The 144,179-nt window shown below is 40.0% G+C and overlaps 1 protein-coding gene across 2 annotated transcripts; it reads left to right on the top strand.

Annotated features, from left to right (window-relative positions):
- The first annotated feature begins 29,572 nt into the window (after nt 1–29,572).
- On the top strand, nt 29,573–107,107 carry SIM1 (SIM bHLH transcription factor 1). Of its 2 annotated transcripts, none has more exons than XM_063097045.1 (12): nt 29,573–29,879; nt 30,549–31,168; nt 40,628–40,710; nt 44,190–44,283; nt 44,813–44,917; nt 45,058–45,143; nt 45,866–46,065; nt 46,319–46,425; nt 47,102–47,249; nt 68,700–68,868; nt 99,047–99,449; nt 101,190–107,107. In XM_063097045.1, exons 2-12 carry the CDS (start codon nt 30,994–30,996, stop codon nt 101,918–101,920), a joined length of 2,301 nt encoding a protein of 766 aa, XP_062953115.1. In that variant the 5' UTR covers nt 29,573–29,879; nt 30,549–30,993; the 3' UTR covers nt 101,921–107,107. The 2 variants fall into 2 exon arrangements, with proteins under 2 accessions (XP_062953115.1, XP_062953116.1); XM_063097046.1 differs by lacking the exon at nt 29,573–29,879 and adding an exon at nt 29,976–30,080.
- Nucleotides 107,108–144,179: the final 37,072 nt, after the last annotated feature.

The raw sequence follows: 144,179 nt of genomic DNA, 5'->3' as shown, positions 1-144,179 counted from the left end.
GAAAACACTACAACTCATCAACATTAGACCTGCTGCTGTTTGCAGCAATCCAACCTAGAAGGAATTACTCTCAATTGATTGTTACTTTTCATGCTGAAGGTGATTGTACATCTGCATCTTCTCTTTCAGCTTTGCCATTTTATCTTCGCCAACTGTGTTAATTATTTTTGGATGCTTCATTCCATCCCCAAACAATATATTTGAAACACTCATGAGGATGCATTGCATAAATATTGAATGTGTTAAAGACAGAGTCTGAGGTAATTCAGAATGAATTTAAGTAAATTGATTGGAATCAGACTTTATTTAGAAAGCTTCTAGGGACAATTCTCATATATTTAAAATAACTAACTGTTCACAGAGATGCAGTCTGCATGTGCATTCCAACAAATCCATGAATCAGCAATCAAAACAGAAATGCATACCTTTAAGATGCTGAAAAACTGTTAAAAGGGGAATCAGAAAGATGTTACCAATTACAGCAATAATAAAGCTAGGAAAGTTCTTCAAAACAAAAATGTTGTAATAAAATCAGGTAAAGATTATGTAAGAATGATGAGGTATAAAAATGAAAAAGGGAAATATAAAGTACAGCCAAGCTGTAATTCCATGCATGTTTTATGGATTCAGTAGACAGAAAAATAAGATCTGTTTCATCCTGGTGAATAGAGGAAGAGAAGTGGCAACTGTGATTAAAAGTCCAATGTCTTGCATTGAATTTGGAATGATTTCTTGGATACGACGAAAAGGTAGAAGGAATAAAAGAAAATAGACAATAGAACTCCTTGAAAATTAAAAACTTTTTTTCAATTAACAGAGTAAAAAGGCAACTCATAGAATGGGAAAGACTATTTGCAAATCATACATCTGATAAGGTACTAATATCCAGAATACATAGAGAACTCTTAAAACTCAACAATGACAAAAATAAGCAATCAGATTCAAAAATGAACAAAGGACTTGAATAGACATTTCTCCAAAGAAGAAATACAAATGGTCAACAAGTACATGGAAAGCTGCTTAACATCACTAATCATTAGACAAATGGAAATCAAAACCATAAGATGAATACTATCAAAAAAAATAATAACAAGGATATGGAGAAATTGGAACCCTCATGCACTGTTGGTGGGAATGTAAAATGGTGCAAGCACTGTAGAAAACAGTATGGAAGTTCCTCGAAAAATTAGAAAAAGAATACCATATGACCCAGCATTTCCTCTTCTGGGTTATATACCCCCCAAAATTAAAAGCAGGGTCCCGAAGAGGTATTTGTATACCCATGTTCAGAGCAACATTGTTCACAACAGTTAAACCTTAGAAGCCATCCAAGTGTGTGTTCAAAGATGAATGAATAAGCAAAATGTGGCGTATCCTTATAGTGGAATATCATTCTGACATATGCTACAACAAGGATGAACCTTGAGGATATGCTAAATGAACTAAGCCAGTCACAAAAAGAAAAATGCTGTACGACTCCACTGATATGAGATACCTGGAGGAGTCAAGTTCATAGAGACAGAAAGTAGAATGGTGGGGCCAATGGCTGGGGAGAGAGAGTAAGCGTGGGTATTATTTAATGGGTACAGACTTTAGTTTTGCAAGATGAATAGAGTTCAGGAGATGAATGGTGGTGATGGTTGCACAGGAATATACATGTATTTAATGCCACTGAACTGTACACTTAAAAATGGTTCAGATGTGAAGTTATATGTTATGTGTATTTTACCTTAATACAAAATACGTTGTTAAAAAAATAAAGTCAAATGTCTTGAGTCAAAGATAATGAATTCCAAAAAAAATTTAAAAATGACACCCAAATGTTTATTTAAAAGTTCAGGGCAATACACTATGCAGTCAGCATTGTATATAGGCAAAAGTAAACATTCTAAACAGAAAACTTACTGGACAATTTCACTCATTTATTCCATTCAAAATATATTTCAATAAACTATTAAATGCTGGATGTGAAAACTGTTGTTTCTAGATATTTTTTTAACAGAGTTGAGGAACTAATTTCCATTAATGCATCCTTCACTACTCCTTTTCCTGCCAGAATCCATACCCCTAAATTAGGTCAGAGTCAGGTCTTCTTGGTGTATAAGGGTGAGCCCGCATCCCCAACACCCAGCCTATGACACACTGAAAAGTTATTGGTTGGTTGAATAGTTGTCCTTTTGTGACACTCAAACCTCCAACAAAATGACCCCCAAGCAAAACTGGCAACTGAGGAGGCTGGCCTTCTGTGTCCCTCAGCTCCCATGTCTCTGTCTGTCAAGTACTAGAACCTTACCCTTTGAGCCCACAGGAAATAATATGAAAGGGTTTTAATTATTTGCATTTTTTGCATTATTATAAAATATTCCAAACCTATTAAAAATGCAGAAAGTAACAATGTACATCCCTGTACTGACTTCCAAGTGTACTGAGTTATAACATTTTTCATACTTTGTATTGAGAGAAATAAAACATTAGAGGTACAGCTGGTATCCTGGTAAACCCTTTCCCAATCCTGTTCTCACCTTCTATTCCAGAGCTAATTCTTACCTGTAATTATTATCTTGCATGTACATGTTTTCATATATCACTGATGTTGCTACATAATTTCATTATATGTTTTTATGCTATTCTCACATATATTCAAAAATAATATTTAGCAGTTGTGGTACGCAGCCTCCAAGATGGCCACCAATGATCCTTCCTCCTGATATTCATACCCCTGGGCAATTCCCTCCCCTGAGTGTCAGCTGGACTTAGAAATTCACTTTTAGTAAATAGAATATGTAATTTCTATTACTTCCAACATCAGGTTATAAGAGGACTGTAACTTACATCTTGGGTGATCTCTCTCCTGCTTTGGTGGATCACTTATAGGAGAAGCCAGCTCCTATGTCACTCTATGTCATGAGTCAGTCCTGTGGAAAGACCCACATAAAGAAACCTGGAAGCACATCTACCAAGGCCTGCCAATAGCCATGTAACAGAGCTTGGAAGCAGCCTTGTGAGAGATCCTGAGCCAGAATGATCAGCTAAACCTCTCCTGGATCCCTGACCCACAGAAACTGACATAATAAATGTGTATTATTTTAAGCTGATACATTTGGTAGTATTTTGTTACATGGCAGTGGATAGCTAACACAGCAGTGTCTAGCATGCTTTGAAACTTTTTTCACTTTTGTTTTTGAGATTTTTCAATGTTGATACATGCAGCTTTAGTTTATTATGTTGTGTGAGTATATCATAGTTTGTTTATTCATTTTTAAGTTGAGGGGCTTTTGTATTTGTTTCCAATATGTGCTACTTCAAATAATTGCTGCAACAAATATTTTTTCCATTTCTCATCTAAGCATTTTTAATTTCATAAAAATACACATAGCCAACTAATATTCAAGTTCAGATTTTAGTTCAGGAATCAAAATAAATTAGACATAGGAATTTATGATTTGCCTAAACTAGTATGACATTTATATTTTTAAGACAAGATTTAATCTACCAAGGTCAAACCATGGATTTCTCCACAGAAACAGATCTAAGTAGGTGATGTTGAAATTGTAGAATAAAGGCAGCCATAGAAACATACTCCCAACCAAGACTGACATATACAGGCAGCAGTTTCTAATGATTATCCCTAATAAAGTGGAACTAGTTAGCGTGCTTCTTTCCCTTTCTGCTTTAAGCTTACATTTCACTGCAACATCTCCCTGTAGATGCTTCTTCTGTGATCCAGTGAGAGATTTCCATACAGCTGGATTCTCTAGGAGTCACCTGAAGAAAAGCCAAGAAGCACAGCCCCTCCTTTCACAGCCTTCCTGAGCCAGGATAGAGCAGGCTGTGCCGGAGGCTGCACGGCGGGGCTGCTGGGCTGCCTGTTGTTTTTTGCAAACCTCCTAAGAAATGGGAATCGTATGCTCTGCATTATCTCTCCTGGCAAAACAGAGCTGGTTAAAATGTCATCGTGAATTAACAAGCGTGCTTGCATGCTCCATGGTGTGACAAAGGTCTTAAAAGATTCTCTTCTATTTTTGATTTACGGACTTCTAAAGCTGAGATTAAAAATTATTCCTCCTCCCATAGAATGTATTTGGTAAAATGATTTTACTTTTTTAGGGAGGCTTGGTTATTCATATTTAACATATTTCTTTATGCTTTTATATTTCCTATCACATATTGATAGGAAAAGAAAAACCAACAAATTGTTACTTCTTGGATTTAGCCATAGCCATAGAAGAAAACTATCACCACCACCACCACCACTCTCTTTAAAGCATAAAAGTGCTAAATAAAGAAAAGCCAGCTTTGATGAGAGATGCAAATACAGTAACTCCCCACCATGAATCATTTTGAGTGGCTGTTGTCCTGATGCACACCCGAATGGGTGATCTGTTTGTCAGATTTGTCAAAACATCTAGTAACCATTTCACCACAAGTTAAGATTTATTCAAGAAAAATCAAAAAGATCATGTATAAAATTCCTTCATTATTTGAATCATTTTAGAAGCAGCTCGTATCTCTCTCAGAATATATATATTTCATCTCATGTGCATCGACACAAGAAACACATACTAAGCACAACCTTAAACCAAAGTTGAGCTATGCAGATGCCTCGAAACAGAACAGGCCATGGCATCGGCCATAGATGGGCTCCTAGCCCTGCGGTCAGGCCACTCCCTCCCAGCCTTGCACATGGAGCTTCCCTCCTGCCCTCGCCCCAGAGCATGAGCCTCTCCCAGGGCACTAGTTCACCCTGTCTCCTCACCTGCACAGCACAGCCTTGTGCACGCTCCAGAGACATTGTGCAACAAACACTCATACACATTTAAAATAATAGACTTAAAGATTCAAATAGACATTCAGACTAACAGAGGAAAATGAATGTAATAAGGTTTTCTTGAGCACCCATTATGCTTCTTGTCCCATCTTCTCTCGAAAGGATCAGTTGAGGTGTCTCTGGTGAAGTTCAACAGAACAAAATGAGGTTACAGAATGTCCTTCCTGCTTTCAGGTCATTAGGCAGACAAATGCCTTCCTGTAGCAGGAAAGCTGATATAAAGGAGAACAAAGTAAGAGAGAGTCTAGGAAATTAAAGGTATTTTTTCAGGCAATGTGTTCAGTGGTAAAAGCCGGTCCCTGACATCTAACAGACCCTGCTAGAAAAATATTTTCAGCCTCCACCCAAAGTACTATTCATTCAACAACATGCTCCCTACTAAATGTGTATTGTCTGAAGATCTGAAAGCTCTCCATAGAATCATTCTAGAAGGGTACACGAAGAATTTATGAGCAGTATCTTCTGAGGAGGGGACTGGAGGGAGAGACTTAATGTTTAATGTTTTGCACCATTCGATTTTTTTAACCTTGTGCTTACACAGTATTTTTCCATGCAAAATAGTTGGTTTAAAATGTTCGATAAAAGAAAAAAAATGCTCAAAATCACAACCTGCTTCAAACAAACAAAACAAAAGCAAAAGTCTGCACTTCATGTTTCCTTTACAAACTGGTTTACCAGTTGTGTGTCTGAGGGGGCAGGGGGAGTCCATGGAGAGGTAAGGAAAAGGTTTTAATTTCCTGCTGAGGACAACTCTGAGGGAAAGAGGGTGATTTCCTGTTCGTGCCTGAGAACGGACCCTCCTCAGAGCAGACACAAGTTCTTTGAAGTGTTTGCAGTATGTGGAAATGGCACAGCCAGAGCCTGAAGCCCTCAAGACTTCTACCAAGCCTCATGTGGCTGAGTGGATGGTCGCCAGTGATGATTCTGCATTAAAGGATGATTCAAACAAGGGCAGAGTCCATGTTGCGCTTTAGGGAGAAAAACTGAAGATTTTTCTAGAGAAGGGATTTTATTTCTGTACTTTATATACTTCAAAAAATCTCAACGTGATTTTTCTCCTTTCATCCCTGTTATGGGTTGAATTGTGTCCCACCTTTAAAAAAGATATGCCAAAGTCCTAACTCCCAGTAACTCAGATGCCACCTTTTTTGAAAATGGGACCTTTACAGAGGTAATCAAGTTAAGATGAGGTCATTAGAGTGGGCCTTAATCCAGTCTGACTGATGTCCCTATGAAAAAGGGAAATTTGGACAGAGACAGACACATATAGAGGTAAGATGATGTGAGGAGACACAGAGAGGATGCTGGGGGAACAAGGAGGCAGAGATTGGAATTATGCCTTCACAAGTCAAAGAACACCTGGGGCTTCCAGAACACCAAGGCTGGAAGAGGCAAGAAAGGACTCTTCCCCACAGGCTTCAGAGGGAGCATGGCCCCTACCAACACCTTGATTTCAGACTTCTAACCTCCAGAACTTGGGACAATGCATTTCTGTTGTTCTAAGACACCCAGTTTTGGGAACTATTTAGGGCAGCCCTAGGAAACTAATACAATACTCCTGCCAAGCCTCAGTGCCTACAACCTTTGCCTCGAATTTGATGCTTACACTTGCCTCTTGGCTGTTAGATCCCTCACGCTGCCCGCACCTCCAGCTCAGCTCGCCTGCTCTCTGCACTCGGAAGGCCCCGACCCCTTCTTGGTCATGCATCTCTTGCTCATCCTCAAGTTTCAGCCCAGAGGCATTTACTCAGGTGGGCTGAGCCCTCATTCTCTGCTTTCCCCTGGCCCCTGGTGCTGAAAGCATCTGGGGGTCTGCCCGGCCTGGGAGAGAGTGAGTCCTTTTAGGGACGGTGCCATGTCTTCCTCATCTTTTCCACCCAGGTTCTGGCACACAGATGCTCAGTGAATCACTCCTGAGTGGAACCACCCTCTTGGTCTCGTTGGTAGAACACCGTCGAGGAGAACCACATCATTTCCAAGATTAAGAGCAGAGGCCCAGAATCGAAGCAGCCTTGTGGTGAACTAGAAAGGAGAGACATCACGACAGGTCAAACTAGGGCATCTGGTCTGTTTCTAGCACCTTCTATAACAATTGCTCATCCCCATTCAGAAGCCCAGTGAGATAAAAGAGCCCAGAGCAACACCTGCGGCCCGAGGAGCGGCATCAGACCCGGGTTACAAATCTGCTCTCTCTACGATATTTTTACCTCATTACCTCTCACTTGTCCACACGTACAACTGCCTTGAGTTCATTTGGTCATAAGTGTCTTTAGGGCTATAACCTCCGCTCCAGAGAGTGTGTCATTCAGTGTGTTCTGGGACCTGAACGATCCCTGAAACTGCAAAACCACAGCGACTGAACAAATGGGTAGATGTGAAAGAAGGCTCTGGAATAAGTAGGAGGCCACATTCCTCACTCTTCTATTATAAGAACATATTTAAAGAACGAATGGTTTTGAAGGAATAACAAAGAAAAGTTAAAAATAAAAGCCCAATTTTTATAACAGAAGAACATTTTTTCTTGATCATCCACAAATTATAAGACTACATATATCAGCATGCTATTTCATTAACAAATTATAGTCTATTCTCCACAGTGAAGGAATAAAGAAAAAGTTCACCTAATAAAAGAGGTTAGCTCCTAATTAAGATCAGGCTGCAGAATTTGCCGGGTGTAATTTTCCACTGCAAATCATTCTCAGGTTGACCTTGGCTGGTGTTAAGGACATGGGTTTGAAAACACATCTCTCCTTTGCCAGCACGTCCCTATAAAGCACCGATGCCTTCCACAGGCTGTTACTGAATCTGTCTCCTCCCCTGGTCTCCTGCTCCTCCATTGCCCTGTCATTGCCTCTAGCTTTAAAGGAATCTTCTTGAAGAGAAATTAACATTTACTGAGACTCATGGGTAGCAGAAAAGGCACAGGACTTGGAGTCAGCCGGGCCTGGAGGTGAGCCATGCCTCCACCACGTAGTACCTGTGTGGCTTGGCCCTCTGAATCTCGGTTCCTAGCTGTGTGATGAAATGAGAATGCCTACCTTCATGGAGGTTTGACAACTGGGTGGCATGTTGCTCTAAAACAACTGCTCACACATGTTATTTCCCTTCTGTTTTGAGTTCTGTCAGCAGCTCAGGGGGGTGGGGGACTGGCATTCCTCTCCATTCTTCACTATACACCCAGAGAAGCTAAGTAAGTCTCTTGAGAACATGCAGCTAACATATGGGAAGGGAAAGATTTGAAACTTTAGCCCCAAAGTGTCCAATTTGACTGCACTGTCCACCCCAGCACACCAACCTTGAAGACTGGCTGCTTCAAACTCTTCCATGGTGTATGGGTCCTGGAAATCGTGGACACAAAGAAGTGTCTTCTCATGCCCTCCGCCCTTTGGTTTCAAACTAGTGAGTCTGGAGTGGAGGATGGGGCAGCCGAGATGGCCCTGGGCAGTGAAACCCTCCCTGCTTGGACCCCATCCCTCTCGTCACAGTGTCACAGAGAACCATCCTGCTTGCCTGCTGCTTCCACCCCAGTGGCTTCCAAGGAGATTGTGAAAATGCCTTGAGAGATGAATGCTATTTATGTCCAAGAAATCAGCACCACCTACCTCCCACCCCATTCCACATCCTACCCCCAAATACCCTGTGAAGTCCCAGGTATGCTTGATCTGTGTGTGCCTTTGGTGGTGATTTCATAATGAGGCAAGAATCAGAGCTTGGTATAATCACTTCATCCATATTGATTGCTTCACTGCATGAATAGGAAACCTGTGGAAAAGTTCTATAAATGCACACCAGGCAATGCAGCTTCCTAAGTCAGCACTTTGGAAAACGTTGGGGCTCTGAAATTTTTCCAATGGGTCCAGAGATGTCAATGTGACATTCAGAGACAGGACAGTGGGGAGGGGGGGAGGTGAACGGGGAAAGAACAATTTAGAGCAGAGGCCAGTTATGCTCCCATATTACTACAATTGATAGATATCTGGGCAATTCTATGAGAAAAGATCGTGAAAATAGATTTAATAGAATTTTATAGGACTTCAGACTTCTCTTGATTCCTTTTAGGACTTATCATCTCTATTTGCCCCAAATGGGACCCACCTTCCCAGCTGCCTAAGAACTATCGTCAAGAAATTTCAAGAAGAAAAAAAAAATCAGTTAAAATATCTAAAAGTTAGAGATCAAAGACTGCAACAGGCTGTGAAAGGCAGATAGTAAAAAGAATGAAAAATAGGTACAGAGAAATAATTTTTCGTTGCCAGTACTTATAAATACAGCAAGTGATATGAGAATGTTTCATAAAAACTAAGAAACTAAAATCAGAGTTCTTGACATGCAGTGTGTTTTAAAGAGGAAGGGAAAAGATTTGTCTTTTCCTCTTCTATCTTAAAAGAAATTGTACTAATTTCAATAATCTTCTTTTGATTAAAAATGACTTTCATGCATCTGGTTATATAGATACTCAAATTTACAAGGGATAATTATAAAGCAATCTTTTAGCAAAATCCCAACATAGCAGTTGAATGAGTACTATTTCCTTCAAAGTAATCATCTCTATAGATCATTCTTATTTCAACAATGTGGTTATTGCCCACGAGTTTTTGAAATTCCCTTTCAGCATTCCCCTCAGAGCCTGAGATATGTTTCCCTCAGTGGTGGCAAACATTCCTTGACGGAGAATTTAACTTTTGGAAATGGCCAAAAACTGACATGATCAGTCTAGGTAAAAACAGCTTTGGTCAAAAACAGTTTGAGACTGAGATTCTGTAGTAATTGGTTTTGAAACCACATCCCAAAGAGAAGTCTGAAAACGTTTTTTGCACAATGGCAGCCTTGTTGAAATAGGAGTTTACCTTCCCAAGATGGATGGCAATAGCTTAGGTATATTTCTGGTCTTCTCTTTTTTAGCTTAAATCACAGTCCTCCGTTTTTGCTACTGATTTTCACAAAGTTTTAATTAGACACTTTCGACTCAATGATACTATTTCCCCTTTCACCTGGGATCAGTAGTTTTTTTCTTTCCTAGTGTAGAAAAATAGTTCTCTTAAAATTCACAGAACTAATTAGCTAGTAGAGGGGCCACTGTGGATTTGCTCAATAGACTCATTCTTTAATTCGCAACATTTTCTGGCATTCATAAGCTGTTAAGATTAGTGCTAAGTTGTAGCTTTACCATGTTTCTGACGCCAATAGCAGGTGGAGGTTAGCTGGGCCTCCTCTCTTCTCTTCTTTAGGAGCTCATTAAGAGACTTTTACTTACTTCAAAAGTGCATGACCATCGAGGTTATCAAGTGCTAATCCCTCAGATGTCATCGCAAGGGCTGAGGAATAAAATCTTTCTATACCCACAGTCTTTATACATGATTTTGGCTCAGTTCGTGTAGCAATTTCTCCATATTCTGGGGAGAGGTCAAGGTTGGTCCATATGAGAAGAAAAAGGATAAAGCTGTTTCTAAATGATGTTCTCTCTGGACTCATTTGAGACATGTATGCACCTCCCTCTGGGCCACGCCTGCCCTTTATATCCAGCCAATAAGAAAGCATGTTGGGTGTCTTCCCTGCTCCACGATGAGGCTCCGCTGCAGCAGGCTGAGATGGGATCATGGCTGAATGTTTGGGAACACAATGGAGTTGCCCAGGCTACCGGGGGTGCCTGTTCTACAGAGGTCAGCTGTCATGAGCCCATCTGAAATTGGCATCAGGCTAAAGCAGGGTGTGTGTTCCCTTGGGCCACGTCAGAGGAGAATACTCAGAGGAGGAGCCTCAGGCATCTTAGAAAACTCCAAGTTAGGAGGGACGGAGCTGCCTGCACAGAGCCTTTTGAACGGAATCTCCTAAGGGTAAGTGTTTTGCCTGCTGACCCAACCCAATATTTTGGGATTGGGGATTGAGGTCTCCCACCCTCTGAACAAGAAGGATGAAGGTCTTTCTGCTGGCCTGCTGTCAATGTGAGTGTTTGCCTTTGTTGGTGATGTTTACCTGGGGATTTTTACGTGATTCATATAACTTACTTATTAATGTCATATGCAAGTTGAGCTCAGATACTTATATTTTATTTATATAATCAAAGCTTTGTGCTTCTAGGTTAGAAAAATGTGTCATATTCCTGTCACATTTATCCATTTTCCATGGGTATTTGAAATTACTAAACACCCGGGATGGCTTACCAAAATGGAAAGTGAAGACAAGTTATTCTTTTAAACTAGTATCAAGGGAATCACCCACTTAGGATGCTGAAAATATAAAGGTAGATTCTGAGTTGAATCCCTAAGTTCTCAATAATATTTCTATATGGTCCATTCTACTGACAAATTTGCTGTAACTTGGAAACACAACAGAATCTGCTTTGGAAAATGGGTTTTGCCTGGAGTCAATATTTTCCTGTAGGATCATGTGGCCTGTCCCTGGTGTTCAGCTGCCTAAGAGAGGTAAAGAAAGGAAAGTACCAAAAAAAAGAACTAAGAATAAACTGGAAAGATTATACTGTGTGGTCCTTCCCTCCTCTGTCTTCCTGTGCTTTATTTCTCAATCCTTGCTTGAAATGCTGGTGGCAATGTAAATAAATGCTGTTTCTATAGATAACTAGAGTTACAATTTGTCATAGTATTCTCAGCATGGAGAATATTTTATTGAGAGAAATCTGCTCGTAAAACACCTCTCCTCCCACTCTGCCCACACATCAAAATACCCTCTATTTTTGATACCTATAAATGTGACTTTAATGAGGGAGTAAAATACAGACTCCCTAAGCATTCCTACACCATTCCCTTTCCTCTGTTTCCTCAGCCTCTCTCTTTCTCTCTCTCTTCATTTTTTATTTTGGAGTGTCTTGATTTGTTGAGAAGGAGAAGGGCGGATAGGTCTTGTGTGGGGACGGTAGTGATGAAAATCTCTACCTCCTGAGAGACACGGGTCAAATTTCTCTGTGTGCTGGCAAAGTAACAGAGAGTCACTGCCAAAACCACAGAGTAAAGTCTCCTAAAAACCCCCTCAGACAGCAATGTTTTAGAGTTAAGCCTTTTCATTTATATTTGGACAACCACCTGTTGACTTCTACTGGAGCTTGTCAAGGGCGGATAGATGGCGGGAACCTGGAGCAGAATTAGCCCATTCAAAGGGCTTGCTGTTCCCCTTTGAAGAGGCTGCCATTGTTTTTAATTGAGCCTAGTCAAGGCTCATAAGATCAAAACATGAAAAACAAAAAGGAAAGACTTTACTTGGGACAGGGTCTCACTCTCCTTTGGAGATTATCACAGCATTCTCAGACCATCCTTTTAATCCAGGAATCAATTAGAGCAGTCTTTACAATGCATTTCCTAGTCCTGAAATGCAGTGGGTGAGTGCCAGGGAAAAGAAATTGGAGCTAATCCATGCTGGATTCAGAGGGTGCGATGGTGGGTCCTGCCCAATGGCTCCTGCTGCGGCCACACGTTCCCCAAGGTAGGTTCTGCTTTTGCCACATAGGAAGAGGGTGGGATGAGGGCACATAAAGCCAGAAGAAAACAGACTTCAGAGTATGCTTCAGTTAGGAAAGTCTCACCTAAACCAAATCTCAAAGTTGTGATGGGAAAGGTGATCACCATAGTGTGGCATCTATGGTGAGATGCAGACAGTTCTGAGCACTGACTGAGTTACCCAATTCTCCAGTCTACCTAAGTTAAATCATTCTGCCTACATCTTGGGGCTTATAATGAGCTTTTTATGTCTTAGGTGAATAGATCTGGAGTTGGGTATTTAAAAGGGCAAACTAAAAAAAAAATATTCAGACGTTCTATTGGGGGTGGTGGGGAAGAGGAAAGAATCCTAAGAAACTGATAAACAATAAATTCAAGTATTTTATGAGTGTCTACTATACTCTAGGGTCTATAGAAACACAATGAATCCATCACAGGTCCTGCCCAAATGAAACTGCATGTTGTCAATCATCCTCAGCCATCCCTAGAAGAGGGAAGAAAATAAAACTCAAAATATATAGCTGTTTTTCCAGAATAAAATATTCCAGTGTCTCTCTTTTGGGAGCAATTCCTTGTCCAGTTCAACAGCATGAACAGTGGGTGGTGTCCTTTAACATTTATTGTGCTCCTCTGCAGAGTCAGAGTAATGCTAAGGACTAAGAGACAAAGAGGCAGCTTGGGTGAGGAAGCTAGTCTTCTCTCCTCCCCTGTGCACTGTGACATCTTGACATGGGTGAGCACCCAGCTCTACCAGGTTCCTCCTGTAGCTCACCTTCCCCTTCCTACATGCCCTTTCTGACCCCACCCACCATGGACATGAGCTTTGCCACAGCTTGTAATTCATCACTCTTCATTCTCCTCCTCATCTACTCCAGCCAGTCCCCAAACCTAAACACCGCACTGGGCTTCCACAGAGCTGGGGTAGGGTAAGCAGGCTCTGGCCTGGGTACTGGGGGAACCAAAGCCAAACCCAGGTGGTTGGTTCCTGCCCTCAAAGTCAACATGGTCAGTCCTAAATTGGAGTGTCTGTGAAGTGCTATGGGAATATGGAGGGTGAGTATTTAATTTTGGAGGGAGAGAAACAAAGACTTCTATAGTCCCAATTAAATCCAGCATCAACTACGATTAGACCTGAGGAAGGGCTACAGCAAGCAAACCAGGATTAGGGCTTCATGGGAGCTATGGGAGCCCATCAGCTAGATGCTCATTTCCTCAGATTTGTCTTTAAGTTCTTCAGACAGCCACCTAAAATTAGCATTGAGCTTTCAAAGCAGACAATGGGCAGATGTATCACCTAGACAACATAGTCAGTAGCAGAAGCAGGCACTCTGCACTGCAAAGTAGGTGTGTTTGCACCTGACCTTCCTGCCCACACTCACTTCACTGCCTCTTCTAGCCCAGTCCCTCATTGGTACACTGTCTCTCCAGATGGATCTCAACTCTGCCATTCATACAGTAGCCACTGCCTGATCATTCTTTACAAAAGGCCATTTGCACCTTGTCCCAGCCAGATTCCAACAGAAACAGATGGGTATAGGCACCAGGTTTAACTGAAAAGGTTTCAGTGAAGGAACCATGTGCAGAGGTGGGACAGGATTACAGGCATCACTACAAGATGGCAAAGCACCTAGGGACTAGCATAAGTAAGGTCTTGCCCCAGGTCTGAAAGGGCAAGGGGAGAGACAAGGGTTCCCTAAACTGATGAGAGCAATAACTATTGAAGAGGGACTGCCCACCAGAGTTGTGGCCTAGTATATGAGCACTGTCAAAGCCATGGCAGGAAGAGGACAAGGCAAGAAACAGTCCAACCTTTCTCTCCCCCATCCTCTAGTGGTTGCCCACTGGTTAAACCCAACCAGAAGCCAAAGGAAGCTCAGCTGCCCTCGGGGACTCTGCATAGGTTCAGTGACTGGGGCACAGAGCAGGGCAGAAAAGGTAGAGAATGGATTGGGAGGGGGTGCAAATAGAAAATACCAGCATATAGCTTCCATGAGGATGTTCAGACACCTTCAATCTAATGGAAACTTATGACTATCAAGATGTAAGCTGCCATAGTACTACTTCAAGGTTCTGTTACATACATTGTCTCATTGAATTACTACCATAAGATTGTGGATAGGCATTTTTCACATTTTAAAAATGGTGAAAATAAGGCTCCGTTGGATTCTGTGTCTTGGCTGAGGCCTCACAGCTATTAATGACAGAGTCAGCATACAAACTCAGGTATGTCTGGTCCCAAAGCCTGTGTACTCCAGGCTGGGAAGATACACCTGTAATAGGATTCGTTGATTGGTGGAGACTAGGAAAAGGGGAAGAGAGGTGATCTGACAATGTCTTCCACAGGTTGATCCTCTTGACTTCAATCATGCTGAGGCCAGGAACTGAAATGGGAAACCCAGGAAGGACAGATTAGTTTTATGTGCACATGCTGAATCTGAGGCCCTAAAGTAAATAACCAGTAGGTGGTTGTATCTAGCATGCAATATGATCTGGAAGGCTCAAAGACAGAAAGAAGTATTGATAGCCATGGAATGGGGTGGTAGCTAATGCCTTGAGGGTAAAGGATATCACCTGGAGAGCTTGCTGGGCAAAGATGAAATGAGGACCCAATCCCGGCAGAGCCGTCCAAGACCCCAGCACTGAGCAGGTCCTCATTTAAGGCCCCGCTCCATTGGGCCCACATTCTTTCTCACTAGTTCTGCAGGCAAACCCTCATCTCTGGTTAAACCCACCTGCACTTTCCCCGCTCTCCCACTTTTCCCACACACTGTGCCTCCTCTTGCCCATGCTCCTCTCCTCCTTCATGAGCACTGGGCCTGGGTGATGGTTCCCTTTCTTGAACCTTGGCTATTCCCACATCTCCACCACACAGCACATGCTGTCTTAAAGACCCTGTGTCTTTTGTCACCATCTGTATAGAGACTTAGGTGCTTGATATATGTTGGATATAGATAGATCAAAAAATATTAGTTGGGTCAATCACTTGCTTATTTTGGAGGTGGCCAAACACCAGTGAAGCCAACTTTCTTGTTTGATTCAGATTAGCTGGCCAGCTTGGGTTAGTTTGTTATTTCTAAAAGAGCACTCCAAAAATAGTAGTGGCAGCATTATCAGAATATGTGGGTAGACTTCCAAAGGGACTATATGAAAAAAGACAACACTTACTAGATAGATGTTCCAGTGGCTAAAGTCATGGTGGGCTCAGCAGTGAGGTCATCATTGTCCAAATTTTGGCCCTAGCACTTATTTCCTTGTAATTTGGGGCAAAGTTACTAAATCTCTCTAAATCTCAGTTTTCTTACTTGTAATAGTAGCATCAGCTTCATAGGTTTGTCAAGCAGATTGAATGAGATAATGATTATCCCAGAGCCTGTCACGTCTTAATAAATGTTAGATATCATTGTTATTACAATTACTTTTAGCCCATAGAATCTAGCATATTAGAACTGGAAGGCACTGCATGGAAAAGTCAGTCCAATCACGTCATTCATAGATGAGGAAATGGATACTCGGGTCAGGCCACGATCAGGTGGAGCTCAGATATAAAACCAGGCCTGTGTTCTTTTTTCCACTGGCCAGCATTATTCAAGTGTACATATGACAGTTTACACCTGTACAGACTCATACTTTTACTTGTATTACAGGCAGTGAGGCAGAGTGACCTAGATCTGTTGTTTTTCTTTAATTTTCTAGAGAAATAGAACATTTATATAATAAAATTCAAACTACCTTGATCAAACAGTAAAATATAATAAAGCATTTAAGACAAATTTTTATATAGCAAAAGTTATACTGGCTTGTAGTCAAAAAAGTCATGCTGGTGATCCTAATTAATACCAGTTCTTATGGGAACAGTGAAAGCAGATATGTGGATGGAAGAGTTGGAATAGAAGTTATGGTGATGTTTTGTGAATGACAGTTTTTTGTTTGTTTGTTTTGGGGTTTTGTTCAGTTTTTAGACCACTATCTGGGTCATAGGAAAACACTCGTAATGAAAATGTCCACCTATAGGTGGCAAACTTGTACTGCTGGCAGTCTGTCCTCAAGTGCCCTTGCAGAGAAATGTCACTGGGGATGGCGATGAATGGATCCCGAAATAACATTCTCACACAAACTTAAAATGAGAAAAAAATATAATAATTTTACAAGATAGTTAGTCTGATTCATCTATAAAAAACAGGTCATGGAATTGGACAAATGCACTTGTTCAGAATGAACTTCAGAGTCGCTACAACATTGCACACCCTGGCTTGGAGTGGAAAAGACACATCCCTTCCTTGAGAGTCCCAACAGCCTGGGACCTTCCACCTGCAAAGTGCTTCCAGCAACAGCTCTCATCTGACTATTGCTGTTGTCCTGATTTCACAGATGAGGAAAAAGAAGCTTAGAGACACCAGGCCAGTGGCAGACTGGAGCCCAGCTGTTTGGATTCCAAATCCTGTCTCTGTTACTCTATTCTATCACAAAATAAGACAGAAAGTGTCAAAGTGATCCAGGATTTGGGAGTAGGACTAATTCTTCTGAGGTTTATCAGTCACAGAAAAGCCCTAGCTATTCTTCCAGAGCCTTTTGGATGGCCTGCATGCTGCCCCTCACCCCAGCTAACCCACACATGCTCCAACGCTATGGAAGGGAGGGTGTTTCCAGAGTGAAGGTCAGGACCTCCTGGGGTCTCTAAGGAAGGTATTAAGGAATTTAATTTAATAACAACAACAAAAATTCTTCTACCCTACTTTTTAAAAAATTTGGATATAATATAATCTTTTAAAATGTATTTAAAACAATACTAAGTTCCTGTTTAAACATGTGGAGAGGGCAAAAGTGAATGTCTTCTTTCATCCATTCCTTACTCCTTTGAACAGTTTCCTATGTGTCATTCCAGACCCAAACCTGCGTATGTATATGTATGTGGATAGGTGAGTGTGCATGGAGACAGGGTTTTCTTCACCCACTTCATATATTACTATGCCACTTGCTTTTTTCATTTAGCAATGTACTTTGGAGGGCTTTATGTAGATATATGTCACTTAGTTTAGTGTGGCATGGTAGCTTATAGTATGGATGTCCTGTAACACATAAACCATTCCCCTGCTGGTGGAGGTTTTAGTTGTTTCTGCTTCTCACTGTTACAAATAATTCTGTAGTGAAGTTCTTTTACATATAACTGTGTGCATGTGCAAGGATCTCTCAAAGATAAATTCCTAAAAAGGAGAAATTGTGGGACCAAAGCATATATGCATTTTAAATTTTAAAATAAATAGTGTTAAATTGCCCCCCACAAAGGCTGAACTGCTTTTTTTATTGACTCTTTCCATTTCTCTTCTCTCCCTCTCCCACTCTCCTCAGTAATTTTCGATTCTCAATGGGCCACTTTTATCCTGTGTGTTCTAATTTTAAATTTGAAGTCTTTCCTCCCCCTCTTTTTCTCACCCCACATCCAATTCATCAGGAAACCCTGTTCGATTTACCTTCATAAATGTCCAAAATCCAGCCACTTCTTACCACCTCCACTGCTACCACATTGAAGCCACCATCATGCCTGTAGTAGTTGCCTGCACACCTCCCTCCTTCCACTTGGGTCTTCTTCAATCTATTCTCAGCACAGCAGCCAGAATGACTCTGTTAAAAACCAAATAAGATGATTTCAGCCTTCTGCTGAACACCCTGCACCATATCCTCACTTCATTCAGAGTAAGATCCATATGGTGGCCTCCAAGGCCCTACGTGATCCATCCCTCTGACCTCGTCTCCTTCCCTTCCCCACTCTGCTCCAGGCACTGCCCTTCTTGCTATTCCATGAACACTCCAGGAAGGCTCCCACCTGAAGTTCTTTGCTCCATCCTGATCTCCGCTTGACTAACTCCCTAATCTCCTTCAAGTTGGCTCAAGACACACCTTTTTAGTAAAGCCACACTGGCACTCTTATTTAATATCACAAATTTCTCCCAACAGCACCCTGTATTCTTTGCTCTTTTTTTCTTCCCACAGCAACCCTCTTACCTGCTATGTCATTAACTTGTTATTATGTCCATTGTCTAACTCCCCCTCACTTTTCAATTTACTGCCACATGGATGGGGATCTTTGCTGTTTTATTCATTGAAAAATCACAAGTGCCCAGAGCAGTACCTGGTACATGGTAGATGCTTAATAAATATCTATGGAATTGGAATTGCCATTTTTCTCCCTGTTGCAATTATAAGAACAGCTTCTTCACGGAACTGTGGTTCGACACTGAGGCACTCCCTTGTGGATAATGTTGTCCTATGGCTTTTAAAAACTAATTTTCAAAAAGGAAAAATAGAAAAATTGGACATCATCAAAATTAAAGACTTTTGCTACATGAAAGACCCTGTAAAGTGGATGAAAAGACAAATTACAGACTGGGAGAAAACATTTGCAAATCAAATATCCAACAAAGAAGGAGATATACATGCATATATATATATGTATGTATATGTGTATATACATGCAAACGTATGTATATGTATATGTACACATGTATAAGGGATATATACATATATCTCATAAAGAATCTCAAAACTCAACAGTGAAAAAGAAAACCAAACAAACCAAACAGAAAAAAACCCAAGCAATCCAATTATAAAATGCACAAAAACATGAACAGACATTACCAAAGGGAATATAGAGATGACAAATAAGTACATGAGACAGTATCCAACATCACTAGACATTAGGGAGATGCAAACTAACACCTTAATGATATCAGACTTATCAGAATGGCTAAAATTTAAAAAATAAAGTGATAATTTCAAATGCTGGTGAGGATGTGGAGAAGTTAGATCACTCATACGTGTTGGTGGGGGTATAAAATGCTACAGTCACAAACATAGCTGGGCTGTTTCTTTTAAAACCAAAAATGGACTTCCCACACAGCCCAGCAGTTGCACTCTTGGGCATCTTTCCCAGAGAAATAAAAACTTATGTTCATACAGATACTTGTACACTGATGCTCATAGCAGCTTCATACACAATATAGAAAAACTGGAAACCACTTGATTGCCCTTCAGTGGGTGAATGATTAAACAAACTGTGGAACATCCATACTATTGAATACTTTCAGCAAGAAAAAGGAGCGAACTACTGATACATGTAACAACTTGAATGAATCTCAAGGGAGTAGACTAAGTGAAAATACCAGTTTCAAAAAGTTACATATTATATGATTTCATTTATATATCATTCTTGAAATAAAATTATAGGAATGGAAAACAGTATTGGTTGCTAGAGATGGGGACGGAGGAAAAGAGACAGGTTTCAGGAAGAAATCCAGGCCAGCTAATAAGCTCCTCTTCTTTCAGCCCAGTGATGCTTCTTCCTTGATTTCAATCGGGATGCTTCCCTCTCAGGTTACTCTCTTTTTTTCAATAATCTAACTTCTTTTTACTTGGTCTTTTTCACTTTTCAAGGAAAAGTCCAGGAATACTTAATTGGGTGAACATTATTACTGTAGGGTTCTGGGAAAGCTGCTCACCTCTCTGTTCTTCAGCCTTCCCCTTGGAAACTTGAGAAAATGTCATCTGTCCCCCTCCTCACAGGAATGTGGAGGATTACAAATTCACAGAAGTTCCAAGGAACATCCATGCTGAAACCGAACAACAAGTGGGAGTCAGGTGAGCACACCGCTCCACAGAGCACCCCCCATGTTCCGGTCACTGCACAGGCACTTCAAATACAGTCTCAGGTTTCAGCTCATTCTAAAAAGATGTGAAGGTCCTGTATAAACTACACCATTGCTGACCATTGAAGAATCTATACCTGATAATTGTATTATATATTATAGATCTACAGGGGGTTTATACTCCTCCTTGAATTTCCAATTAGTTAAAGCAAGAGTGATTTTTTTTAAATGTTACTTTTAAAAAATGCATAAGCTAATAGTTTAATAGAGTTTTCAAAATAAAATATTCAGTGATTTTTAAAATCATATTCTGAATCTGGCCAATTTTCAAACCATGTTGCACATGTCAATGTCAACTTTCTTGTAAAAGTCTCCTCAGAGCTTCCCACCTCCACATGTTCGTCTATTTTTCTTCATCACAGTAACATTCCTTTTTAATTTTTTCACGTTCTCTGGAATATGGTCTCACTAAGCAAATTTCCTATGTCACTTCTTTTCTTACACTCCCCTGGAATGAAAGGTTATGTGCTGGTCACCCATTAAACAGTAAAACTCCTGCTCGATTATTTCCAACATGACATGATAAACATTCCTTGACGTGTGTCACAAAAGCCTTTAATAGACAAGAAGGGTAGTATTGCAGGTCTGGTGCTAGACCATATAGTGCCTTTGCGCAAATTAGAGAAAGCACCCTTTCTGGGTAAGACATAAGATTGAGCCAGGACTGAATTTCAGTCTTTACCCATGCAGGTGAGGCAGAACCTCCCTGATTCATCCAAGAAGTTCTGGAAGGATCTCAGGAACACAAACTCAGCTCACCCTTACCTTTGCACCTGACTCTGTCATTGACTTGCAGTGTTCCCAAGAGTGATTACTTGAACTCTTTTGTGACACGATTTTTTTTTCCTGGGTCACAGTAAAGAAGAATTAAATATTTAAATATGAGGTTTTACAAACCAGTCCTAGTACAAGTTCCTTTTTTATCACTATAACGGTGGTGCCAAAACTCATCAGGAGACTAGCAGATCACCTGGCTCTAGGACAAATCAGACAGTTTTGGCTTCCTTTAATAAGAAAGGGGACCACTGGCTATTTTTTCTCCTTGTTTAGTTTTCCTCTTCCAGTGCAGTGGTCTGTAACTTGCAGCCCAACATTCATGACCTGCTGTCAGGGGCCTGATATGTACATTGTCTCAAATCGAGTGAGAACATTTGACTCTCTGTCAATTTGCAGTGGAACACACCTCCCAGATTGTCTACACTATGTGATACCAGCTCTGGCATTTCTCATTCAATGTTCATCTCTGTCAGCTAGCCTGAAATTGGAACCAGAACACTTGACAAATCACTGGCCACATCGTGGTTACAGGTGGTGACATATTGCTGCTGCTGCTTATTCATGAAACTGGAGGTTAAGACTCCATCTCTGAGATGTAAACTAGGGAAAACCCCACATAAAGAACCAGCGTTGGGCAGAATATCAGACAGACAATTTTCAACTGAAATGCCAGTTATTAGAAGTCATGTGGAGTCAGGAGTTGCCATGGAATCCATTTGTTTCTAAACCAGCTCCTCCTGCTGGAATAGTTTCTCATTATCATGTCTTTCTCATTGGGGAAGGGAGAGAGAGGGAGAGAGAGAAAGAGATAGAGTGCCATCTGATACAGAACTATGCTATAATTCCAATGCACTCAGGCCCTAAAATAAATAAGAGATTAAAAATATTAAGGAGAGTTGATATAACATTTTAACGCCCATTTATATTGCTATCTGATTTGGAGTAAAACAATCACATTGCCATCAAGGTTTCTTTTCTGTGACTTCTAATTATTCAGGGAGAATACATGATAGATTATGGTACAACATTTATCTTCACAAACAAATTATTGACTCTCCAGGAGTGAAAATACATATCAAAGCAGATCTAAACCACGATAGGCTGTACATTTCCAATGCATTTGTTTTCCTCTCTTTTCTCCTACATATCATTTTTATTTAGATTCTTAAACAGACCATTACAGTTTTTCCTCCTGTGAAACTGCTGCTAGGATAAATCTATCCCCTTGTTTCCTCCAAGTTATTTGTTCAAATCATGCGAAGTGATTGGCTGGCATATGTTAATGCTTGCGTTGTTTTTGTGGTAAAGTCCCCATGTATTTGTATGTAAAATACAGAAACATGTTGATCAGATATCAACTTAGGACAACTGAATTTCAAAACATACAGAATCCAGAAATTAACCACTGTTTTAACATATGTACAATATAATTGATGATAATTAGTCAGGAGACCTGTTGGATGAAGACACATTAGAATTATATTTGCATATTTATATTATTCTGTGCTTTACATTGAAGAGTGTTAAATGTTTAATATGAGAAACAAGTGTTGGTAGATGACTCCAGAACCTTTACTCTGTGTTTCTGATAGTCTCCACTTCCCGCTGTTGACTATTGATCGCTACCCCAGAGGTTCAAGAAACCCTTTTATTTATTTAAAACCATGTCTTTCTCCTACCCAGGAACTTTACCCCACCTCAGAGCCAAATCTTCAAATGTCTCTGGGTTGACAGTTCACAGGAGAGAGATTCAAATGGCCCTTAGGCATATGAAAAGATGCTGAACCTCCCTACCAAAAGAAAAATAAATTAAAAACAGACCAATGTTTTTCACCTATTGGATTGGAAAAAAAAAATGTTACAATGTGCTTCATTGCAAGGCTGTAAGGAAAAAGTCACCCTCACACATTGCTGGTGCAAGCGTCGATTGGCACAACTCTTGTGGACGGCAGCGTTGTCTGTCAAGAGTACAAATCCATGTACCCTTTGACTCAGCAACTCCACTTTTGGGAATCTGTCCTGTGGGTACACTTGTACATGGGTGAATGACAGGTACAATGTTATCCATTGCAGCATTGTTTGTAACAGCAATAATGGGAAATGAACCTAAATACCCTCAGTGGGTGACACGTTCAATAAATTATATTGGTATATCCTTAAGAAGGAATGCGCTACAGATGTTTAGGAAAGAAAGGATGAAGAGGCTCTCTGCATACTGTCATGGAAAGTGAAAAAAATCAAGGTTCAGAAGTGTGTAAAATATCAATCTTAATGTTTGCTTGAATATGTATGAAGAAACTGCAGAAGGATAATAGAAGCTAAGTAGTTGTATAAACAGCAGACTGGCAGACACAAACTGGCAGCCCGAAAACGCATTTGCTTGGTTTCCATAGTGTTTTAAAATTGGATTTCACTTAATAATCTGGATTTCCAGGTAAGGAAAGTAAGTGAAGTGGGCCAGGTGTTAAGATAAGAAATGGCACTGGTAACCTAATCTGTCTGGATTTTCCACCCAGCTTTAGGGTGGAGAGACTCTGCAGTGGGAACACTGGGGGGCTGATTGGTTTCATACCAGAAGGGGAGCTATGACTCATGGATAGATACCCTGTCCCAAACCTTTCTCTAGGTTTCCTAAAGAGATTTATGAGTCACAGCCAGGAAAACGCATGTCCAGCATCCCCAGCCTTTCAGATGTGTCCAGGAGCAGTGCTGACTTCTCCATTTTGCACAATAGGCACAGTGCCTAGGGCCCATGTAGTTTTAGGGGCCTGCAAAAATGTTTTCATTTTAATTTCTTTTGCAATTAGAAGAAAAAAATATGTATAAGAATAATGAATATATGATAATTAATCCAGCCTGAATTAAACTCATCTTTATACCAATGTAGTTGTAAAATATAATTTTTAAATATTTTCTTATGGAAGAAGAGGTCCATGAAAGCATGACCAGAGTGCCTAAGGGCCAACAAAGCTATCATGTCATAATGTGACTCTACACAGGGAGAGAGCATGGGCCACTTGAGGCTCCTTAGAGACTCACAGGCTCAACGCACCCAGGCAGGGCCTCTTCCTCTAGTGATCATTCCCCTGCATCAACACCACATACGTACCTTGGACCCTTTCTGCTTAAATACTCTAGAAGAATTAGGGAAAAGATTCAGGGCAAAAAGGAGAGCCAATGCCTATCTGCTTGCTATCTTTCTGAGGGGACCCCGAGGTCTGGCTGAGGTCCTGGCTTCTTCTACCTCATCTTGAGGCCGTCCTCTTTCCTAAGGAGGCAGGAATGAGCCATCTTCAGAGACTCCCACCCCTATCTTAGAGGACAGCCTCACTCCTGGGCCTCAACTAGACAGCCCTATCATTTTATGTCATATTCCCAAGATCCTGCAATAGCAGGGCCATCGCTTCAAACCTCTTCTCTCCTTACAGTCTTCTCCAAAGACAGGTTGAGAAAAAGCAGGCTAAGGCATTGGTTCTCAAAGTGTGGTTCCCTTGCAGGCAGCAGAAGCAGCAGCAACATCACCTGGGAACTTGTTAGAAATGCAAATTATAGCCTCACTCCAGAACTACTGAATCATAAACCTGGGAGTGGGGCCCAGCAATTTCTGTTTTAACCGGTCCTCCGGGCGATTTCTATGCACGCTCAAGTTCCAAAACCAGCGCGCTAAGAATAAGGGTGTCCAGATTTTCAAAGGCAGATTCCCATGTCCCCGGGCCCAGAGGTGGATGAGTTGAGGGTGGGACCCAGAAATGTGCCCCAGAGGCCCGAAGCACTTGGTCCCCAGCCCAGAAGAGCACAGAGGTACTTCCCCGAGGTCCTGGGGTGACGCTATGAGGGCGAGCGCGGGCGGCAGCTATTCGAAGCTCCAGGCCTGGAGACGCAAAGACCTCAGTGGGGCGGCGCCCCCAGTTGGGTTAAGCTGCGGCTGCAGCCGCCGTCTCAGGGCAGGTCCGCGCCCCTCTCACCGCGCGGCCCGAGGTGGCGCCCGCGCCTTTCGCTCTGAGCTCATCCTCGCTCCAGCTCCCCCGGCTCGGAGCTGCCTGTAGGTCCTAGGCCCCTTCCTCACCCCTCTTTACGGAATGTCCATTTAGGATTTCCGATTCCTAAGTCAGGGCGGGGCCAAAAGTCCATATTTAGAAGCCGCCCCTTCTCCCACCCTCTCCCCAGGCTGGGCCTGGTCTGGAAGCGGGTCATCTGTATATGGAATTCGAGGGATCCGCCTGACCAGAACCCCTAACCCCTTTCTCCCTGGGCCCAGGCTTAGAGAGCGCAGGGCGAAACGCTAAGCGCTCGCCGCCTGATTTCGGGACACGCCAGGGGCCAGAAGGAAAGTTAGGGCTCAGAGAAAGGGAGAACCTTCTAGAAACCTAGTCCCAAGGCTATCAAAGCTGAAGGGGATGAGGTTTTGTGTTAGAGACCTGGAGACACAGGCACATGCCCTGCGGATCCGGCCCACCGTGACACCCTTCACCCTTTTCTAGACCACTGATCCGGCCGGGTCCCTCCTGGCCTCCCACTTGGGCCTCGCGTGGTTTGGCCTGAAATTCCAGAACCAATTCGGGAAACAGAGTGTCTTCCCGAAGTCGCAAACCAGTGTTCACCCGCAGCCTGTGAACACTTTGGTTGTGTTCCTGTGTCCAGCTTTGCTGAACTATGTGCACGCATCGTCCCCAGCTCGATTTCTGGAAAGGAAAAGTGTGAAAAGTGCCCGCGCCGGAAGCAGCAGGCACCCACCCGCTCCTGTCCTCAGAATGCACGGAATCAGAGTTTTCTTTCCAGCCACCAATTATTTTAAAAATAATTATGCTCTTTTAAAGCTTTTAATTTGTGTCTGCAAATACGGTGATGCATAATTTACGAAGCACTCATTTCTCAGTGACCAATTCAAGGTTATATTTTAGATTATGGTTTCAAGTCTGGGTGAATATTATTATCCAGAATATTTAGGGAAACTATACAAAATCCTTGCCTGTATTCCCCACTCTCATTTTTCAAGTTGGTGCATTTTCTCCCCCTTCCCCCTAAGTGTGTTACCACTGAAGCTAATTTTTTGGATATTTCGAGGGTCAATTCAGGCAGACTGAGAAGCAGTACTTCAGAATTTGGTTGTTACTGTTGGCATAAAATATCTTACACTTGCCAAAACGGCCTGATCAGACAAGTAATATTTACTGTAATTTCTAAAATACTAGATATGACCCTATTTTTTTGGAGGTTCCTCCTATCCTGGGTTTTGTAGCAGGCTCACTCAACTCAAAGTTGCAAGGGGCCCTTGTTTCTGCCTCAGCATCACGACTTCACAGAGATGCCAAGGTCTAAATGTGGTAATAAAATGGGTGTAGGGCAGGAGTAACGTTAACTTGGAGAAGAAAATGTTGATATTTCCGAAGAAATTAATATTTCCCGAGATAAATTGTCCTTTTCAGCGGTAGAGAGTCAACATCTGGATATAACATACTGAGTCAAGCGACCACCTTCACGTTTTGCATCTTGATTATATCCTTCATCCTGACCTTGGCCATTGAGTAAAATCCATGTCTGTGTGCTTTGCACAACTGTGCATATGTGATGTGCGAGCATGTAAAAGTGTACGTGTGCAGTCAGCAAAGAACGGGGAGGCGTCGGGGGCAGAAATCACTACAGTTTGGGTAAGATGCCGGGAACAGAAAAGTTATGGGAAGCCAGGATGGACGTCGATGCCTGAGCAGGGGTCGGCACCACACGTGCGCCCGGGTCGGGGTTGCCGCGCTGAAAGCGGGCTAGGCGGTTCGCGTAGGGATTCCGCTGTGCGTTCACTCGTTTTACAACCCAAGGTTCGCCTTCGCTAGTCTGGACTTCGCCTTTCCTTGGGAGGGGTCAGACGGCCCTCGGACGCCCCCTCCCTCTCTTTCTGGGCGCTGGCGGCGCGCGGGACTTCGCACGCACAGGCGCATTGGTTCTCAACGCCGCCGCAGTGTCCTCGCCGCGCCCATCTGGCTGGAGCCGCGGGCGCCGGCACGGCTTGGCTCCGTGTGGGTAGCATGCCGGTTCGCCCCGGAGGTGGAAGGGGAAGGCTGCCGCCATCCCTCTAGGCTGTTTACCCTTCTTGGTGGGGGAAGGAGGGAGATGTTGGTTTATAAATTAGCATGTCTCCTCTCGCATGAGGATGGCGTTCCGGGGCGGCGTAGACAGCGCCTGAGGGCCAGAGCGCTAAGCGTGAAGACGCGCGCAAGAGGCGGCGGCCGCCTGCGCTCTGTAGGCATCGGCATCCCTGTTTGGCATTGGCGGATCGCGAGTGCCCGTCTCCTTCCTTTCTAGGCCTTTCCGCCTTACGTGGGCGACGAGAGCCTCTCAGCCTCCAGGAGCGTATTGAAAATTTCTCATGCTGGAGGCGAACGCACATTCTCAGAGCACGTGGGAGGCACCTGGGGTTCCGGTTCACGGTTCGCGCCCCGGGGCTGCGGACGCGCGTGCAGGGCTGGCGGGCGGGGTCGCCGGAAGGTGCCGAGCGGATCCCTGCGCCCTGGCGGGGGAGTGAAGGAGCCGCGCTCGGCCCTAACCTAGGTTCAAAGATTAGAAAAACAGGTGGTGCGTCGCCGGGCTAATTCACTCTCTCGGTAAACGCGGCTCAGACCGCTGTGTGCGCAGGACTTAGCGAGGAGCCCGCACCTCGCGGCCGCGCATTCGCTTTGTTTATTAAACGACGTCTCCTCGGTTCATCGACAACTGAGCTGCCCTGGGACGTTGGAGCAGCCCGCCCGGGCCCCCTGGACACCGGCCTTTGCTGTGAAGACTTCCGAACTCACTTTACCCATCTCACTAACGAAGGTGAACCTTGGGTTGTAAAACGAGTGAACGCACAGCGGAATCCCAACGCTTGAAACGTGCCTGTATGAGAAGGTCCGCACGGCCTGACGCTCCCTGTCCCCGGATCCCTGCCGGGACACGGGGTTCAGGCCCCAGAGAGGAACTTCCACACCTGCGTGTTTGGAGTACAGACAGGGTGTAGAGCAACTGAAGACTTGACTGAAATCCTGGCTAGGACGCAGACGCCAGAGAAAACCTTTTCTTAACCCTAAAGCGTCGTTGCTTCGCCCGGCGGCCCCATCTTAGCCCTAAAATCTGGCCAGGCTGGCCCCCACCCGTCGCTTTACATGTATTGCTGACTTGACCTTATCTGGCCTTTCTGGAATTTTAGGGATCAGTGAGCCGTAGTGCATCTCTATCTTCCTATCTTTCCTTAAAACCGATGACGATTCAGCGGTCTCTAAGCCAGGTCTCTAAGTGGCTACAGCCACTGGGGAAATGACTCCTCCTTCTCTCCGAGCCCATTAGCTGGGTTCCAGTTTTGAAACACCTACAAAATCTCTGTGCTTAGTTCTTTTCTCTTTCTCTCTATCCAAAGCGTTCACCTCCTCTTGCCAGGTGTTGCCCAGATGTGTAAATACCCCCAGAAAGCTCCCGTTGTCCTTCTACAAGCTACTGCCATCGGGCGGCAAGGAGGTGGCAGATGTCTGTATTTTTGCAAAAACATTCAAAGTTGTTCCGAATATCAGCAGAACGACACACATCCCTCTTCAGAGTATTTATTTTCTCAGCGGCAATTAGCTCCGCAAAGCAAGGACGAGTGCGCCGTTACTGGTGTTCTCACTGGCTTTTATGGTGGCTGGAACGACTGCCTCCAAACCACCTCAGGAGCAGAGTCGTGGTCACCAGCAGCACCGAAGCCAAGCGGAGACTCGCGTTTGGGGAGTGATTCGTGCGCAGCAATTATTGTCTTCGGGGCAAAACAACTTTTTCTCGCTGCTATCTGTCGTTTTTTCTCAGATGACAGAAAGAGAAGACATTCAAATTGGAGGGTCTCTAAGATATAATTTGTCAGCAGTAGTACTTGTGAGCGTTTGTTTAAACAGCTCCTGTTGGGGAATTGTGAACGTTGTGAGTTCATGCATGCAGACTGTATCCTTTCTGTGAGGAATATTCATGTTGGAGTTTTATTGCCCGAAACAAAACCCGGCAAAGAGTGGGCTGACGTTAACGATAACGATTGTTGTCAGATTCTTATCTATATATCAATCGCTCTAACTCCTCTTTGGCCTGAAATGTAACCTCTTTTCCCCTGGGGTGCCCCTCGCTTCTGCCCATAGGAAAACTCCCCGGCGGAGCTTTCTATGAACAGATCAGTCCCCAAACCCGACCCATCTCAAAAAAAGACGCTCTTCTTTTGGATTAATTCAAAGATAGGTATTGCCTTTATTCCCTCTGGCGACGAATTCAGTGTTACTGTAGTTTTAGAGAAACGGGAAAGAGATAAAACGAAGCCCAACTCGGGCCTCAGGCTCGCCGTGGGCCCCGCGACCTGCCGGCGGGAGGAGCACGGCCGAGTCGGCCCTTGGGCGAGCCCCGCGCGCAGTCCGCGAGACTCTAGCCTTGCCCGCCGGCCAGACCTCTGCGGCCCGGGGCTGCGGCCCGCCTCCTCCGGGCGCCCCGGCACTGCGGGGCCCGCGCGCTGGGCTGAGCGCTCAGCCACCAACCACAGGGAGCTCGGGGAGCGCGCCGGTCTCGCACAACGTCCGGAAGGCCCTGGAGGCCCGGAGCAGCGGCGGCTGCCTGCCGGACAGCGCCCACCCGAGTGCCAGGGCGGCCACGCGGATCGTAGGACCGGGATCTGGGAGTCGGGACGCGCGGAGGGCGTTGCGGGGCGTAGTCGCGTCACTCAGCTGGATCGACCAATAAGCGCCTTGCTCCGGGAAGCGCCAAGCCAATAGGAGACGAAGAGGCTTGTGAGTGGCATTGAGCGAGGGCGGGCTAGAGGGAGCCCGGGAGTGAAGTTGAGGCTAAACCCGTAAAGTTACAGGGGGGCGTTTTTGGCTTCCAATTAGGGATAATACTGGCTTCGTAGCAACTGCCGAGGAGGAGGATTCTAAAACCGCCTCACCCGTCCCCAAACCCGCATCCTCCTCCTCCTGCCACGCACTCTTCCTTCAATTCATGACCAAGAAAAGGGAGCCAGGGAGCCAGGGAGGCTTCGCTCCTCTCTGCTGAAGAGAAGCGGAGAGGACCGCGGAGTCACTTGGTTGGCGGTGGGCATGAGTGCAGTCAGGCGGTGGGCGCTTCCGCACCCTTTGCCGCCGGCGGGGACTCAAGGTAGGTGAAGCAGAGGACACCTGCGCCCGCCCAGCGGCGCCCCCAGCTCTGCAGCGGCGGGGGAGAGGCCGGGACGCCTCCCAGCCCCCGGCGCCCGCGAGGGGCTGTCGCGAGTGTGCCACCTGTGAACCTGGCGCTGCTGTGCCCCTGCTGGGCAGGGACAGCGCTGGGTCGCTTTGGGAGTCTTGAGGGACTTGATGTGTAAGTGCCATTTTTTGAGGAATCCTCATTCTTGAGACCCAAGTCAGAGAGGCAGCCAAGCTCCAGATCTGCCAAGGTCGGGGACCGAGAGGCGACCGCAGCGTTGAGGAGGAGTCTGACTTGCGGAAACCTGCTTTCCTGGGATGTGCGCCTGGACTGGGCGCGGGCACGGGGACCGGTGGCCGAAGGTCTCCTGATCTTCAGAACTACGCGTTTTGTCGTTTGGGCAACTTCCCAGGGGGCTGGAGAATGTGGCTGGCAGGGGTGAAAGAATGCGAGCAGCATTTGCCGGAGGCTCAGTCTCGCTGCTGATTTCTCCTTCTCTTAAAAAACAAAAACCCCGAGCCTGGCGAGGAAAGCTGGGGCGCGCGGAGGCCCTTTCCGCCCGTTTCTCGGAATCGGGGCGAGTGTGGGGGTGTGATTGTGGAGTCTCGTATCTCTTACGCTCTGATGCTGTTGTCTTCACAGTGGCCTGAAAGAGTTGTCCGGAATTCCTGTTCTTCCCAAAGGGGCTTGGAGCCGCCTCAGATGCTGCGGGACTGAAGAACAAACGTCGAGGATTATTATGTCGATTTTCCGAGGATCAGGATTCGCAGTGCGGAACAGAAGAAAAGGCTGGCTCCTCGGGGGTCCCGCCGGCATTTGATACTCGGAGACCCCCAGGATTGCTCAAATTGCCGTGGATCAGCAACTTTCCTATATTCGCATCCTGCATTTTCAAAGAAAATACTTATCTGTTCTCTCTGGTCTTTTACTGCTATAAATACACTGTCCCTGCTGCGAATACTACAGTCTCTTCATTCAAACATGCTGTATGTTTTTGCCAAATATGATCTCTAACTGAAAGTTTATTTTTGGTTTTGGATGAATCTGTGGAGCTTACGTTGTAAGAAGAAAGGGGGAACAAGACACAATGAAAGAAAAGTCCAAAAATGCTGCCCGGACTAGGAGAGAGAAGGAAAACAGTGAATTTTATGAACTGGCTAAATTACTGCCTTTGCCCTCGGCTATCACCTCGCAGCTGGACAAAGCATCCATAATCAGACTGACGACCAGCTATCTCAAAATGAGAGTGGTGTTCCCAGAAGGTAAGTGACTTTGCCCAGATGGAATTTCAAAGGCAGATCCCAGGCAATGAGCCTACACTAGTGAGCAGAGAAGTACATGCATATTTACATACATACTCTCTGAAAAGGAAAGTTTAACCCGGCTGCTTGACTAAGGTCCTTGCTGAACTCATAATTCCTGTTGCCTTTTCCAGGCTTTCTCTACTTCCCAATTAATACTTTCTCTTCAGTCCATGTTTGGTTGGGAAGCAGCCCAACAGTGCTTTTGTCAACACTTCAGATACTGGGCTCAATTGAAAGTACTGCTAATCCAAACACGACTTTCTTTTTTATTCCTCTTGTTAGAATTGTATCCAGTAAAAAGCAAGAGCACTGCCAAATTCTGTATTTTTGCTAGGTATATAGCTAGACCCATGTACATGGAACTAGCTAAGCCATATAATTTCTCTACATGTCTATAGTTCCACAGATAAAGAGCAGGCATATTCATGAATGAATATGTCCTGAATTTACCCAGTCTCTTAATTGCATATAGCAAATTTATTCTGAGTTTCCAAGACAGTCACAGGTACTGAAACTAACTCTGTGGCTCGGTAATTTGCAACTCTGGGTTTAGTATTATCTGGAATGTAACAGGCTAGTCCCAAAAAACGTAAGATTGGATTAAGATGCCTAGCCCACTTAGACAATATTTTCTGGGTGGCAGGTTGGCCAACAGATTCTGGAAAAATTGTCTTATAAGGCCAAGAAGTTAAAATAGCTGAGCTGTTGACATGATTTAAAACTTGTATTTAGATTGTCAAGATTCACTGTGTGAGGACAGAGCAGCCTTCATAGAACACTGTCCTGTATAAAACCACTTATATTCACTAGGAAAAGGACATTTCTTGCTTTCATTTACTCATCCTTTCCTTTATTTGCATCCAAATAACATAAGCAGATTTTAAAAATATTTTAGCTATGTCATTCCTGGGGGAAGGAGATTCAAAATGTAAAGGAGGGATTACTTAAACAAGCAAATAAAAAAAAAAATCCAAGAGAAAGAACTCTGTTTATTTGCAAATGAAGACTTTATGTGACCTGTAGATGTTTATGTTGTTGTTGATTTGGATGTTTGGGATCTGTTGGTTTCTTTAAAAGAAATAGAACAGGGGTGGGGGGAAGAGAATAGTCATTATTGGGTTTGAAGTTTCACTTTGCTTGATCTTAAAGTTATTATTCGAGTCAAAAGCTTGCAAAACATGCTCCAAACTAGTCAGGGGAACTAAAGGAAAACTTGCAAATTATAGTTCAGTTCTACCTTCAAAATGTTAGTAGTGTTTTAGTCGTTTTCTCTTAAAGAGGTTCCTTGAATAGTTTTCCTCATCTGATCCTGGAAACCACGGGAGGAGAGGAATCAAAGCCTAAAGTACCTGAAAAGTTTTTTGTTTTGTTTTTTTAATAAAGAAGAAAAGGAAGGGGGGAAAAGGAGGGGGAACTTATATTAAAAACCACATTTCCCATTCAAACTGTGCTGAAAATCGATGGTGGTAAAATTACCATTATACTACAATGCCTTCTGCTTAAAAAAGAGATCTCGTTGTCTTTTATATTGTCAGCGCCTACTTTATAAAAAATAAAGCTATTGTGAACTCCGCTGCCGCGCTGCTCCTAACAGGATTATTAGCAGTGATTTGTCAGCCTCTGCGGTCTCAGTGGGCTCCCTTTATGCGTGATTTCTAGCCGGTCTCGTCAATTATCGGTGCCGATGTCGCTCGCTGTTTGATCAGAAACAGCATATGGTGCTGCTTGTGGGGCTGCGATTAATCGCGGGAGAAGAATAGTGGATTGGCGTTCTGGGGCGGGCTCCAAGAGGAACGGAAGAGCCCGGGGAGTCTCCAGGCGGGGAACGCTTGTCTGTTTAGTGCAGATCCAGGGCTCGGAGGGGATTGGGCTGCTTCTTGTTGTTGTTTTTAAGAGAGCAAACTTTCTTGTTTAATTAAGTGTTAACTCCACAAATTATAAATCGCATTATAAATAAATGTGAGGAACAAAAAGTAAATTCTCATAGCCAACTTCCCGTTATTTTTTAAGAGAGCACCCATGAAGATTCCTGCAGGAGTTCCCTTGGTGGTCAGGCCGGTCCCCTCTGGCTACTTTCTCAGCGACTGACTGTGCTTTCTGCAGCCCCCCTCACCTTCCTCCCAGTCCTGGCCTCCTCCCACCCTCCCTTCTTCTGTGGGTGAGTGTGAGTTTATGGGGAGGAGGGGATGGACGATGTGTGAACTCTGGGCACATCATTTATTTCTCCAGCTACTGTTGACCTCATAACTCACTCACAGCCTCCACCTAGTGATTTAGACAGGGTCATTCGAACAGCTGGCTCCAAGAAATGAGGTTTTAATTTTGACAGTGGATAAGTTTCAAAAGCCCGAAATCCAAACACAGTCCTTTAAAACATTAAAGAACAAAAGCAACAAACAGAAGCGAAAACAAAAACACAACAGCTTTCAATGGAGCAAAACAGTCACAAGCCGAAGAACCAGGTATTACCTGCAGGGGGTGGCAAATTTGGGTTCAGCGTTGGCTGAAAGCAGAGGGTGGACAAGGTTGGGGTCCAAGGCAGAGTGAGAAATGGAGCAATTTATATGAGTGTAATCTTTTTCAGTGATAAAAAATGAAATGTTTGAAGATGAAATACATCCCTCTTGAAGCTGTCCTAGCACATAGTAGGCCATCAACAACATTTTGTTTTAAGGATGGGCTAAAGATAGCTATTTCATCATGGTAAACATTCTGTCACATGTAACATATGCATTTTGCAAGGTATATGATCTAAAATAATTATAAATCTGGTGACATAGCTATAGGCATAGCAATGCTGCAAAACTTCAATGTTTTTACTCTTATTACATTTCATCTATAATACCCTATAATGCCAAAAGCCTAAAAGTTAATAGAACAAACAAAAATTCTTCCATACTTATATTTGAAAAAAGAAAAATAAAATTCCTTAGAGTACAGATTTCCCCCTCCCCCCATCCCCTCCCACCCCCACCCCCACCCAATTTCTGAATACAGTTTTTTTCCCAGGGTCTAGTAGCTTTTTTGTTTGGGGGCAAGTTTCAGTTTTTATTTACCTCAGTGATAAAACTGAACAGTTGAGGGGAAAATGAGAGACAGAGAAAAAGAACAGAGGAATGGGATATGGGTACCTGAAATAAGAATAAAGCATTAGACTGGAGATTTCACTGCTTTAAAAAAAAAAAAGAAAGAAACTCAGGGAATATTGTGAAATCATTACACTCTGTATCTGCTGACTGGTAACATTGTATTCTAAAATAGCCTCGCAGAGGAAAAAGTGAAGCATGTAATGTAGAAACGTATAAACCTTTAGTGCTATCAAAGCCAGAAAAGCAGGATAAAAAAGATGGCATGACTTTATTTGTGTACAAAATAGGACAAATTCAACTAAAAGGAAATATATCATTGTTATCCAGCTATAATGCAATTTCAGCTGTGGGCATAGTGGCTTGCAGAATAAACTTTGAAGGGAACAGACATATTTTCATATCTATAGCTATTCAGAATCTTGGTAACATCACACTACCATTTCATTGTCAAAACGTCTTGGGAAAATAAAAATAATCAGAGTTGAAATTAGTAACTGCTCAGGAAAGAGAGTCTCTACAAAGGACAAGGATGATTAAACAAACCTCCACAGACCGTTTCTATAATATTCACCTCAAGATTGAAATCCTTAATGGCGTTATATTTGGGGGCAGGGGGGCGGGGGAGGGCCTGAGAACTGAAAGAGAAAAGGAGGTCCCATTTCCCACGTGGATGGGTGATTTAAAGCTGTTTTTCTTGCTTCTCGGGAAATGATTGAGCGTTAGGTTTCCATGTTTATTTTCTTACAGAAGTTTTTCTCATTTAAAAGCCTTTAAGCACAGTTTACACTCCACACTGGTTTTCTGTGTTTAATTCCAGTTTTGATGTTAACTTAAAATGTGGAGTGCAGAACTAAACTCCGTGCAGAGCATTTGCAAGGCAGATTTATGTGTTAGAAATTGTAGACCAGATCAATGAAAAAATACTTTTTTCTTTAAAGAGAGGGATCACTAATAAAAACAACAGGGTATCATAAACCATGGTAGGATGCTTTCAAGTAAGGTACAATCACTTACCTGAAGCTAAAACCAGGCTAAATTTTCAGAGGACAACCTTGATATCTAGGGGAGTTGTTTTTTCAGTTCTGGGGAATCTTGATAGCTTTGAGCTTTTACAGGCGCAAATGTGGACATGGAATGAGAGCCCGTGGATTCTTGCCACGTTTCTCTGTCGGGCCAGGTATTCCTCAGGAAAATGAGGTTTGGGCCCTGCTAACACCAAATGATTTTAGTGGACCACCCATTGCCAGTCCCTGATCTATAGTATTTAAAAATTTTTGTGGAGGAAGGGGAACCTCAATCATTTAGGAATGGTCCTTACACTCTCAAAGTGCTAACACCGTGTCTACAGGCCAGCAAACTTTCTTCCGCAGGTAGCCCCTCCGAGTGGGAGGCTCCCACCCGGAGTCGCTCAACCTCAGTGGCTCAGGCCAGACCAGGGACAACTACCGTGTCGAGACCTCCGCCGCGCTTTCCGCATCGTCCGAAGCTCGCAGCCGGCCAGGCCGGATCCTCTGTCGGCGGTAGCCGCAGACATCGGCCCAACTCTCGGCCTCCACAGTTTCCGCACTCCCCACGCAGGCCCGGGTCTCTGCCCTCCAGGAGTGCTCGGGGACGTCCCCGCCCCCTATCCGGAGCAGTGGCTCGGCTGGTGCGGAGGTGTGCCCATCGCCCCTCGTGCGGCCCCTGCCACCTCCCCAAGGGCAGGCGGTGGTCTAAACTTTAAGCCAAGATCCGGTCCTGTCGGGCCGTTTCCAGGAGGGCAGGCTCGGTGCTGCGGTCGGGATCCCGGCGCCAAGAAGAACCCGAGCGAGAACCGCCGGCTCCTCGGGGCTCTGCCTCGCCGGTGGGGACCTCTAGGGAGGTGGCCAAGTCCAGGCCGCGCTCAAAGGCCTGGAATCCTGGGGCGACATCGCTTGACGCTATTCAGCTGCCATGCAGGACACTTTTCTCAACCCACGTGCATTTTCGTCCTCGGTTTTAGTTCAGACCTGGCCGAACCCCGCCCTCCCCTCGTTTCTGCAGCTCTCGTCCTTTCGCTGCGGGCTTGAGCGCCCGTAGCCAGTTTGGCCGGCAGGCTCTGGCCCCTACCGGGACGCCTGCACTCGGGGGCCGGAGCACCACGCGGGCGCAGAGGAGGTCAGCACTGTGACCATCGGTCTCCACCCCAGATTTACACTAACATTAGTGGATTCCCCGAGCACTACCGCGGGGTCTCTGGCCCCTGGCAGGACAGGGAGGGCAGGCACACGCTGTGGGACCTAGGCTGCTGTGCGGTTCAAGGCCTGGCCCAGCGCGGTCCCCGACGCCTTCAGGAGCCCAGCCACACCCGCCTAGTGGGACCCAGGGATGGAGGTGGGGGTGGGTGCGGCGCGGTGCCTGAAGGGCACCTCCTTCCCAGGGACTGTTCCAGGAACTTGCTCTGGGCTGGGAGCACCAGTTCTCCGACTCTCTCTTCCCTGGAGAGCCCGCCGCAGAGGCTGCCGCACAGAGGCCGCTTGGTGTCTCAGGCCCGGGTGAAGGCTCGGACAGTGTGCGTTTGACTAGGATGCTCAGGCCCCGCAGTATACACAGGATTGGAAGTTTTCGGGATCACTCCCCTGGGCCAGCCTCTTCCCCGGACACCCTCAGCCTGGGGGAAACCCCGGTGACTGAGTCAAGCCGCTCCGGGACTCGAAGTTAGGAGTTCGGCCACGGAAGGCTTTCCCGCCTCAGTCACCGAGTTATGGTCAAGTCATAGGACAGGTCCCCCAGCATCCCCCCACCCCCGCCCCAGTTGCCTAAAAAGCATGTCGCGATCCGTGGGGGAGATGAAGGTTTCCGGGAAGGACTGCAAGGAGGACACATTTCTATTGAGATGTAGTATTTATTTAGTAAAAGAAAGAAAAAAAAAAAAAAAAAAAAAGAAGAGGAAGAAGAAGAAGAAGAAGAAAGAAAAGAAAAGAAACAGTAGAACAAGCTCTTCTTTTCCTCCTCCTCCCACCTGAATGAAACAGGCGATGATGCTGGGTCTGTAATCTATATTTTGTCAAGGGTATGAAATTCATTCCGAAGGAAAAGCTCGATCAATTTATTTTTGCTGCTTGCAATAACACAGCTGGATGATGCTTTGAGCTCACGCTAGACTGGGGCTCATCATTCATTCGCCAAGAACGGGCCTAAATGGTGCCTGTGGGATTAGGTCAATTTTAGTGGATCTACTTCGCCTCATTTGGTTACTAATTGGTTTCTTGTTTTATAAATCGAAATCTCATTTTCAGGAAATTACAAAACCCGTGCAGTCAGTCCATTGAGGTAATCCCTGGGTCAGGGGGTATTTAAATGGAAATAGCTCCACCGCGCACTGAGGGTAAAGCAACAGTGAAACTTGCCCGGGTTTCACATGAAATGTGAGCTAGTCCTTTAGATCCATAATAGATACATCCCTTCTAATGCTACTTATGTAAATATGATAAACCAGACTTTAAAGGAAGAGGGGGGCCTGGGAGAAGCAAAATTTATCTGCTAAGGTTAATGTGGCATATCTTGGAAATCTTCCAAAATAGATTATGTTTTCCTTTGTCTTCGGCCACTTTAGCTGGGGAAAATCCTTTTGTCTAAAACCCGATTTAGTTATCGCCTCCTTCGCAGAGCTCCTTTTCTCCTTTGCAAAACCCCGTTCCCTCGGCCTCACCGAATTACAAGTGAATCTTCAGATCTTGTTCCCACTGTAATCCCGCCGCAAAGGGAGCTGGTTTCCTCCTCATTTTAAACAGACAATCAAAGGATTTGCGAATTTTCTGCGGTAGGTCAAGTGCAGAAACGAAATCTCAGCTTACCCCCTTGCCAACTGAAATGGGGTACTGGAGCGCGTCACCGAAGGCAGGAAGCGAGAGGGTCCGAGGAGAGGGGTCTCGTGCCCACATCGAGACTTTCGGGAGGGGCAATTCCCTGACCTGGGCTTGGGAAGAGCACCCCGAAGAGCGAACTCAGCCTTGGTATTAGATCAGGAAAGTCTGACAGGTAAACAAACGAGGGCAACCAGTTTCTTGTAAAATATTAACTCAGACAACCGTGTGACGGAGATTCTGACGGAACAGAAAGAGAAGGCAACTCTCCGTGAAAGCAAAAGTTTCCTTAAAAGGTGGGGGGTGGCGGGTGTAGGAGAAGGCGAGGGAGGCCCCTGTTAACCTGCGGCGGGACGGGCTGTTTATCATTAACCTGTGGGGAAGTCTTCGTTTCCCGAGTAGCGCATACCAATGAGGCCACAACCTGAGCCAAAAAACAGCCGAGACTGGCGCCCGGAGTTCGGAACCAATATTTAATCCCCAGCCTGGCCCTGGGAATTTTCTGATCATTCTGGTCGGGAAACCGCTCTGGGGCGTCTTCCAGCCGCTTTGGAAGACCCGCAGAATTTTAGATTGAATACGTTTGTTGGCCCCAGGCGCAGGCCTCACATCCTTCCCGGAGCTGTGCAAGACACCATCTCCTGGCACAACGCAGGCTCCATGGGACCCGGGCGCGCCCGTGTGTCCTGGCTTTTCCTCCGCGAAGTTTTGGGGTTTCAGGCTTCGGCTGGGGTGCCTAGGGTCGGGCGCCACCTGCGTCCTGGGTTCTCCCAGCAGGGTCCTTTCCCTTTTCCCTGGTGTGGCCTCTGAAGCCAACCCCTCCCGCCACTTCTTCTGTGTGGGTACGTCTGAGAGGGAATAAAAAAAATGAGTATGTCTGTGCCAGAAACCAAGGAGGATAGGTTGGCTGAGACAGGAGGAGCAAAGGGAAGGTGACAAGGCGAAGGGGTGTGTACAGGTGGCTGTGATGGGGGCTCGTCCACGAAGTACAGGAGGACCGCAGGGACCAGCTCACTGGAGTCACTCTGGGGAGAGAAACGGGGGCGGGCTAAAGAGTCAGGAGGTTTTGAATCCGCGCAAGAGAGGGAGAGGAGTCCAGGAGCAGGCGGGGAGCCTCAGTGTTTGCAGAGCTGTGGGGAAATCGTTAGATTTATTTAGATGTGCAAACACCCAGAAAGACGTGATTCGAGCTTAAGGGGCGCTCACAGTTACTCGTTGCCAGGATTTTTTGATAGCTTGCTTGGGAAGCAGTTCCTGGCCAACACCTTTTAAAAGTCCAACTCCACGTTTTATTCTGAAAGATTCGCTCCAACCCCCACAGTACAATGCGAATGTGTTTGTCATTGCGTACTTTATGGTGATTTGCCCCTAAGCGCAGTAAATCACCTTTGGGGGGGGGGGGTCGCGTTAAACCTTGTTTAATGGTGATGGTGTAGGAATAAAAGGAATTAACCACCTACTTAAAATAATTTTAGCAGCCGCACTATTAAAAGATATTACCCATAAATAGTTTAACATAGGTTTCTGCAAGTTTCTTCTACCTTATTTTTCATTTTCTTTCTGCAAACAGGTATTATGGCTGTTTCAACAATAATTTTTTAAAAATCAGCCACGAGAGTCCTGAGCGTTTTATTTTTTAGACATCACAGGAGACATGGTTTGGGGCAAAGCCCAGAAAGATCTTAACGTGGTAACATCCAGGAGAGGAAGAACGTGTCTTTGTTAATAGGAGATAGTACCCAGAAAGTAGAAAAATGATTCGCTGCGTCCAAAAGGGAACGAAAATATTGCAAGAAGTTGTTAGCCTCAAAGTAACCGACTTCAGAAAAGCCCATGCCGGGAGGGATAAGGGGTCTGTAAGGCGGAGGCGAGGAGGGGAAAGGAAGAGGAAAAAAGGATTGTGCAGGAATGCTGGTAAATTTCAGGCTGGAAGTCATCGGCAATCGGATTTTTTTTTTTTTTTGGAAAGGGATTAAAGTCAGGGAATGAGAATGGCTAGAGAGCCCCGCAGCCAATCAGAAAGGCCACCAGGGACCGACCTAGCCGGTCTTCTCAGGTCGCTCCGGGCGGGCAGCGGCGTTCGCAGGGTATGGGGGCATTCTTGGGCTCCTGAAAAGGATGACAATGAAAACTCTGAGCGAGAAATAAGATGTTCTTCATCCTCGTATACACAGTAGTGAAGCTACGCAAAAGTTATCATTGGGATATGGTGTGTGTTGGGGATTCCTCCAGGGCACAGGCCCCTTCAGGTCCTGCTAGCAGGGCGCTCGGCCATGGCCCTGCCCTCCCTGGGAAACCTTGTCTGACTCTGTTCAGAAGCTGAGAGGGAGGGATCGAAACTTACAAGCTCCCATCTCCAGCGGTCCAGGTTGGAGGGGACGGTGGGAGGAGCCCCTATGGTATCCGGTTCTGTGTGCGCGCGCGTGACATAATCGCAGAACCAGTCCCAAACTGCCAGGTGGGTCGGGGTTCCGTCGCTAAAGGCTCTTTCTGTGTCTGCACAGGGCTTGGCGAGGCGTGGGGCCACTCGAGTCGAACAAGCCCCCTGGACAACGTTGGCCGCGAACTGGGCTCCCATTTGCTTCAGGTACAGGCGCAGGTCTCCCTGTGACGCATAGGCTTCGAGGGTCCGGGTGCCTGGCCCTGCGCGGGAATTCTAGTTTCTCAGGGAAAAAAAAAAAAAAAGGAATCCAGTCTGAACGTGGCCCTCTCTCAGCCTAACAGCTCCTCCAGAGTTAAACTCTAGCTCTTAACTTCGCTGGGTGTCTCTCTAGGCTGAGAGGTAGGCAAGGTGACCACCCAGACGTTGGGTTCAGAAGGTAGCCCGACGCCGCCCAGACCCCATCAAGGGAAGGGGCACCACTTGTCACCATTCGGTGAGGGAGCTGGAGAGCCCTGGGCGAGGCCGCCGAGGCAGGGCCGCAAAACCGTCAGAAATGAAGGATTTACAAAGGAAATAACAGGAACGTGGTAGAAATGCCGGCCAGTGCTTTAAGCCCACACGCTTCGGATCCAGCTGCGTTTGCAGCTCGTTTCATCTTTTCCCTGTAGTTGCCCGGCTGCCTTCACTCTCCCTACGCGCCCTCACCCCAGGCCAGCCCTGGCAGTGCACAGACGCTCTCATACACACATATCCTCTCCCCTCATCGCCCCCCCCCACCAGGTAATGAGTTTAACCAATGTGAGGCGCCCATTACCTTGTTGTTTGCAGTGCACACCGTTTTAAATTGCCCGCTGCCCGCTTAAGTCGCAGAACAAATATTTTAAATAGCAAAACTCCCGGTGGCATTTTTAGGTTTGACATTCGTCCCCTATCTTGCACCCTCTTTATTACGCAAGTCCACCAGGACCTCTTTGCACGGGAGTCTTGCACCTAAGCAGCATCAGGAGAACCTAAGCTGGTTCTCCCCGCTAGGCAGGCATGAGTGCTATCTTTTGGCAAGAGCTCCACAGCCTTTCCTGTCAAACCGATATCCCATCCCTCTCTTCCTCCTAGGGACGAAGAAAGGTCTTAGATGAGCATTCCCTCTCTGATCTGGCCTCTACACCTTTGAATTTATCTAGAAAGGTGCTGTAACTTCCTTCTCTAAAACGCATACTGAGACACATGTGATAGATGTCCCTGTGTCCTTCCTCAATCTTTCTATATTCCCAACTAATTTCTCTCAGTAATGTAAGCAAGATAACAAAATCCAAACAACCCCTCGCCCTTTCTAACTCTTCCCTCTTCCTCATTCCAAATTTCTGACAGGACTCACTTACATTTCTCAAGTTCAATGGCTTACCTCTCTTCCCATTCACTCCCATGTCCCTGCAGTCGGGCATCTCTCCCACCCACTGTGCTCTGCACAGGCTCCACTGCATTTTGATATCAAGTACCAGATACTGCTCTCTTATCCTATCTAAGCTCTTTCATTCCACAAATGTAGGAGGGTCAATTGAATTCCAGACAGAAAGCCCTGCCCTCACGGAGTTTGCATTCTAAGGAGAACAGCCTTATGAACTCACACATGTGCACTGCATAGTGTACCAGGTGGCCTAGGTGCTAGGGAGAAAAATAAGGGGAAGGAGCAGGATTGTGTTTGAGTCATGGCATTTAAAATAGGGATGGTTGAAGAGGGCCTCACTGAGAAGGTCACAATGGGAAAAGACCTGAAGGAGGTGACACTGATGACTTGACATTCTCCCCCTTCCTCAGTTTCTAAAATAGCACTATGTCCCGGATTCTTCTCCCTCTCTGCCTGCTCCTCTTTGATTTTCCCACCACTGGCTGGCCTGCAAAAACTGTAATTTTCCCCAAGGTTCTAGCTCTGTTTCTCCTCACATACCCTCAAAGCCTCCTAGGTGATCTTAGCAACACCACTGCCTCAAAGCTTTTCTCCACATGACCCTAGCAAGTTTCTCCAGTCTAGATTGCTCTCCTGACCTCCAGACCTTTATTTTCTGCTGCTCATCCAGGCATATGGAAATGGAAATCTTCATGCACCTGAAGTTTAGCATCTCCAAGACAAGAATGCATTTAATAGCTCCTGCCCCCAGACTTCCAGTCATACAATATCTCACTATGCTTCCCTAAATTGTCAGTTTTGGATAATGGTGTCACCCTCTGCTCAATGCCCTTACTGAAACCTTAAAGTCAGCCTTGACTTTTCTCTCTGCCAGCAATTAGTATGAAGTCCATAGCCAGAACCATCTTTGAATGAGACTCTCCCCCTACTACATCTCCCCTGTGATCATTCAGTTTCAGGCTTGACCACCTCTGTTGCAGCTACCTGCTCTGATCTCTGCATCCCCATCTTCCTGTAGGCCACTGTCCATACTCTGCCAGAAGAAACCCCCAAACGTATCTAAGCATACTATTCTCCTGCTTAGAAACCTCTTTTAGAACCCTGCCGCCTACAGGAGCAACTCCAGATTCCACAGGTTGATATTTCAAATTCTGAAAGTCCATTGCAGGTGTATTTCCTCAGTTCCATCTCTGGTACACTAGACTCATCACCTTGGAATATACCAGATACATACTAGCCCTAGTCCCTGACTTTGCCACATCATTTCTTCTGCCTGGGATGCTCTTCCTTCTTTTTCTAGTCCAAGTTTCCTCTTCAAGTTTCTGCTCAAAGACCAGCTCTTCTAAGGCCTTTTTGATTCTTCCCCAGGCCTCTGATCACTCAGCCTCTGTCCCCTGCCCACTTGTTCAGCACTGTGTATTCAGTTATGTGGTCATTATATCTATTTTCAGCCGGTCATCCTGCTGGACTTCCAGGTCCTTGAGAGCAGGGACTGACTCATCCTTATGTCTCTTTTGCCTGGACTGAGGCCTCATTCACAGAGATAAAGGGCCAGTCAGAGTCTAAGACTTTCTGTCACTGAGAGCCTGTCAGTTTGATGCATCAATGTAAACACACACACATACACACTATAGCACTACTCTATGGACTTGCTGCTCATAAAGCCTCTTATCTTCTAAATCCTCCTCTCCTGGACTCTTTCCAGAGCCACTGGCCAGCTTCCTTCTGTCTACAAACTTCAGACCGCCAGCCCTTTCATGTCAACCAGTACCTTCTACATTGGATCTTTCCCAAATTCTGCTATTACTCTTTCCTTTATAAGACATCACCCCTATGGAATACCTGAAGACTGACACAGAAACCTCTGATTCTTTCAGTGACCATCACCCCAGGAACCTAACTCACCTCTTATCACAGGCTGTGATATTTCCCCCCCAGAATGTGTGTGTGTGTGTGTGTGTGTGTGTGTGTGTGTGTTACAGTTGTGTCTCCTTTGTCCATTTCATTAGACTTGAGTCTTGGAGGGCATTAGCCTTATGCAACACTTTTTCTGGATCTCTCCAAGTGTACTGCATGCCCCAGATGCTTATAAATTTGGAATAAACAAAAAAGGAGACTCTTGTGACTGATTTTCTATGCCCTGTTTCCTGCCAGCCCCTCTCCACTCCATCTCTCTGTCCTTCTGACCAAATGTTTCTAACTTCTGTACTCCCTCCACCCCAATTTCTCTAGATGGCCCAGAGGGCTCTCCATTCACACTCTATTTCTGTCTCTCCAGACCCTAGATGGCTTCATCTTCGTGGTGGCCCCAGATGGGAAGATCATGTATATCTCAGAGACAGCCTCAGTCCACCTGGGTCTTTCTCAGGTAGGTGAGTGGTCCACACTTCCAGCCTGCAATGTTTATAGCTACAGCTGGAAGCAGGAGTGGAGAGGAGGCTTTTCTGAAGATTTCACATCTGCATTTCTGGGTTGGAAATCTCTCAGCTAGCAAGAGGACTCTAAACAGGTTTGAATTTCCTCATTCTTCAACTTCCCTTATTCTTTCTTTAGCTTCCACTCCAGATCCAAACAATGGCTACTTTTTTGAGTCCTTACCATAAGCCAGATGCGTGGCAGGAGGTTGCATATTTATCTTATGATGTCTTTACCAAAACATTGTCAGGGGGCTACTACTACTACTACTATTGCTACTATTAGTATTTTCATAGACAAGGAAGCCGAGGCTTTGATAGGCTACAATAGGCAAGTAGCAATCAATCGAGCTAGAATTAGAACTCAGGGCCAGTTCCAGAGTTCTGGCTTCTGTCCTCACAGTTCTGACCCCCACCCCCAACTTTAAGTCCCTTCAGGGGCATTCCATCTCCACGGAGACGGTGATAGCCTCCTCTTTACAGGTAGAGCTGACCGGAAACAGCATTTATGAGTACATCCATCCGGCGGACCACGACGAGATGACGGCGGTGCTCACCGCCCATCAGCCCTATCACTCTCACTTCGTGCAGGGTAAGGCAGACAGACACGTGCCTGCGACGTTCAGGCCCATCGCAGTCTGCTTGTGGTTGCCCCCAGTTAGTCGTGGCAGGGACCGGCCCTGCACCGGCCATTTCATGTCTTGAGCCTCCCTCTGCCCCTCTCTCTCTCAGAGTACGAGATCGAACGCTCCTTCTTCCTGAGGATGAAGTGCGTCTTGGCCAAGCGGAACGCAGGCCTCACCTGCGGCGGCTACAAGGTGTGTGGCTGAGCTGGAAAACCCACGACGCGTGGCGGCCGGGAGTAGTCGGAAGGGGCAGGACACAAGGCTCGTTCGGTGCGGAAGGGGGAAGGGACGTTCCTGCAGCTGGGGCAGCACCCTAGTGCGCCCCCAGCATGTGTCAAAGCGCCGAGGGCCCGGACACTCCACGAGAGTCACTGAACACCTGGGGACTTAGCGTGAAGTCTAAGTCTGGGTCGAGATACTGCGCGGCCACCGGAGCTCTTAACTGTGGCCCGTAGAGATGGGCCTTAAGGGTCCGTAAGGCCTCTGAAATGGCGGGTGACTTTGGTGGATTCGTGAGTTTAGCCATAGAGTCAGAGCTTGACCCCCCAAAACGTTAAGAACCAGAGCTTTAGCTGGAAGCCGTGGTTCTCAAGTTGAATGTGATTGAATGTCATTAGAAAGTAGGTTCCAGGGCTCCACTTCGCTATTCGCTATTCAGATGCATTAATGCATTTAGTTGGTGCGGCCCAGGACTCTGCAGTTTTTAAAAGCTCCCGGGTGAGATCAGTGTGGTGTTGCAGTCACTCTCTTGTGACACCTTACAGCACCAATGACTTTGGACCCTTTTACAGCAAAGGCGTGGTCACAAGGTGTTTGTGGCCGAGTAGAGTTTCAACATGTTTCAACCCCTTCCCCACCTTCTGGGGGCTCTTCCTGACTCTGGCTGAGTCTCGCCCCCTCCCCCTCCGCCGCAGGTCATTCATTGCAGCGGTTACCTGAAGATCCGCCAGTACAGCCTGGACATGTCCCCCTTTGACGGCTGCTACCAGAACGTGGGCCTAGTGGCCGTGGGTCACTCGCTGCCTCCCAGCGCCGTCACGGAGATCAAGCTACACAGCAACATGTTCATGTTCCGTGCCAGCCTGGACATGAAGCTCATCTTCCTGGACTCCAGGTGGGTATGCAGGGCCGAAAAGGGCCAACCCTAGCATGAGAGCAGCCCTGCTCGGTGTCGGTGACAGTGAGGCAGTGAGGTTTTTTTTTTTTTTAATAAGCCCATTTTGCAGCGAGGTGATTGACTGGGCCCTGCGAAGTGAGGGCGGGCACCTAGGTCTGAGACACTGTTGGGAATAGGGGACACGCCCGACTCCTCTCCCCTTCCACTCCTCCTCCCCCCAAATTCATCCCGCGGGGATTGCTGTCCTCAGGGTGGCGGAGCTGACGGGGTATGAACCTCAGGACCTGATTGAGAAGACCCTGTACCACCACGTGCATGGCTGCGACACCTTTCACCTGCGCTGCGCTCACCACCTGCGTAAGGCGCCACCCTGCCCTGCACCCTGCCACCCTGTCGCGTCCCCGGGGCGGGGGCGGGGAAAGGGCGCTACTTGAGTTCACCCAAGCGCTCAGATGTGAGCCCTCGCAGTCGGGTGATAGTGGTGGCGGTGTGTGAGGCCCGCGAGGGGCTTCTACAGCACTGGGTCCCCTGGTTTCTCTGACATTAGCGGGCTGCTAACACAGGTGGAGGGGGCGTTTCTGGGCGAAATCTCAACAGGAGGGGTCCTATTCTCCTATTGATGTGCTTCCCCACCTACAAACCTCACTAAAGTTGCGAAAACCCAAGGCTGGTCATCTCTGCTCACGCTCATAGACTCGCCTAGGTTTTTGATACAGCTTGGCTTTGAGCTCAATGGGAGCGTCAGAGTTCAAGCGAATCTGGGGGAAACTCCCAACTTTGTGTTATCCTCTTGGCTCAGGTGAAGACAGCGGTCCAGAGAGGGGCCTCCCCGTTAGCATCCTTGTAAGGGGGGACTCCACGCAGTTGAAAAAGGCAATCAATTCTTTTGGGAATTTGCCCGTTGTCTCTCCCTCCTGCCTGGAGCAGTCGTTAGGGCCCACAGGGGGCCCGCACTCCCACCACCTGGGGTTGCGTTTGGGACCAGTCGGGGCAGGCTGGTTCACCACCCCTCTGCCTTCTGTCTCTCAATCAGTGCTGGTGAAGGGACAGGTGACCACCAAGTACTATAGGTTCCTGGCGAAGCACGGTGGCTGGGTATGGGTGCAGAGCTACGCGACCATTGTGCACAACAGTCGCTCTTCCAGGCCACACTGCATCGTCAGCGTCAACTACGTCCTCACGTGAGTGCAAGTCGGGGACCCCTTCGTCCACTCCAGGTGACCCTGGTCTTCGGGCGGGTGCGGTGGCGGGCACGACCGGGTTAGACGAGGCTGAGGTCCCCTGGGGATGCCTGTTTGACCGACGAGTGCTGGCTGCGCTGGGAGGAGGCAGGTCGAGCACTTTCATCTTTCTGGAGACTTCCTTCGTTATTTTCTAGAGAAAGATTTAGGAGTTTTTCCGTCAAGGTCCGTATTTGCTTTCTTCTCTTTCTCGCTCTTAACCTTTTAAGCGAACTCTGCATTAAATAAAACTTAATGCAGCAGAAAGAAAAAAGAGAAAGAGAGAGGAAAGGATCCGACGTAGGAGCCATTTATGGTTAACAAACAGGACATCTGTTTCACTTTTTCAGATCTGGAGTTTGAAGTTCTTAATTTTAACCAGAGTCTCCAGTCAAAGTTAGGAGTTCTGAGAGAGTGGTTCTTTCCCTGAACCACGAAGGGGGCTTAAGTGACCAGGAGGGTCTGACTTTAACCTCCAGAAAGCAAAGAGACTGGAGCCCACCCCACAAGTCTTGGCCGGCACCCAGGTTCCGGGCGTGGTGTGGAGTCGAGCTCCGGGTGCCACCTGCGGGCGTGACTTACTGGGAGGCCGCAGCAGCCACATTTGAGCCTTATTCTTTCTAGAAACGGTAATCGTTTCTGGTTGCCCGTGTGGCCCCGCGGGCTGATCACGTGGCCTGGTGTTCCGCCGGCGAAGAAAGCATGTTCTGTATAATGTTTGTGAAAGTCGAATTACTTAGGGTTGAAACCTTTCTGAAGAACCCTTTTGTGTGCGCAGTTGCTGTGTTTTGTTTGTTTGGCTTTTGTTGTTGTTGTTGTTTTTCTTGCTGTTGGTACAGGTCGAAATTCTTGTGACTTTAGGGGACTTTAGGGGTTACTTACTTTGGAAGCATCGACACACCAGGCACTTAGTAGAAATGCTATTTTGACACTAGGAAGTTGGTTAAAGGGTCTTAATAGTCTATTTGGAATCAGACTATACTGTAGGCAGTGAGGACTAGATTCATTTCACGTTGTTTTAAATTGCCAAATTAAAAATGTAGTAGTTGGAAATATTATGCTTGGCTGTATTTATTCTGTGCCCTGTTTAATAAGAAAATTTAATTCAAGTCTTAGAAAATGAATTTGGTTCAGATGAGAATTCAGTATTCAAGAATAATAGCTGGTTATTAAGAAGAATCTTTTAACTTCTTTTGTTTGGTAAGCAATGGTAAAATAAATATTAGATTTTTGTAATAGCAAGAAGGCCATGTATTTTAATACAGAGTAAAAATAAAATAAAAAAATAAAATAAAAGACTGACATTTTGGGTTTCGTAAAACAAAACCGTCTATTTTATGAATGCAGTTTTTCATATTATTAAAATAAACATAAGAGAAAATGGCAAAGCATAATTCATAAAATAAGCCACTTTGTAAAGCAGAAGTATTAAAGGGTGAAAAATTATGTCTGCTTACCATGGAAAAGAAATGGACATTCTTTAAGAAGGTGCTTTGTATGTCTGAGACATCACAAGCATTATACGTACATTCTGTTTTCTGGTGGGTGCTTGTGGTTAGTAATCATTTTTTATCAAACAGCAGGGTATATAGTCACACAGACCCATATAAATGATCTGAATGCAAGTTAGACCTCCCAATGGGTAAACTTATTTTGTTTGGAGTCATTTTGAAATATTCTGTTTTGTTTTCAGTGGATAACTGTACTTTCTTTCTTCTGTTGACTGTCATTTTTCACTTTACACAATTTTTCAGAGCTATAGAATTAGATGATCAATTTTACATTGGGAAAAAAATGTAAATAAGGATAAATAAATTATTTATAAAAGGAAAAAAAGCATGTCACACATTTTTCTGAGCATTTTATGCCTCTGAATGAAAATAGAAATAAACACACAGAAGCGTGTATACACAGGTACACAAGATAAAAAGCTGAAATTGATTACCCTTTTATGAGTCTCAGCTCCAGTTTCTTGTATAAAAACTCTTAGGACAGTTTTTAGAGCTGCAAATGTGGAAACTGCTTTAGGTGAAATGTCATCAGGTGGCTCTGTGTGTGTTGACAGGATTTTCATAATGAACAGGTTGCAGTTTGTTTGATGTGTATATCACATATCTTCCTGGAAGTTACTAATTTACATTGTCTTAGCAAATTAAATAGATGGCTATTGATTCTCTATGGTAGTAGTGAACCACCACATACAGAAGGCTACTTCTCTATGAAGACTGAGAATAAGTAAATTCTTTGCACATACACCACCTCAAACAATGTACTTAAAACCACAAGCTCCCCTCAAAATTGAAATACTAGATATTTTCTAAATTTAAAAATTTTAATAGCTTACATATTGAAGAGATTTTCATGTTGTGAAAGTAGAGGGGATTTTTAAATAAGCATTGGTCAAATGAGGATGTGATGTTTTGGTGGAAGACACATTCATAAGAAGCTCATTTTTCTAATTTTCGGATGGTAAATTTATTGTTAAAGTTAAAATATGCCTGGAAACGTCAGTCACTATTAACTAACAAAAACAACAATGAATAGAAATATTCAGTAACCATGTTTTAATAAGCAGTTGCAATGGTGCATATAGGAAAACTGGATGATTTTAGAGGCAGGTGGTGTACATCCTGGTGCTTTTTACTGGCTTTTGTATGACCACCACATGTTCTGAAAATTTGGAGAGTAGAAGACGCTATGATAAAAATTCAAAAATTCTCTTAGTTTCTCTAGGTCTCTGAGGCTCAGTGAAGCTTCTACAGCTCTTCATTAACCACCACTGCCCCCCACCAAACCAAACCAAACCAAACAAAAATTTGACCAATTCATGATTTTTTTTAATAAGACATACATACACTGATAGCTTTATTTCCTACATTAAGGAAATCTTTATAAATTATGAGTGCCCACAGGCTTTGAAATAAGTGTAAAATATGACAAGCCTTGCTCTCCGTTTACTGCCAAGAAGATAGGTGAATGGAGCTAGTGTCTACTAACAGTGAATGCTGGGGAAAGTCCAGAAAGTGTGGAGAGTAAAGAGAAAGTAAACTGTGTAAGGTCCTAAGTGATTTTCTGGAATTCATATTTCCTCCAGTTTATGTTTAATTAGTTGTATTAATTATACATAGCCAGTTCAGATGGAAAGCATTAGTACTTAATGTGACAAAAATTGAAAGTGTGGAACACCCAATAAACTATTAAAAGTAATTTCTAGGAAAATGTAGAGTCTCAGTTCCCTTTATATTTTTAGACTTTATATTTTTTTAAAATAAGAAATATTCTGCCACTTTTAAGTACAAATTAATGAAGTGTAAAACTTTTAAACTATTAAAATTTAAAACTATTTTAAAACATAAACTTTTCAAATATAAAAGTTGAAAGAATAGTACAATGAATATTCATGTACACATCATCTACTTGAATCTATATTATGTGTATATGAATATTCAACTGTTAACATTTTGCCATGTTGCTTTATGTCTCTCTCTGCCTATATGTATGTCTATTTTTATGTATATATTTTTTCCTACTAACTTACTTCCAAGTAAGCTACACATATTATGGTACTTCATCCTTAAATAACATTCTTCTGCATAACCACTATGCCATTTATGATGGCACATTTTAAGTGTTCAGAATTACTGTGTGTAGAAGCTTGCAGAAATGCAGATGAGAGGTAGTTTACTGATGCCATTAAAAACAATCTGCCACTAATATTCATCAAGTACTCATTGGTGTATGACCTCAGTTAGGTTGATTGATAGATGATATTTTGTAAGGGGACTTCTGTAGGAAGTAGTTCTAAATGTTAGTGTATTTTAAACTAGATTTCTAATAAGAATTGTACGTTAACACAATTCTGATATTGTGCCTGGAAAGTAAAAGAGATTAGATTTAGTGAGTGATATGGTAATTTTGGAATCAGACAAATTTAATATCTTCAAACATTTTTTTGCTGGTGGAGAGGGCTTCTCTGTTTCTTTCCTAAGTTTAGGATGGAACACTGCTTTCCTGGAAACTCTCACATGTTTTAGACTGATTCATTGAGCATAAAGAAGGAAGTAATTTCTGTGTTAAAATTTCTATTTCTGTATTACTAAAAGCAGAACAAGAAGAAACAATTCACATTAGTGATATCTATAACATTTGCTATTTACTAAATGCCTTTTTTGAGTTTGTAGAAAAGTGAGGGCAAATGCCAAAGGAGATATACTTCCTCCATGTCGAAGGGGAAAAAAGGGTCTCTACATTGTAATTTTTGCAGGTTTCATACTTTTTATTCTCATTTGCATACCATTGCGTGTTCTCACAATTGACCATTGTGAGGAACATTCTAATTCTCACAGTTAAAAACAAATTTTAAATGTTAATGTATTCTGTGAATATAAAACCTTACATATCTTTACCATATAGCAGCAAACATTAAAATATGCTCACAATGGTTTGCTATTTGAAGTATATTAATGGTGCCAAGTTAATTTGGGTGTTCGAATTTTTAAAAAATTAAATTTATTTGAGGCCAGTGATATTATTATTGCTATGTATTTTAGAAAAGGTTTTTTAAAAGCTTGACTGACAATAAGTGTAGTTATCAAATAGGTTTTATTTTCCTGGTTAGTAAATTACAAGTAATGTCAAGTGAAGCACCCATTGACTTAACAAGCTACAGCAAATATAAAATAATTTACTCCTGTACCTCAGATCTGTGGAGTACTTATTGCATAGATTTAATGCTTTTGATCATTCAAAATAATAATCATGCACTAATGTATACCCATAAATTAGATTTGATCCTTAATTGTGTTTAATCTTTATTATGATAATGCCGAATGTCAAAGTCCCAGTGGTCCTTTTCAAATGATATTTTTTATAACTTAATGATTGTACAAACAAATTGAAGACGTATTTGTATTAATAATAATTTTATAACTACCAAAACATTTTATTAAAAGGAAGAGCTGGAAGATTTAGTCTCTTGATACACATAATACTAGGACTCATTTAAATAATCTTATTCTTCATACACTTTCTGCTTATAACTTCTTAACAGAATGTTATGTTTTTAGTTTTAAACTCATCTATTATGACCTTACAAACTTTGTATTTTTTAAAATGAATTATGAATGCATATCTCTTTCAAAGTGCTATCATGTTAGTTACCTGATTTGCTTCTTTGACAAGCTCTGCACATGGTTGGGTCAGAGATTGCAATTTCCATTTCCTAGGTGAGGAAAGTGAGGCTCAGTTATGCTGAGTAAGTAGTGAAGTCAGGATTAGAGGTTGGTGTGTCAATTTCTACTGCATCCTGCTGTTGTCTGTTTATAGGGGTGGGAGTTCGGGGTGGTTGAAGGGAAGAAATGTTTGAGAGGGATGGATTTGAATGAGTGAGGCGTGTAGTGTCCAGCCCACCCAACTTAAAAGATACAATTTGATCTGAATTCACGATCAAAGATTAAAAAGCTGCCTCTGGGTTGCTGCTTCACAAGTGTGTGCACATACTGACATTTTATTGGCTAAAATTTAGCGATGTTATCTTCTCAATGACATTCATCATTTTTTCTCATAAGTCTAACTAAGAATGTTTTCATTTCATAAGTAAAAAAAGGTGGCCTACAAACATATTTTTTTTTTAACAAATTGCTTGCCTCCAGATTATACAGATACCGTATCACTATTACTGATTATTTCTACAGCCAGATTTAACATTTTATGTTCTTGTTAAACAAAAGCATTAAATCAAATGTCAGTGGATTGGTAAGCCAAGTCATCCTTTTTATAAGATGTGACACAAATTGCCTCCTTTGGCAGTCAGGTATTTCCTAGATGCTGAGTGTGTGTCCATGGGGGTGGGGGTGGGGATGGGCATTGGCCCTTCTGCCTTTGAGGGAGAATGGAGGAGATCTAGTGGCAGTAGCAGTTGTCCCCTGGGGGTTCTTTTCAGGGGCTGGGGATGGAGAACTTCCCAGCATTCTCCGGGCTGCTGTGCTGAGCTCTGGCTCCTTGGTGTTGCTGCTGCTGCTGCTTTCCCTCCCCAGGCCTCTCTGGCCTCTACTCCTTCCTTTGTTTTTGCCCAGACCTGCAGGGCACTGACTCACAGAACCTGCTCTTTAGTCCCTGGTGGAGGCTATTTGGGGAACACTGAAATGTTTGTTATAAGATGGGGGGGGGGCTATGCATATCTTGATAATTTAGTAAAAGGTTGCTACTGCTTTCCCCCTCTCCAATGCTTCTGTCTCTGTTTTCTGTTCTTGTTGGCTTGCGACATCTTTCCAGATGAGCAGGTGGTGATAGAAAATTCATTTGGGTTGGAGTGAGTGTTGGTGTCTATGCTTAAGCCACCATGCACAAAGGATTGGCAGGAGTTGAGATGAAATGTGGAATACCTGAGGACCTGTCAGTGGAGGAATTTAACATTCTGCCTTGCCTGGAGGAGTAAATCCCACTACCCCAACCCCCCTTTCCCCTGCCTCAGACATTCCAAGGTCCAGGGAGCTGGCCAGGGAGAAGGGTGGTTGTGGCGACTGCAAAACTGCGAGGAATGAGAGGGGAACCTACTTCTGCAGGGCATGGACAACGTTTGGGGTCTGGCTGTGCCTGGGCCATCTGCTTACCAGCTGTGACTTTTACCCCAGGAAGTGATATTGCAGGATTTTGATTCTATTTTTATTATTCCAAGCAACCACAGGCTTTGATGTCAGACAGGCCTGAGTTAGAATCAAGACTCTGCTACACAATAACTGTAAGCCCTTGAGCAGATCACTCTACCCATCTGACCCTCTGCTTTCCCACCTGTGAAATGGGGACATTTGTACCCACCTTTTAGGAATTTAGGAGGATTAAATGAGGTAATGTATAAATAGGACAGTACCTGGCAGAAAGCAGGTACTCAAAATATCTTAGGTGTTGTTACTAACTCTTGCCAATTATGTGACATCATCTAAAATACTTTGGAAGACAGTGAATAGTTTCCTCTTCAACCTGAATTTGTAAATCCTCCAATCCACAAATTTAGGTGTTTATTTTCTCCCCTCTTCCCAGTTCCTCAACACATGAACCTTCAAGCATTGTGTTCATTGTGTGTGGTGATTTCTGCAGTTTGGTTAGGCTCATCCTGTTTTTCACTGTTGTCATTGTATATTCTAGAGCGAGTGGCCATTTCTGCTTGCAGGGAAGTAAGCCAGCATTTACCAAGTGCCTTCTCTGTTCCAGGGACGGTGAAAGATGCTTGACATAGGTTACTTTCCTAGGGAAAAAAAAGGTTCTAAGAAACTAAGCTTCTACTGAGTCTCTCAGGTTAATTTAGTCGAAACCAATGTTTTGTCAACTTTACCAGTGTTAGTAATTATAAATTAAAGAGCATAAAACATGAAACGCTGACATTTTTGATGGTGCTCAGTGAGCCTTTTGTATATTCCTCATTGTTCTACATGGACTGGGCGTGGTTGTATCACCAGGAACACAGAGTGGCAGATTGCAGTAATTAATTGCATGTACACATGAAGCAGAAATCTTGGCATCTCTTGAGCCGTTTATTACTTAGTTGGAAAAATAGGAGAAGTCCATTTAAATATTTAAGAAGTCAGATTAGCCCAGTTTGAAATGATAGGTATACTGGCACTATTTGCTGAGGGCGCAGAATTCAAAGGAGCTCTAGGTAAGAGTGGAAGGATCAGGGAAGTGTTGGGATTTCAAAGGTTGGAAGCAAAGGTGGGGCATTTTGAGAGATGGGCCAGAGACCTACATACATTTTTCCCACTGTTCTTTCCCCAGTAAGTACTCCTTGTAACACAATTAGTATCACTCTTCAGGTTAGATTTGAGCAGTGATTGACTCACTGCTCTCATCTGAGCTGGGTTTTCTTTTCTTCTTTACCTTCTTTACTGTGAACTTTTTTGTTGGAACTTAGCATGTTCCATCAGGACTGGAAACTATTTTCGCTAAGGCTCTTGCCCTTCCTAAATTAGTAGTGGTATATCTTCAACATATTCACCCAACTTAAGTAATAAAAATGTTTTTCTAGTATCTAGACATAGAACACAGTTTTTAAAGTTTGTTGGGATATCAGTATTCTGAATTGAATGTAAATCTTATTGAAATAGATATGTAGTGCCACTATATGCATAATGGTTGAGTTTTAAAAATTATTTTCAGAAAGAAAATGTGAGGTATATATTAGGACAACAAACACCAGCGGATTGGAGAAGGAGGTGCAAGGTCCCGCTATGGCTGGTACCAGATTTGCAGGGCCAGAGGGCCTTCTTTGACGTAATCCTGCTGCTATTAGAATATGACGTGGTCTAACCCTTTGGCTTCTTAGTTGCATGTTTTGAACCCTGAAAAGCATAAGGGATGCATTACAAGGTATTTGAAAAATGTGTTAGAAATGAGATATCACTACGTTTTATCCTGTAACATAACATATTAGTTAAGAGCTTGGGCTCTGGAGTTTATTGTCTATTCACATCCCAGTGCTGCCACTCACTGGCTCTGTGACTGTGGGCAAATTGCTTGACTTCACTGTGTCTATTTTTCAAGAAATCTATAAAATGCAGGTAGTAAGAGGTTCTACTTCATGGAATCATTGTGGACATTAAATGAGATAATGTGTGAGGTTCTTGGCACTGTGCCCAAAGCAAAGTAACATTGAATAAATATGAATTATTAGAGTGGTTATTTTATTGAAATTAAATAAAATAGTTTTGGCTTGCTAATAAACACAAAATAAATGTGTGTGAGTCTTTGGGATGAAGGAGGGAAAGCTCGAGTCTTAGGAAAGCAGAGGATGGCCCGAGAAAAAAAGATAAGCAATCATTCTGATGCATCTGGAAAAGATTGTTAGATCCTCCTTCAGCCGGTTAGGACTAGTAGATCTTTAAGCATTCATAAAAGATTTATTGAGCACCTATTATGTGTCGGGCACTGTGCCAAGTTTGGCAGACATTGAAATGAGTAAGGCAGTGTCTTCAGGAAAAAGAAATAAATATAAGCTCAAGCTCAATGTAATTGCCATTTCTGTATGTTAAAACAGCTCAACATTGGCAATTTCATATGATTCTACCTAATATTTATGAAATAATTTATGAAGTTTTGCAGATATTTTGCAAAGTTCTGTGTATAGTTCACTCCTTTGTTTAATGTGGGATCTTTACAAAGTGACTAAATTTCTTCACAGTTCAGGGGTATTGGGACCTAGTTAGCTGCCATGCAATATCCTCACCCCCTGCCCAGGCCTGACCCCATCTCTCTTTCACCAATTTAAGCATCAACAGTCATGATGTTTTCACAAAACAGCAATCGATAAGTGTCACCCATAAAACATTATTTATTTAGAAGATCTAATATTTTACCAGGATTCGAATGGGAGCTGCTGTCTTCACTAGAAGGATATTTTTTCTTTGATTGATTGTTAAATGAATACAGCCTGTGAAGGGATCTTTTTAAAATTTTTTTTCCTGGGGATTTCTTGTTCAAACAGAATTTGTTGTATCCACATCAGCAAAGCCGTGCTAATATGGGCTGCTGGCCAGATCGTGGAAATAGCCTCATTATATTGAACTCGATGACATAATGGTACCCATTAAGGTGGGATTCTCTTTGTGTTTGTACTTTTAAACCCAAGTCCCTTGCCACTTTTCACATCTCTCCAAAAACAGCATCATTCTTTGGTAATGCAATCTTAGAATGTGCTCTCTCACCTCCTATACTGAAAACCATTACAAAAGGAAAATCCTTGGTCATGAGCATTCTTTGGGGTTTGTGGCTTGCTGCTGCTCTTCAGCCATTCGTTTTACTCTCTGTGCTTGTGATTACTGTAATGTGTTCTAGTGACTGAACCACAAGATTCGCTTCTTTCAGCACCTCCCACATTAATTGATGTTGGTGTCCAAATATGTGACAGGCAAAGAGATGCTTTTTTTTTTGCAGATCTAACCAAATGCGACACAAAGTTTTCATTTTAATTTTTATAAGCTATTACGAGAAAAATAGGGTTGGAAGTCACAGCATTTACATTTGTGAAATCTTAACTACAGACCTGGCAAAGTGAAGTATTTGTTGTGCTGGATTTAGGTAATGGACCCCTGCAGTGTTACAGCTCAGGAATGTGGGGGGGAAAAAGCCCACTAAGGAGAGGGCAGAGTGGGTGTCAATTTCATTCCTCCAATTAGAGCAGTTAAAGAAATAGCAAAGTGCAGGGTAGTATTTTATTTTGATGGCTAATTGAAAACCTGGGGGAAATATTTAGAGCTGAAGATGGCATTTTACAGTATAATCTTTTTTTCTGTTTGTGTCTCTCCTCCCTTGACTCAATAGGACCCTCATTATAAACAAATTTCTATTATTAGAACCAGCTTAATTTCTGTTGCTATAATTAATGAGATGGTAAGAAATGTTTCAGAGCTTAGTCCTCTCTATGGCAGGCTGGGGTTGGTTCATGCATTCACTCAACAAGTACTCTGGTGCCTACTGTGTGACAGGCTCTGTGGCAGGGCAGGCTGTGACCAAGAGAGACAAAGTCATTACCCTCATGGAGTATAAATTCTAGTGGGAGGAAACAGATTGTACTTAAACAATAAAATGTCATATAATATCAGGAAGCAATAGGAAAAATATTAAGCAGAACAAAGAGATAGGAGTGGCCAGGCAAGGCCTCTCTGAAGATTCATGAGTGAAGGAAGGGAGCCAGCCATGCTGACACCTGCAGGGAGAGCATTCCCAGTAGAGGGAAGCAAATGCAAAGGTCCTGAGGTGGAAACCATATTGGCATGTTGTGCAATGGAGAAGGTCACTGTGGCTGCTGCTGAGTAAGGGAGTGGAAGAGTGGAAGGAGATGAAGCTAGAAGAATTGGAAGGGTCATATCATGTTGGATCTTGAAGGCTTTGGGAAGCCACTGGAGAGTTCTGAGCAAAGACATGGCATGATTTAATTTGTGATATGAAAAAATCATTCTGGCTGGTGAGTGGGGGAGAATAGAATTTGGGGAGGGTGGAGGATCGAGGCAGGCAGAACAGCTGGGAAAAGATTGCAATTGCCTGGGTGAGGGATGATGATGGCTTGAAGGAGGGAGGTAGTGAAGGGTCATATTCAGGCTATGTTTTGAAGGTAGATCTGATGGGGTTTGCAGGTGGATTGGATATGGGGTGTGAGAAAATGGGAGCAGTCAAGCACAGCGGCTAGGTCTTCAGCTCGAACAACTTGGGTGAGTGGTGGGATGGAGCTGTTTTGCGCACAGGGGCAGCAATCAGGGTTGTGTGTGGATGTGCTTAGCTTTGAGATGCCTGTCATTCATCAGAGTGGAAATGTCACATAGGCAGTTGGCCTTGAGTGTCTTTGGAGTGGGGGTCTGGGCTAGAGCTTGGGGGTCATCATTGTATGGAATTTAAAGCCAGTGGATCACCAGAGAGTGAGTGTTAATAGAGAAGATAAGCAGCCTGAAGACTGAGCCTTGGAGTCCTGCAATGTTTCGGGGTCTGTAGGAAGAGGAAGCATCCAATGGGAGGTTGAGAGAAGCAAGCATGGAGGGGGTGAGATAGGAATAGTCCAGTGAAAGATATGCGGTGAGATTAGGCTTTGGGAAGTGTGATGCTTGAGTTTGTCTTTGGAATGTTCCCTCCCCTTTCAGTGGTTTCCCATCTTCTCTGTGGTCCCCCTTTTACCTGATTCCTTTAGTTTTTCTCATCCCAGATACGAACTGTTCTAGTTCTCAAAGTATGGCCTCCTGACTGGTGACATCAGCGTTCCTGGGAGCTTGTTAAAAATGCAGATTGTTTGGCTTCACCCTAGACCTACAAATGAGAAACTCTAAGGGGAGGAACCCAGCTAGCTGTGCTTTAACAAACAAGTGCTTCTGATGAATGCTGAAGTTGGAGAACCATTGCTTTAGGGAAAGATGCTGTAAACAGAATAGATGAGGCATATAATGTTATCTCTTTCCAGGCCATCTGTCTAAAGCCAAAGAAATAAACAGATTTTAAGCAAGAGTCAGTAGACCACTGTTGAGACATCTTCATGGGGGCCAGGGAAACTTCTCAAGCCTTACGAGTTATAAAAACAGGCAGCTGTCTATTCTGTCTTTGGTAATGGGCTCTATAGATAACTATGTATTCTGTGTGTTATTGTATAAGCTCTCTGACTCCAAATATAGGGACAATAAAAATTCTGGTATTTTAGTGGGCAATCCAAAATCTGTAGCAAACATTCAGAACTTATTTTGTTTAAATACAACATATCTACCAGGCAATTTAAAATAATGTCTGCATACTAAGGCATAATAATAATGATAATAATAATAATAATGGTAGAACATTTGTCGAATTGTGAATTTTTATTCATAAAATATATCTCAAATTTGTTTTAGCCGTTTAAATAATAGATTTAATGTATATTTAGTCAAGCATTACAGTAGTAAGGGCTTAAGGAGATTAGAAATAAATGAATCCAATTAAAGAACATGTCTGTGAGATTTGATATGTCATAGGTATGAATGAACTGTTTGCACAGCAACTGTAAAGAAACCATTAATGATTAACTATCCAGAAGAGTTTAATCAAGAATAAATGTCATAGGATATATTTTAAAATATTTACGTTAAACAAATGAAGATTTGTGCATTTGAAAACATTGCATCATGCCAGCATTTTTGCTGTGTCTTTTCCTGGGGAGTTTAAAGCCTGAGGTTCTACTTTTCTATAACCAACAGAAACGCCAGTGTTTTGTGTTGTGCAGAAAAGGGCAGAGCTTCTGACAGTGCTGTGAGGTTTGGCCTTGTGGGGTCTCCCCACAGGAGGCTCTGTGAAGAATTTGAGGACTCTGTGGCCTTGAATATGGAGGTCCAAATTTACCATTGTTGTGGAAGGATTATTTTATTATGCTCACAGATATCTTTTCTCTTCCTGGAGTTTGTGTGGAGATGAAAATAGGAGGTGTGTTCTTTCACCCCCTCTGCCAGAGGATATTTTTAGGGTTTAGGAATCAGCTTTGTGAAAGATCAGACAGTGCAAAAGCTGTTCCAGTGAGAATAGAACATTAACCAAATATAAGGTGTTAGGCGATGGGATTCCCCATTACTTATCTGTCTTAAGTATTGGAAGAGTTCTAAAGGGCTCATACACTTAAAAAAAAATCACCTTAGGGCCGGCCCGTGGCGCACTCGGGAGAGTGCAGCGCTTGGGAGTGCAGCGGCGCTCCCGCCGCGGGTTCGGATCCTATATAGGGATGGCCGGTGCGCTCACTGGCTGAGCGTGGTGCGGACGACACCAAGCCAAGGGTTGCGATCCCCTTATCGGTCACAAAAAAAAAAAAGAAAAGAAAAGAAAAGAAAAAATCACCTTATTAAATGACAGTGAAGTGCTTGCTTGGTGAGGGGGATGGACACGGAGAGTGGGAGGTGGGAAAGAATGGAAGACGATGGAAAAGAGTGGGCTGGAATAACATGCATGCATTTTATTTCTGATTTGCTGAAAATAAAAAAGTAAGACAAACTTGGTTGATTTTACTTTTTCTTTACTTATATTTGACTTTATTTCTAAAAGAGGGCTAAAATTAGGGGTTGAGATTGTGGGAGAGGAGACTGACAATTTTTAATTTATGCCTTTTTTGAAAGAGGCAGCATGTTCCGTGTTTACTTTGTTGGGATCTAAGTTTTAAAGAACCAACATCCTCTTTACCCCCCCCCCGCAAGGAAATAAGAAACAAAAAAGCTATCAGATCAATGGAATTTGGAACTCAGACCTGAAAGATTCATAAATATACCTAAAAATTTAGTAGTGAAATATAGAATGAATTTCTGAGCATAAAAATTAAGTTCCTTAGAACAAGAAATGTGGCCCCCAAATTAGGTTTTTCTTTATTTGAACAATGATAAATGTACCATTTATAACTCATATGAAACTAAAAATTTTTAAGCAACTACTTGGCAAGACTTTTTTTCTTCAATTATGATAATAATTTTAGTTATATTCTCTAGAGAAGAAAACATAAAGTCATATAGTTCATATGAAAGCCTTCAGAGACAGATAATTCTGAAAGGTGGGAAATGGAAAATAGATCAGAAAGTAAGTGAGATGCACAGGCTCCGAGAGAACATATGGACATTCGGACATTTAAAAATTATAAATGAAGAATTTGAACCTGTGGGAAAAGAAATTTAGTAGTGCTTTTCTCTTCTGTAATTTTATACGCACAATGAAGAAACCCTGGAAATGTGAAAAAAACAAGTTGAGGAACCATTTCAGTATGAGTTGGGAGTGCCTGAAACTTGCCTCAATTGGTGTTTTTTAAAAGAAATATTTTTCTGGTTACAAAAGTCATACACGCTCATTATAGAAAAAATTAAGACAATACAGAGAGGCATAAAAAGAAGATAAAAACATCTTTAATCTATTTTCCAGATATCCACTTTTCACATTTTAATTCATTGCCTCTCACTATGCTTATATGGTACGTGTTAATTTTAAAAGACATAATTTTTTACTTTATCATAGTATTTTTTTATGTCATTAGAATCAAAACATTTAATGATTGCATAACGTTTTATCACACGAATATGTCATAATTGTTGTTTTTATTGTTAGTTTATTGTTTATTAGTTAGTTTTTCTTATTTTATTATTCCCAATTAAATATAAAAAATTATTCTGTGACAAGTACCCTTAATATAGATTTTTGATACTTATCTCTGTTATTTTCATAAGATATAGTCCTAGAAGTGGAATGACTTGATGTAAATTACGTACATTCTTAAGACTCTTGATAAATGCTACTGGTTTACTCTCATACCAGTAGTACATAAGAATGGCCATTTACTTCACCTTATCTTTATTGGGATTTACTGTCATTTAAAAAATCTTTGCCAATTTTAAAGCAAAAATGGCATCTGTTAGCTGCTTTTGTTCATAGAGGTTATTACTCATGAGGCTAAAACTTTTAAACCTTTTTAAAAAACCTTTTAAAAATTGCATAGCAATTTGTGCATTGTTTACATCCTTTTCTTATTTTTCTATTGTGGAGATATTGTATTTATCACTGATTTGTGGAAGTTATTTCTCTGGGGCTTTAAAGCACTATTCCTCCTAACTCCTTCAATACAACTGTAATAGTTCCAAGTAAATGGTTGCGGATGAAATTAATTTAGTATTCTAGTTTTCCTAAGCATGACATATGCTATACCTGAATTATAATTTGATTTTAAAAAGTGCATTTTGTTAGTGTGCATAACACTAAACAGCAAAATATGATTTGCTTCTTTGATTTAGGATCTCACCAAATTTCAGAATCATTATTGTTAATTATAATATGGGAATGTAAGAATCCCATAAACTTGCTTACATAGCAGATATCTCTGTCTCATCTACGTAGAAAAGTTTGTCATTTTTGGATTTTCAGTCATTTGGATTTGAGATGAATGAAAGTTTATTGCAATGAGAATTTGTTAATCACTTGCAATGATTATGAGAATCTGCTCTATGTAAGATATTGTGTTAGACAGTAAATAAAGGCTGTTATAAGAGAAGGAGTTTATTAGGTGGTTGTCAAGATAGGACATTCACCACACTGTGAGGCAGGATGTTAGAAGTGCCAAATGAGTGGTAGAGGCGGCAAATGGTTTAGGAACTCAGGGAAGGAGCAGGGAGAAATCACTGTGGCCAGTAGAGGTACAGATGCAGTGTGGTGGCAGGTCCGGCTTTAGCTATATTTCAACTTGTTTCAGGGGTTGGTGTGAAGATACTACACAATCTCTGTTGTGAGGATGGTTGACTTTGTCACATCTTATTGACATGTTAAAATCTTTTGCCTTACTTTTTGGTTGTTACTGTTTGCCTATTGATTCTACCCATCTTTCCTTCTTAAACTTGCAATGTGGTAGTAAACTTTGTGCCTAAGTCATTCCTTACCCTTGTGGTACCATCCACTCCATAGCACATTGTATGGAACCTGCAGAATGGGGGAGAGGCAGTGCTTATGTAAAACCAAAGACTTTGGGGGAACTACTAAAATCACCAAATCAAATGGAGACAACTACAAGGAGCCGACACAGACCCACTTATTAGTATGAGACTATTACACTTGCATGGATACCTTAGCCTAACTTCCCAGCAGAATGTCTTAGACTGTGAGCCCCTCACAGTATGGAATTCTCCTTACCAGCTTTCTCTGTTGGGCTGTATAGGAACCTGAAAATGAAACATAAAGTAGATTTCTCTGATGCGGAGTTTTACCCAGTGGCCAGGCAGAAACTCTGCCCGAATATAAAGAAGGTCATGCACTCCATATAACAGTGACTAGAATCCAATTAAAAAGTTTAGTGTAAGGCAGTCATTTCTATTTAATCCGATCATGGTTTAATACAATTCTCTGCTTATTTCAATCAGAGCCTTTGGATCCAAATCAATTGTATGTCTTCGTTTCCACGTTTCCCTGGGTAATTTGATCACCTTCAGCTGTTTAAAAAAAAAACTCAGTTGGTAAATCTGGCAACATCTTTTAAGAATTGCCACTTAACATACATAAAGTCAGCAAAGAATCTCCAGAATGGTCAGCAGATACAAAATTGACATAACAGAATAAAAAATTCAGTTGTCTAAAATGAAAGTGGAATAGAGTGGGGTGGAGTTGAAGAGAAACGTTCTTGCAAAGACTCTTGAATTAATATGAACTCGTAAAATACAGTTGATTGCTGCTCTGTAAACTCATTCCAACTCACTTGAAGGTTGTGAATATACAACTTGAAGGTTTGTGGGGCTGTTAGCGTAAAGGAGGACAGTTTCCCAGTTGAAATGATAGAAATGTTGTTAATGCATTTCTCTGTAGCTGACAGTACCTTCTATTGGCTTTGCAAGGGTATCACACTGAGCTTCCCATATGGCAAGCTGACATTTACCTTATGAGGTTCATGGTGTATTGCTTAAGGGAAGGCAGAAGAAGGCCAATGATGCAAAAATGGCCCCATTTTCTCTATTGGAATTTGAGTTATTCCAAATATGTACATGACTATTATAAAGTTTAAAGTAGACTCAGATGGTTAATTCTGCAAATTGAATGATTTCTGACTGTCCATAATGGAATAAGAGGATTACTTTGGTCTGTGCAAATATGGGTGAAATTGACAAGCTGCAGGTTCTAGTGATTGCAAATTACCCATTTCACATTGCTTTCAGAGCTGAGGTACCTGAGGATATCTGCAGCTCTCATACAAATCATTAAAGGGAGAAAAATGTAAATTGTTCTCAATAGTCTTTTGAGGAATATGCCAAATGGCATATGCCATAGTTCCCCTTTAGATATGCCAATCATGTCTGGGAGAACAGTATGAGCTGCCACTGAGTAAGTTACCTATGGAGCCCAAACAGGGTGTATATGCCCTTCTTGAGAGAGCTTTAGAAGTAGAGTGGTGCTATGTCCTTCATTTATTAAAACCAGCTAAATCAAGTCCCTCACCATACTCAATTTAGAGTCTAAGTTTTGTGCAGCTGTGTATTTTATTTTGTTCCACTCCACGGGAAACATTAAATAAATGGCTTTCTACTAAGCATACATGTAACGTTGAGGACATGTGTGATACCAGAATGTGCCTCACCAAAGGGAAGGGAGAGAAGTAGGGCCAGACTCTTCTTTGTGTCTGGGTTTGAAGGAGGTAAATGGAACTCATAATGTGATTCCCATCAGCATCTAGCCCTTTAAGCTATAGAAATGAAATGCTCATTTTTATGGAATTCTAAAAGTAAAACCAATGCTTTGTTCTTAGTGAATCTGCCATTCGGAGCTGCTTTTGGCAGCACATCAACCGTACTTGAAATGTCTTTAAGTGGGTATGTTTTATTGTGCTTTTTATCCTAACACATCTTTTGAGCTGTAGGAGTTTTGGACAGAGAAACTGGAAAACCAAATTCCTCCGAGTGACCGTGTTGCTCTAAGGTCCCCATTTGTTGACTTAGCAATAAGGAACTTATTAATAAGTATTTTGGCTATCTTGCAATAGAGTTTAGAGGCTAAAAAGTAACAGAGCAAATTAAAATGAGTTTGGGTAGAAAGGAAAGAAATACAACCTAAGGAAGTGCTTATAATGAAATGTATTATAATCACTACCAAAGTGAAACTATTGTTCTGGGAAGATCAGATGCCAAAAAGTGCCCCAGAGTTTGAAAGTTAAGAAATAATACTATTTATTGAGCATTAACTGTGTTCTGGGCATTATGCTATGAGTTTTTCTATATATTTCATCTAAATGTCACTGCATCCATATGAGTTACAAAGAGGAAACTGGGACGTAGGTGGGTTGTTACTCTGCAGGAGGCAGAGGTTGGCTTAAACGCTGATCTACCTAACTTTATGGTCTACTGCTAAATTTTGGTTGATTACTTTTAAGTTTTTTGATGTGTACCAACATTAATATTTCAGTTAATTTATCAAGAGTATTTGTATAACTCTTCTTATATTTGTTAGAGTTTTCATGTGAATACATAGAATTTTAAACCATTTATTGGTTTTAAAATTTTATTTAAGTCTATTTAATTTGGAGTATTTCTGTTATTGAAAGCTATAGAAGAATTTTGGAAAGACTTTTTCAATAGCTGAGATACATATCTTAGGGGGTCTGAAAGTGTGCAAAAGAAAAATAAATCCTTGCTGATTCCCTGTCGATAGCCATGAAATCCCTGGGCTGAGATGTTGCATTACGAATGGGTTTCCAAAGTTATTTGGCCACATTTCAGGGGTGCATGATTTTCACTGTCAGTCTAGGTCCTGTTGGGCAGGGACTGGATGGATGCTTTGCTGTGCAGTACATTTGACACAGGTGAGGTTCCACCTCCTGTCAGAGTCCAGTTTGCTTGGCTCACTGTTGTCTAAGGGCAGGTGGGTCAGGGGACTCACAGCCCACTGTGGTCTTTTCCCACAGAAAGCTGTTGGGTTACAGATTATCAGAACTCATGGGGGCAAACAATTCTTTGCTGGTTGTGTCCTTGTTATCTTCTTCTTCATCCACCTACGTGAAATACTGTGCAAGTGGCCATTGGGATTCAGCAAAACATCTCTTGACTCTTGTCTTCTAGAAACTTAGACTCCACTGGAAAATACAAGACATAATCACTTGAAATATAAAGTTAGAGGAGGAAGAAGATAGTTTCTGGTCCCCTCCCCACTTCCCTTAGGAACTGGCCCTGGTGTCTTCTTCCTGAGCGGTAGAGACTTAGTCCTTCTGTTCATTGATGTCTGTCCAGTCCCTAGAACAGGGCCCCACATAGAAGAGACACTAAATATGTATTGAATGAATGAATACCTTTAGCAATCAGGAAGAACTTCATAGAGGCGAGTGAGATTTAAGATGATTCTTTATAAGAGGAGTTTTATAGGTATGTGTTGGGGGAGAAAGAGAGTCAAGAAAGTTTAAGGTCAGTTTGGGGAGAACTATTTGGATGAAGTGAGGGGACGATGAAAGAACATTTTGAAATATTGTCAGAAAAATAGGTCAGAACCACATTTTGGAGGGCATTCCATTTCTGACTGAGGAATACTCAGAATCTGTGTTGTCCTAAGGAGTTGATTAGAGCAGTAAAGCAGATCAGTGATGTGATTATACTTCCCAAGCCTGCAAGACAAACTTCATGCCCACTTTCTAAATTTTTGCTGCTCATGTAGAAGAATTTCTTTTTTTACTTGTATTGAGTAGATGGATTATTTGATACAAAGCCATTGTAATTTGCTGATATATATGACTACACTGTAGTTTGTAGCAGTGATATTACTGGAACTGTTTTAGTTGGTTTCTATTCCTATTCACTTGAGAGGCTACTGCCTGAATTATACTTTTTCACCCTTTTTAATTGAGAAGCAAAATTTGTATAAGTTTTTGGTGTACCACATGATATTTTGATGTATATACACATTGTGAAATTTCCTCACATACTTATTTTATTTTTTGTGTATGGTGAGAACACTTAAAATCTACTCTCTTAGCAATTTTCAAGTACTGAATTATACTTTTGCTTTTGCCTGATCTTGCTGTAGAAGAACTAATAGGGAAAAGGAAAAGAAGACAGACACTTATTTGCTGATCCATAGCATGTGCCAGTCACTTTTACATATATAATTTCATTAATTTATTGTTTTATATACCTGTGTTAATCCAAGGAATATTAAACATGCATGTAAAAATTTTAAGATGGTGAGCCTATTACAGAATTAGAGGGAAGGAAAAATAGCAGAAGAAAAATAAAGGAAGCCAGTGGAATTGGTTGCACATATTGCCTGCCATGATGACTTTGTACATTTGCTAGGGGTGATTACAGATCAGACTCGGGGCTCAGGGCCCTTTGACTGTTAGTGCAAAGTTACATGATGAGTTACATGATTCACAGTGTTTGTGAGATAAAAAGAAATCAGTTACTCAGGAGCAGCCCAGCTAGTTCTGGAACCTGAGAGAAAATTCTCCCAGGAGTCTTTATAAAAAAGACTCTCTGAAACATTCTATTTTGGCTGCCAGTGGGAAGGGTTGACATCCTGTTTTGAAAACTGAGGAGTCAGATGAGATCCACTGCTGCCTAAAAGGGGGTTGAGGTTGTACCTGTGGGCAGGGCCAAGACTCATCTTCAGCCCCTAAATATCTCTAGCAATACCTTTGTAATGAACTACCTAAGATAAACTTTTTATCCCCTTTGTATCACAGTCTGCTGTTATTATGCATGTTTATTTGCTTACTGTTTCTATTTCCAAGTAGATTATAATCTTTGCAAGAGCAGGGGTTATTTATTCTTTCATCTTCAGATAGCTCAAACTCTGGTGTATATTAAGAGCTCGATAAATATTTATTGAATGTAAGAATGAATGGAAAGAACTGGTGGTTAAATGTACCCTAAGGTAACTGAATTAGTTAGCCTGTTAAAAGGGATTTTTAACTACTTACATGCCTGGTTATACTAGTTAGCTAGCTATAAAAATATTTAGAATGTTTACCAGGATGATGACCTTGGAACTGCTGATAGAAGATACTCTTCTTGCCAATAATCAGATAGCATCAGCTGGCTGGTTGTCTGCCGAGTTCACCCCACATAGGAAATCTTTGGAATAGGTTTTATAATTCATATCTCAACAATGAGGACAGAGAAGCCCAGAGAAGTTGAATTATGGGTTTATTTTCTACTTAACTAACAAAGATGATGAAAAACACATTTTTAAGTCAAGACTTTTTCTTGAGCATATCATATAATTTGACTGTGATATACGCGGCAGCTACATTCACACACGTTAGTTAAATGTTAGGCGTTTCTAGAATAACCCAGGTGTTTGTGGAAATCAGTTATATGTCTTACTTTTGCTTGCTTCCTTTTCAAACACAGACTATTGCCATGCCTGATGAGAGAATACATGAATTCATTACCTGTAGTGGCTGATTAAGGGCTTTGTTCTCCTACCCTGCAGAGACACAGAATACAAAGGGCTGCAGCTCTCCCTGGATCAGATCTCAGCCTCCAAACCAGCCTTCTCCTATGCCAGCAGCTCCACCCCCACCATGACTGACAGCAGGAAGGTGGCCAAGACTCGGCTCTCCAGCTCAAAGTCAAAAGCCAGGACCTCACCATACCCTCAGGTAAGCGCATTGCTCTTCTGTAACTTTCTTTCCTTTTCTTTTTTTTTTTTTTTTTGGTGACTTTGTTTAATTTCAAAGTTGAGGAAGTATTAAAACTGTTTGGAATTAATTATCTGGTTTTAATAAATGTAGTACTTTATAAATCTGGAAAGTTTTCTAAAACTACTCCCCCCCCTCCTCTTCTTTCTTTAAAATAACTGTGCTAATAAAAATTTGAAATGATTTTGTGGTTTACTGCATTTATATAAAGGCCATGAGAGTTTAGTTGTCGTCAGAACCATAATTTCTTTTAAGAAGTTCGATTATTTCCAGGAGACCGATCCTAAAAAATTCTCCCCGCAATGATTAACCAGAAAGATGTAGCCAGCATACCAAAATATAGAAAACAAGAGCTTGATGTAAAAAATTGAATCTTAGGACAGGAACTGATAAAGAAGAAAATTAAGAGGTGGAAACACAGGATCAAGGATGCATTTCACCATGAGACTTGAGCACAGATTGACTATCTATGAGGAGGAATGAAGTAGAGAGGGCCTTTCACATGGCAGGAATGATAGGAAAAGCAACTCTCTTGTCTTTGCCAGGTGGTAAGTGATGAGACCCAAAGGAGGTATTCCAGAAATATTCATACTGCAAGGTAAACATATGAGTCCTGGTTCTTGGAAGGAAAAAAATTGTTTTTCTGATCAGTTACTGAGATACAGAAACTAGTTGCTGTCAAGGTGTATATACAACCTTCCTGACCTGAAGGAAGTAATAAGGTAGTAACTCCTCATATCCTGTGGCCACCTCACCTTCATCCTTTTCTTTCAAGAGTACCGTATCTAACTTCCTGCAGCTCACTAGAGTAACTCAGAGATGATTCCTGGGCTAGTATAAAACCAAACTGGTCTCTGAATCATTTATTTATCAAGGTGGTATTTATCTTTTATGTTTTTATCATATTTTTTAAAGTAAAAATGGCAATTATTATTCTGTTGATATCTACAAGTGTGTCCTATTTGAGGAAATGTCGTTCATCGGACCAATGGTCATCAAAAAGCTACTATTTGCTAGATTATTTGGGGGGCTTGGTATGTGAAGATGAGAAGACCAGATTTCTTCATTCTGACAAAAGGGAGGCGAGTAGATGTGTGATGCCTAGATGTTTTTTAGTCTACAATTTGTGTTATGAAGTATAAAGTGTATTTCGGTCGGAGTCATGGTGGCGGGGGAGCTGCTTCTTTTTATTGAACATCTAATGAGAAGCTTTTCTTAGTACTCTCTTGTACCTTGGGAAGAGAGTTTTACTGTCTCTTTTTACTACTTGGAAAGATGGATTATGCCTCAGGGTAGTTCTCTCCTTAAATATATAGGAATGTTGATCACTTAGATGAAAGAAGAATTTAAATTAGAAAATACTAAGTTAAGAAAGAGTTTGTCCATTGTTATATAGAAATTAAGCCACAAAAACAAAATCTCCCCGTTGGACCACCAAAACTTCACCGTATGTAGTCAATGTTTTCTTTTAACATCTATGATTTCTAAGTTCACTCTAATAGTAGACTGTTCATTTTTAAAAATGTTTTAACTGCAATTAGACTACTCCTTGTGTGAATGTGTTTGTGGGGGGGTGGGAGTTGATTTGAAAGTTACATGCTCCACAGTTAAAAAAGAAAAAAAATAAAAAGCAATATGGAAGAGTGAAATGCAAAAAAAGAAAAAACAAAAAACAAAAATCTCTATTTCCTGTTTCCTCTCCAAAATTGTGCTTTCTTCTTGAAATGTCTTATGCTGTATAAAAATCACTTGTATGCACACACATATGTCCACATAGGATTTCTCTTGAAGTTTGCATATTCATTTTTGTGGTTAATACTGATGTAAATATAGTTCTTAGAATTTTGGCCATATGTCTCATTTGAAATTGCGCAGTCATAAATTAAGTTTACTTAATATTTATATATCTAGTAAAGGTTACTCTTTAACTGTGTTTACTTTAGATAGTCACGGTGCTAGGTCAATCATTGAGTTCCTACTACATGGGCTGCTCATACATAGAGATCGGAAATGGAACACATGCTCTCTGCTTTCAAGGAGTTACTAGTGTAGACAGACAAGTGAACAGGCAATTGCAGTGAATTGTCACGGAGTGAGAGTGTACTCTGAGAGCACGTTGGAAAAGCATGACATTCAGGGCCAGCTCCTTATTTTTCTGTTGGAAAAAACAACTTAGAAATCCAGCCATCTTGGATTCTAAAGCCTCAGAAATTTTAAAGAAAAAAAATTAGCTTCTTAAAAATCTTGTTTGGTTCAAATTGTCCTTATATTATTAGTGAATAGTTAACTTTTAATTTTCATGTATAATTGTTATTAGGTGTCTTTGATTCAGCAGATGCTAGCTGAGTACCTGCATTAAAAAGATGCTACTCTGGCCATTGTAATTGGGGGCTAGAATATAAAAAAAAATGGTATAAGAATATTATTAAGTTTTGCAGTAGAGTGGAAGTGGTAAATTATATACTAGAATAAGTATTGTGTAGGAGATGGTGTATACAAAGGGCTTTGCAAGTAATTTCAGCAACGTGGACTCTGGGCTGGCTGACTGAGGAATGTATTGTGGGTGACCTGGCTTTGAGGGTAGGATTCTAGTGTATATATAGGCATAAGGGCAATGAGAGGAGACTTCTGAAAAACTAAGATTATGAGGAAAAGCAGGAAGAAATTGTTAGTGTGATTGGGTCTGGGGTTGGGGTGGGGGAGGGTTGGTCTCTCTGAATGAGGATTAGGAGTGCTATGTTTGGAAACATAAATTGTTGCCAAATATATGGTAGGCCAAGGAGTTTTATTTTGTTTGTTTGTTTTGTTTTTTGTTCTTTGGGTTATTTTTTGTGGAGAACTAGTAAAGGTTTCTGAACAGGAAATGAGAAAATAAATGTGGTTGAAGCAAGGAAAACTATTTAGGGGACTAATTTTAATATTCCTGGTGTGAATCAATGAAGATCTAAACTAAAGTTCTCTCCTGAAGTAAAAGGCACTGTAAAGGAAGAATGGATAAAATTATTTTTATCCTTGGCTTCTTATATCTCTTCTTGTTATAGATATATTTTGATATTTGTAGATTTATTTTGGAATTACATTTTTAAAAATTACTTTATGTACTTGATGAGACACTTTTATTGAATTCCCCTTTATATGTTCATAGATACATAATAATTCCTTTTTAGTGAGTGAATGATGAAGCTTTTAATTGTATTTAGTTTTAAATATTTTTGCCCATTTTTTTCAAAAGAGACAGTCTTTTCTTTTTTGTTATTTCTATATTTACATATTTTTAGCATGCAAATTCTCATTAGATTTTTCAAGAGGCAGTTTTCAGTGCAAAATTGAGCTCACAGAATAACATCTCGTGAGCGTCTTATTAGTTATGTAAATAGCGATCTGATGATTCTATCAATATTATTTATTAGGCTGTTTGCTCTATTGTGTATTAGGCATATCTAGAAATTTCTAACAGATGTCTGACAAATGACAAATAGCAACACTACTTTTTGGAATTATTTAGGCATCCTTATATGAACATTTGAGACATGCATAAATTGTAATTCGCTGCCACCATCCAGTTTGTCTGCAGTAATAGATGAATCTTTAGGTGTCTTCCTGGTATGAGATGCCCTTGGAAATGATTTTGGACTTGATTATATTATGGCCACTTAATGAATGACTCAATCACCTTTGTACCTCTATGTATTACTCAGGACAGGAGAGGTCAAAATAGAATTGTTTTGAATGGTTTTGGAAAAATTGTTGTAAGAAATATTATAGTTAATTTTCAAAGATTCTGCACATAGCTTCTGAGCTGCAGTATAGTGACAATCATTCTGTTATGACAGTTGTATTTTATTGTTAATGGGTTTATACTTATGAAAATAGCAACATATTTTTTTCATAGTTCTGTTGAATTAAAAATATTGCATGTATAGAATGTATTTTTCAGGCTCTGCCTACTAGAAATTGCTACAATATTTTCCAGCTATTTTTATGGAACTAGTCATAGCTACTCTAATACCAGTTGGAAGTTATCTTACCCTGGTTTAGTCATGTTGATCATGAATAAATTGCTTCCTGATTCCAGAGTTTCCTTTTAAACTTCTCATGTTGGCATGTTTATAGGTACGTTTATTAGAGACAGTGCATGCCATCCTGTTTTATTGCATCATCCTGCCCTCCTCTTGCCTTTTCCCAAGTCAGTAATAACCAATACACTATATAATTCTGTAATAACAGTGCATGCATACGACCATGTATTCTTCTGAAATCTGAAAGTCATTTAATCACTTACTGCAGATACACTATAACACTGGCAGCTTTTATTCCACATCTGTTACCTTAAATAATCCCACAGAACCCTCTTAATTTTCATTGCCAGCAATCTGGCTTCATTTTGGTGAAGGGAGAAACTCTCCTTCTGCAAAGGTTCTTTCTGGTCTCAAAAATACTTCAGTGACTACCACGCTAAGAGCCTGACTTATTTAGTTATAGAAAAAAGAAGGATAAATAATTTCTCAAGCATAGTTGTCCCTTTATACATAGTAGTTTTATCACTACCAGTGTAGATATCTCTTCATTTCATGTTTTATATGTAACATGAAAACATGTAACCCTTGACCAATGATAACAAAAAAAATTTTAAATACATTTTGCAAAAAAATAAGATTATGTTTCCAGAATGTCTTGTATTATACAGGCTTGTTTATATTTCCTGGCCATGTATAAATTTGAGATTAGTCTCCCCCTTCTGTAGAAATATCAAGAGATTATTAGAGTGGACCTTATGGTCTTTTAGATTGTCTTCATAAATGAAACCGAGTATTATTTCAGAAAACATTTTACTCAGTAAGGTGAGACCTCTGTGCTTCAGGTTTGTGCTTTGGTTTTTATGAACTCTTGCATTTAGTTGAATACCTGTGATGTGCAATAAAGTGCTAAAGGTGAGTCCTTAAGGAGCCATCTAGAGGGTCCAGCTGGGAAGGCAAAACAAATGTGTTAGTAGGGAATTATGAAATGCGGTCAGTCATGGGGCCACAAGGTCACAGCTCCTGCCTTTTCATTCCCTTAGCACATGCTTGGGGGAGGGACAGACAATCGTGCCCGTTTTCCCTGATTACTAACAGGTTTTCTCCATGACCGCTTTACGGAGTCACATCCTTGTCACACACTTCTCCATAAGCCAGCTTCCTTATACCCCCAAACTTACCTGTCTCTACCCTGCTTCTCTGTGCTCATCCAGCACGTGGGTCTCAGAAGGAACCAGGGTGCCTTAGTTGAAAGAGGTTAGTAAAGTCTGCTGTAAAGGACACACAAACTTGCTGAGTAAATGTACGGGGTAAAGGGGCACAGAGTAAGATAACATTTTAGGAGACATGATGGGTAGAAGGGTGACAAGATGGAAGGAAACTAACAATGGGGAATAGGCAAAAGTGGTTGTTTCCAGTACAGTCTGCCTAAGCCATTATGGAGAACTTCTTTGACCTTCACCTTGCCTTGGAAAAAACAGTGTAAGATATTAGTAAAGGTAGGATAGGTATTTATGGTAGATAAACTAAGTATATGGGATTAGATATAAGACGGTGTACTTTTTTGTTAAATAGTTTACTCAAGTGTTAGATATCTTAAGTATAATGTTTCATTGATGTTTACTGTCTTATAACATTACAATATACATTGATATATGGCACTTAAAATGCCTTCCCAATATTGAGAATACAATAATGACAAATCTGACAAAAAATTAAAGAAACAGATGACTAGATTTAGTCACATCACATTTACTTATGAGTAAGGCAGCAGGAGTTATTGCATAAGAAAAAAAACAATGAGAAGAAAAAATGAGAAAAAGTGGCATAAATGAGGAAGGTAAAATGAGACCTAGCAACAATAAAAGGAAGAAAGTTTGGAGGCAATAAAAGTAAGATCCATGAGGACAAGAGATGTCCTTGGTAACTGGATTGACCTGGCCACACAGAAAACCTTGGTAGATGTTGAATGAATGCACAAATGGATGGATGGAGGATCCATCAAGGCGGAGAAAGAAGCAAGGGAGTGATGCGATGTGTTAAGTCCTGGGAAGATGTGCCCTGGAGGGCTTAACAGATTCACTGTGGGAGATAAAAATGTAAACACTGTGTAGTATGTAATGGGGTGTCAGTGGTGGTATCTGTGGTGGTGGTGGTATGTGTTGGGAGCTGACCTGTCCTTCAAGCAGTGATCTAACTAGGAGCGGGGGACAGGCAGTGAGAGAACCAGTGACTTCTAAGCTTAGAGAGCTCACATGCCATGGGGAGTTGTCATCAGGTTTGGACTTATCTCTGTTTGCAAGATTTTGCAGTGGGACTGTGGGGCTGCAAGACGACAGTTAATAAACCCCCAACATGGCTTGTGCCTCCCTTCAAGGGCCCAACTCATTCTCAACTCCCACCTGTGCTCTTCTATTCTTTCACCATTTGCCCTACTTCCCCCATTGCCTGTGTCCTGGAAGCTTCCTTACTCTGAGTGATTGCAACAGCACTATAGTTTTTTTCTCATTTTGGGAAATTTTTCTCTAGTCTGCTTTGCCTCCTAGATTGACCTTAAAAGACCACTTATCATGCCAATGCTTGAAGACCTGCAGTAGCCCTAGCTGTCACTCAGGGTCACCTGTAATTGGGCGCTAAATAACCTTGCCAGCATTCTGTCTTGTTGGGGCCTATCTAAACCCTGTGATAAGCTAGATGGGTCTCCTCATTCTTTGCTGAATGCCTTGTCCATTCCTGCCTCTATGCCTGTGCTCATGTGGTTATTTCTGCCTGCACTGCCTCTGCTTTTCAAACTTTTGCCTATCATCTAAGGTCCAGATTGGATGCTACCATTTTCATGAAATATAACTATGTTATATTTCTCCTTGGACCGCTACTTAGAATAATTTGCCTTCTGCTGCCTTCTAGTTATGTCTTATCTCCTCTCTTGGACTATAATCTCTTTGAAAGTAATAACCATACCTTTTTCACATTCAACTCCCTCCTCTCTACCCCCCAACATTTAGTATGGTGTCTTCCACATATTTACTCAATATATGTTAATGGAATGAATGAATGAATGAGTAAATAAATAAATAAATACATACATAAAGTTAAAAAGTGTGGGAATACTTAGCTAGTTGTCTGTTGAAATGTAAAACCCCCAAGGTAGGCGAGAACATTCTACTACTAAGGAATTTATGACCTATGCAAAGAGGCAAAAGATATGCATGCAAAACAACCTGGGGATGGTTAGGCAAATACCAAATCTTGTAGTACAAATCAAGCACCTAAGTGCTGAGGAGGAATTAGATGTGGTAGAATCTATGGGTTCTTTTAAGAATAAAACTTAGAACAAGCACTTTCTGGCTCAGACTCTAGGGGCAGAGAACCATCCACATCTGGTCTTGGTGGGCTTCCTAGTCTTCTAGTTCCCATTGCCATCTCTAGTGCAAAATGGAGAGACATGACAGCTGATATTTGCTCTGTGTGTATGTTTTGGTTATAAAATAAATGCATTGACATTTGAGTGGCTGTGTAAGAAATGCCATTTGGCTCTGTCTTCCATCTCAGTCACTTTATGTATGGGCTCAGCCCTAGTTCCATGGCTCAGTTGCCATGATGAGTAGATCACTCTCTTATTCTTCGTTTAATAATATATGTACATTTTTTTGTTCTACATCTTTATCCATGTTATGTTCTATGAGAGATAGATTTCCCCTGTAAGAAATGGAAAATCTCTTAAAATATTGTTTTTTGTTTTTTTGGTTTGGTTTTTGATCTTCTGGATACAAAAAAACTCATGAGAGTCATGTCCTTTTATGATCTTTGACCCTTGGTCCCTCTTCCTCCCCCTTCCCACTGTCTTTGTCTGGTCCAGGCTCTCTAGAATAAGACATCAAATTTAGACAACTTCATCTGTCTCCTTATTGTTCTTTTGATCTCTAATCTTTTGATCTTTTCATTATGCCTTACTCTCCCTGCTTAAAACCCTACAGAGGAGCCTTATTGTTTATAGGATGACATGCAGTCTCCATAATCTGGCCCAGGCTACACCTCTGCCTCTGGCTGCCTCACCTTCTCTGTCTGCTCTGGCTCCCCACACCATGTTAGCTCTCTACCCTAGCTAGTCTGTTTACTCTTCCTGAGGATACCTTGCTTCAAATCCTACCCATGCATCAAAGCATAGCTGCAGCTCCACCTCTCATCCCCACAGATTCCTGATCAAAAGGCATAATTCATGTTAAACATGTCTCTTTCTATAGATTGAATTGTATTGCCCACAAAGTTTAATATATTGAAACTTATAAAAATATATTGTGACTGTTTTAAGGGAGTGGGAAATCCTATTATGGTAATCAAAAGGTGGGGCCTTGAAGAGGTGATTAGATTGTGAGGAACATGCCCTAGTGAATGTATTAATCCATTGATGGTTTAATGGTGGTCATGGGTGTGGTTCTGAGGTCTTTAAAAGAGAGCCTATGAGAAACTCTCTGCCATGTGATACCCTGAGTTGCTGTGTAGAGTCACCACCACCAAGGCCCTTGCCAGGTATGCTCCCTGGACTTTGGACTTCCTAGCCTCCAAAAGTGTAAGAAATAAATTTTATTTCCTTATAAATCACCCATTTTCAGGTATTTTATTATAAGCAACAGAAATGCACTAATACCTATCTATTCCATAATGTAGCATGGTTTAGATCTGGGAGAGAGTTAGTGTCAAAGAAATTAGGCAGTGGGTACAGCAACTGTGCCACATCAAATGGTAAGCCTCTGCTTCTGGCTTAATGGAAGTGATGCTGAAATCTGCAATTCTGCTTGCAAGCTGAAGAGAAGAGAAGAGAAGAATGGCTGAATCCACCATCAAAATGTCCTGGGAAATATATTTTAACAAACTCTATAAAATTTTATTAAATCTAAATAATGAACTTAAAGAGGACAACGCCTTATTTTATAGTTTATGATGCGATTTGATCCACTTATAATGGGAAACTGCTAGAGTTAAGAAAGTTGGATTTGGATATTTTCAACAAAGAAATATAGATTTCTTTAACTCTTCCTGCTTTCACAGGTTTTTAGGAAACACCTTTAGTATATTACAGTGCATTGAATTGCTTTGTTTACCTGGAAAGTCAAGGCTCTGAGGTAAGCAGAAGACACATTCTTCTCAAGCTCACACAGAACACTCTCCAGGATAGATCATTTGTTAGGCCACAAATCAAGTCTTAATAAATTCAAGAAGGTTGGAATCATATCAAGAATCTTATCCAACCATGATGGTATGACACTAAAAATCAGTAACAGAAAGAAAATTGAAAAATTCACAAATACATGGAAATTAACACACTCTTAAAAAACCAATGCTCGAAAAGGAAATCAAAAGAGAAGTCAAAAAATATCTTGAGACAAATGAAAATAGAAGCACAATATACCAAAACTTATGGAATGCAGTAAAAGTAGTTCTAAGAGGAAAGTTTATAATATAAACACTTACATAAAGAAAAAAGAAAGATCTCAAATAACCTAACTTTACACCTAAAGGCATAAATAAGATGAAGAACATAAAATGAAGAACAAACTAAACCCAAAGTTAACAGAGGGAGGGAAATAATAAAGAGTAGAGTGGAAGTAAATGAAATAGAGAACAGAAAACAATGGACAAGATCAATGAAATTAAGAGGTGTTTTTAAAAAAGACTGACAAAATTGATAAACCTTTAGCTAGGCTAACCATGGAAAAAAGAGAGAAGACTCAAATAAATAAAATCACAAAAGAAAGAGGAGTCATTACAACTCATACTGCAGAAATACAAGGCATCATAAGAGACCACTATGAACAATTATATGCTAACAAATTGGATGAATTAGAAGAAGTGGTTAAATTCCTAGAACACACAATTACCAAGACTGAATCATTAAGAAATGGAAAATCTGAACAGATCAGTAGTGAGTAAGGAGATTGAATCAGTAATCAAAAACCCTCCAACAAAGTAAAGTTTAGGACCAGATGGCTTCATGGTGAATTCAACCAAATATTTAAAGATGAATTAATACCAAATTTTCTCAAACTGTTCAAAAAATTAAAGAGCAGGGAACATTTCAAACTTATTTTATGAGGCTAGTAATACCCTGGTATGAAAGCCAGACAACGACACTACTATAAAAGAAAATTACAGGTCACTATCCCTTATGAACATGCAAGGGGTCTTCTAAAAATTAATGGAAAGACTCATATTATCTTTTGATTCTGTTTTTCCATGAGCTTTTTGAAGTATCCTCATAGAGGCAAAAATTTTCAACAAAATACTACCAAACCAAATTGAATAGCACATTAAAAGGATCATTCATCATGATCAAGGGGGATTTATCCCTGTGATGCAAGGATGGTTCAGCATCCACAAATCAATAAATGTGATATACCACTTTAGCACAATATAGGATAAAAATCATGTGATCCTCACAGTAGATACAGAAAAAGCATTTGACAAAATTCAACATCCTTTCATTATAAAAACTCTCAACAAATTGGTATAAAGGAAATGTACTTTAACATAATAAAGAACATATATGACAAGCTCACAGCTAACATCATACTCAATGGTGAAAAGCTGAAATCTTTTCTTCTAAAATAAGGAACAAGGCATGACAGAAATAGAAAAAACAATCCTTAAATTCATATAGAACCACAAAAGACCCTGAATAGCCAAAGTAATCTTGAGAAAGAAGAACAAGGCTGGAGGCATCATACTTTCAGATTTTAAACTATATTACAAACCCATAGTAATTAAAACAATATGGTACTAGCATAAAAATGGACACATACACCAGTGGGTCAGTATAGAGAGCCCAGAAATAAACACATAATAAACCCATGCATATTCGGTCAACTAATATTTGACAAGGGCACCAAGAATACACAATGGGGAAAGGATAGTCTCTTCAATAAATGGTGTTGGGAAAACTAGATCTCCACATGCAAAAGAATGAAACTGGACTCCTATCTTACACCACTCACAAAAAGTAACTTGAAAGTAACTTGAAATGGATTAAAGATTTAAATGTAAGATCTGAAACCATAAAATCCCTCAAGAAAACATATGGAAAAACTCCATTGATCTTGGCAATGATTTTTTGGATGTGACACCAAAAGCACAGGCAATGAAAGCAAAACTAAGGAAGTGGAACTACATCAAATTAAAAAGCTTCTGCACAGCAAAGGAAACAACCAATTTAATAAAGAGGCAACATTTGGAATGGGAGAAAATATTTGCAAATGATATGTCTGATAAGGGTTTAATATCCAAAATATTTAAGGAACACATACAACTCAACAGAAAAAAAAAATTAAAAAATGGGGAAAGGACCTAAAATGCACATTTTTCCAAGAAGACATACAAAGGCCAACAGGAACATGACAATGTGTTCAGCACCACTAATCATCAGGGAAATGCAGGTCAAAACCACAGTGAGATATCACCTCACACCTGTTAGAATGGCTATAAAAAAAAGACAAGGGATAACAAGTGTTAGTGAGGATGTGGAGAAATGGGAGCTCATGTGCACTATTAGTAGAATGGAAATTGGTAGAACCATTATGGAAAATAGTATGGAAGTTCTTCAAAAAATTAAAAATAGAGCTACCATATGATTCCACAATCCAACTTCTGGATAAATATCTGAAGGAAAGAAAATTAGTATCTCAAAATGATATCTACATTCCATGTTCACTGCAGCATTATTCACAATAGTGAAGATGTGGAAACAACCTAAATGTCCATCGATGGATGAATAGATACAGAAAATGTGGTGCATACACACACACACACACACACACACACACACACACACACAAGTAATATTATTCAGTCACAAAAAAGAAGAAAATCCTGTCATTTGCAACAAAATGCACGAACCTGGAGGGCATTATGTTAAGTAAAATAAGCCAATCACAGAAAGACAAATACCGTATGCTTTCACTTACATGTAGAGTCTAAAAACATCGGACTCAGAGAGGAATGGTGGTTGCCAGAGGCTGGATGAGGAGACACTGGTCAGAGCACACAAACTTTCAGTTTTGGGGATCTAAATGCAGAGCGTGGTGAGTATAATTAATAATACTACATGTAGTTTGCTAAGAAAGTAATTTTAAGTTTAAGCACCACACATACACACAGAGATAACTATGTGAGATGATGGATGTGTTAACTAACTTGATTGTGGTAATCATTTCACAATTATATGTATATCTAATTATGTTGTACACTTCAAATATATATAATTTTGTTTGTCAGTTATACCTCAGTACATCTGGAAAAAAAGGTTCTGATGCATATTGCTTACTACATGGTTTATACTATTTTAGTTGTCCTCATTTTTACGGAGCTTGACATAGAAGAAGCAAAGGTGGAGCCATCCTTTCATTTACAGTCACCAGTTTGAAATTGATTAACTTGGTGGAGGGACTTTGAGCTTCAATTTCTTTTCACAGAATTACAGATCTATAGACCTTGTCTTTCAGCATACAGAAGGCTGGTATTCTGCCTGGCAGTCTGTTGGCCCAGTGCTAGGACACTGTAAAGAGCAGCTTGGGCAGCCCATCCTTTATCTACACCCAGAATAAAGCAGCTCAGTTCCAAACAAAGCTGCAGTAAGGGGCTGGAACAGGTGGCACCACCTGTACTATCCAATTCAAGCCCATCTAATCTGCCACTTAGATGTGGAAAATCAGAGCATGAGTCCGGGTGTCAGTGAAAGGATCGACGTGGTTCTGGCTCATGCCAGAAGCCCATCATGGAAGGGGATTATCATTAAAATTAGCACTACTGAACCTAGGATATACCCAATGGGCTAAAATGATTTCTATATTATTTATGCAAATTGGAATATCCTTGGTCATTTACAGCTGTGGATGTCATGACATTAAAAGGCTTAATTAAATGTTTATTCTATGTTTGTTATTACCTGTTTAAAATCTTCAGTCCAATGAAAATGTTTGCAAGTCTTTCAGACTTCACCATTGGATTTACAAAAGGGATGGATTGTGGATTTCATGGCCTGGGAACAGCCCTCTCCATATGGAACTCTATAGGAGATTCCTTATAGAATTACATTTGAGGAAACCTGCCTTTGGTCTGGCGTGCTGATTCCCTTCCAGCCGTACATCACCCTGACAGCTAATGAGAGATGTCGACTATGGTTACTTTTCTGTGAGAAAAATGAGTGAACTGAATCCCAGGAACATTTTTGTAACTGTGTGTGTGGGGGGGGGGAGGGGTTGGATTAAGAGAAGACCTATGACATTTCAGATCACATTTGAGGCATATTAGAAAACTTCCCATGTTTCTACTTTATGAAATATATCAGGGAATTTACAGGTGTGAAAGATTTCTCACCAGAATATTTTTTGAGCTAAAAATAACTAAAATGTGGACTAAAGTTAAAAACAATGCCACAATAAATAGATTATTAATGGATCAAATCATAAAATAGTGCATAAAAGTCATGTGAATACATTCTTTAAAACTGATTTTTGAGAAGCTGACAATTTATACCATTCTCTAAAATAAAGGAAGAGATGGCCAAATATTTACAGTTTTTTTTTTCTTTTTGATTTATAAAGAACAGAAATTTACTTTCTCACAGTTCTGAATGCTGGGGAAATATTTTAAATTTCTAATAATTGAATTTTGATTCAGTATTTGCTTTCTAATTATTTATAGTATAAATGGATATATTAACTGCTCAGTTCTTCTAGTGAAATTGTCCTCGACTCTGGAATGTGACTCAAGATTGATATACTTTTTCTGTTGGAACATGTTCTCTAATTTTTCTTGAAACTTTTTAAAAAGCTTAACTTCTGAAGCTATATGTTATTCAACTACATTTTATAAAAATATCTCAGGAGGGTTCTTTTCCAGTGCTAAATACTTGTGAGACTTCTGTAGAAATCATATTATACTTAGCCTTTTTAAATGTATATTATATACAGAATTATTCTTGCTGTTTTTTGGTGACAATAAATTAGAAATGAAGCAGCAGCAAGCAATTTCTCTCTATTACTAGCAGGAATGCAGGAATGTAGAAAATGATTTCTACTTGATATTCTCTAGTTTCAGTTAGTTATGTTTTCTAGGTACTAAAATTTTTTAAGTTAGAAATGAACTTTACTCTTTGACTGCTGTTCAGTTACATTATTGCAAGCACATGGTTTCATCAGCCTTTCAGATTAGCAAAATAACTTGCATTATTGTCATTTAAAAATGCATCTGATTCTGACATGAATTCTCCTCTTACCCTTATGTTTATCCTTGGGAAAACTCCTAGCAATTTCCAATATGTGCAAGCCAAAGCCATTCTTTATAGTAAACATGACTCCTGTTTGAAGGAAGCATCCCCAGCAGTGGGGGTTATTTTAATGGACATGCTGTATTACTTTAATCTAACCCTTTCACCATCTGTTCTTCCCATAACAGTGAATGAAAAAAAAAAAGAACATATTTTACGTTTCAGGGTTACATTAGTAAAAAGTAAGATAAAAGTGATTTAAAAGCATGCATATGTTCTTAGTACAATGCAGTCTGCATCTGTGATGTTTTTTCTCATGGTTCAGACACAAATCAAGAGGAAAGCTGCTCATGCCTGATAAAGTGAAAGTTTTTCATGGAAAGCAGGACTTTACCATAAGAGGGTCTCTTTATATATTTTACAGCTAAAAATGATAAAAACCTCAATGAGCTGCCAGAATAAAAATAGATAACTGTAATATCTATTGTTGGAACATCTGGCATTTTTCCTGAGCTGGGTTGCTGCTGCCACATCCAGATGAATGCAGAGCACCTGTCTGGAACATACTGTTAAGTAGGAATGAATCTTGTGACTGTAATAAAAAGAAAAACATTTGGAGGTGTAATTGTGGAGGAAGACTGCTTTCGTGATTAGAGGACGTCACCCAAAGGTGTGTGGAGATGGTTTAGTGGGGTATCGAGGTTGGAGAAAGTCTCCTTTGTAAAAACATGCTTGGGGACCTGAGGTTCATTAGTGCTTAGAGGATAGAACACTGTTGTCTTTATTATCCTAGTATATCTAAATACAGGATAATGGAAAGAGCAAGGGGTCTGGAATTGCATCTCTCCTCTTAAACTTCATAATAATGTGACTTTGGGCAATTTTTTTTGAGTCTTATTTGCTATGTCTGTAAAGGGATTAATTATACTTTTCAGATGTTGTTATCATTTAATAAAATAATGTCTGTGGAATCTTAGTATAGTACAATGTGTAGCAAGTATTTTTTAACACGTGTAGCAAGTATTTTATAATGGTAACTACTTCGCATTTGCAAATCATATAGTAAGTTGCCTCTTAATCAGTCATATTTCACTTTGCCTCCTAAACAACTTATGGTGTTAAATGAAAGAGTAATTGTTCCCTTCTTTGAACTCCTAAACTATATTGTTTTCCTCTCTATTCAGGTTCTTGCTGTTTTCTAACTTATATTAAAGTTATATGCTGTGCATTATTTATACCTCTACTAATGTGAACACCTTGAAGGGGCTGTATTTCTCACATCACCTGGCATACTGCCTTGCAAGTAGTAGGCACTTGGCAAATATTAAAATGAATGTTAGAGTGAATTATTGTAAACAGTTCCCATTGAATACATATTAAGCCCCAACTGATAGCTCAGACTTTTAACCCAATGAGATATGTCTCTTTTAGAAGGAATGATTCTTCCGTGAGCTGAATCCCAGAGGGGAGCTGGGGGACTGTGGATGTCATCTGACATCCATTTATGGCAGTTATTTGAGCTCCTTTCCTGCCAGCCTGAGCCAGTATTTGGTGGGTGGCATGTTATTTTATGTTTCATGAAGTACATCCTTCATATGACTCATTTTTAATTTGCCAACATGAATGCTTGTTCTGAAAGTTATATTTTAAATAAGAAATTGGGGTAAATTAAGGTGCAGAGAATTCAGAATGACAATACATTTTCTAAGAAATAAAAGCAGAGGTTTCAGCAAAATTAACTGAAAATTAATTTTTACTGAACTTTCTTTAATTGATTAGTGTAACCTAATTAAAATAGGGAATTAAATTATTCAGTTTCTCAGCTTTAAATATAGGAGAAAGTGTTGTTACCTTTTCAAAGGGAAAAGAGCAGATACTCTATTGCTCATAAAACATGATTTTGTTTTACTTGAAAATAGTATGGATACCAAAAATGGCTAGGAGAACCGTCCACAGGATTTCCTGTATCCTAGTCAATCGTGATTCTCCCTCCTCTCCACTCCCATAGGCTTTTAATCAAACTTTACATGATAAGAAATGTTGGTACCAAAGTGCATTCCAGCTTTGAAAATCGAAGAATTTGTAAGAAAAGACTCTAGCATTTACGTGATTGGCCAGTGGCCTGATTTCTTTATCCTTTAACATATATATTTTATTTCTTAATTCCTGTAAGATGGGACTAAAAATATGGCCTCTACATAATACAGTCTAGGGAAAACATTATTTTTTACAAGATAGCAATTTGGTAACCATTCCTGTTTAACTAAGTGAAAGTGATTAATCAAGGACCTTTACGTGGTTAAAAATATCTCTACCATGTTTTCATTTTCAAGAGCGCTGTGGTACATATTATTTATTTGATTCTCACCAAAATCCTATACGGTGAGTCTGTTCCCGTTCTACAGATGGGAAAATAAGGCCCAAAGAAAGTGATCTTTTGCACAAGTCACATCATATAATTATAGATTAGGGTCCTCCCATGTGAGTCCAATGTTTGTTTCTACTGGAATCCCTAGTTGATAATTTTAAATTAAATTTTTAAGTGCAAAATATTATTGGAGGTGTATTTTTAGGATGACTTTGTAAAGGTGGGAAATTGCGTCAAAAGGTGAATGGTAATTTCTTTTTTTTTTTCTTATTAGTTATGAATATTTGTGTGATACAAATCTGATTGTCACCCCTTTTGCCCATGATGTGGGGGCCAGATTCATACTGGCAGCATACCCATTACCACAAATTGCATTTGTACCCTGTGTCCCACACCCAGTTACTACCAACCTCCCTCTCCCTCCCCCTTCCCCCCCCCATTATGTAGCCCAAGGAATGTTCTTTCCCTCTGCAAGTCCAATGCACCACTGTGGTCTTTCTTTTCTTCCTTCTTTCTCTCTTAGCTGCCACATATGAGTGAGCACATGTGGTATTTATCCCTCTGTGCTTTTCTTATTTCACTCAACATAAGTTTCTCCAGCTCATCCATGTTGTTGCAAATGAGAGAATTTTATTCTTTTTTATGGCAGAGTAGAATTCCATGGTGTGTGTGCAATGGACATTTATGTTGGTTCCATGTCTTGGCTATCATAAACAGAGCTGCGATGAACATGGGAGTGCAGGTGTCCCTTTGACATGATGATTTCCATTCCTCTGGGTATATACCCAGAAGTGGGATTGCTGGATCATATGGAAGATCTATCTGTAGTTGTTTGAGAAACCTCCATACTGTTTTCCATAGTGGTTGTACTAATTTACAGTCCCATCATTGTATGAGTGTTCCCTTCTCTTCACACCCTCACCAACATTTGTTATTCACCATCTTTTTGATTATAGCCAGTCTAAAAGGGGTGAGGTGGTATCTCAATGTAGTCTTAATTTGCATTTCCCTAATGACTAGTGATGTTGAGCATTTTTTCATGTACCTGTTGGCCATTTGTATGTCTTCTTTTGAAAAATGTCTATTCAGCTCCTTTGCCCATTTTTTAATTGGGTTATTTGGGGTTTTTTTTTTTACTGCGTAATTGCTTGAGTTCCTTGTGTATTATGGATATTAATCCCATGTCAGATGCATACTTAGCAAAAATTTCCTCCCACTCTGTGGGTTGTTGTTTCACTCTCCTGATTGTTTCCTTTGCTGTGCAGAAACTTTTTAGTTTGATATAGTCCCATTTGTTTATTTTTTCTTTTACTGCTTGTGCTTTCAGGCTCATGTTCATAAAATCTGTGCCCAGACCTAGTTGCTGAAGTGTTTCACTTATATTTTCTCTTAGTAATGTTACAGTTTCAGTTCTTATACTGAAATATTTATCCATTTTGAGTTGTTTTTAGTGTATGGTGAGAGATGTATATCTAGTTTCATTCTTCTGCATAGGGATATCCAGTTTTCCCAGCACCACTTGTGGAAGAGGCAGTCTTTTCCCCAATGTAGATTTTTGTTGCCTTTGTCCAATATCAGATGGCTGTAAGCCTGAGGGGTGATCTCTGTCCTCTCAGTTCTACTCCGCTGGTCTGAATGTCTATTTTTATACCAGTACCATGCTGTTTTGGTTACAATAGCTTTATAGTATTATTTGAAGTCAGGTAGTGTTATGCCTCTGGTTTTATTTTTTTTGCTCAGGATTGCTTTGGCTCTTTGGGGTCTTTTGTTGTTCCATAGGAAGGGTAAGATTGTTTTTTCCATTTCTGTGAAGAATGTCATTGGTGTTTGGATGGGGATTGCATTGAATCTGTAGATCGCTTTGGGTAGTATAGACACATTTTCACAATGTTAAATCTTCCAATCCAAGAGTATGGAATATCTTTCCATCTTTTTGTGTCTTCTTTAATTTCTTTCAGAAGTGGTTTGTAGTTCTTGTTGTAGAAGTTTTTCACTTCCTTGGTTAAATTGATCCCTAGGTATTTTATTTTTTTGTGACAATTGTAAATGGGCTTACTTTCTTTGTTTCTCTGTTCATTATTTGAGTATATAAATGCAACTGATTTGGGGGCATTTATTTTGTATCCTGCAATGCTACTGAAGTTATTAAACAGCTCTAGGAGTTTTTTGATAGAGTCTTTAGGTTTTTCTAAAACCAGAGCAATCAAGCAAGAGAAAGAAATAAAGAGAATCCAGATTGGAAAAGAAGAAGTCAAACTTTCCCTATTTGCAGATGACATGATACTACATATAGAAAAACCTAAAGACTCTATCAAAAAACTCCAGCCAAGAATTCTTTACCCAGCAAGGCCCTCCTTCAGAAATGAGGGAGAAATAGTGTATTTCACAGACAAACAAAAATTGTGGGAGTTCACCACTACATGACCAGCTCTGCAAGAAATTCTTAAGGGAGTCCTTCATCTGGAATCTGACTAATGAATGTCACTACCACAGATATACAAGAAAGAGCAAAACCTGCTGTTAAAACAAAAATGCCAGTGAGAAAGAGCAAGAAGCTAAATCATGCCACCTCAAATATCCAACTAACATTGAAGAAGAGAAATAAAAGGGGAAGTAAGGATCAAAAGATATTTAAAACATCTAAACAAAAAGTAATTAAATGACAGGAATTAAACAATATCTGTCAATAACCACCCTGAATGTGAATGGATTAAACTCCCCATTCAAAGGCACAGATTGACTGATTGGATTAAAAAGCTAGACCCAAGTATATGCTATCTTCAAGAGACCCATCTCACATATAGAGAAACACGCAGACTAAAAGTAAAGGGATGGAAAAAGATATACCATGCAAATAGAAACCCAAATTAAGCAGGAGTAGCTATTCTTATATTGGATAAAATAGACTTTAAACCAAAAAACATAAAAAGAGACAAAGAAGGCCACTATATAATGATAAAAGGATCTATCCAGCTAGAAGACATAACAATCATAAATATATATGCACCCAATACTGGATCACCTAGATATATAAAACAAACACTCTTAGACCTAAAGAAAGAAATAGGCCCTAATACATTAATAGTGGGTGATCTGAACACCCCTCTCTCAGTATGGGACATATCTTCCAGGCAATGAATCAACAAAGAGACAGAGGATTTAAACTACATGTTAGACCAACTGAATCTGGCAGATATATACAGAACATTTCACCCAGCAACTAAAGAATGTACTTTCTTCTCATCAGCTCATGGAACATTCTCCAGGATAGACCACATATTAGATCACAAATCTAGCTTCAGCAAATTTTAAAAAGTTGAAATCATTCCAAGTATCTTTCCAGACCACAATGGACTAAAATTGGAAATTAATAATAAGCAAAACTCTGGAAACTATACAAATACATGGAAACTAAGTAATAGGCTCCTGAATGACCTATGAGTCCAAGAAGAAATTAAAAAGGAAATCAAAAAATTTCTAGAAACTAATGTAAATGAAGATACATCATACCAAAACCTGTGGGATACTGCAAAAGCAGTACTAAGAGGCAGATTTATTGCAATAAATGCTTACATCAAAAGAACAGAAAGACTTCAAATAAACAACCTAACACTATGCCTCAAAGGACTTGAAAAACAACAACAATCCAAACCTAAAGGTAGTAGATGGAAAGAAATAATTAAGATTAGAGCAGAACTAAATGAAATAGAGACCCAAAAAACTATAGAAAAAAATCAACAAAACAAAAAGTTGTATTTTTGAGAAAATAAATAAAATAGACAAACCATTAGCTACATTAACAAAAAAAAAAAAAAAAGAGAGAGAGAAGACCCAAATAACAAAAATCAGAAATGAAAAGGGAGACATTATAACTAATACCACAGAAATACAAAGAATCATTAGAGACAGCTGTATGACAACAAATATGAAGATGTGGAAGATATGGATAAGTTTCCAGACACATAAAAACTACCAAGACTGAACCAAGAAGAGACAGAAAACCTGAACAAACCAGAAACAAGCAAAGAGATTGAAGCAGTAATTAGCAATCTTCCAACATAGAAAAGTCTGATTCTGGATGGCTTTACAGCTGAATTCTATCATACTTTTAAAGAGGAGTTGATACCAATTCTCCTCAAACTATTCCAAACAATTGAAACTGATGCTACTCTCCCAAACTCATTCTATGAGGCCAACATAACTCTGATAACAAAAGCAGATAAAGACACAACAAAAAAAATTACAGACCAATATCCTTGATGAACCTGGATGCAAAAATCCTCAACAAAATATTAGCGATCAGAATACAGCAACATATTAAAAAAATTATACACTGTGACCAACTGGGATTCATCCCAGGGATGCAAGGATGGTTCAACATACAAAAGTCAATAAATGTGATACATCACATCAACAAACTCAAGGACAAAGACCATATGATTATCTCAATAGATGCTGAAAAAGCATTTGACAATATTCAACATCCTTTCATGATAAAGACTCTCAGCAAATTAGGTATAGAAGGAAAATATCTCAACACAATAAAAGCCATTTATGACAAGCCCACTGCCAGTATCATTCTGAATGGGGAAAAACTGTGGGCCTTTCCCTTAAGTAGAGGAACAAGACAAAGATGCCCACTCTCACCACTTTTATTTAACATAGTACTGGAGGTGATTTCCAATGACCTTCTGTAGGGGTTGTACCAGTTTGTATTCCCAGCAGGAATACATGGGAGTGCCTGTTTCCTCATGCTATGCAGAGTGATGAATTGTCAAGCTTTTGAATTTTTTGCAAATCTGATGGCTGAGAAATGATATCTCGGTGTTGTTTTAATTTGTGTTTATCTTATGAAGGTGTTAAACTCTTTTCATATGATTAAGAGCTATTTTAATATATGCTTTGTTGATAGTTTATAACCTTTTACCTTTTTTATTGTGCTTTCTTTTGGTTTATTTTATTTTTTTTAGCTTTTTAAATTGAGACAAATTTACTTTTCTTTCATTTTTATTGATTTAGAGATTAAAGCTGTATATTTCATAGGCTTGGATATGTAGTATTTTCACTAATTCTTTTCCCAGAAATTCTGTAATTTAATTTATGTGATTATGTTTGTGTTTGTATGTTTTCCCCAAGACTTATTTCATAGTTTTTCTTTTTTCGGGTGGAAGGGACTTTTAAAAATTTTGTCTTTAATTTCCATATTTTATTCATTTTGATCAGAGAGATTTTTACAATATTTTTACTTCATAAAATTTCCAGGTTTTTTTGGCCTAATGTTTCATCAATTTTGATGATTAAACATGTATACCAAAAAGGTTTCTTCTTTACTATCAGCATGTAAAATTTGATAGATAGCCCTAAAATTTAATTGGTTGGTTTTGTTTTTTTAAGTCTTCTGTGATATTTCTTATACTTTAAATTTGCATTACTTGTTTTATACTAAGAGTGTTGTGTTAGTCTCCTATTATTGGGGTGTTTCTCTCCATTGCTCCTTGCATCTCCTATAGTTTCAGCTTTATATAAATGGTATTACTATGTTATTTGATTGATAGATATTCATAACAGTTATATCTTCATTGTGAATTGTGGCTTTTAGCAACTTAAAGCATATTTTGTTTGTTTTATTAATGCTTTTTTAGCTTAAATTCTACTTTGATTTTAAGATCTCAACTCCTGGTTTCTTACTGATTACAATTTGCCTTGTTTATGTTTGCCTCTCCCTTTATTTTTAGCCTTTTGAAACACCATGTGTTAGGTATGTCTCTTATAATCAGTAAAGAGTTAGGTTACACTCTGTGAACCAATTTGAAAACCTTTTCCCTTTTAATTGATGATTTAAGTCCATTCACATTTATTGTTGTGATTAGTATGTTTGGCTCAATGCTGTCATATTATTTTATGTCATATTTACTTCCAGCATGATGCTCCATTTAATGTGTTTTCATAACTTTTAATTAAACTTTTTATTTTGATATAATTTTAAATTAACATGTAATTGTAACTGAGAGATCCCGTGTACTCTTTACCTGGTTTCCCCCAATGGTAACATCTTGCAAAGCTGTAGTACAATATCACAACCAGGATATTGCATTGTTACCATCCAGATACAGAACAGTTTTACCACTGCAAGGATCTCTCATGTTGCCCTTTCATTCCATACCTACTCTCCTGCCTCCTCTTTCATCCTTAACCCCTAGCAAGCACTAATCTACTCTTCATATCTTTAATTTTGTCATTTCAAGAATGTTATATAAATGCATCATATAACCTTTTGGGATTGGCATTTTTCACTCAGCATAATTCCCTAGAGATTCATCTAGGTTGTTACATGTATCAATAGTCCATCCTTTTTCATTGCTGAGTAATATTCCATGTTATGGATATACAGTTATCCCCTGGTATCTGTGGGGGATTGTTTCCAGGACCTGCCATTGTTGCCAAAGTTTGCAAATGTTCAAGTCTGTAATATAAAATGGTGTAGTATTTGCATGTAACCTATGCACATCCTTTCCATATACTTTAAATCATCCCTAGATTACTTCTAACACCTAGTACAATGTAAATGCTATGTAAATAGTTGTTATGCTGTATTGTTTAGGGAATGATGACAAGAAAAAATGTCTATACATGTTCAGTACAGATACAATTGTTTTTTTCAATTATTTCTGATCCACAATTGGTTCAATTCATATATGTGGAAACCATGGATATGGAAGGCTGTACTACATTTTGTTTAACCATTCACCTTTTCATGAACATCTGGGTTGTTTCCAGTTTTGGGCTGTTAAAAAATAAATCTTCTGTAACAACTCAACAACAACAAAAAAACAACTCCATGCAAAAATGGGCAAAAGATTGAATAGTCATTTCTCAAAAGAAAATATACAAATGACTGGTTAGCATACAAAAGATGCAGCTGCTATGGAAAACAGCATGGCTGTTCCTCAAAAAATTAAAAATAGAATTACTGTATGATCTAACAATACCACTTCTGGATATATACCCAAAAGGATTGAAAAGAGGGTCTCAAAGAAATATTTGTACACCCATGTTCATAATCTTCATAGCCAAAAGGTGGAAGTAACTCAAGTGTCAAACAACAAATGAATGGGTAAACAAAATGAGTGGTATATACACACAATGAAATGTTACCTAGCCTTAAAAAGGAAGGAAATTCTGACACATGCTGCAACATGGATGAACCTTGAGAACATTAAGCTAGAAAAATAAGCCAGTCACAAAAAGTCAAATACTGTATGATTCCACTAACATGAGGTACCGAGAACAGTCAAAGTTATAGAGACTGAAGTAGAATTGTGTTTGTCAGGGGCTGGGAATAGGAAGTTATTGTTTAAACAGAATACAGAATTTAATTTTGCATGATAAAGAGTTTGGAGATGGATGATGATGATGGTTTCACAGCAATATAAGTGTACTTAATGCCACTGAACTGTACACTTAAATATAGGTAAGTTCGTGAATTTTATGTGTATTTTACCTCATTTAAAAATAACAAATAAATAAATAAATAAAGGGAACAAGTGAGGAGGACCTGGGGGTTTGGTGTGTGTGGGGGTGCTGCTATAGACATTCAGGTACAGGTTTTGGTATGAATGTGGTTTTAATTTCTCTGAGATAAATGACCAGGATTGCATATGGTAATTGTACATTTAGTTTTTTAATAAACTTTTGAACTGTTTTCCAGAGTGGTAGTACCATTTTACATTCCTACCAGCATTGTATGAGTTGGATTCAGTTTCCCTGCAGCTTTGTCAGCATTTGGTGTTGTCACTACTTTTTATTTTAGCCAGCCTGATAGGTGTGTTGTGATAGTCCATTGTGGCTTTAATTTGCATCTCCTTAGTCCCTAATGATGTTAAACAGCTTTTTCATGTGGTTATTTGCAATCTGTATGTTCTGTCTGGTGAAATGTCTTTTGCCCATTTTGTTCTTTTTATTGTTGAGTTTTGGGATTTCTTTATATATTCTAGATACAAATTCTTTGTTAGATATGTGATTTGCGAATGTTTTCTCCCTGTCTGTAGCTTGTCTTTTCATTCTCTTAACAGGATTTCTGGCAGAGCAAAAGTTTTTAATTTTGACCAAGTCCAATTTATCAATTTTTTCCTTTTATGGATTGTGCTTTTGTTGCCAAGTCTAAGAACTCTTTACCTAGCCCTAGATCTTGAAGATTTTCTTTTATGCTGTATTCTAAAAGTTTCATAATTTTATGTTTTACATTGAAGTCTGTAATCCTTTTGAGTTATTTCTTATGTCAGATATGACACTTAGGTTGAGGTTCACTTGATTTTTGCCTATGAATGTCCAATTACTCCAGCACAATGTGCTGAGAAGTCTATCTTTCCTTCATTAAATTATAAAAAAACAGTTGGGTGTATTTGTGTGGGTCTATTTCTGAATTCTCTATTCTGTTCTATTGATCTGTGCATCTTCTCTCCCTCAGTACCACACAGTCTTGATTATACTAATCTATATTGTAAGTCTTGAAGTTGGGTAGAAAGATTCTCTTACTCTATTCTTCTTTTCCAACTTGTTTTAACAATTCTAATTCCTTTGCCTTCTGTATTAATCCATTTTGTGTTGCTATCATAGAGTACCCGAGACTGGGTAATTTATAAAGAACAGAGGTTTATTTGGCTTATGATTCTGGGACAGCTGCATCTCGCATGGACCTCAGGCTGCTTCTACTTATGGTGGAAAGTGGCAGGCAGCTGGCAGGTACAAGCAGATCACATGGCGAGAAGAAGCAAAAGAGAGAGAGAGAAGGTGCCAGTGTATTTTAAACAACCAGCTCTCACGGGAACTAATAGAGTGAGAACTCACTCACTATCGCCACCCCCCAGAGAGAGAGCATTAATCCATTCATGAGGGATCTACACCCAAGACTCAAACATCTCCCAATACTGCCACATTGGGGATCAGATTACCACATGGGTTTTGAGGGGACAATAACATCCAAACTCTATCACCTTCTATATAAATGTTATGCATATATGGAACCTTTTCTATCTTCTTTTAACCACTTTCTCTCTAATCCTTTTAATTTTTGTAGTTTTTGTCTCAAAGATGTTTTCCAGCCTTTCTTCAATTTCCCTTGTTAAATTTCATTCAAATCTATTCTCCTTTTTCACAACTTGTAATTTATTTTTTTATTTCTTTAATTTCTTTGAGTTTGGTCAATTTTTGTTGCATTGTGTTTTGTTTTGTTATTGTGGGGGTTTTTTTGTTTGTTTCATTTCTTAGTTTTTAAATTTCTGATTCCTGATTCCAGGTGTGTGCACATATGTGTGAATGTATGTGTTTGTGTGTATGTGTAACTCCAAATGTTTGTGGAGGATACTTTAATCAGTTTAGAGTGCTGTCTTACAATTTTCTTTTGTCTCATAGTTGGCTATTTGTTGAGAATTTTTATTAGTTGCGATGTTTGTATCTCCATTTTCTTGTTTTCTCCCTACCAGAGATTTATATGGAATTTAATTTTTTCCCTGTTCCTCGGCATTTCATGGGCTGGGTTATTATTTTAAGAACACCCTTTCCTGTCAGTTTGTGAAATACAGTTTTTAAAATAAATGATGGCCATTGTGGAAGGGGGAAGGTGGAAGGTGCTGCTTGTTATTTTTCAACTTTTTCTTTTCATCTTTACTAGATCCTTAATTTCTTTCTCTCTCTCTTTTTTTTTTTCCTTTCAATGATGTTTCTGAGGACCACATCCATTCTCAATTTGAATTCTTCTCTTATGGAAATGACACTTTTCTAAGGCTGCCACTTTGAATTTTGCTTACTTTTGAGTCCTTTCCCCGTTCCCAGTGCTATGAACCACCAAATACTGCCTTGTGTTTATATTTTGGCACTTAGATTGTACTTTTTTTTTTTCTAACTGTGATTTTTGTCTGTGCTTTATCTATGTCATAAACTAACTCTCTCTCTCTCTCTCTCTCTCTCTCTCTCTCTCTCTATTTTTCCCTTTATGTAGTCTCTAAAACCTCCCTGCACTCTATTCTCTGCACTCACAGGGTCATAGTAACTACTGTTGGATTTTTAATTTTTTTTCTTACAAGTAATTTCAAGTTAGTCATATTCTCTACCTCTTAGTAATGCTAATGGTGTTGGTCATATGTGATTTAATTTGTGCTTCTTGATTACCTTATAGGTTTGAGGGGAGGATGAGTGGAGAGATTCGGATTCAAAGGGTTGCCATTGTCCTTCATACTCAGAAGCCTCTAGAATGTAATAATTTATTGGCCAAAAGGTATTATGTAATTCCTAATAAATTGTGCCATAATGGGATACTTGGGGACAAATTGGCATTATAGTAAAATTATAACTTACAAGATAACTTTCTTTTTACATGACAATAAAAATTCTTGGACTTGGATTATAGTTCTCAATAATTATCTTCTCTAAGTACGTGAAATACAGGGACAGGCATAGGAATCATATGTTTCAACACTAGAAAGGATATCAAATAATTATTGTATAATATAGAATATTAGAGCTGAAAGAAAAGTTAGAGAAAGTCTAATCTAACCCAATATATCATTCTACAGATGAGGCTAAGGAAGATGAAGTAATCTCCCAAGGTTACCCTGAAAGTTACTAGTAGGGATGGACCTGGAAACAAGTTCTCCTGGCTCCCTGTCCCTAGAGCCTTTTCCATTGAATGGCCCCAACTCTGGTTCAGCCTTTGGTAGGTGAACTATCACCATCACCTTTTTCTTGTTGAGACAAAAGAAATTAAATCTCCTTCTTAATGTCTTGCATGTAGTAAGTGGCAAAAGTGGGTGTGGGGAGGACCAGGAGCCTTCTTACTCGGCAGTCATTCATTGTGCTGTGCACGCTGTGCATATTGGCTGGCTGCCTTCTTCTCTTTCTACACTCTCTCTTTTCTCAACTACTTTTAATGAACACTGGAAATATTTTGGATCAAATAATGGCGTGTAGTGTCCTCAACAGAGTTTCCATCAAGTGCAGTTCATTATAAAGGGATGAATGTGGCCGGTTTTGATGGCGCTCACTGGCGCGAGTATACAGGTCTTCTTGGCAACAAAGGTTTACTACTCGGCTTTTCCTCCATACCTACAAAGCAGGGCGAGGTCTTGGTATAACTAAACCACCCAACTTCTGCCTGCTTGAATATCTCAGGCCCGTGTACTTGCCATTATGGTTTCCTGGCTATTGACAAGAGGCTTATTCTTCAAATTCTTTGGGTGCTCTTGAAATGTGTACCTCATCTATGCCAGGGTTGTCTCATGTTGAATTTTCTCTGTGAGTGACGAGCAGAATGTTCTTCTCTGCTGTGCCAATAGCACTTTTCCATATACACTCAGGGAAAGCTTTTTTCCCTCTCAACAGGGCTCAAAAGTCTTGACTGGAGTACTTCAGAAATAGGCATGGTTTATACTTTTATAAAAACAAGCAGAGTCTGGGCAACTCTTAGCTTGGAATAGCACTGATGGGCTGTGTTTCTCCAAAGCAAGCATATGCATGGTGCTACCAAAGGACACATGTTGAGCACTCAGCTCCCCACTCCACTCAGTAAGGCAAGGATGGCACCTTTGCTTTGTGGAAAGAGGATGGTGTTCACTGGGAGAAAAGGCTGATGGCATGTGAAAAGGGTAGCGGGGAGAACTGGGCTCAGGATGCCTTGATGCCTTACATTTTACAGTCTTGCAGGGAGAAAAGTTAAATTTTCTATATATTTTTGATGGAATATGCTGGTAGTCCATATGTACATTTGGAAAATATTAAAGTAGTTTTCAAAATGATAATAGAAAAACCTCGAACCTGGAAATTGCATAGAACTCTGTCCTGAGTGTGCTATATTTATTAGCATACTTTGGAGTTCCCCAAGAGGAAACTCTGTACCTCTTCTGTGTTCCCAGAAGCCCTAGGCTGAGTTGCCTGTTTGCACTGAGGTGCCAAGGGTCAGTTTTCTTCTTCCTGCTCAGGGTGGGCCTAGTGGGAAGGGGAGAGTTTGCCTTTCCTGCAAAGGTCTTGTCATGGGTGAAATCTGCTCAACCAGCATGTGACAAAGGAATAACTGGAATCTAGGATTTTTTTCTCTTCATTCCACAACATCACACACACCTTCCACTCTGCCTTCTGGAATGAGAAAGCAAATGTAAAATAAAATTATATTTTAGTTCCTGGGACTGTAATGCAGTTCCACCTCCTTTTCTGTAAATCTCCCTAACATTCGATCCTTTTTTCTCTCCTCTTTTTCCTAACAGTGTTTTATCTCAAGTGTAAAATCATGGTTTAGAGTGCAGGATTTGAGACCAGATAGACTGTGGGGAGCTGTGGCATCTTCTTAAAACTCTCAATGATGTAGTTTCCTCATCTATTAAATAGAGTTATATTAGTGTCCAGGTGGTTATTAGGATTAAATAATATTATGTATATGGAATGATTAGCATATTGCCAGGTACATAGCAAACTCTCATTAAATGACATCTATTATTATTATAGCAGTTAATCTCCATAGTATCTAGAATTGTGTTTGGCATTAGACAACCAAAAACTGGTAGAAATTATTATATTACTATTATATTAAAAATTATTAATTTTAGTGGCTTTTGAGGATCTTGAAACTGGGCATACGTCTTATGGAGGTCTGGCAAACATTTCATGTTTTCTTTCAACACTAGACCAAATGGTTTGGGTGTAGGTGAGTAGTATAATTCCAAGTCACATTATTGCCCATGGTTGGATTTTTTTCTGGTGATCCTAAGCATAATTGAAGTTTTACTTTAGAAAGCAGGAAGCGCATCCTAGTGAATAGGTCCAGCTCATGTGGTGCAAGACATTTTAAAAGCTATATTGCAATTGAATTAGATAAGCGTTTATTAACTATTCTACCATCCATCCAGCATGGCCTTCAGAGAGCCAGCAGTCTCGTATGAAGGTTAAGATTCAGCACATTGGTGCCTTAAAACTTTAGTTTTTGTTTTGTTTTCTAATTATTAAAATTTGTGGAAAGCACATAGGAATAAAATATGGAGGTTTTAAAAAATCTTTCTTTGGCAATACCGTCTAGGTAGTGATGAAGAAGTTGGGTTTGAATTTTGGCGCTGCCACCTGCCAACCTTGTGGCCTTGAGCAAATCACACTCTCTCTCTATCCATTCAATGGGGATACTAATATCACCATTAAAGGGTGACTAAAGAACTACATTCCATTCGATAATTCACATGAAGCACTCAGTATAGTGCCTGGTATTTAGGCCTTCAGTCGGTGTTTGTTATTATTATTTTTATCTCCTTTCAGCAGCCAAAAGGATTTTCCTTGTAGGCATCATGAATAATTAAGTGATTCTAAGTCAGGCTGCTTAGCCTGGTGCTGGAGCTTATTTGGGTGGCCTCAGGCCAATATGGCCTGAGGGATGCTTGCGGAGTAAAGGCTGTGCTTTATTTTCTTGTGTCACCCATTTGTTTATTTTTGCGATGGACTTTTCTCCCCCCTCGGTTTCAGTATTCGGGATTTCACACGGAAAGATCGGAGTCTGACCACGACAGCCAGTGGGGCGGAAGTCCCCTGACCGACACAGCCTCTCCGCAGCTCCTGGACCCCGCCGAGCGGCCGGGCTCTCAGCATGACGCGTCGTGCGCCTACAGACAGTTCTCGGACCGCAGCTCCCTCTGCTACGGCTTTGCGCTCGACCCCTCCAGGCTGGTGGAGGAGCGGCATTTCCACACCCCGGCCTGCGAGGGGGGCCGCTGCGAGGCGGGCAGGTACTTCCTGGGAACGCCGCAGGCCGGGAGGGAGCCCTGGTGGGGCCCTCGCGCAGCCTTGCCCCTGACCAAGGCGTCCCCGGAAAGCAGAGAAGCCTACGAGAACAGCATGCCGCACATCGCCTCCGTCCACAGGATCCACGGTAAGGGCGGTGGCGGGGACTCCGAGCTCGCAGCGTTCGGCCATACCAGGGGTGGCGGTGGAGGGACCGACCCAAATTGTTTTCTCCTTTGATTTACAAATGGGAAATCACACCCATGGGATTTTAAAAACCAAGTCTACTCTAAGTGTATTAATTTTGCTAGTGTTTGCAAAAATATATTCATTTTTGACAAGTTAGTTAAAAGAATTATGATTTTAAACATCAGAAAGTATAGGAATTAAGTTCATGTGAATTATTGAGAAGTCTATTGCACTTGCGGTGTGCACACATTTAAATTTCTCACGTGTTATTTTCTTCTGCACTGTTCTCATGCTGCAGTGTAGACTTGAATAGTACGTGGGCTCATTCAGTTAGAGTGGCGTTTCTTGGGGGGCACTGTTGATATGTTGGAGAGGACCACTCTTCCTTTCATAGACCGTCACGCATATCACAGAGGTTTAACCTCTGGGACATTAAATGCCAGTAACTGCTTCCCATCATTATGACAACCCACAAATGCCTCCTAGGAGTAAAGGACAGAGTGATACGTAGAACCCACTGAGATTTTCACTTTGGCATTATCATATGGCTTTACAAACACATGGAAATGGGCACTGTGGTTAAAGCCTTGATAGTTGGTAATGCTTTTTTCGTTGTTCATTTCAAAGTAAACTGTAAGGAAAGCTCCTTCTGTCCATTCCAAGCTCGGATCCAGGCAGGTCTTTGAAACCCTCCCTATTTCTTTAAGTCAGTGACATTAGAATTGATCTGAAGGCCCTGATATTACTCTTGTCTTTAGGATGGAAAATGTGCTAGACAATGTTGTCCCCGTCCATGAAGTCTCCTGTCAAATACCACCCAGACACAGTAATTTTAATTTGTTTGTGTTCTCACTTTTTATTTTTCTGCTTTTACTTTGAGAGTCTAGTTTGGTAGGCTGGTAATGGAGACCCAGGGCAAAGGGCAATTGCTTGCCAAAGAATGGAGTGAAGTGAAAATCCTGGTTTAACCTACATGGTCCAGAAGAAAATATTAGAAATAAGAAGAAAAGAGAAACGGAAAGCAATGGCTAGTGCGATCCAGGGCTTCTCTGTTGCATTAAGCAGTTTACAGCTTTCATATATCCGTACTTGTTTCTCTTCTCTCTTTTTATATTGACTTTACACTGTTTTGAGAATAATGTAGCTTATGGTATGTATTTTGGATGCACTATTTCTCCATATTAGATCTTTCTCCTTGGTTCAAAACAGGTTGTTATTAAAATTATAAATATTTGTTTGTTCTTTACATTATTTCAGAAATAATCTAAGATACCTGAGTAACTTTACGATTATCTATGAAGCTGATATCTATCTCTAGATTTGAAAAGATAATATTTATATTTTTGATTGGGACAAGATATATCTGTATATAATCTACACTTATATCACTCATGCTCACATATACACATATACATATGTATGAATTATATATATTTTTTAACCTTCAAATATTCTAAAATCTAATTTTAGAGCTTTATTGTAACTACCTACTAAAGATACATTTGAATTTAAAATTCATTGATTTTATATGAATTCAGTACAAAAAGTTGACAATCTCTCATGTGAGACCGTGTTTCAAATATTGGTGTTTTAGAAATGAAAGACATAAAGTTTATTTTAATAGGAAAAAGAAATACACTTACTTTTTTGGGGGGTCAAATTTTGAGGTTGCTTACTTTCTACTCTTTCTAATTTCTAGGGAGAGGTCATTGGGATGAAGATAGTGTGGTCAGTTCTCCAGACCCCGGGTCGGCCAGTGAATCAGGTGACCGATATCGCACTGAGCAGTATCAAAGTAGTCCACATGAACCTAGCAAAATTGAAACTCTGATAAGAGCGACCCAGCAAATGATTAAAGAAGAGGAGAACAGATTGCAGTTAAGGAAAGCGCCCCCAGACCAACTGGCTTCCATTAATGGAGCTGGGAAAAAACACTCCCTCTGTTTTGCAAACTACCAACAGCCCCCACCAACAGGTGAAGTCTGCCACGGCTCTGCTCTTGCCAGCACTTCACCATGTGACCACATCCAGCAGAGAGAGGGCAAGATGCTGAGCCCCCATGAAAATGACTATGACAACAGTCCCACTGCACTGTCTCGGATAAGTAGTCCCAGTTCGGATCGCATTTCAAAATCCAGTTTGATCCTAGCTAAAGACTATCTACATTCGGATATGTCTCCTCATCAGACAGCAGGAGACCATCCTGCCGTCTCTCCAAACTGCTTTGGCTCTCACCGGCAGTATTTTGATAAGCATGCTTACACATTAACTGGATATGCCCTGGAGCACTTATATGACAGTGAAACCATTAGAAACTATTCCTTGGGCTGTAATGGCTCACACTTTGATGTAACTTCCCATCTAAGGATGCAGCCAGATCCAGCACAAGGACACAAGGGAACATCTGTCATAATAACCAATGGAAGCTGATGTTTTTCTAGAGTATTTTGTTCTTTAAGGATCTCTGAAACATATTTATAGTTTAATGCCCTATTACTAGCATTTACTATGCCACAGATTTTAGAAAGGATAATTTAAGTTACTGAGTATGTGACATGTGTTCCAATGAAATAAAACATAACACTAGTATTCAGGGTTATAAACAGATATGGAGCTAAACTGAATACACAAATTGCCCCTTTAATTATATGGGAATCAGAATAGATACATTTTGAATTGAAAAATGCTCATGTAAGATGGAGTGAGCAGTATACCACATGAAAAAGACTGGTGAGTAATAACATTACATTGTGATGACCCAGCAATCCTCATACACACAGACCACTATTCACAGACCACTGTGTACCCTTTAGATGGAGAAATACAGAATATATTCCATAAATAGACCACAAATAGGTAAATTTCCTTAACCCTAGCACATTAAGCTTCATAAAGAGATTTTCATCCTCAAAATGACTAAGAGAGAGAGATACATCCTGTAAAATGATTTCTTCTTCGTGGTTTCAAACCACTAGCTCATTTGGTTCAGGCGTAAATTAGAGATATGGCTCTGGATGTGGTCAAGAATGACTTTTCACCTGGTATCCATTATGAGCAATCAGGAAGTAGTGATTTTTCACCTTACTTTTGAGTTAGACAAAGACCAAGATTGCACTGACATAGCAGTAAGGGTTTTTCTATGTAAAAGCACTGAGATGTTGGGACACACATCAAAAAACTTGTGTGCCCAATTGAAGTAGTTTAATGAAGATGGAAAGGCCAGAGGCAGAGTGAAATGAAACAATAAAATAAATTATTTAAAGCTCAGAACAGGTAAACAAAATATTTGTGACTTGCTTATAAAACCAACCAAATAAATAATTCAAACCAATTCACCAAGAAAAAAGGCTGATGAGTGCAAAAAATAACTAAGGAAAACCAGTAAAGTGCTACATGACAGGCGTGTAAGTGTTTGAAAACATTTCAAAGCACAGATGTGCCAATGTGACAACATGTGGAAAGCCTCGGGAGAGAGTCTAAGATAAAAGGTTAGGTTGATAGACAAGTGTTTAAAGACTGAGAGTAGTACTGCGACTGAAAGAACAGGCAAAATGTTCATTTTCCTTATTGTTTGTAAGCAACAAAAACAACAAACTTGGTCTTATATCTGCGTGATATAGTGGAAAGAACAGCAGACTAAATGCCAAAATCTCTGGGTTCCAGTGCTGACCCTTAATTTTGTGACCATAGATGTATCACTCACCATGCCTGGGCACCAGTTTCCTGGGTTGTGAGGCAGCTCTAATGTTCCATGGTTCCATGGTTCACTGGTGCAGCAGAACTGAACATATTAACCGATTAACTATCCACTATGAGTTGTCAAGACTAATCATTCTGGCTTCTCTGCACACATACAGAGGTCTAGATGCTTTGTAACTCAAGCAGGTGTGTGGGCTCTTTTAGGCATGTATAGCTACAGTCAACTTTCTAGATTCAGCCAAAATATAGATAGTAGAAACTTATGAGGGAAAAGAAAAATAATAAGGTTTATTTAATGCACCAGTGTGTAGAGAAGTTTCAAAGATAATATTTTCTAGGAGTACCATGCCTGAAACTCTTGCCATATTCAAGAAGGGGAATATACTGGAAGTACTTGATTTATAATTCTGAAAATATAACATGACATTGAACACTCAGGGATTAGCATTATATTTTCACAGTTAACAGTTATTTGGCAGTCCAAACGTAGGTGACAATCTGAACGATGATAAGATGAGAGATGAATACTGGGTTATTTGTACATGAGAGAAGAGGCTACGTAGACTTAAATAACTACTTCTTGGGTATGATAGAGCAACATTTGTGCTGTAAATGCAAAAAAGTGCAAGTAAGTGAAAACGTTAGTGGTTATTATATGTATTTAAAAAAATCAAAGTATAATGAAAACTAAATTTTGCACTATACAAGCAAAAATATTTAGTAATTTTGAGAAAATTATTTGTGAGAAACCCCTGGAATACTTAAAATGGATTTTTGATCAATTTGCAACATGAAGTAACGTTTTAGGAATGTTAAGGTTTTGCAGAATTCTATGGATAGATAAATGTTTCAAAGACAGAAATATCTGATGAATATGGTGTTTTTAAGAAAGGAAATCTATACAGATGGGTTTTACTGATTAATATATACATTTTACCAAATGTGTCAGGGATAGATGCTGTAAGAGAAATGGAAACTTAAGAACCAAGGAAAATGAACTGACATTCATTCTTTTAAAGAAAAGATTGTCACTAGTGGAGTTTTAGTATGATTTTTATATAAAGGATAGTTAATTGGTGGAAGGAAAAAATTTTGAACTTCACAGATAGGGGGTAATCACAAGGAATAATAATGCTCTTTAAAATGGTATGACCAATATTTTTAAAGGAAGACAGAACTAACTAAATTACATCTTGATTAAAAATATTGGTAGATTTACCCAGTTTTAGACATATAACCGTTTTTTAAACTTACTGAATGCTAATAACTTTATAGTAGCAGTATTATTACATTACATCTAATAGGCCCACAGTATTATATAGCTTACATTTTTTGCAATATGGTATGACTATTACAAAATGATCCAAAATAAGTTAAGACATTTTATGACAAGGTAACTTAAAATATGCATAGATGTGTTAAAATATATTTATAATCTACATTATTTCATTCTGTGCAGGAACATATCTCCTCATAAGGAAGACGACGTCTATTTTAAAAATATGGGATATAAAATAAATATGTTCCCAATAACTTAATCAGTTAAAATTAAACTTAAATTGGCATTAGTTTTAATCCTTAATTTCTGTAACTTTGATAAATGCTGAGAGCCATGATTTTTACATCACCTTGCAGATTCATAAAAATGTGCTGGGACTGGCTAGTTAGCTCACTCGATTAGAGTGTGGTACTGATAACACCAAAGGTCAAGGGTTCAGATCCCCATACTGGCCAGCCACCAGTAAATAAATAAATAAGACAAATAAAAAAAAAAACGTGCTATGTCCAATTACCAGTACAATTCTTATATGTATCAATTCAATAGATAATACAAATGCTTTCTAGTAATAGTAAGAGTATTTTTATTGCCCATTTTACCTACCCTAACTAATAAAAAAATTTGAATGACCAAAGAAATAAGTGAATATTTACCCAATATTCCTTGGAAAAATTTCTGTTAAAACTATTACCGAAAATATACAGATTTTTTGTATTATTTTTGGATGCATAATATTAACATCACAGTCACTACAGGTCAGATATTTAGCTCCACAAGTTTTTTGACATATTATACTGAATATAATATGCTAGCTATTCTAAACTCTAAATGCCTGATATAAGATACTGTGACAGTGCTGATGTGACATTCGAAATGAGACAGGATGCAATTAATGATTTGCCTTCAATATTTATACAGAAAAACCATTTATTCTTTCTTGATTATATTTTACAGGGCTAGAATATTCCAATTGGGTACTAGTCTCAATTCTCTCTACACCCTGCTGCCACATGCTACCTCTGGGCAGAGAATACCACTTAAAATAAACTTTAATAGGATCATCTAGAAAAGAATAATGTGCTCCATTTTTCTTTTCTTTTTTATAAGGGATGAGGATGAGGATAAATTCTAGCACAGTTTCTAATACATTTGGAAAATATGCATAGATATTTAAAAATAAAATGAAAGACTCCTACCCCTCCCCAAGATTTAGGCCAAATTAGTTTCATAGATGACAGTACAGATAAAGAGACATTCTAAATATAGATTTCATATTTTATGGCTTTCTCTCTCAAGAGCAGGACATTACTAAGATATTTAGAGCAATTCTATTAGTACTAGTAGTACTTGGAAGTGACAGAGTGAATACTGATATTTGGAAAGCTGAGTATTTGACTATTTGGGTTTCATTCACTTTGCCTAGTGGAATAGCTTACACTTTAATACAGTTTTTCTCATTTAAAAAGTGTGAATGCCCAGATTTGTCTCCCTAGTTCACTTAAATCACAGATGTAGACATTTTCTGAATGAAGAATGTAAACCCTGCAGTCCTCCAAATAAGTGATTCAACATTCACATAAATGTTGAGTTTTTGTGAATAGGGGTTTAAATCTAAGACAGCAAAATCTATTGGCTAGTTCTTACCATGAAACATATTGTGGATAAAATATTCATTGTCATTCTAAATTTTAGATGAGTAACAGAACAGCTATGGACAGATACAAAAGGTATCACGCATAGAAAATGTTTTGGGGGAAAATGTCTGTGCGGTGCTCATTTCTTATGTGCAGGGCTCTACGGGTAGTACTTAACTCAAGAGGTGAGATTGTGCTCATTTCCAAATAGAGGTTTGTTCAGATTTCCTTCTCTAGGACTGTATGCAGAAAGGATACACACACATGTACATGCACACACACACACAGAGAAAATATGATTTTTATATTACCTGTGAATTTATAAAAATGTGCTATATCCAATTTTATATATATATAAATATCTATCTCTCTATATATCTATATCTATGAGGAGTCTTCAAAAAGTTAGTGGAAGGATTCGTATTATCTTTTAATTCAAATTTTCCATGAACTTTTTGAAGTAACCTCATATATACATACATACAAACACACACACACACACACACACACACACACACACACACACACACACACACACACACACACACATGGTGGTTCACACAAGAAGTCCTAATTGATAATTTTAAACCAAACGTTTGTAGTTTTACTTGTTGCAATTTTGCTGCATGGGGCTTTGATTTCGTAAATCTGTATGGGGGGAATTTGCCCTTATTTGTGGATCTAGGGCACATTTAATTACACCTAATAACCCTGATGTGTTTACATTTCAAAAGAAATGAAATCAGCGTAAAAAATTTTTGGAAGTACTGTAACCTTTTTTTCCATTTTTTCCAAAGGGAAATAGTTCAAAAAATGAAACATATGAGTAGGCACTTCAAAAAAGATAAAATATTTTATGTTTGTTTTTTGACCGACATGCTATAAAAAGGATTATATTTGTGAGAAAAGATATTGATTGCCAATATTTCAAATACCACCTTGCAATGTATAGTTTTTAGTGACATTGTAGTATAAAGCTGTAATTTGAACTTTTACTTTGGAATGTAAAGTAGAAAATATTAGCTATGTCAATGATATCTTGCAAAGTGTTCTCATTTATAATTATTTATATTGTAAATAGCTTTCTGAAGTAAATTTGGAGTTAATGTGCATAAAATGTATTTATTATGTGAGGAACTTTTTGTTTTAAAATATAGTTACCAATATGCAGTTTGAGTGTGAATTATTCATTGAAAGAAAAATCTCTGCAGGACAAAACAGACTGTTAACTAAAAGACTAGTACTGTAAAGAAACAAAGACCATTTTAGCTCTAGATTCTCTTGGAATGGCTAACACTACAAACACACACACACTTTAAAAGATCTACGAATAGAAGTTTACACATATGCACAATAACTATTAAGTAATGGGTGTGATTTTTATTAGACACTGGAGAATTGTTTCTCAGTTTCATTAGGACATTTTACGTGGGACTTCTTTGGTCTCCATTTTGCCAAATAAAGTAAGAAATTTCAAAGTACAGATGCCTAAGGGAAAAGAAAATCTATAATATTGAGATTATTTAGGTTTTTTTGTCATTCAAAAACACATTCAAAAACACATCCTGAATAATTTTTTGTTCTGGAATTCAAAATATTTTTAAAATTCAGATTAAGAATTAAGGTCAAACAAAAATAGATTTCCAGCTAGTTTCTCTTTTAAGCATTTTCATAGTGCCCAACATGCTTTTCTTTTTATCCTCCAGGAATTTCTGATTTACTCTGTGGGTTCCAGAAATTGTGAACCATTAGCCAATTCAACAAATCAACACAATATCTTTTCAATTCAATGAGAATGTGGTTTGTATTTCATAAAGCATTTTCACAAAGCTGAAAAAAATATCAAAATATTATTGTCATTAATATTACAGCATTTATCAGATATTTTTGAACATGATTCTTTAAAATACTTGTTTTAGTGCTTTTATTTCTAAAAATTAAATTGTTTTTGTCTACTTTATTCTCCAACATAACTGCACTTCCAATTTAATCCACAACATTTATTGGATACATTTTATGTGTTCCAAATAGGATAGGCACCAAGAATCTATCTCATTGCAGGATGTTAAAAGAAAGAAAAACATTGGATCTTTGATTTTTCTTATGTGCTTTGAAAGTGTAAATTCTTTAGATAATCATCAAAGTGACAAGCACTTATTGAACCAGGCACTGAACCGAGCTGAAATCACCACAGAAGTATGAGTAGAGACCATCACAGAGGGAGATACCAGTATGCTCTATTCCATTAATGAGGAAACCGAGACTTACAGTGGTTAAGTAACTTAGTTGCAGAGCTAGTAAGTGGTGGAGATGAAATTTGAACCCAGGCAAGGCAAGTTTACTCTAAAACATTACCTTACTTCACCCCACTTTTCTTATGTAATAAAAAAAAAAAACATTAAGTGAAAGAAAATATTGTCCAAATGATGATTGCATAAAACAGTCAAATGGTGGCTTCAGTTGCCCCACATATGGTCTTAGGGCTTTTCTCCGTTACTACACTAATATATAATGACCAGCTCAAGAAAGATGGGGCCAAGCCTGCCGCCCCTTTACACAATTTCGCTTTTTTGCTGAACAAGTGTTCTGATATTTCTCATACAAACATGATACCAAGTAAAGTTTAGGGCACAAAAAGCTTACAGGTAAATTATACTAATAAGCTCCCCATGATATTTGACTCTTTTTTTTGAGGCTTTCTCAATTAACAACATACAAATGGCTTCAATAGTTAATTAGAAACTGTATATAATTTTCATCCAGTATTTTTAGGATATGAGTTCAAACAAAAGTATTACTGTTTCGTGATAGTCATTAAATATCTTCTTTCACGGAAAACTTTCCTTCCTCTGGATAAAAATCAGCCAAAGCTCACTCAACCAAGAACTAATATGTGCCAGCAATGACTGCATTATCTAAGGGCCTGGTTGTGAGGGTACTCTGCAGATATCTTAAGGGGCTGTTCCAATGATCACGTGTGTATTCCTTATCTGAAGAGAAACTTCCCGAGAGTTACCTGACAGGAAGGCTGTCCTTCGGAACACAGATGATTCCTTAAGATGCTGTTAGGTAATAGTGTGGGCCTGCTGGGAGCAGTCTGTCTTTGGCCGCCTTGTGGTGCATGGCAGCCCATGGCGGCAGAAACCAAGGCAGCTTCTAGGCCCACACGGCCATGCATGGCCACTGGCCTCTGCCTTACAGCATCAGGAGGGTCGACCCTCTGTGGTACTTCTTGGCCTTTTCATAATTATGCTTTATAACTTAATATGTGCTGTATTTACCAGTGGAATTAGATCCAGGGTGGGAGAAATGTAAAACAGCCCCTACTTTGGGAGTTAGTAAATAATCTCTGCTTTGTTCAGCTTCCCCCAGGTCAGGCTCGTATGTGGGGAGTAATTCCATATGGGAGTCGTATTTGAGTGCCATCTAAGTAAACCTTAAAGGGAATCTTGGCAGTATCTTCCGAGCCATAAGGAAACCATTCTCAGTTTCTGGTGAGGATTTTCTAATAGCTTTGTTTGCTATATAAATTATAAAAAAAGAACCCAAAGAGTCTTTTATGGATAAAGTCTCCAGGGTTCACTTGGGAATGGGTAATTGGGATCTAATGTGAGAAGAAACCATCCAGACAATAATTGAGGCTCATTATTCAGTACATTTCTACATTTCTAATTTCCAGTTTCAGTCTTTGCATTAGTCACATGCCCCATTAGTGAGGCTAGACAGGGCTTGTCAGTGGTGCCATACTAAACCTATTTTTTAATTTAAAAGGTCAGAGACACATTTTTAATGCACATTTGCAATTCTGTTACATAATTGAAGACTGTCAATAGCTAAGAAAAATTTTTTCAGCGTGGGGGAAGAAGCGGCGAGAGGGCTAGCAGGTTTTCACACTAAACTACATCTTTCAGTCTCACGTGTTCCCTGTTTAAATACCCACATCTTCTGTATAATTAACCTTGATGATTTTCTGCCACAATTAAAATATGTAGAAGGTGTCCTTTCATGTAGGGCATAGAGTGTCTTATTTTTGAAATTCATGTTTCTTTCATGGACACTGATGTTGCTCCACTTACTGTCCCCAAAAGGAAATAAGATGTCTTGAGATTCCAGCCCTCTTTCCTAGAAAAGGTTTTGGCCAGGTTTTCTTTAAAGATTTTACAAGGGTACTTCAAAAAGTTTGTGGAAAAAATAGAATTAAAAGATAATATGAATCTTTCCATGAACTTTTTGAAGTACCCTTAAATACATGGCCATCATGCTACTCTCACACCTACCAAAATTAACAATAACTTCTTGTCATCTTATATGTGGCACTTTTTAAAAGGAGGAGATTGAGATCAGGCATGAAATTTTCTCCCTATGTCCTAAAGTCCCTACGTTTCTCTTGGACATTCCTAGTCTTCAACTCTTCTACAGCCCTCTTCATCAACTCATCCCCTTCCTCTCATTTTTGACTCCTCTCAGTTTCTTCTCAGGATTTTTAAGTATTTCTGTGCTCTTTTGACATGTACTTATACATACACACACGCACCACTTCCAGAAGAGCCCTGCTGGGCCTCACTGTGGCTTAGCTACTCTTGACAGAGCAACCTGAATCCTCCTCTTAGTTGAAGACTGAGTGCTTTTTAGTCCTTGCCTTCCTGAAATATTTCGGTATCTCTTCCCAACATTTATAAAGAATCGTATGTCTGGATCTTCTCCCATCTTTTCTGCCTGCTTATCTCACAAAACTGGTGTCTTTCCGAGAGTAACTCCTCTTCCTATGGTACTGATCCGTTGCCACCGTTAATTGTTCTTTTTTTCTCTCTCTCTTCACTAGTTCCTTTGTTTCTGCTTCTAGACATGCTTCAGTCTCTCAACTTTTAAAAGAAATCAAGAAAAACAAAAATCCCAGGAGTCCTCTGGCCACCATCTTATCTTTCTCTTCCTATTACCGACAAAAAAGTGGTTTTTTCGTATGATATGTTACATTCCCTACTTCCTCTTTTACACACTTTCCCAATCCTCTAAGGTACAATTTTCCTAAAATATCTCATTTTTTTGTGCTGCCCCCTTATGCATAAGCCATCATCACCTCCTGATTGCCTTTCAAATAGCATCCTGCTCAGACAACTTCACAGCAAAAAAGCCAAATGATCCAATTAAAAAATGGGCAAAGGAGCTGAATAGATATTTCTCAAAGGAAGACATACAAATGGCCAACAGGTATATGAAAAAATGCTCAACATCACTAATCATCAGGGAAATGCAAATCAAAACCACTTTGAGATATCATCTCACCCCAGTTAGACTGGCTATTGTAAAACAGACAGAGAATAAAAAATGCTGGTGAGGAAGTGGAGAGAGAGGAACCGTCCTGCACTGTTGATGGGACTATAAATTAGTACAACCATTATGGAGAACAGTATGGAGGTTCCTTAAACAGCTATGGATAGAACTTCCATATGATCCCGCAATCCACTCCTGGGGATATATCCAGAGGACTGGAAAACATCAGATCAAAGGGATACCTGCACTCCCATGTTTACTGCAGCTCTATTTACAACAGCTAGGTGTTGGAACCAACCTAAATGTCCATCAATGGATGACTGGATAAGGAAATTGTGGTATATATACACCATGGAATACTACTCAGCCATAAAAAAGAATGAAATTCTACCATTTGCAGCAACATGGATAAGCCTGGAGAAAATTATTCTACATGAAACAACCCAGGTACAGAAAGAGAAATACTGCATGTTCTCACTCATAACTGGAAGCTGAATCCGTAAATAAACAAATGAACAATAAAGAGAGACAGAGAGAAAGAAAGAAACAACAATCACAGTAATACATTGAACTTTTAGAAAACTAGAGGTGGAAAGGGGAGGGGAGGAGAAGAAAGGGGGCTAATGAGGAATTGGTGAATGGACACAAAGAATGATTGCATATTGTAATGATGAATAAGCTAACTATTCTGATCTAACCACCACACATTCTACACAATTATTGAAAATCAACATTGTACCCCACATGTATATATAATATAAAATTAAATTAAAAACCCCCAAACCAAATAGCATCCTGACCCCTTTTCTTGGTATTTAAGCATTCCTGCAATCGGGTTTCTACTGCCATTTTCGAAGTTATCTCCCACTACTCTCCCACATTATCAGTCCACACCTGACACATGGGTGCGCTCATCGTCCCCTGACCACAGCCTTTGTCTCAGGGAGGCAGTATAGCCAACGTGTACATGCTTAGATGCTGAGTCAGACGTAGATTCGAATTCGTGACGTAGATTCGTAACGTTGGACGCTACGGCTTGGTTCTTTCACCTGTAAAGTGGGCGTGCTGAGGATTCATGCCTCACAGTGCTGTGGTGAGCATTCAGTGAGGCAAGGCTTGTGGAGCCCTTAGCATACAGTAAGTGCTCAACAGATGTTAGTTCTCAGTGTCACGGGCCTCTGAGAATACGGTCATGCAGTTTTCTACTTCCCCTTCATTTCTCACACAGTCAGCGTTTAACTAACACTTAGCAAGCGCCTCCCCGTATGGACATTCGGCTAGCCACCAGCACTCCAGACAAGCATTCATGTGGCCCCTGACTCAAGAGGACCGCTGTCAGGGGTGGGGGTGAGGGAGAACCCTGCATGCTTTTCACTCCTCCAGTTCCCTAGATGTGGCTCCTCCTTTGAAGCCTGTGTCTCGTGTCCTGTCCTTGACTGAGCCCTTCTCCATTGCCTCAGGACTCACTTTTTTCTGAATTGCACCTTTTCCTGGCCAACTTGGCAGCTGCTCCCTTGTGCTCTCGAGTATGTTTGTGTGGGCTCTTTTCATCAGCAGCAAAGGCCCTCAACACCCAACCCGTGGAAAAGTGCCTGACACATGAGAGGAACATGATAAATACGTGCTGAATGAGTGACTACCTGTTCCCTTACATATGGTGATGTAGTTCAGGAGATTTCATCTTAGCCTATAGTCAACATTATAAAACTTCCTGTGGCTTGTGCTATCCAAAATAATATAAACGTTACAAGGAGTCTTCAAAAAGTTTATGGAAAGATTTGTATTATCTTTTAATTCCATCTTTCCATGAACTTTGTGAAATACCTCATATTATAGCTTTTTCGTGTTTTATTTTTGGGGGGAGAGGGAAGGTTTCAGGTTGTTTTCCATCTTCTGATTTCAAGACCTGAGCAGTAATCATTCTGAGTCTCACTCAATTGAGTGACTTTGGCCCACGACTGTGCACTAGAGGGGATGATGTGCTTGTGTATGACAGCTCAGCACAGTTCCTGTCTTAGGACGAACGGGAGCACCTGGGTGTTCCACCTTTCCTCCCCTCTCAAACCAACCCTTTCCCCCAATATCCCCTAAATCTCATTCATCATTTCTGATGCATATTTCTTATTTCATAAGTTGTATTACATGACACAGATCCATTTTTAGAAATATTTTTCCCAAATCTTACTCTGTGAGTGAGATACCACTGCAAATTCAACTTTCTTACTTTCTCCCTAAGTTTTCCCCTCAAATTTCCCTCTTCCTGCTCTACACATTTCTCATACTGTTGACAGGTATGTTTCCTAAAGAATTTTTGTCATTCCTCTGCTTTAAAAGCCCTTGTGTATCCCTATTGCAGCCGAATGAAATTCAAATACCTTAGCTTGTCACATTAGGTGTTTCTTGGCCTTATTTCTATCTGTGACCCTGGAGAGCCTGGGTTTCTGCTGTCCTGAGGTTTTTCACTCTTCCTGGAATGTGCCATTCCTTTCCTTATCCCAGGCCTTGGCACAGGCCGTTCTCTGCTGGGAACACCCCACAGCCATTCTTTATTAGGAAAGTTCCTCTTCATCTTCAGGGCACTTAGTTCTTACATGATGCCTGAAGCCCAGTCTGATTCCCTCTGGGAAAGTCTTACAGTACACGGTTCACATATCTGTTATAATATTTATGGAACGTACTGGGAGTTATAGGATTTTTAAAAAATTATAAAAGCAATAGGCTAGTTAAAAGCTGATATAATATACAATGTATGTAGTAATAAAGAAAATACATACAATTTTGCAAACTTTCTTTTCTTTTTTTCATTCAACAAGATACCATGGGCGTGCATCTATATCAGTTCATTTATCTCTCCTTCATTTTCTTTATAGCATTTTATAGTATGGATGTGCCATAGTTTACTTATCTATCCTCCTTTTTGATAGACATCTACTTCTTTCCAGTTTTTATTTATTTTACATTATATACATATGTACAATAAACATTTTTGCAAATAACTTCTTTTGTATCTGTGACTGAATTTCAGTAGAACAGATTTCTAGAAGTAAAACTGCTGTGTCAAAGAGTATCTTCAGTTTTGATAAGTACGACCAAATTGCCCTCCAAAGACATTTTAAAAGTTGTCACTATCCCAACTCTTTATGAGGCCATACTGTTGTCCTTAAAATAAAGTTTTAGAGTTTGTTTCATGTACGCCTTGTGTATTTCTTCATTCTGAGGTATTTAATAATTTTGGAAACTATTAGCATGTGGATCTTTTTCTATAACTTTTTTTCTAATTTGAGATTGATAGTATATAGGAAAGTGCTTGATTTTTGCATATTTACTTTATATCAATCATCTTTTGTTAAACTCTTGTCATTTCTAATAGTTTTTAGTTGATTCCTTTGGATTTCTAGATAGACAAAAATATTTATTTTCCAATATTTCAAGTTATTTCTTTTTTATTTTTAGATTAGTAAGTTTTTTAAAAATCAACAACAGATGCTTAATTTTATCAAATGCCTTTTTGGCATTCAAAATGATAGTATGTTGTTTTCCTAATTTCTTAATTTGTAACATTCTTTCCTACATTGAAACATCCTTGCCTTCTGGCCAAATCCTGCTTGGTCATATTATTCTTTCAATACACTTCTGTGTTCAATGAGAAAATGTTTAACTTCAGATCTTTCACTTTATATTTTCAGCTGTAATATATTTTCTTGCTTTTGTTCCTATTTGAATATTGGCTGTTTCAGGGCCAGAACCATTTACTGTTAAGTTCAAATGCCTCACATCACACTCAATACCTGGTGTGTAGTAGATGCTGAAACTATGCCTGTACGTGTGCTGTGAAGACCTGCATTCAAACCCCAATCCTGACTCTTACTCGCAATGTGAACAGGTCACTTAATATTATATCTGTTTCTTCACTTGAAAATGTGATATTACTTCCTCAAAGGACACTTGTACCAATTAAATGAAAGAACATATGTAAAGTATCTATTATAGTGTTTTGATCATATAAGGTGATTAAGGTTAGCTCTGTCCTTTTTCCCTTTGAAACAGAAAAATAACCTGAATTTATTTGTTATGGCAGAATTATCAGAGCCATCCAAGATTTTTAGCAGATAAGGTTATGCATGATCCTGAACCTTCATTTTCTCACTGTAAAATGAACTGATGGATGTCAGCCTTCTTTGATCACTGTCATCAGATAAATACTTGTTGGGTAGCCTATAATTACAACTTCAGAAAACTTAATATAGTATAGATACCAGGGCCAATTAGTAAGAAATTTTTATTGAAATTATAGGCCATCATTTTATGCTTCCTACTTTAACCACATGTGCACCCATGCATAGAAACACAGACACATGACTTTTTTGACTGTTTTTAGACTATCCCTTCTATATCCTGAAAGCAAAGAGCTGATACTGATTTATGTCATCAGTTTAGCAAAGAACTCGAGAATTTTATAATGACAGGTGTCTACATTTTGACTTTCTATTTTACAAGCAGAGAAAAAAATAATTGGACTGTGTAAACCTGAAACCTCCCTCCACCAAACTTAAATATTAATATTTCCTCATGTACAGGAAATAAATTCTATTGCTTATGCATGAAGCTGAATCAATGCCTCAGGAAAGCCCTCTGGTGTCATCTCTCTGAATGGTTTCAAATAGAAATACAAAGCCCAGATGAAACTCAGATGAGATAGTAGAAATTGTGACAGGGCTATTTTTGAAATGATGCTCTTAGGAAAAGCTGCTGATTGAAATCAATACCTCAAGACCTGGAATTTGAAAAGACCATTTCTGAGACCTGAGAGGGTCACTGAATAGAAGTGTCAGTTGATGGTATTCAGACCATGCAATTGCTTTCACCAAGGTGCCTCTGTGTTTACTTAAGTGACTTGAGGTAGCTGGTGGCTGAGCATACATTGAGAGAGTCTCCCTCGACTCAGGCTCAGGGGAGGAGGAGACTAGAGGGGACATTGTCTGTGGTTTAAATGAGTAAGTCCTAGTGTGCTATATTGGAGGAAATAAATTGAACTGAATTTTCTTTTTTTGCTTATCCCTGGGAAAAAAATCTGTGAAGAGTCTGAAGAATATAAACCTTTTAACTATTAAAAAATTTAGCATACCCCAAACCTTGCAATATTCATTTCAGACCAAATTCTATTTAATACGTTGTAATTGATCAGAAAAAAATTCATTTGCACAGATTTCTGCTAATGTTCTCAATTTTCTCCAAGGCACATGGAGTTATTTTCTTTTTGTTAAGTGTGAGATTTTGTTTGTAGTGATGTCCTGGGGTGTCAGGTGACACAGAGGCTATTCATGCAATTGCAAGTTGCTTTATATAGAAATTGCCAGATCACTTAATCATAATGCATAAGATTTGAGACTATTTTGTGGGGAAAAATGTAGTTTTTAAGGAAACTATCAGCCTTTCAGCTTTTTACAGCACTAGATTTTAAAATTTAAATGGCAAATTTGATTTGTCTTTTTTTGCATGTCAAAATGAGTAAATCACATCTTAGCATCCTTAGCCACGGTAGTGTATCTTAATCATTAATTTTGCTCTCTACGTTTAGGATAGTTCATCTGAATGTAATTGAATCCTTTTATTCCAAGTTCTTGGGACCCAACTTTCCACTTGTGCATTAACACATGGAACTGTTCCAGATTCATGTGCGTGTCACAGGTTCAGACCACCACAGATTAGGGAATAACAATCCCACTCTTTACCCACCCCAGGCTCTGTCACATGCTGCAGGTCTGGGCTTGCTCTTCATAATGGTCACCTTGGCCAAACTGAATGTGACTGAAGCTTTGGAAGTGGAATCAAGGTTTTAAAACATTAGAAGAATGGCTCAGAAAGCCAAGCTGCCCCTGAATCAGTTGCCTTAGTTATGTAAGACCATGTTTGAAGGGGTGGACTCCGTTGCTACCACCGTTCTTTTCTTTTTTTTTTAATTGAAACATGGTTGATTGTACATTTCTGTGGGGTACAGAGTTGAATATCAATACCGGTGTGCAATACGTGATACTCAAATAAGGATAATTAGTATGATCAACATTATACAATGTAATCGTTTTTCATGGCCCTTTAGCATTTCCTCCCTTGTGCCCCGCCCCCCACCTCCGGTAACCTCAGTTCTGTTCTCTCCTTTTGAAAGTTCAACATATCATTGTGATTGTTGTATCTTTCTTTCTTTCTTTTAAAAATTTATTTGTTTATTTTTTAGCTCCCACTTATGAGTGAGGACATGTGGTGTTTCTCTTACTGCCACTGTTTCAAGAAACTCTGCCAGTGAAGCTATGAACACAGCAATAATGTGTGAAGTAAGGCAGGGCTGAGTGGTCAGGAGAGTTAGGAGAAAAGCAACCAGCAAAGGGTCTTAGATTGTCCAACTGGTCTGTGTTTTAACACATCCAACCTTGAATCAGAGCCTAATTCTTGGATTGCTATAGCTATGAAAACTCACCCGTGTAAGTTTGCCTACTAGGTCTTTCTAGCTTGTATACATGCATGCATGCAAAAAAAAGTTAATGGGATAGGCTGGAAGCCTAACTGGGGAAATTTTCCACCATTTCTGCTTTTGGATCTTTTGGAATATGAAAATTTATAAAATTATGCAGCCTAAATGTGACCTCAAGACCAAGGTTTTCTAATTCATTTTTTATTGCACCAGCAATGTGACCTTGAGCAAAGTATTTGAACTTTCTAAGTCTTAGTATCCAGAACCATAAAATGGGGAAAAGAAGAGTCCCCACTTTAAAGGGTTTATAAAAGCATTGAAAAAGTAATTTTTCAAAGCATAGTACCCAGGGCATAATTAGCTTATAATTGGCTCATAATTAGTAATGTTGTCAAAGCATAGTACCCAGGACATAAGCTTATCACTCAATAAATATTATTCATTATGATTAGTACTATGACTCTATAATTATTATTATTTTGACATTGTTCTTTAACTTAAATTCTGTATTTCTGTTTGTAGAATTAAACAGTTAGAATTAAAGTCAGATTTAGTATTTATAGATATTTTTAGTTCAGGGGGTTTTAAAGGACATTGCATCTCATCGAAAGCACTCATTGAAAAAGGAAAAAAAAAGTTGGAATATACACGGTAGTTTTATTTTTATTGCAATTCTTTAGTGGAATTCCAATATTATTAAGCATGTTTTATGTTTACAGAATTATTTAGGGCATAATCAAGAATACCATAATACTGTCTTCATAAATGGACACTGTTTTAAAAACTAGGCATAATTAGCAGGAAGATATTCATAGTGTAGGTCTGACATTATTATGACTGCAATATAAATTCCATGAGGTACAGAAGACTCAGAGAAAGAAGGCTACAGATTTATCACAGCATGATGCATTTGCAATATGGATTGTACTTATCTTTTTATTTGCCACAGACAATGTAAATTAGGAACATCTGAACAAGGATTCAAATAATTTAGCATCTGTAGCTCACAGATAAAATATGCTGTTCTGATGCCCAGAGAGGAAACAGAAATTTACTGTTTTCTAACTCTACTGATGTGATTTGGCTTCGGATCCTAGAGGTAGCCTCCAGGAGGACAAGGAGTCATCCTAAAGGAAAAATGGGGAAATCACATCATTATTTCCTCCTCTTCTCCCTTTAGCGATCTAAAGGACATATTATTCTTTGGTCAAGATGTCACCAATGAATAAAATCCTTTAGAAGGAGTGAAGTTTGGGCTAACAATGTCTTCAACCCATTTTCTACCTTTAGATTATCTATTTCTCTCTTGCCAAAATCATAAGCTTTAAGAGACATAATCGAGCAATTGAACATTTAAGTTTTTATAAATATCTGAGATTTGGTGGGGTGTCCTTCATGGCTCTAAACATTTGTGGTTGGATAACTTTCCCAGCATGAATGGAGAAGTCCATTGTGCTCAGAGTGTGGGGCTGATCACCACGGCGATAGGCACAGGGCAGACACCTGCAACAAGCCTGGAACCTTACTTACCACTGTATCATGTTTGCTCTTTTCCTGAGCCTTATTATCCCATTGAACAGATGAGGAAACTGAAACTCGGAGACTTTTAAGTGACTTGTGCTGGGTCACCTGGGTCAAGAGTCAGACTTTTCATTTTATAATAAAGATGAATAATGTGGTTAAAGGTAAAGCTGTGGGCATATATCAGGGTAGTGGGCCTCTGCTTCTCAAATACATTGGGAAACCTAGACTGCCGCAGCAGCGGTGAGCCCAGGAGCAAATGTTAGCCCTGAAACTGCCATGATGGGAATATCAACACTGGGGGTGTGGAGTGGATGAGGGTGGGGATGGGGACAGGCGAGAGAACCAGGAAGAGCGTGCATCTCATCGTAGAACCTCCCCAGCACAGCTGAAGCAGGAAAAGCCTTAGCTTTCAGGCATGATGGTGAGGAAGACCAGTGGAAGATGGCTCTTTCCCCTTTCACTCTGAGTGGCTGGGTGCATTTTTGGAGTGGCCTTTCGAGGTTTCTCATCACACCACAATCGGGAAAGTTTGAGTAAAAGCTGTAGATTTTCTAAGACTTGACAGATTGCCTTGCTGTCTAATCTGTAGTCTGACTGAAGCATTTTCCCCGCTCTCTGACAGTCCCACTGGGCACAAAAGGGGCTACTCCTTGCTGGACCCATTTAGCAACAAACAACAGCTGGGTAGTGTTGATCCAATTATAGCCACTAATTTGCAAGTGGCTCTAGGCAGACCTGAGCAATCCCACGACTTTCTCTTAGCTGTTTGTGTTGAGTTCAGAAAGTGGAAACACGAGGTCCCTTTGGCCTCCCAGGCTACCATGAGAGCCTCAGCTTAATGCGGAACTGATTTCTTTCTTTGAGCGATAATAGCAAAGCAAGCACTTCAAACAGACCAATCCATCTCCTCTCCATAAAACGTTAATACCCTTCAATATACAAAAAAGAGAACAAGCGTCTCACCCTTTGCATGGCAAACACCAACTGAGAAAAGTAAAAAGAACCAGGAACATTTGAATATCCTCTTTTGCAATCCATCCGTTATCCATTTATCCCGTATTGCAAGAATACATCTTCTTTGTGGCTTGCCCGTAAGCTTGAGCTTTGCTTATACTCAGGTTTGGGGGATGGGGAACCGCAACCTCGTGAAGCAGCCCCCAGCCCTCTTCAGCAGTCTGGCTGCAGGGGGCTCCTGCTCCTGGGCATTGGCTGTGCTCCTTCACATCAAAGCCAACTCCCCTAGGTGGAATTAGGCCCAAGCATTTGGGAGCAGAGATGCTTTTTTCAAGATGCACATGAGCATGAACTTCTGATGTGTCTGTGACACTGTCATCCTGTCCTGCCCGAGCCCCTTTTGGGAGATTACACCATTGGGCTCTTAGTTGTCTTTGCCTTTACCAACTTCCTATACTGTTCAGGGTCTGACTGATGTGCAGAGCACACAGTCCCTTCAGTGGAAGGGATTTTTGGTGAGGAGTGAAAAGTTTCCTTAGTTTCATCACTTTTTTTTCTCTGTGAGAGAATAAGGGACAAGTTCTTTTATCTTGCTTAGTGTTTTGGCAAAGGCAGTGCACTGTGTTCCATTCAGAAGGAAACTGCAAGCCCTTAGGAGAATGGAAAGAAGGAATTTGCATTGCACGTATTGGATAAAAATGTTTGAAATAAATTTCTGTTTTTAGGGAGAAATAATCTTGGTATTTCTATGATGAAATTTGGTCACCCTAATTTCATCATAGAGTCCTAGTGCAGGAAGGATCTTGGGTTTTTTAGCCTAATCCTCTACTTGTGCAATAATAATGATTGACATTTATCAGATGCTTACTACATGGCAAACTCCCTGCTGAGGACATTACATGTAGCATCTTCTTGGATTTTCACTATACTCAAATGAATTAAGTATTATTATTATCTCCATTGTGCAGACCAAGCAAACTGAGGGTGTGGGAGGTTAAATATTTGCTCAAATTCTCACTGCTTGTTAGTGATGATGCTGAGATTTAAACACAGTTTCTGACTCCAGAGCTGATGATCTGAATCACTATATCAAGCAAGTCTCAGCCCCTCACAGGCGTACATTCTAATCTGTGCAAAACTAGTGCACTAAGTTGCCATCTGTAATTCTGGTGTGTGGGTAACTGGGAGAGTTTGCTGATGGTATCAAATAATGTCTGTCACATACTCTACCAAAGAAAAATTAATTTGAGTTGAAAAGTTCCTGTTTTTAGAATGTACCTAATCTAAAAATCACTCAAACATTAAAAATTTGTTTGGAAATTTATGACTAAGATTATCAACATTGACACTGTGTGTGTGCGTGTGTGTGCGTGTGCGTGTGTGTGTGTGTGTGTGTTGGGGGTTGGGGGCTGGGAGAGAAAAGCAGTTGGGGATAATTTTGGAGTGTTAGTACTTTGGCAGAGGTAAGAAATTGACATTGGGCCTACACAACCAGATTTCAAAGGCCTGGGAAGGCCTTCTGACTTTTCACCCTGTTTGTGAAACTCTAGTGAGCAGTTCATTTTTGATAGTAGGTTACAATGGCAAATCATCCTCTCATTAGTCATTTGCCCCTTAGTGAGAACTAATTCATGTTTTCTTTTTCATTGAACAATGTTATGTGTTATGGAAGTAGGCAAATATGCTAGAAACATAGTAAGTGAAAAAACGCATGGGGGGAAATACTATTCAGAGAGGAGAAATTGATTTAAATCTCAGTTTGCCCAGAGCAGGCTCTAAGTGCAAACTTGTGTTTCTTTGAAAGGTCTGGGTCTGTAACATTAGACTCCTTCACAGAATCTGAGCTAGTCTTTGGGTTATTTTTGCAACAATAGAGAAATATTTGCCCATAATCTTTTCTAACTATTTGACACCAATGACATTCATTTAGTAAGTGTTTTGAACGTAGGATTTTTGCACAAGGACAAAAGGAGGTGTTTTTGTGTGTGTGTGTGTGAGAAAGTTGCTGAATGACAGAAACATGTAATAGTATTAATGATTGGGATGAGGAAAATCAACATCCACAATGCAGTTCCAGGAAGAGGAATATTAAAAGTAACAAAAATAAAAACAATACCATATAATGCACACACAATAGTTTATAATTTACAAACCCTCTTTTTGCAAATCTTGTTGATCCTTTCAAGAACACCTGTGAGGTAGACTGGGCAGATGTCACCATCTGTATTTCATAAGCGAGAAAATAAGAGAGAAGTGAGGTGATTTTCTGAAGGTCCCACATGTAAGTGGTAAATTCAGGACTTGAACTTGGATCTCCTAGTTCAAGTTAAGGGATCACCTATGTGCTGCTGCTAGGCAGATTCTATGTAAACTGTGTCACAGCAAGTGAGTCTGATTCAAACTTCGGTCTGAGATCCAAGAAAAAGTTTCTTTGCTTTATATACTAGCAGGAAACTTTTCCTCCTTTTATAATAATAATTATTGTTCTGATCTAAACATGCATGTTCATTGTAGAAGTTTAGTAATCAAAGAAAAACTGAAATATCCACAATCCCATCATCAAGAGATAACCATTCTTACAATTTTGGTATTTTTCTTTCTGGTTTGTTTGTTTCTCTCTCTCTCTCTCTCTCTCTCTCTCTATCATCTATCATATCTATCTATCATCTGTCTGTATATACTGTTTGGTATCCTGCTCTTTATAAGCATAAGAAGCATAAAGCCTCTTGTGACAAGAGGCATCTGTAGATGAGAGTCAACTGATGCTACAAATAACTCTTTTGAAGGGAAATGTGAGATGTGTATGTAATCTGTAACCTGGAAAAAGTACTAGAAATGGATGAAGATCCTACTGAATCAGGCCAGCTACTACTCATGTGATTAATAAGGGAAGAGCAAGATTTTTTTTTTCTAGTTAAAAATTGAGATATGTGACACTCTGTATTCAACCCTGTGACACAAAGGGAGCCTTATGAGTCCTTAGCATGCTCTGATGAGTTTCTTTTCTATACAGGTTGAAGATCAGAGTATTTAGCTTGTCTTTTTTAGTTTTTTTAAAAAAGTTGTCACCTAGAGCTGGAAGTAGCTCAGCATAGGCCTCTGTGTCAGTTCATTCAGGCTGCTATGACAGACTACCATAGACCAGGTGGCTTATAGAAACAGAGATTTATTTCTCACAGTTCTGCAGGCTGGGAAGTCCAAGATCAAGGTGCCAGCAGATGGTGTGTCTGATGAGGACCATCTTCCTGGTTCACAGGTGGCTGTCTTCTTGCTGTAGCCTCACATGGCAGAGTGGACAAGGAGTTATCTGGGGCCTCTTTTATGAGGGCACTAATCTCATTCAGAAGGGCTCCACCCTCATACACTAATCACGTCCCAAAAGGCTCACCTCAAAACACCCACACATTGGGAGTTAGGTTTCAAGCGTATGAATTTTGTGGGACAAAACATTCAGTTTACAGTCACCTCTTTAACGTCTCTAAAGCCTCAAATGAAGATATATTTTTTCAGAAGTTGTTGAAATTAGGAACAAATTAACAGTTGATAGATCGAAAGTTTTGGGGGGGATTATTAGTTAAGGGTCGGGAATATTTTCATTTTTATTGCTGTGTAACCAATTATCAAAAATGTAGCAGCTTAAGGCACACCCATTTATTAGCTCACAAATTTGTAGCTCAGAAATCTGGGTTGGCACAACTGGGTTCTCTGCACAGGGCCTCACAGGACTATTCTCAGGGTATTGGCCAGACTGGGCTCTTTTCCGGAAGGCTCTAGGGAAAATCTGCTTCATTCAGGTTATTGGTCAAATTAAAAAATAATATTCTTGCATCTCAGTGCCAGCTGTCAGCAGAGAGCTGTCTCTCTCTGAAAATAAAGACTCCCCTCATTTCTTTGCATGTGGCCCCTCCATCTTCAAATCAGCAACACATGTAAAATTTCCCTTTTGCTGCGAATCTGACATCCTCTTCTGCCATTAGTCAGAGAAAACTGTCTGCTCTTAAAGAGCTCTACTGATGGTGTCAGTCCCACCCAAATCTTCATAACTTAAGGTCAACTGACTTGAGACTTTAATTACATCTACTAAATCCCTTCACAGTAATATGTAGATTATTGTTTGTTTGAATGGCCATGGGATGGGAACCTTGGAGTTGAGAAGGGCATCCTTAGAATTCTCCCCACCTCAGGGAGGTTAGAACACCCCATTTTTGTAATCCACTGAATCATGCCTGAGATCTCCTCTATATTTCCACTCAGCGAGACTGAGAAATGCTGTTGGCTTAGACAATTTGACAGAGTAGGTACTTTTATTATTATATTAAGGTAACTGGTCACACAACTGGTAAAAGAAAGTGTAAGGCCTCTAATTCATCAGTCTGCCTCTGGAGGCCAAGCTCTTAGATTCCTGGAGTTATGTCTTGGTATTATCTCTTCATGGGAAACTTTGTTGATAGACAAAGCTCATGGATACTGTATAGGGACTGGGGGAGGGGGGAGGCAAAAGTCATCTGCTATGTTTTATATGGTATGTTATTTGACCCATGTTTGAGTAATGATGACTTGAACCACCTAATGGGAGCTAAGATCCTTAACATGGTATGTGCAAAAGCCAACCATCCTGCTTAGGAAAAATCTTTTTATTTAGGCCTAGGGACCAACTATTGGCTTGAGGAATATTTAACACATTACACTGGGTATCAGTTTCAGGTAGTTTGTCACACCCTAGTGGTTAAGAACTAGTAGTGGTTAAGAACTGGTAAGGGTTAGGAACTTGGACTCTAGAGCCAAGTTTCCTATATTCAAATTCCAGCTTTGCCCCAAGCTAGCACCATGATCTTAGGCAAGTTACTTCACCTCCCTGTGTCTCCATTTTCCCATCTTTAAAATAGGGGTAATAATAGAACTTATCTCAAAATATCTAGAATACCATCTAGCATGTAGCAAAGACCTGGAATGTGTTAGCTTATATTTTCTTATCATAAACTACAGGAAGCTTAATTCAGTTTCATTTTGTGGTTCAATTTTTGTCAACATTATAGAGGTGGCTTATTCTTCTTGCTGGAAAGTGCTTGAAACAAAGTCTCCTAGACAAAAAAAAAAAAAAAAAAAAAAAGTAAAAACTCCTGCAAAGAGCAATTTGTGCTCTTTTGGGGAGGGTAAACTCTTTCTCTACACCCCCGCCCCATTAATGAGGATAGCTTCTACAGAAGAAACATAATTCCTGAGTTAACTCTCACAGGGTAGTAAATACCATGGAAGAAATAATTTGTTAATCTATTTCAATGACTTGACGGACACAAGTCACTTCTAGATTTGAATCACATAATTATATTTTCCTCCTATTCTAACAGATCTACATTTTGTAATAGTGAGTTGACATAAAGCTCATTAGTCTTAAAAATGATACTGTTAATTTAATTAGTTCTCAGGAGACTCTGCAAAATATATGGAATCCTAGAATCGCTTTTAAATGAGAGCTATGAGACAGATATATAAATTGTGAGAAAGGGCATGTTCTTGATTGGTAACACAATCAGGTTACATATAATATTCCCACACTATTACTGTTTTCCATTCTCAGGACTCTCAGAAAAATAACCGAGAGAAGCTGAGATGAGATCTAGAAAACATAGAACTTAATACTGATTTGGGGCTTTGGTTTTACCTTCTTATTGCAAAGAATATTCTGTTTTGAGTCAAGTAAAAGGAGAATGTAATATAATATATGTGTATGTGTGTGTGTATATATATATATATGTTTTGAAAGGCTTTTGAAAGGAATATTTTACAGTCTCAGAAAAGGTATTTGGTGTATGATGTGCCTAAGATTTTCTAAATTTATATAAAATAATTAATGAAATTAATGAAATAGCTGATAATTATTGATTACCTACTATGTGCCAGGCCCTTTACATATGCTCTCATTTAATCCTCAAATGTTAGACCATGTGTATATCTGCTTTGATAGACTGTAAAGGCATTGCTTTCTCTTTCCATCTTTAAATCCCAAATAACACTCCTACTAATGCCCTTTGGGTCAAGGAGGGCTAGAAAAAATGAGAGTCTTATTGCTACAGAATCTGTAGTGCTCTCCAGAATCCATATTCTCCTCTGCTTCCTGGCATGCTGCAAGACTACATTTCCCAGCCCCTTTGCATCTAGGTGGGGCCATATGACTGGCCAATAAGATGTGGTGGAAGTGATGCAGGCCACTTCTAGGTCAGGCCCCTACATCTCCTGCACTTTCCTGAACTCTCTTTCTGAAGACTGGATATAGACGATACAGTGGTGAACCCAAAGGCCGTAGAATATGGAAAAATTACTAGATGGTGTAGCCTGAGTCCTACACTGGTGAGCAGAATTACCCCTACACTCTGTCTTCTGACATAAATAGAAATACTTTAGTTGTGTTAAGCTCACTGAAATTTTGGAGCTGTTATACCAGCTAACATTACTTAATTCTGCTAAATTCACTAATTTAATTAGTAAATGCTTATTTATTAATATAGAAATGGCTCAAAATAATAAGATTAGCTAACATCTATTGACAATTAAATGCCAATGAGGGGTTATGTCACTTGACTAAGGCCACCAGGTGATGAGTATCCAGGATTGAAAGCTGGGCAGAATGACCTTGGAGCTCATGCACATAATCATTTTGCTCTGGTATCTGTCTATGAAATATAGCATGTGTTATCATTACTTTTGCATTATAGAAGCAAATCATGGAAAGAAGTGAGCTTCAGCTAAGTTTTTGCACTAATCATCATCAAAACATATTTGTGATTAAGTAGCTACAAGTAACTATAATTTTCATAGCTGAAAACCTTACTCCTTAGATCACTGGATAATTATTTCAGCACTTTAACAATGTAAATAGATATGTATCATTTTTGCAGTTTTCTTTTCTAGCTGAGCCAGCATACTTCAACTGAGACATATTATATTAGGTCTACCCACACTTTTGTTTTTGACTTGGTGGGATTACCTTTGATTCCCATTAGTCCACATCTTCCACATTTCTCTCTGCACTCCAGTTATCAAAGGAGAATGGCCTCTGAAATGCCAAGATCTTAGTCATGGTGATTGAGGTGGTCTGTGTGAATTTGGGTGGGTGAGGGCTAGGAGAAATGCCAGATAAAGGAGTAGCCATCCTACAGACAGAAATGTACCCCTCTATGTTTTTATTCCATGGGAGTCCATTTTTTGTGTTTCCTATTTGTTAAGCCTCCTGAAGATCATTATTTGTCTCCTAAGTAAAATATACCCACTGAAATGCCATTGACCTTAAGGAATTTTAAATTTGATTATATGTGGTCCTTGTAGAGAAACCATCTTTAAAGTGTAAAAAAAAAGTTCTTTTTAAAAAGCTAAATTAGAAACAAAAAGATCTGAAAACTCTGGAACCTATATATGTAGAGAGAGAAATAGTTTTTTGGGGGGCCATATGTTCCTTTTTGTAATACAAACGTGTCGAAAGAGCAAATATCTGCAAAAATCAACTACAAAGAATACCATGCATGTTAATGCATATCAAACCATCCAGTCACGAGAAAAATTTGGAGTAACCAGCAGTGGGTCTGTCCAGATCTACTCTCTGCAGTGGTGATAAAATCCCAGATGCTGTGCCAGCTCTGTGTGCAGGCTTCAGGATGGAGGCACCCCTGGGATGTGTGTGCATGGGGAGAGTGGCAAGACCAGCCCAGGCTCCCCATTTGAAAGCTTCATGCAGCCTGTTTGGAATGCTAATGGGTTATGCTTTCTGCTCATAGAGATGGTTGATGTTTCTGCAAAGCATTAAATCCTCCCCTTCCTCCCTCTTCTTTCCAGTAGTAATATTATTAAATTCCATCAATTGACTCTTCCTGGACTGATTTTTACATTCTAATTTGGAGAATATATGCCACAACCCATAGTAACATAAGAAAGTTGTATTAAAGAAAGCAGACAAAATTAAAAAGGAGTGAGATGGGAAAATACTATGAGGGTTACTCAGGAAGAGGAGGGGGGAGAGAGGGAGAAAAATGTGGGGTTAGTGAATGTGGTTGTTGTCTGTGCAAGGTTGCAAGTTGGAGTTCTTGAGCATGTGATGGATCTTCACCTACTAATACGGCAATGTCAATATTAACTGTGGTTTTGACTTCAGTTATACTATGTTAATTTATATATAGAACACATATTGCAAACAATAAAAGCTGGCTTTTAATCTGACAGACCATCAAAGGGAACTGTGTTAACTAGCAATTTCACACATCTTCAGCCAAATGATAAATGGTGCCAAATGATGTTGTGACTGCAGCAGAATGAGGTCCCACATCATTAAAGGGGGAAAAAAATTACTGCATTTAATGCAGTAAGTGTAATGTTTTGCATTTATATCTTTAAAGACTGGTAATCCAAATATAACATATATGATAACCAAGGTGTTTTATTAACCAGGACATTTTATTTTTTTTTTTTTTTTTGTCTTTTTCGTGACCGGCACTCAGCCAGTGAGCGCACCGGCCATTCCTATATAGGATCCGAACCCGCGGCAGGAGCGTCGCCGCACTCCCAGCACCGCATTCTCCCGAGTGCACCACGGGGCTCGGCCCAGGACATTCTATTTTTAATAAAGCTGTGAGTCATTTATACTCAACAATTCTGAGCTTCTCTAAGACATATTCCTTCTCATCTCAAAGTGGCGCTTTTCAGGGTTATCAGTTTTGGTGTCTGGGATGATATTGAGGCTCACTTGCTGAGCACCAGGGAGGGAAAGTGTATGTTAGGGCTTCCCCTGTGCGTTGCTCTCCCTCACATTCCAGTGAGGCTGTTCCCTCAGGAATCCCTGTGATAATCATATTCAGGTTTCCACCCTCACCGGATGCTTCTGTTCAGCCCTACAGGACTCTCCTTTCTGTTTCCAGCTCTAGTTTCTCCTAATCTCTGCACTTTTTTTTTTTTCCCATCCCAGCTGTTGGAACTTTTGTTTCTTTTACAGTTCCATACACAGGACTGTATAGTTAAGAGTAGATTCACCTCTTTGAAAATCAGTGTGTTACTTAACAGCAGATGTACTATTTGAGAGCAACATGAAGCCATCCATCACAGAGCCCACTCAGATCACCTGGGAGTGTGTCCACAGGTAGCAACAGTGACTTTGAAAGACACAGAGAACTTCACAGGTACTGCCTGGGGACTGCGAGAACTTCTCTCCCTTCCAACTAAAGCTAGATGAAAACTGACACTCAAGTATCCGCCAACTGCTGCATGCTGAGTGCAGGCAGCTACAGTACCAGACCTGGCTGGTGCACACAGCAATTCTCCACCATATGCCCCTGGTTTGGGAAATCTCTGGATCCTACAGTGTCTATCAGACCTGGCACCATGCTGCTATCACACAACTGAAACATTTTATTTCTCATGACAATTTTATATCACTTCCAGACTTTAAAACTTTTTCCATTTTACTGAAAATTCTTGGTTTACTTGTTGGCAGATCAAACGCTGTTCTTAAGTGCACATATTTTAAAATTAACTGTCCTTTAACTCCACTGAATAAAACCTGGTTGGAAAGCTTTTTACCACAACACAAACTCTTTTAATTTTTCCTCAATTCTTATGAACTGATGAAAAAATTTAATTCCCAGGACCTATGGATGCAGTGCCTCTTTACATATGGTGTAGACCATGTGTGCCCGACTACCTTCCAAGGCAATAATTTTTTGTCTTGAGTTGCTGGTAGATTTTGTATGTTTTGTAGCCTTTCTGCACTGATTTAGATTGCATTTAAAATTTTCAGCATATTTATTTTATCTCATGAGAAAGGTAAATGTTACCTACCTACATTGAGGAGATAGTCATATGTGATGGTGCAGCTCCATGCAGCCTCAGTTTACCTCTCTCCTGGACTCTGGGTTGAACAGACTGACCATTCTGAGGGTTTTAGTGTGACTTCTTTGGTTGAAAACCTGGCTCTGCCATTTCTAGCTGTGTGTCCTTTGAAAACTTACTTAACCTTTCTAAGCCTCAGTTGCATTGATTATAAAGAGGAGATGAAACTAGTACCTTATTACAGGGTTGCTGGATTATTAATTGACTCACTATACCTAAAAAGCTTAGAACAGTGTCTCAGAAAATGATAGCAATTATTATTAAGTGGGAATGTATCTGAAAAGTGATATTAAAATGATTTTCCTTATTGAAATATTAGTTCATGTAGATAGACGAGAAAGGAAAAAGTCATTGCATCTCCTCTGAAGTGAAATTATGTTATCCCATAAACCACTGCAATTCTGCTCTTAGTATTAATCTGCCTCTCAGGACTTTCCATTATTAGCATTAGTAATGGCATTTTCCAATCCTACTACATTTATGGGACTGTAAAGCCTGTCTGTTTTCTGAAGACACACATTGCTAATCCATAGCTATGATACCTGCAGTGGATACTTTTGAAGAATTTCCTCAATCCCTGGGCTATCTCTGCTTCTTTGGGAACTACCACTCAGATCCACAGGGTGGGTCCTTGGAAGTCATCTTTATATGCTGTTACCTGTCTATTTAGCGAAGGTTGTCAGGACTCTTGACCTAAGATGGACCAATCACTTTCTTTCTCCCAACAATTTGGCTTTGGGACTAAAGCCTCTATTTACTGCATGTGGCTGGAACAGTAACATTTATATGTAAACCTGGAAGCCATCAGGCTGCCATATTGAGTCATAGGTGCAGAGAAGTAGAGAAAGCCTATCCGCAGAGAGAGAAAAGAATGGAGCAGAGAGAAGCCAAGATGTGGTTTGGAGAGATTTGAAGAGAGCTGACCCCCAGGGTCTTCATGGCTTGGCAGTCCCAATTGCATTCTTGCCCTTCAGTTTCACGAAGCATTCTCCATTTTTATAATTCTATGTTTTTGCTTAAGGTAGCTGAGTAATAACCAAGTACCTTAAAATGTGGAATATACCAATATTTATAAAGCAAATGTATTTCACAGGGCCTGATTTTCCAAAGCCTTGCAGTTTCAGGTTTAGCCTAACTTCTTAAAAGTACATATAAAATGTTGACCTTCAAAAGACAGGAAATTTTCCCCAGGCTATAGTCTCTGTTGCAAGATAAAGAATCGTAACACAGCAAAGTTGCTGGTTCAAAGACAGGCAAGTTACTGACTGATATGTAAAGATACTGGGAAGCTGCTGTAAGGAGAGAGAATGTTTGCTAAGATCAAGCTTTTGTTGGTGGATCTACTTAACCTCTTGCAAATTGCATTATGGAATGTCACCTTCATTGTTTTACAGAATGTTACCAGCCTATATTGTTAAAGTATAACCCCACCTATGTTCTCTTCCTGTAACTTCCTGGTCTGGAGAATAAATGTGGGAAGAGAACCCCAATTCATGGTTAATTTCCCAAATGGAAGGAATGCCTCTCTCTTGAGGGTTCTGGGAGATTAACCCCTTCAGGGCTTCTCACTGCTCAGAAGAGATGGGCTTTGAGTAATCCTTTGCAGCTCTGTCACCCAGGGGAAGCAGGGTGACAAATCCGTGGGAGGCAAAGCAACATTAAAGACTCCTGGAGCTCATCAGTGATGATTTCACATCAAGCGCACAAGTCCGTTACTATCCACCCACATAGCCTCTATCATTCTGCTACTGTTTGGTTTTTGTGCAGTGGAACTTGATCTCGATGTGTATTTCAACAGTTATTTTCTTTTAACACTTGGAGTACAGAATATTTCATCTTCTTTAGTTACATAAATTTGGAATTAGTCTAATTTTATAATTGTACTAAAAGTTTAAGAAATAATTATTGATTAAATTCATTTATTTCTAACCCAATTTTTGAGAGGTGTCCAAATACTTGGAAGAATATTTGAAATAATTTGTGCTAACTCATGTTTATGAGAGAAACTGCAAAATAAATTTGAGAAAAAAGAAAGAAAGAAGGAAGGAAGGAAGGAAGGAAAGAAAGAAAGAAAGAAAGAAAGAAAGAAAGAAAGAAAGAAAGAAAGAAAGAAAGAAAGAAAGAAAGAAAGAAAGAAAGAAAGAAAGAAAGAAAGAAAGAAAGAAAAAAATGCGTAATGTCTCTCGTATCAATTGAGTTGAACTTCAGAGCAGAGGAATCCCTACTTTGGTCCAGCCCAGAACCTGGTCCCTGAGGGTGATCTGTAGCAGAGAATTTCCCAAAATGTGCCCCTTAGAACTCTTGTTTTCAAGGATGTTAACGATGTAGTGAATAAAGGTGTTCTATGTTCAAATATGCCATGAAGTTTAAAGAGTTAAGCACTTTTCTTTAGTTTTTTCAGAAGAGACTACATGGAATATAAAGGTACACATTGTGATTCTCCAGTTGATACATTGTTGTAGCAATTCCTAAACAAATTGACCATGGACTGTTTTTTTCGGTAGAGAATCTCTTTGGGGACTAGTATTCCATGAAGTATATGTTCTGGGTGTACTGTCCTAAACGAAGCACCTTGGGAAGGTGGGTGTTGCCTAGTGTTGCTAGGCTTGCCCTGTTCACTCTTACTGATTACATATGGTTCTTTAATTTATAAATGATGCCAAAAATCCTTTAGAATTATTGGTATTTTCTTTATCAGGTCAGCTCTTACTTTACATTGGCAATAATGAAATAATAATACTAATGGCACTAAAAGAAAAATATTCCTCAAATCACAACACTTCTCACACCAAATGTGCAGGGTTTTTCCACACCAAGCAATCTACAGTTCTCTACAGACAACAACTGGCTGTCCTAGTATTCGTTCAATTCTGACACTATCTACCTGGAGTTAAAGGACTCAGCCCTACAAGACTGTCCCCCAACTTCAGATGCTAATCACAAGTCCCTGTGATTGCCACCTGTACTTTTGACCAACTGACTATAAATTGGGGGTTTCCATGAGCCCCTCCTCAGATTCAATAATTTGCTATAATGGCTCACAAAATTCAGGAAGGCACTTTATTACATTTACTGGTATGTTATAAAGGATACAACCCACAAGCAGCCAAATTGAACAGATGCATAGAATTAGAGGTAGGGCAGGTAGGGCAGGGAGGGCAGAGCTTCTGTGCTCTCTCCGGGGCTCCACCCTCTTGGTACCTTGGTCTGTTCACCAACCTGGAAGCTCATCAAATCCTGTTATTTGTGAGTTTTTATAGAACTCACTCTCCAGTCCACAGATTGGTGGGTGGGGCTGAAAGTTTTAAACCTCTAGTCTTTCTGTTGACAAACCCCATCCTGAGGCTATCCAGGAGCCCAACCCTATCACCTCAGTAGTATAAACTCAAGTGTGATTAAAAGGAACTCCTGTGAATAACAAAAGCCACTTCCATCACTCAGGAAATTCCATGGGTTTTAGGAGCTTTGTGCCAGGAACCAGGGAAAAAGACTAAATATATTTTTGTGTTATATCATAAGCACATTTCAAGGGCACACAGATTACCCCTACTAGTTCACAAGCTCCTTGAAGTATCTTATTCATTTTTGGATCTCTATTACATACAGGACAAGTTGATGTCAGTCATATTGGTTGAATTGAATTATTAACTTAGAGTGAAGAGTTAAATATTTTTCATTCTTTCAATAATGAGTTAGGAACCTGTGTATTTCTTTTTCCAACAACAGATTCCTTTTGCATAAAAAACATTTATTTTAAAGCAAAAAGTGTTATTGAACTGGATCCATCAAATGGCACCATTTAAGTTCTCGGGGATAAATTGCCAGCAAATGCTTTACTCTTTCACAAGTTTCTTTCACATTTAATGAACTATTCATTATACCTTTGCTAAAAGAAAGAATCATAAATCTTTATTAATTCAAGAAACTGAGATTTTGTATACACACTGATAAGAGGGTCTTAAGTGACAGATCATCAATACCACAATTCAATAAAATTGTCAGAGAATGTGATGCAGAATAGTGCACTGTAAGATTTTGTTGTTCTCATATCATTGATGGAATTGAGTCTGGCACTATGAAAACAAACTGGGCAAAGTTAAGATGCTTCAGATTACATGAGTATTCATACGCATCGTGCACATAACATATGCATTGAATTTTAATATATGCGCTGAAGGGAACAGTGATTAAGTGGGAGAGAGAAAAGCTTTTTAAACACCTTCCGGGGAGTGATTTCTATTCTTTGCTGTCACATCTCCAATTATTCTTTCTCTTCAAATACTTATTCTCTTTCTTTGAGTTTTCGTGGTACAGGTGGCTACCATTTGTTGAGCTATCAATTTTGCTGCCCCCTTTTAAGGCAGCTATTATTTATGCTAGTTCCTACTTATCCTTCTTTTGATTCATTTAGACAAGAACAGCTACAGAACATTTTAAACCGCTTGAGAAAAAGGATAACTTTAAGGATCATACGTTATCATGCACAGCCTCCAAATAAAACGTTTAAGTCTGTTCCAGCACAGCACTCAGGGATTGTGACTTTAACTTGCTTTTAAATTGAGCTGCTCTTTTAGAAGCCAGAAATGTGAGGAGGAGCACCATCAAAACCGTCGGATGGCCAGCAAGCCCACCCCATGCAGTGGCCAAAAATATAAGCTCTGTCAGACAAAAGTTTTCTCATCTTCGAAAGACAGTGTGAAACTCACGTCATTCAGAATAGCGGTTTTCCTTCTGTTAATTGCTGTTTCAAATCTCACTCTTCCAAATCATTTGGCTTAAAGTTTGTACGTTAGAATTAATGGCAAGTTTTGTCGTCTGCTAACCCATAAATTACCACTCCTTGTCTTGGTACAGAAAGAGATTTCTTAGCCATTCACAATTTTCCATGGGATGTTCTCCAGATGTGTGCCATCTGAAGTCTACTGACTCCTTTCTCCAGTGGACTAAGCTGGCCTTTGCTGAGGAAACAAAGAACTGGAAAATATATACATCAACGTTAAAACATGCAGGTCCTCAGACAAAGTTAAGATGCCTTCACACTTTCACTGAGTCCATTTGCGTTCCCTAACAATGCCTCTACTGTGGTGAGCAAGTGCCACGGCTGTACTTACTCTCCTTCACGTATAATTTTATGCTAATCCTTGAATTGTTCCAGGAGCCTTTAACAGTCAGCTGTCTTTCTCTGTCTTTTGAGGTATCAAATAATGTTACAACTTGGAAATCCCATAGATGTGGGCAATTGTGTCTTTAAACAATTCTGGCCTATTTGGTTTTCTAATATGTTATGTGTTAAGGACGTGGTTCTTTCCAGTCCATCCTGAAATACTGCACTCATTCTCAGTTTCAAAGTTGCCCAAAGAAGATGGCCATTAAGACAATGTTGCCTCTAATCCAATTTCCCATAATCTAAAACTCTATGCAAAAGCAAATGTTGAACCTGTAGCTGAACCCGGTCTTTTGAATACCAAACCAAGACCCATAATGTATTATCTTAACTATTTGGGGGAAAGGCTGATTGTTTGCAAAATATCTTTGGGTTGCTATTAGTTCGGGTTTAATCCTTTAGAAATATTCAGCGCTCAGGCCTATTCAAGCGCTCCGAGAACCGGCTCGTCGCCGCAGCTCGGCTTGGCCTGCGCGATTGCTTGTGTACTTAGACTCCACTTATTTTGTTCAGGTTCACGATCAGGCGAGACAGCACTGTCAATTCAAAAAGACATTCTTTTTTCAAACTATTGATCTCCATTGCTCTTGCAAATCCTTTAGTATTGCCTCTCAGGATTACTATAATGCTATAATCATTCTGTTAAGGATTCAGATTTGTGGTGGGCTAAAAGATGGGAACATCAAAAGGATTGAAATGCCCTTGAAGCAATCAATTTTTGTTCATCAAATACAAATGCTGAGAGGCTGCTTTTGGCTAATAATTTATAACTGAATTAATGACACATGGCTTCCCTCAGTCTTTTCTCTGATTGTTTCCTTCCTCCTCTGAAATAATCTGATTTTATTTTCTGGGAAGTGAATTTGAATTGCACAGTGTTCTAAACAAGAAGAATGCTTTGGGAAGTGAAAAGCTTGTTTCACTTGCTTTCAAAGTGCGAAAGCAAGTAGAAATCTTTCCCCTTTCTGTGAGCTCTAAAGGAAGGTAAATCCTAACACTGTATCTGTTCTACTTACCCTGGTTTCAAAAAACACAATCGTGGCTTGTGGGTGGGTAGCATTTTAGCAGAAGATTCCAGTAGCAAAAAGATTTGTTAAAATCATGAATACCCTGATGTGTAAACAAAACAGTTACAACAAACAAAAGCTTATTAATAATATATAATAATGAAGTGATGTTATAGCCAGGGCAGATTTTTTTTTTGATGTTAATGAATATAATTTACAAATCTCTGTTAAAATAATGATTAAAACTACTGAACATTTTTAAAGCCATAAAGGCTTTTAAATTATTTTCCTTTGCATTCTTTTCTCATCCTCTTCTATTTCTCAAAGTGAGAATTCTGATATTTATATTTTGGGCTATGAGGAAACCTTCCAACAGGAGCACTGAAACTTCGAATGGGCACACTTCCATGTACCCATCTAGCTTCAGAATTAATCACGACACATAAGAAGAAAGTTCTAAATGGGATTGGATGTGAGCGTGACTTGAAGGGCAAAATGCAGAGGAGCATAGAGAAGTTCCCCAAACCCTGTGGATCTGGTCTCCACCTATGTAGAAATTTTTATTATTTAGAAAGAAACTGAGGAGAAAATTTTCTTAAAATTCCAGTAAATTATAAGACAGTAAAAATCAATAGTGTGAACAAAATCATGGAGGAGTAAATTCGTTGAGAAAAAATATTTTTTGAATATTTTAGGAGCATTAATTTATATGTAAAAATCGAGTCTCCAATTATGTCATATCTATGTATATTTTTGTTTAATTTTAATAGTTAGTTTTGTTAATAGTTAATTTTGTTAGTTCAGTCTGAGTTATATTTGAAAATAATAAAACTGTATTTAAAAAAACAGATCTTTAGTGAAGACTTACTCACATCTCTTATCCCCATTTCATCCCATTTTTGGCTCAAATGAGTGACAACAAATACTTACTGAATGCTTCCTATACCATCTTTGAGTGACCAGTGTTCAGCACCTAGTCCGGCACATGGTAGGCATTCAGAAAACATTTGTTGCAAGAATTGAAAGCCATACTTTGTGTAGATCTTGGATGTGAATTGAAACATTGTAAGTTCTGTTAGTATACAGTCGAGCTAGGCATCTATAATTAACAATAATTTACTGCATGTTATCAAATGGCTAGAAGAGAGGAGACCAAACGTCCTCATAACAAAGAAAAGGTTAAGTTTTGTAATGATGAATATGCTAATTACCGACTTGATCATCACACATTGTATACATGTATTGAAATATAACTGTACTCCATAAATGTGTACAATCAAAACGTTTCAATAAAAAAAATACATGGTATGATTTTTAGTCAAAGCAGTATCTTAGATTTCCTGATCACACGATTCAAAAGAGACCTATCTCTAAATGTTCTGAAAGTGTTGGTATGGGTCTGTTTTCTCATAAGAGTGAATGAAAATTCATAGAAATGAACCTATGTCATCTTTGCATTTGGGCAAGAGGAAAAGGAAAGCTGGAGAGCACTTTCTAGAATAGCACAAGGGAAACTCCAAGTCTTGTTTTTGGACTTTAATAAATATCATTTTATTTGAGGGGAGTATTTTTAACTTTTCCAAGTTTGTGAGCCATGTCCCTGAAATCTTACCAGCCCCATACCTGCTGCTACCAATTTCATTGCCTTATAAAGGTTGGTCTCAATGGCCCAGTTTCAAAATTTTGCATTATCTAAGTCAAAATCCACTTCCAGATATGTTTAATTTAACACTGATGTTTATACTTGTATTTTATATAGGTTACTTTTACAGCACTTTCTATGAAGCTTGCTTTTTTTAAAAAAATTTTTTTCCCATTTCTTTTCACACTGTTGGGAGGAAGTCGTATCTTTAGTTTCTTGCTTGCCTGAGTTTCTAAGTGTTGTCTGCCTTAATCTTTGTAAACTCAGATCTATCTGGGGCCACGGTAGAATGTTTGTTATCCTTCAAGTCATGTGGTATTTATCTAGCTGCAGCAGTAATACTGTTGGTATTTGGAAATAAATACCAGGCCACTTGTTTTAGATACTCCTTGCACTTTTATGCAGGTGTTAAGGGTAAGAGAGAGATCCCTATCTTGGAATAATTGACTTATCATCTCCCTATCTTGGAATAATTGACTTATCATCTTTTAAACAGAGACTGTGTTTGCTACAAATAGCATTTAGGAGCTTATGAAATGCAGCTGTGTGTGTGTGTGTGTGTGTGTGTGTGTGTGTGTGTGTGTGTGTGTGTGTGTGTGTGTATGTGTGAGAGAGAGAAAGAGAGAGAGAGAGTGTGAGAGAGAGAGAGAGAGTGTGTGTGTATGAGAGAGAGAGAGAAATAGACTCTGCCTGCTGTCTTGAGGACAGAATACTAAATGGCAACAACATATAAATTCATTACCTGTTAGAAACTGGCACCAAGAGGAAGTGATGTTTTTCTTCCTTTAAAGCAAGAATCATTGCTTCCTGATTCATTCTTCATGCACTACAAATACACATGCAACCCACTGGAACAGAAGAAAAACATACATGTGGGCCACATACATTTTAGCTGCAAGAAGGAATCTAATTCCCTATTTATTTATATTTATTTATTCCCCTGCAGAACCAGCAAACTGTTGAGGGTGACTTTAACATGAATATCGTTTTACAAAATGGAGCTGACTATCTCATCCTAACACAGTTTCAGAAGGTGGGTAGTGCTGGAAAAGAAACATTTGCCCTGTAAGTCACTGGATATCACGCTACACTTTCTGGGTCCGCTTGACTTTAATATTTGGCCCCAGATCCTTGCATGCTACAGGCACCCTCTAAACTCAGTACATTCAGCAGCATTGGATAAATTATAAATAGTAAAAAAATTGTTATACATTATAAGTTAAAGTCTAAAATGGCCTAAATGGAACTGAACATTCTGTTAAACGGCATAGACCTCACGTGCTTGGCTCTTTTATGCCAAACATTGTTGTTCTGTTCCTTGAGCATACATTTTATTTAATTAGGGTGGAGATGAAAGGGGAAACTGAAAGTTCTTTCTCTTTTCTAGCTTTTCTTTTCTAATTTTCTGGTTTTCTAGTTCTCCTTTTCAGTTGTTGGAAACAATCCTGTTCAGGAAAATAAAACCATTGCTCCCAATACTGAAGTATTTCATCTTTATTATTCTTACGTCTCTTTCACAGTTAGAAGGGAAAAAAGATTGGATTTTGCTGATTAATACAGAGAAAGCTTAATAAAATTTCATTTTATAAAATCAGTGTGTTGGCTCTTTCAGTTTGCAAGGAACAAAAATATGTCCTGGGAGCTCAGGTGGTGGGTTTTACGAAGCGTCCATGGGAAAGTAAGGAAGCTGGCCCAGGATTGAAGAGCTCAGCGAGGATGGAACATTTTCCAGGATGAAGTGGCAGCTGCCTCAGTTACACATTCCCGTGATTCAGTCTTTCCCCTTCACTTTTCTAGCTGCTCTCTCTTACTGCTTCACCAGTACCTCCTCCACACTATATCTCATGGCATCTTAATCAATTGGTGAGGTGCCAGCCAGTATGGTACCCAGCTATGGGTACTGTTCCTCTCACCAGAGTATTTGATGAACTCTGGGGCTCCAGATCTAACCAGGGCTGGCCAGGGTAGCAGGATCACAGGGAACAAAGATAGCATGGCAGCCTCCACCGTGGAACAGCATATGAGAATGTGCATCATAAATTATAAATCTCTTTATATGTATAAGGAAAAACATACCCATGTTACAGATTATATAACTTACATTATATCAAAACAGTACATTAATGAAAATATAAATATATATTAATATATGTATATGATATATACATTATAATACATGTATATATAATAATACATTAGTAATACATGTATATTATTGCATTCTATATAATACATACTACTACTCTGTGTTCCTGAATGTAATCACTTAGGTCATTGTGGCTGGCACGTGTAAGGTTTCAATATGTGTCGCTGTAATTTGCAGAGGAGTCTAACACTCTGCTTATCATGCTCTTGCCTCTGTTAAGAACAAGGAAATGCCTCAGATGTAAATAGAGTAATAAGGTAATAGCACACACTTTTCCAGCCCTGTAGAATTGTTGTAAGGCTCAAATCAGTTCTATGTAAAAATGGTTTGTTAAGTGTGAACTAGTGCTATACACAGTGAAAGAATTATAAGATACATGCTTAAAGACAGATTTAGGAAAAATTGTAAATGACGAAAAATGGGACTTTGGAAAATCTGTGTCCGTGTTTTTGGAAACTTGTGTTTAAGTTTTGGAAAGCTTCTGTTCTGTAGGTATCTGGGTAGTATGAATAGCTCCATCATCTGAGTGCATTCAACTGTAACAGCTTGTTGCACATCTCAATAGCTGGGAGTAAATAATGTGCCCGTTCTTTTAAGTTGAAATCCTTCATCCAAGCAGCAGAAGAAAAGGACTAAATCATGTTTCCCCTGGAAAAAGTCAGAACACTAAAGATAAAAGGTGCCATCAAGAAGAAGAGGAGGAAAAAAGAGGGAGCAATTCCAGGTGAGTGCGGATGGCAGTGGCGAATGAACAAGAGAGGGTTTGGGGTCAGCTGGAGGCATCCTGTATGGGGGCCATGGAGAGAGGTAGAGATGGTGAGGGAGGATTTTTAAGATGTTTTATTGTATAAAATCTTCCCGACCCACCTGCCCCCTATATTTTCTGAAGATGCTAAATGAAAATTGTACTTAAAAAAAATCAGCATACCAGAGATGAGCTCGAGGACCACCTGCATTATTTGTATTATACCTTCAAAACTATTACTCCCTTAACAAAAACATTTATTGAGCACATACTATATTCCAGTATCTATGTTTGACTCTTATCTTGTAGAACTCAGACAGCAACACAACAGAAATTCTCTCAATTTACAAGTGAGGAAACTGAGGCTCAGAAAGAAAAACTGCCTACACCAGGGGTTCTCAAATTTTAGCCCCATTTGAGTCATTTGGAGGACTCATTAAAACTCAGATTGCTGGGCCCCAATCTGAGAAGTTTCTGATTCAATAAGTCTGAGGTGAAGCCTGAGGATTTGCATTTCTGACATGTTCCCAGCAGATGCTGGATCGCATTATGTAGACAATCACCGGCTTTAGGGCATTTCTCTTTTAGTATAGCAGCCAGGATTTGAACTTGGTTTGTTTGACCACAGAACCCATTTCTCCCCATTTCTTCCCCATTGACCCCTAATGCCTGTACAGTCTAGGGCAGTGGCTGTCGGCCTTGACTGCTTGTTAGAACCATTAGATGCGCCTCAGAATGCCTGGACCATGCTTCAGTAGTTCTTAAACCTTCTAAGGTGTTTACAATGAGCAGCTGAGGTCAACATTCATTGTAAGGTAAGAAAGCAACAATAGGATTGGAATATTTTGGGGGTCCCAGAGTCATGTATTTATGCATGTGTGTGTGTGTGTGTGTGTGTGAATGTATGTGTTTGTGTACACACCAACTCTCGCCTAAAGTCTAACACAGCTATTTCCTCATTTGGATCTTCTCCAGTGATCCAGACATTAAATAAGCCCAGGCTTTGGAATGAGAGTGACTGGGGTTAATTCCCTTTTATGCTGCTTTGTAGCTATGTAACCCAAGGCAAGTTACAGTACTTTATTCATGCTGTTATGTTGTTTATGTGGAATGAATGTGATATGGTGCATAAAATCCAAGTATAGTAGGAGTCCGTCCCCTGCCGCGTTCCCTTAGAGACAGATTGGTTTGGCAGTTTTATACCTAAACCTAGTATTTCCCAAAGTGTGGGAGTCTCAACCACTGGCAGTATGAAAGATGATGTTTGGTTGTGCCCCAAGATAGCATTAAGTAAAACTGGATCACAATATGAGAAAAATTTTGTCTTTTCAATTTTTTTCAATTCCTCTGATTATATTATATTAAAGGGAAAGTTTCAATCTGCTGCTAGCATGCCTTTACTGTACTTCTAACCTTACTAATAATCCTTTTAAATAAAACTAAGATCAGGCCTTACTCTTGGAAGCTTGGTAGATCATGTTATCTAGCTAGAAATTAATGACATTAATATCTTTTATTGTATTTATTTCTATGATTACTTTCTGTTTATAACACAGATTTTTCATTTTTTGTAATGTTACACAGAACTTTCTTTAAATACATATTTTCTTTGAAAATGTATAAAGTATTTTTTTAAAAAATAAGGGTATTTAACTTTTAAAAAGTGAGTTTCATATTATTACGAAAAATAATAACACTTATGGTATTTGGCATTCTGAAGTTTTGGAAAAACATCTTGAACAATTGTGTGTAATGCATCTGATGGATGGTTTTCCATCATCACTGCAAAGCCCCAGCAGTGAATTTTCCCAGGTATACCTCTACTTCGTGTTGTCTATCCCAGCTCTCATACTGCTTTCTGCCTTCTCCATGTCCCCTCTGGTGGTGTGGTGAGGGCACCCATGGCACCTGTCCTGAACCTGACAAGCAGCACCCCTTGCCCATCCCAGGCTTTTAGCCCATTGAGGCGAATAGAGGGGTCCTGGGTTAATGTAGGGAGGGGCCACACCCATCCCCAGGGGACTCATTCTGCAATCCAGTATGTGGTTTAGTCTCAGATGTGCATTTTCAATGGAAAAATTATGAGGGAACAGGATTCTTGGACAAAGAAGATCCTTTTCAAAATCCCAGAGACAGACTCTGGTTCTCGTCGAGTCGGGGTGTGCTAAGCTGGATAATGCCCGCTCCCCCAAAAGGTATCCATGTCCCAGTCCCTGGAAATTGTGAATGTTACCTTTACGGCAAAGGGATTTTTTTTTTTTTTTCCAAATGTGATTAAGGATCTTGAGATAGAAATATTATCCTCGATTATCTGAGTGAGCCCTATATCATCATAAGAATTCTTAGGGAGCCAGGAGAGTCAGAGACAAAGAAGGAGGCATGAAAACTGAACCACAGGTTGGAATAATGTGTTTTGAAGAGGGAGGAAGGACCACAGCCCGGGAATGCAGAGAGCCTCTGAGACAGGCAAGGGAGCAGCTTCTCCCCTGAAGCAGCTCTGCAGACCTACCTAGACTTCTGACCGCCAGAACTGTAAGTTAAATTTGTATAGTTCTGAGCGAAGAACTTTGTAGAAATTTTTTACAGCAGCAATAGAAAACTAATACATGAGATTATCCCATGGGAGGGACCCTGTGACAGACTGGGGTGTCAGGCTCCAGGAGAAGCTTCTGCTGGGAGGTTAGGCAGGCAGCCAGAGCAGCTGGGCCTTCACCAGGTCTGCTGGGGCTGTTTGCTCCCTGTTGCATTGTCCACTGTCTGGCTGCTGGGCCTGGGATCCAGCCAGGCCCGAGTCCCGAGGAGGCCTATAACTGGGGAAGAGAGGTTAGGCTTAGGTATGGTCAGAAGCTACCTCTGAAGCTGACAGCTTTGGCTCCAATCTGACATTCGTTTTTCCCTTGTACTACCTGAGCAGAAACTTGATTTTGTTCCGATTTCCTTCCTCTGCTACCCAGCGATGTTCTCCACTGGGTAACTGGCCTCGTCTACAAGTTCCAGTGGGTGGAGCCTGACTCCTAAACTATTCAGCACATGGCATTTCCTGGTGACTGTTACTGGTCCAGCAATGGACACGTCACACTAGGAGCCGAATAGGACTGAAGAAAAGGTGCATTACATACAAAGAGAAGAGTTTTTCTTTGGATCATGAAAGGAATCAAATTTTAGGAGGAAGCTGTCACTAAGGAAGGCAGAGCAGGTGGATAGAAAGAAGCTGAGTCCTTAACATGACTGACAGAACAACCTGCACTTCTTGTTATATGAAGGACTTTATTATCTAAAGTCAGTTTG

This window comes from Cynocephalus volans, chromosome 5 (assembly GCF_027409185.1).
Source record: "Cynocephalus volans isolate mCynVol1 chromosome 5, mCynVol1.pri, whole genome shotgun sequence".
Taxonomy (NCBI): Eukaryota; Metazoa; Chordata; class Mammalia; order Dermoptera; family Cynocephalidae; genus Cynocephalus; species Cynocephalus volans.
The sequence above is the reverse complement of the archived record's forward strand: the minus strand, read 5'-3'. Positions and strand labels throughout refer to the sequence as shown.

Bases quoted from the DNA above. Each gene is read 5' to 3' on its own strand.
- SIM1 (XM_063097045.1), top strand. From the start codon at position 30,994: ATGAAAGAAAAGTCCAAAAATGCTGCCCGGACTAGGAGAGAGAAGGAA. The intron at 44,284-44,812 runs GTGAGTGGTCCA...CTTTACAGGTAG, and splicing joins CCTGGGTCTTTCTCAGGTAG to AGCTGACCGGAAACAGCATT. The intron at 68,869-99,046 runs GTAAGCGCATTG...CCTCGGTTTCAG, and splicing joins GGACCTCACCATACCCTCAG to TATTCGGGATTTCACACGGA.